Genomic DNA, 137,252 nt, shown 5'->3' on the forward strand with positions numbered 1-137,252 from the left:
AATGTTTTCTAGTTCCATCAGTTTTCCTGCAAAATTCAAGCTGTCATTATTTTTTTCTGCTGTGTAGTACTCCATTGTGTAAATGTACCACATTTTCCTTATCCACTCTTCAGTCGAGGGGCATTTAGGTTGTTTCCAGGTTCTGGCTATGACAAACAAAGCTGCTGTGAAATAGTTGAGTATATATCCTTGTGGCACAATTGAGCATCCTTTGGATATATACCCAAAACTGGTATTACTGGGTCTTGAGGAAGGAGCAACAGACTCTTAACTGCTGAACATCTCTCCAGGAACTTAAACTTACTATTTTATTTTTATTTCACCTTTTAAATTGTGTGTGGGTTTTGTGTGTGTGTGTGTGGGGGGGGGTGTTGGTGTTTTAAGATAGGTTTTCTCTGTAGCTTTGGAGCCTATCCTGGAACTAGCTCTTGTAGACAAGGCTGGCTTTGAACTCACAGAGATCTGCCTGCCTCTGCCTCCCGAGTGCTGGGATTAAAGGAGTGCACCACCATTGCCCGGCTCTCATCTTTTCAATTTGATTTTGATTTTGGGTTTTGTTTTTGTTTTTTAGACAGTCTCACTAGGGAGCCCTGGCTGTCCTGGAAATCGATGTGTATATCAGACTGGCCTTGAACTCACAGAGATCCGCCCGCCTGTGCCTCCCGAGTGCAGGGATTAAAGGCGTTCACCACTACACTTGACTCGTCTCACTAAATTGCCCAGGCCGATTTTAAACTTGCTCTGTAGCCAAGGCTAACCTTGAACTTGCCATCCTCCTGCCTTAGCCTCTCAAGTAGCTGGGATGGCAGGGCTGTGCCTCTAAACTTGGCTAGCCTCCCTCCTAACTCCTCCCCTAATCCTGACTAGCCTCCCTTCTAACTCCTCCCTTAACTCCTCCCCTAATCCTCACTAGCCTCCCTCCTAACTCCTCCCTTTCTCCTCCTCTCTGTGTGACTTCTTTTCAATTTTTTCTCTCTCTGTTTTTCCTCACAGAGAGGCTTTGAACTCATGATTCTAATGCCTCAGCCTTCCAGTTACTACAATTATAAGCATTTGCCTCCAAGTTCAATTTTCTTCTGAGGTAGTTCTCATGTAGCCCAGGCTGAACTTAAATTTAGCCACAGATGACCTTAAACTACTAATCGTTTTGCCTCTGCTTCCCAGTTGTCAGAATTACCGGCAGGCAGGCACCACTGTGCTAGGCAGCTTTCCTGTGCGCGTGCGGTCTGTGTCAGAAGGCTCGCTCTGTCACTCTTCACCTTGGTTTTTTTTTTTTCTTTTTTTTTTTTTGGTTTTTCGAGACAGGGTTTCTCTGCAGCTTTTTTAGAGCCTGTCCTGGAACTAGCTCTTGTAGACCAGGCTGGCCTCGAACTCACAGAGATCCGCCCGCCTCTGCCTCCCGAGTGCTGGGATTAAAGGCGTGCGCCACCACAGCCTGGCTTCACCTTGGTTTTTGAGACAGGGTTCCCTCACTAAACCTAGAGTTCATTGATTGGCTAGATTCGATGGTCAGCAAGCCCCCGCCCATGGATCTAGCTGTGTTCCCCAGTCCCCATGGATCTAGCTGTGTTCCCCAGTCCCCATGGATCTAGCTGTGTTCCCCAGGGTCCCCATGGATCTAGCTGTGTTCCCCAGCCCCCATGTCTAGCTGTGTTCCCCAGGGCCCCCATGGATCTAGCTGTATTCCCCAGGGCCCCCCATGTCTAGCTGTGTTCCCCAGCCCCCATGGATCTATCTGTGCTCCCTAGGGCCAGAATTGCTCCACAGCCCAGAGTGGGGATGGAACTCAGGTCCTCACACCTGGATTTTAAGTGTGTCTCCCAAGTCCTGCTGAATGCATTTTCAGTCCAGAGACTCTACAGCTGTGGTTCTCAACCTTCCTAGTGCTGTGACCCTTTAATACAGTGTGGTGACCTGCACCATACAATTACTTTGTTGCTACTTCATAGCTGTAATTTTGCTACTGTTATGAATCATAACATAAATGATGTCTGATATGCGAGCCCCAGAAGGACTGAGATGCACGGGTTGAGGACCACTGCTCTAGAGAACACCTGCTCTAGTGACAAGAGAATCACTTGAGTTTAGCAACATTATGAGATCTTGTTTCAAAAGATAAAGAAGGCTGGGGAGATGACTGAGCAGGTAAAGACTCTTGCCACAAAACCTGCGGACCCGTGTTTGATCCCTGGACCCACCTGGTGGACGGAGGGAACTGACACCTACAAGTTGTCCTCTGACCTCTGAATCCATTCTGAGGTATGTGGGCACACACACAAATTAATTAATATTAAATAATTAAAATATCAAAGGGAGAGAAGCCCCTTCTCCTAAAAAAACCCAACAAACAAAAACAAAAAAGATTAGAAAGAGTGGGCATCCTGAGAGGCTGACAGAGCCACCAACCCTCAGCAGCGTGTTTCTGTTGTAACCGGCCTGTCCCAGACCGCTTACATTTCTATCCCTTCTTGCTCAAGAAAATTTGTGGTTAATGAGTCTCAGAAAAGTGAACTGAAAGTCAAAAGTAGAAGCTGTAGAGGTGGCAGGAAAGGGGTGGGTGTTGGGTCTGCCCTCACCACTCCTTCCAAAAGTGCAAGTCAAACAGCATACATCTTAAATAGGTTCTGGTCCCCGGTGCTACCTGCTGCTGAAGGACTTACACACACACACACACACACACACACACACACACACACACACACACACGGTGCACACGGGATCACTTCTGTGTTCCAGCAGGTGGTGGGGCGAAAACAGGGTGGAGTCTCAAGGGGAAGAAAGGGGCTGCAGGACATCTTGGCCTAGCTAGTCTCAGTCCCCAGAGATGTCGCCACCATGGATGCTGTTGTGCCTGCTGTTACTGGGGAATTTGGAGCCTGCAGGGGCCACGCTGATCCGGTATGGAGACCCCCCCTCACTCCTGACAGATTCCTACCACTTGCCCTTTGGCCTTGGTGCACCAAGAATCCATATCCTTTTTTCAGGGTTCACAGACTTTTCTCCTTTTTTAAAACTTGTGTGTGTGTGTGTGTGTGTGTGTGTGTGTGTCTGTCTCTCTGTGTGTCTGTCTGTCTGTCTATGATGGCGTGTGCAGGGAGGTTAGGGGACAACAAATAGGTCCTGTGAATCCAGCTCAGGTTCAGGTTGTGAGGTCTGGCGGCCAGGTTCCTTATCCCCTGATCCATCTTTTTTTTTTTTGTTTTTGTTTTTCGAGACAGGGTTTCCCTGTAGTTTCTAGAGCCTGTCCTGGAACTAGCTCTTGTAGACCAGGCTGGCCTCGAACTCAGAGATCCGCCTGCCTCTGCCTCCCGAGTGCTGGGATTAAAGGCGTGCGCCACCGCCGCCCGGCCCCCTGATCCATCTTAAAGACTCTGTTTCTCAACTCTCAAACTGCGGTCTTCACTCTGAGAAATTTAGCATATTTCTTAATACCCCACATTTTTTGTTTGTTTGGTTTGTTTTTGTCCAGATTGGATCTCATGTAGCCCAGGCTGACCTCAAACTCCCCATGTAGAACCCCGGGTTCTGTTGCTCCACCTCCCCAGTGCTGGAAGTCCTGGAAAGGGAACCTGGGGTTTTGTGTTATGTGAGAACCCTACCCACTCAGCCACATCCTTAGCCACAGCCCCACATTTCTTGTTTGCTTGCTTGTTTTTCAAGACAAGGTTTCTCTGTAGCTTTGGAGCCTGTCCTGGAGCTTGATCTGTGGACTAGGTTGGCCTCGAACTCACAAAGATCTGCCTGTCTCTGCCTCCCGAGTGCTGGGACTGTGGGCATGCTCTACCACCACCCGGCTGCCCCGCACTTTTTTTTTTAAAGACAGGGTGTTATCACTAGAACTATTGTAAAACAGGCTGGCCTTGAACTCATAGAGCTCCTTTTGCCTCTATCTCTCAAGTGCTGAGATTAAAATCATGGCCACCACATTTTTAAATCCAAGATATTCATTTGGCTAGGTGGGGTGGAGTGGCCCAGCATTTGGGGAAGCTGAGGTAGGAAGTTGAGTTCAAGGGTATAGAGACACTGTGTCCAGACACCAAGAGCTATGGAGGTGGCTCAGCGGTGACACACTTGTCTAGTAGACACCAGGGCCTCTATTCAATGCCCAGCACCACAAGGTAAAACAACTCTAGTCCCAAGGACCAGGACTGGAGACCTCTCCTTATCCAGTCAGGATACATTTTGTGAGGAGGTTCCTTGGACCTGAGCCCTGGTGGTCTGGCTTTAAGACTCAGGCCCTCTGACTTTCCCTCCGTTCTTGAAGACCATGTCTGTGGTCTGGAAACTTTGATACCCAAGATTCTCACATCTGAGCATGCCTGTTCCAGGGAGGCCTCCCCATGAGCGACCCCCAACACCTTGTTTTGATTCTTCTCCCAATTTCTCCCCTTCTTTGCTTTTACTACCTCCCAGCTCTTGATGGGGGCACCGTTCCAGAAAGCACTTCTGCCATACTCAAGACACTCTTGGGCCTCTCCAGGCTGAATCACGGGCCTGGGTGGGGTGCCAGGGGTGGGGTGCCAGGGGTGAGCAATGGCCAGAGGGCCCCCATGCCTGGCTCTATTAACCTGCTTTGGTTTTTGTTTGCTTTTTTTTTTTTTAAAAAAAATCTGTTTATTGTGTTGTGGAGTATGTGTGTATTCACAGCACTTGTGTGGAAGTCAGGGGACATGTTTCAGGAACAGGTTCTCTCCTACCTTACAGGTCCTAGGATTCAGCTCAGGTCATCAGACTTGGCAGCAGGACTTTTGCCCTCTGAGCCATCTCACCAGTGCTGATTCTCCCTCTTCTCTCTCCCTCCCTCCCTCCCTCCCTCCCTCCCTCCCTCCTCTCCTCCCTCCCTCTATCTTCCTCCCATCCTCCCTCCCTTTCCTTCGTTCCTTCTTCCCTTCCTCTCTCTCTCCCTCCCTTCCCTCCCTCCCTCCCTCCCTCCCTCCCTCCCTCCCTCCCTCCCTCCCTCCCTCCCTCCCTCTTTTTGAGGTCTCATGTCGTCCAGACTAGCCATAACTGGTTATATGGGCAAGGCTGAGTTTCTGGGTCTCCTGCCTCAACCATTACAGGTGTGTGCACCACCTTGCCTGATTTAGGGGGTCATGGGAGTGGAAGTTAGAACTTCCTGTATGTTAGGTGAACTCTGTCAACCGAGTCACATCCCCAGCCCCTTTTAACCTGATTTTTAACCTAATCCATGCCAAGAGGTGTGGATATATATACTACTCTCTTGAGGCCAAGAGCAGTTGCCATACCCACGTCATTCTGAGACACACTCAATCCCAGGATGCTCCACCCAAGGCTAGCAAAAAGAACTAGGAGACCTACATTTGAGCCAGCCTTTCGGTCAGGCTTTGAGCAAAGCCCCTGCTCAAAGGCCAAGTTCAGCATATCTTCAACCAGCGTTCGCAATGGGACCTTAAAGAGGCTCCACCTGTTCATTTGTCCAGTGGCTTTCACTGCCACGTAAATGAGTTGGTTTTGTTGTTAATTTTTTATTTTTTTAAACTGAAAAAATTATACGTATGAGCGTTTAGCCCTGTCTTAGGGTTTCTATTGCTGTGCTAAACACCAGGACCAAAAGCAACTTGGAGAGGAAAGGGTTTATTTCACCTTACAACCCTTAGGTTGCCTTTGTCAATGAGGGAAGTCAGGGTGGAGTGATGCAGAGTCCCTGAAGGAATTCTGCTTACTAGCTTGCTCTCGTGGTTTGCTCACACGTCCCAAGACCACATGACCAGAGATGGCACTTCCCACGGGAGCAGGGCTCTTCCACGCTCATCATCAATCAAGAAAATGCAGAGCAGGCCAGTCTGGGGGGTCGGGTGCTTTCTTAGCCGAGTTTCTCCCTTCCAAAGTAAGTCTAGCTTCTGCCAAGGTGACATAAAACTATCCAGCACAAGTAACTCCTCAGGTTGACACAAAACGTGTCAGTGTTAAACCATAACCTTTCCTTTCCTGTCTACTTCCCAAGAGCTCATACTAATGCTAACATCACAGGATAAAACATTCTAACTTTAAAAAGTCTCAGTCTTCAAAAATTCAAACTCTTTAAAAGTTCAGTATTCAGCCAGGGGGTGGTGGTGCACGCCTTTAATCCCAGCACTCGGGAGGCAGAGGCAGGCAAATCTCTGGGAGTTTGAGGTCAGCCTGGTTTACAGAATGAGTAGACAGGACAGCCAGGTCTACACAGACAAAACCTTGTCTCTAAAAACAAAAACAAACAAACAAGAAAGTTCAGTCTTCAAAAATTACCCAGAGTCTCCCTCAAAGTTCCAGGCTCTCTAGAATAATCATAGTCTCTAAAATACCCAGCCTCCTACAATTCTAAAGTCTCTTTAAAAGTTCAAAGTCTCAACTGTGGGCATTTGTTAAATCAAAACAAGTAAACTATTTTCTTATTCCAAGAGGGAAGAGCCAGGGCACAGTCACAATGAGAGCAAAGCAAAACCAAAGTCCAGCATGTGAAGTCAGAGCCAGAGGTCCGGACCCACAGTCTCGGCTCCGGGGGCAGTCAGAGCCAGAGATCCAGGACCTACAGTCTCGGCTCCGGAGGCCTTGCGCAGCACACACAGCTCACCTAAGCTCGTGCTCTCCAGCTGCTCTGCTCTGGTCGGCCCTTGGTGGTCATTCCTTGGCACTAGCACCTCCAAAATGCTCGGTCTCCGCAACTGGGCTTACCTCTTTACCAATATAGCCTCTTCTGGGCACTCTCTCAAAGACCCTGCCCCTGCCACATGAAGCCAAGCCTCAGTTCTCTCCATGACCCCTTCAGTCCTGGGGCTTCACCAGTAGCCGCTTCCAGCTGCTCCCAGAGCCTCGCCGCAGCCACATGGCTAAGTTTGGTGAGCAGCACAAGGTACATCCTCACATCCCTCTGGACCACAGCTTCTGTGTATTGAACCTGAGGAAGCATTTCCCAGAAGATTTCACCCCAGGGATGCTGCTTCCTTCTCTTCTTTTTCCTCCTCTTCCTCATCTTTAATAGGGCCTAGAAGTCTCTATGTAGACCAGGCTGGCATTGAATTTACTGTGATCTGCCTACATGATACTCAGTCTCCGTTGGGATTAAAGGTATACACTACCATGCTGGACCCTGGTCTCTTTTCAATTACTGCTAGTTTCTCAGCTCCAGCTAACCAGTGTTCATTGTCTCAGCAAAGCGAAGTTTCAAGGTTCTTAATTTATCACATAAATTGCCTTGACAGAGTTTCTTATTTTGTTTTGTTTTGGCTTTTTGAGACAGGGTTTCTCTGTGTTTCCTGGCTATCCTGAAACTCACTCTGTAGACCAGGCTGGCCTCTGCTTCCCAAGTGCTGGGATTGAAGGTGTGCACCTAAGCCAGACGTGTATAGTCTGCCTTGCTTTCAACATGCTTAGCTTCCAAGTTCCTGCCTAACTGAGCTCTGAGCATTCAACAGCTTCCTCAGCCCAAAGTCCAAATGCCAACACCGTCCTTCCCAAAACACAAGTCCCAGGCATGCCCCATGAACCCGGCACAGATTTCTATCTTAGTTAGGGTTTCTGTTGTGTCATAAAATATCACGGCCAAAGCACCTTGGAAAGAAAAGGGTTGATTTCAGGTTTACCACTTCTTAGGTCAAGGCTCGGCACCAAGGAAAGCAAGGCAGGAACTGGAGGCAGGAACTGAACAAAAGCCGTGGAAAATCACAGCTTGCTCCTCTTGGCTTACTCAATCTGATTTCTTTCTTTCTTTCTTTCTTTCTTTCTTTCTTTCTTTCTTTCTTTCTTTTTTAAAAAAAATTATTTATTTTTATTTTATGTCATTGATATTGGTTCCCCTGGAGCCAGAATTACAGACAGTTCTGAGCTGCCATGTGGGTGTTGGGAGTTGAACCAGGATCCTCTGGAAGAGCAGCCAGTGCTCTTAACCACTGAGCCATCTCTCCAGCTCCATCAATCTGTTTGCTTATACAACCCAGGACCACTTGTCTAGAGGTGGCATTTCCTATGGTGAGCTGGTTCCTCTCACATCAAAAAATGCACCAAGTCTTGCCCACAGGTTGATCTGGTAAAGGTGTTTTCTCAATTGAGACTCTCTCTTTCAAAATGACTCCAGCTGTGTCAGGTTGATATAAAAAGCAGCTGGCATATGTCTGCATGTATGTATGTGTACTGTGTACATTCCTGATGCCTACAGAGACTAGACGAGGGCCTTGGATTCCATGAAACTAGAAGCATAGATGGTTACAAGCTACCGTGTGGGTACTGGGATCAAACCTGGGTCTTCTGGAAGAGCACTACTGCTCTTGCCAGTAGAGCCACCTCTCCAGCCATGATTTTTTTTAATAGTCTTATTTTGTAGGCCAGGATGGTTTGGAACTCATGGCAATCCTCTCATATCAGAGATTGTATGTGGATTAGAAGTTCTCAACACCACAGTTATTTATGACAGAGGCTAAGGACAGGCAAAGCCTTTACAGGATACTGCCACCACTCTGAGGCAGAGGCAGGAGGATTGCTACAAGTTGGAAGCCATCAAGGGCTACATAGCAAAACTGGGTTTCCCTCCCCACTACCCACCGCCCACATAGAAAGAAAAGTGTGCCTAGTACCACTGCTCGAATGGACTACGCTTCATGCTGAAATTCTGAGGAACGTTGATGGTGGGAGCTGCTTCCCCTTTGTGGTGGAGCTGGGTCTCGTCTGCATATGCTTCACAGAAGAACTGGGCTCCACCTGCAACTTCTCCAGTCAGACCTGTCCTTACTAAGCAGATCTTCTTGTCCATTATTGAAGGGGAAGTTACGGTTGTTGGGTTAAAAGTTACGTCTAGAGTCTTCTTCCTTCTTTTTTGCCTCCTTGACTTCCTTTTTTGATATCTTTTTCCCCTCCCTTTGTGGTACTGAAGACTGCACCTGCAGTCTTGTGCTTGTTAGCCAAATATTCTACCATGAAGCCACGCCCTAACTGGGGGATTCTAGGCAAGGCTCTACCACTGAGCCACACCCAGCCCCTCACTGGGGGATTCTAGGCAGATGCTTTACTGTAGGTGGAGTTTTCCTGACTCATAGCCACTCTCAAATAAACACACTGAGGTTTATATAATTACAAATGCTTGGCCAATAGCTCGGGTTCCTTACTAACTTGCTCTTATATTTTAATTTAACCTATATTCCTTATTTATGCTCTGCCACGTGGTGGTACCTTTATTAGCATGGTACATTCATCTCCTGCTCCCTCTGCATCTGGCAAGTGACTCCAGACTCCCTTCTTCCTCTCAGCATTCTCCTAGTCTGACTCTCCTGCCTAACCTTATTCTGTTCAGCTATTGGCCAGTCACCTTCTTTATTAAACCAATCACAGCAACATATGTTCACATGGTGTAAAGGAATACTCAACAGCACTCTACCTCCAACCCATTTCTCAAGACCTCTTTTTACTTTTAAAAATATTCATCTTTGGGCTGGGAGATGGCTCAGAGGTTAAGAGTACCGGCAGTTCTTCCCAAGGTCCTGAGTTCAATTTCCAGGACCCACATGGTGGCTCACAACCATCTGTAATGACGCCTGGTGCCCCCTTCTGGTGCGTAGGCATACATGCAGGCAGAACACTGTATATGTATAAGAAATATTTTTTTAAATTCATCTTTTAAAAAATCTAAATTTTTGGGCTGGAGAGATGGCTCAGAGCACTGGATGCTCTTCCACAGGACTCCAGTTCAGTTCCAAGCACCCACATGACAGCTCACAACTGTCTGTAACTCCAGTTCCAGGGGATCTAGCACACTCACACAGACATACATGCCGGCAAAACATCCAATACACATAAAAATAAATCTTGGCCAGGCAGTGGTGGCACAGACCTCTAATTCCAGCACTCTGGAAGCAGAAGCAGGGGGAATCTCTGTGAGTTCAAGTTCAGTCTGGTCTGCATAGTGAGTTCCAGCACAGTTAGGGCTACATAGTGAGACCTAATCTCAAAATAAACAAACAAATAAAAAGACCACCCACAAACCAACTTTATTTTCCTCTCTTGCATATGAATGTGTTGTAGAGACGTTTATTTACAGTGCACATACATTTACACTTATTGTGTGTGCATATGCACCATGTGCATGTGCACCTTGTGTGTGCACTGTGTGTGCGTGTGCACCGTGTGCGCATGCACGTGTGTACCATATGTGCGTGTGCACTGTGTGTGCATGCCATGTATACATATGCACGTTGTGCGTGTGCACCATGTGTGTGCACTCTGTGTGTGCACCATGTGTGTGTGCGCACCATGTGTGTGTGTACCGTGTGCATGTGCACCATGTGTGCACGTGCACCATGTTTGTGTGCACGGTGTGCGTGTGCACTGTGTGTGTGCACTCTGTGTGTGCACCGTGTGTGTGTGTGCACCGTTTGTGCAGTGTACCGTGTTTGTATGCAATATGTGCGTGTGCACTTGTGCTGTCTCTCAGGTAAGTACGTGTGGAGGTCTGAGGACAGCTTGCAGAAATCAGTTCTCTCCTTTCACCACGTAGGTCTGGGGAATTATACTCAAGTCCTCAGGCTTGGCAGCACACGCCGTTCCCCACTGGGCTGTCTTTGCAGCTCTTACCAGTGTGCTGCTTGCTGTCATGCTTGGGAAAGCCTCCCTCTGCTCGGCTGGGTCGTATTGACCTCTATTGTCCTTAGAATTTTCACATCAAGTCTTTGCCACTTTTGTGATTTATTTTGCCATGAAGGGTGAAATTAGGCTCTGGCCTTGATATCCTGCATCCCCAAGCGTGGGAAACAGAGTCCCACCATCATGCATGAAGTGGCCAAGAATTCACAGTATGATGACAAGTTTTTAGCCCCCTACCCCATCCCCTGCCAAGGTCCATATAAAGAACTGTCAATGAAAGTCTGGAGAGATGGCTCAGTGGTTAAATGTACTGACTGCTTCTCCAAAGGACCCAGATTTGATTCCAGCACCCCATGGCAGCTAGCAACTGTCTGAAACTTTAGTTTGAAGGGATCTGATACCATCTTTTGGCCTCTGCAGGCATTAGACATGTATATAGTGCACAGATACATGTGCACACAAAACACCCATACATGTAAAATAAAATTCTTTAAATCTCAAAAAAATTGTAAATGTAATGTCAAATCATGGTTTCCTTTTTTGTTTCTTCTGGAAGGACAGGGGATTAAAATTACAGCTTACTTCCTGCTAAGTTTGTATGTAATTTAAATATTTTATATATTTATTTTTGATAGTTTACATTTTGTTTTTTGGTTTTTGATTTTTGGAGACAGGAATTCTCTGTTTAGGTGATTCTGGAACTCACTCTGTAGATCAGATTGGCCTCAATTTAGAGATCCACTGCCACTGCCTCCACCTCCTGAGAGTGGGATTAGAGGTGTGCACCACCACTGCCTGGCCCATAACATTTCATATATACTTAAAATCATTATTTTTAATTACATGGGAGTCTCTCTCTCTCTCTCTCTCTCTCTCTCTCTCTCTCTGTATGTGTGTCTGTCTGTCTGTCTGTCTCTGTGTGTGCAGGTAAATTCAGTGCTGGTGGAGGCCAAAAGTGGGCGTTGGGTCTCTTGAAACTGGAGTTCTAGGTGACTGAGAACCTCCCAGTACGGTTACTGGGAACTGATCTCAGGTTCTCTGCTAGCTCCCCAATTGTTCTTAGTCACTGAAAACTATCTCTCCAGCTTTGCCTTCCCCTCTATTTCTCTCTCTCTCTCTCTCTCTCTCTCTCTCTCTCTCTCTCTCTCTCTCTCTCTCTCTCTCTTTCCTTTTTTTTAAAGACAGGGTTTCTCTGTATCTTTGGAGCCTGTCCTGGAACTAACTCTTGTAGACCAGGATGGCCTCGAACTCACAGAGATTTGCCTGCCTCTGTCTCCCAAGTGCTGGGGTTAGAGGTGTGCACCACCACCATCTGGCCCTTCCCTACTTCCTTCCCTCCCTTCTTCCTTCCTCCCTCCCTCCTTCTTCCTTCTTTTTTTTCCCCTTTTTTGGCAATCTCTGGAACTCTCTGGGATTGGTGGTCCCAGGAGAACATCTTAAAGAATCAGGAGAGCGGCAGGCCTTTGAGTGTGTACCCTGGCGATGGCTTTCTCTTGCAGCGCCATGAAGCTGCCCTCAGCAGCACGCCTTGGTCATTGTGTAATACTGCCTCTTTGGTCAATATTACAGAACCCGGGGACAGTACCCTTCCGGTGCTATGGACGGTATCTACAGGAAGGTCTCCTAGATGCATGGCTTTTTCAATGTCCAAATTCCCTCACTCTCTAGAGTCCCTCTTCGCCGAGTCCACCCTGGACACAGGATCTTAAGCCCACTGAATGGATGGGGACAACCAGCAGAGCTTCCTAGGATCCCCACCTCTGGTGACAAGCCCACCTTTGTGCCTCTGTCCAAGTTCATGAACGTGAGTCGCAGCTCCTATGTTCCCGCCCTTGCGGGGGAGTACCCAACTCTTCCTTTATCTTGTGTCCTCTTGTGCCACCAGACGCAGTATTTTGGAGACATTGGTTTGGGAACACCCCCTCAGAACTTCACAGTTGTCTTTGACACGGGTTCTTCCAATCTCTGGGTGCCCTCCTCGAGATGTCATTTCTTCAGTTTGCCCTGCTGTAAGCTCCCCTGATGAAGAAGGCCAAAAGGGGTGATGGGAGAAGAGGGACTTGGCCTTAGTATCTCCTTGGCTGCCCTCCCAGGTGCTGAGTCTCCCATCCCCTGAGTGACACCTGTCTTTTCTCCCGAATTAGGGTTTCACCATCGTTTCAATCCCAAGGCTTCCAGCTCCTTTCGGCCCAATGGAACCAAGTTTGCCATTCAGTATGGGACTGGGCGACTGAACGGAATCCTGAGCCAGGAGAATCTGACTGTAGGTGACCAGCCTAGAACCCAGGGTCTACCACCACCTGGTTCAGGGAGGGACTTGAAGAGGCAAGCCCTCATAGAAGACAGGGAGGGGATTCTTGAGAGGAGGTAGGGTCTCCTAGGGATGGGATGAGGGGCACAATCTCCTGGGCAAGGGGTGGAGCTTCTTAGAAAGAGGCGGGGTCTCCCATGAAAGGAGGTAGGGTTTCTAGAGAAGAGATGGGATCGCCTTAGCAAGAGGATGGGGCTTCTTGAGAATGGGCAGGGCCTCTTGAGAAAGGGGGTGGGACTTTTGGTTTTTCGAGACAGGGTTTCCCTGTAGTTTCTAGAGCCTGTCCTGAATCTAGCTCTTGTAGACCAGGCTGGCCTCGAACTCAGAGATCTGCCTGCCTCTGCCTCCCGAGTGCTGGGATTAAAGGCGTGCGCCACCACCGCCCGGCTGGGGTGGGACTTTTGAATAAGACAAGAGGCTTTCTTTGCAAATAGGCATGGCCTCCCCCAAGAAGTGGACCTTCCTGAGTGGTGGGGCAGAATGTCCTGAGCAGATGTGTGTGTTTTCTTGGGAAGGGGCATGGATTCTCATGCAGATCATCTCGATTACGTTCCCGTTGTCTCCAAGCAGGATCTCAGACATAGGAGGATAATGTTTTTCTAGAAGTAACTGATCCCACCTCAATTTACTCCTAGATCGGGGGAATCCAGGGTGCCTCTGTGACATTTGGAGAGGCTCTGTGGGAGCCCAGCCTGGTCTTTGCTTTTGCTCGCTTTGATGGGATCCTGGGCCTCGGTTTCCCAACTCTGTCTGTGGGAGGAGTTCAGCCTCCGCTGGACACGATGGTGGAACAGGGGCTGCTGGAGAAGCCCATCTTCTCCTTTTACCTCAACAGGTATTGGGTGGGAATTGTCTCCATACCTTAGAGTCCAGCTCTTGCTAAAACCCTTTCCCTTGGGAGGAGGTAGATTCCTTCTTCCCAAGGTCCCAATGTCTAGGCACTTTCCCCCGCAGTTCCCTCTGGGGACCAATGAGTTTATTCAGCTCCCTTACAGAGCATAGATGGGAGTTTACCCACAGCAGTGTGGCTGCTCCTCCCCCTCGAAGTCTCTCCCCAGCAGGGATGGTGAGTTCTCTGTAGCTCCGTAGATGGCGCCTCCTCTAGTCTTCCCCAGTCTAGACCTCTAGACTCTCTCCCAGGCCACTAGCAATAGAGGCAGAGTGGCATGGGAGGGGGCAGCTGGGTACTCAGGTGTGGGTCTCACGACCCTCCTCACCCTTCCAGGAGGGAATTAAACAGACAGCAAGCCCAGATGGGATGGTCTTCTTCAAGAGGCACAGCTTGATAGATAGTGCCCAAGACAGTGGTTGCTGGGCTTGGCACACAGTCCCTCACAGCACCAGCCCGCAAAAGTCCTCTCCAGGAAGTGTCACTGTCAGCACAGGAAGTCCTGTGGTCCTGCATTCAGGAAAGTGCTTACCCAATATAGAAACACGAGGAGAAACCCCACCACCGAAGTGGCAACTCAGGACATGCCAGTGACACTCACTGTGGGTCCACAAAGTCCCAGACTTTGAAGTCAAACAGGAAATTCCATGCCCATTTGACAAGTGCTCTACTTAAGGACCCTTACTTCACCGGAGAGCTCGCACTCCACTGGAGAGCCCAGCCGAGAGCCAGGATCACCCATTGCGCATCAGTTTTCAGAAGCAGGCATGGTGGCGCAGGAGGACCGGGAGTTCAGGGCCATCCTAGGACCTGCCCACACCCTCCAGCCTTGGTCAGGGTTACTGCTGTGGTGATAGGACACCAGGACCAAAAGCTCGCTGGAAGGCAAGGGTCAGGACAGGAACTCAAACAGAAAGGACCCAGAGGCAGGATGCTCCAAATGGCTTGCTCAGCCTGCCTTCTTACAGAACCAGGACCATGAGACCACCCACAATAGGCTGCGTCCTCCCCCATGAAATACTAATTAAGAAAATGCCTTCCAGGCCTGCATGTAGCCAGCTCTTATTGAGATATTTTGTCGGTTGAGGTTCCTTCATTCCAGTGACTCTAGCTACTGTCAAGTTGTCATAAAATGAGCTGCCACACCTACCTAGAAGCCAAATGACAGGACGTCCTATTCCTGGCTCCGTCTGGGACCAGCAAATGAAACCCCAGCCTCTTCCGCACTTTGCCTCTGCAGAGATGCTGAGGGGTCTGATGGAGGCGAGCTAGTCCTGGGGGGCTCAGACCCAGCCCACTACACACCCCCCCTCACTTTCATACCAGTCACCGTCCCTGCCTACTGGCAGGTCCACATGGAGAGGTAAGGAGCCTGGCCTCGTGGGGCTGGAGCTGAGGTTCTGAACAGCCAGACCCTGCCTCTGACGACAGCTTCTACCCTATCCTTTTCATAGGGTGAAAGGTTGGGTACGGGGCTGAGTCTCTGTGCCCAGGGCTGTTGATGCCATCCTAGACACAGCACGTCTCTAATCACAGGACCTAGTGAGGAGATCCGGGCCTTGAATAAGGCATTGGGGATTTCCCTTCCTGGCTGGGCAGGTGAGGATCACTCCTGGTTCCAATGGGTGTGCTGCGGAGGGTCTCGGGGGTTTGATGGCAGACTCTGGGTGGGAAGCTGCTGTCTAAAGGATGGAAACAGGTAACAAGGAAGTAAACGAGGAAGGCAAGAGGACCTGGAGGTCCAAGAGATGGGGTGGGGGGAGAATAGGAAGGAGAGCCAACATAGGCTTTCCAGGTGGGTGGGAGAGGAAAACGTAGAATTGGACCTAACAGGAGAAACCTACCTAACAAGGCCTTTCTGTAGGAGGTCCTAAATACCTGACCACCCAATGTGAGCTGCACTCTAGGGCTCTAGGGATCCAGAGCAGAAACCACCTGCCTGCCTTCACCGTTCCTCTCCTTCTGCAGTACCTCATCCAGTGTTCCAAGATCCCGGAGCTTCCCCCTATCTCCTTCCACCTTGGTGGAGTCCGGTTTAACCTCACTGGCCAGGACTATGTTATTAAGGTAAGGCGACTGCCATAGCAACATCAGAGTCACTAAAGTAAGTGTGAGAGGGTAGACCTGGGGCTCTGTTTCATGGGGCTGCATATCCAACACAGGAACTCCGCCTTTAGAGAGGGTCTCACTGTGTAGATTTGGGAGGCCCAGAACTGACCTCAAACTCAGAGATTCTCCTGCCTCCTTCTCAAGTGCTGGGATTAAAGGCCTGTGCCTTCATACTCAGCCTGAATTTTGCCTTTTTTTTCTTCTTTTCTCCATTTCAAAGATTTTTATTTACTTTCTGTGTGGGCACACTTGACTACAACATGTGTGTAGAAGTCAGAAGACAGTTTGAAGGAATCGATTTTTCTCTTACTCTGAGGGGTTCTGAGGATTGAACTCATGCCGACAGACTCAGCAGCAAGTACCTTTACCAGCTGAGCCATTTCATAGCCCCCCTCTCTCTTCTTTCTTTCTTTCTTTCTTTTTAAAAATGGGTTTAAGCATATAGCCCAGGCCAGGCTTGAACCCCCCATCCTCCTGCTTGAGTCTCCTGAGCGCTTGGATCACTGGAAGGTGGCACCATGCCCAGCTAAAAACACCCCTTGTTCTGTTCTGGGTGCAGAGGAGACAATCAACCCGGATCCCAGTGATACGCAATGTCCTCTGTGTTGTCACCTTGCAGATTCTTAAGAGCGATGTTGGCCTCTGCCTGCTGGGCTTCCAGGCCTTGGACGTTCCGAAGCCTGCAGGACCCCTCTGGATCCTCGGAGATGTCTTTTTGGGGCCCTATGTGGCCGTCTTCGACCGAGGAGATAAAACTAATGGCCCGCGCGTGGGTCTGGCGCGTGCTAAGTCTCGTGCAACTGGACCGGCAGGAAGAAGGGTTGCCTAGGTGCAGTTCCCCAGAGGACGCCCCGTTTAGGGTACAGGCACACAGGGCTTACAAAAGCTATGCTTCTTTCCAATTAAAAAAAAAATCACTTTCCATTGAAGGAACTCACTTTGGTCACTTTCGGGAAGGGAAAATGAATGTCTGACCTCTAGAGTTTAGGAAGAGATGGGAGAGAAGAGAAACATCCTATTCTGCAGTCTGCGCCGCCAGCCAGAGGTCTGGGAACAACAATCTCCATGAAGCCTCTGGCTCCCCACTGCCCGTAGTCAAAGGCCCATGCATCGCGGAGCATTATGGACTTTGTAGTCCTTTTTCTGTTGGCGTCCCGCCGAGGGCGGCCACAACCTCAAGTGTGAGAGGCGACAAGTCGCGATGACGGTGACAGGTGGCAGTGGGGGTGAAATCGGCAAAGGGTTCCTTCTAAGGAGAAAGGTCACCATCCTGCGGACCTTGTGTGTCCTAGTCTCTCCCTAGGGATTCCAGGGCCCCTGGGTCTTTCATAAAGACGGACCTTGAAAACCCCTGTTTGTGGGGGGCGGGGTCTGTCCCTGCTCCGGTGGAGATGTCACAGCTCCCATCTTCAGTCCCTCACTCCTAGAAGTGCCGAGCCCGTTCACTCCTCCCCCGACGACATACATCCCTTCAGTCACCTAGTCTTGGGGTGAGTATGAGGGAGGGGCAGAAGTTCAAGTTTTAAGGGTGGAAAGACAGTCTACAGCTCAGCTTGTGAGATAGAGGACTCGGGAGACGAGACTGGGAACCAAAGATTGTAGCGGAAGGACTCCCTTGATTCTGAGCTTAGGGGAGGTGGCAAGGTACTTGTGTGGGTTTCTTTGTTTAGTTTTGGTTTTTCGAGACAGACTATTCTGTGATTCCCTGGCTGACCTAGAACTTGCTCTGTAGGCCAGGCTGGCCTCCAACTCACAGAAATACACCTGCCTCTGCCTCCCTAGTGCTGGGATGAAGGGCGTGTGCCCGCTGTGTGGGCTCGGGGTGGGGAGGGTATTAGCAGTGTTTTACAGTCTTGGCTTCACTGAGACTCTTCCCTGGATTTTGCACTGGATAGGTTGGGAGGTAGGGGGCGGAGCAAAAAGTAATCTTAGAAGTCCAGAAAGGGGAGATTGGTCTCTAGTGACTTGGTCTTGGGAATAGGGGAGAGGACAGCGGGAGAGGATGCCAGGGATGCCAGAGGGTGTCCTGGGGGGGGGGGGGGGGAGGATGAGAGGTGGACCAAAATTGAGAAGAGTCTCAAGAAGTTGGCAGACATCCATCCTGGATCCCCTCAACTCAGTTTTGATTCTGTTCCCCCTGGATGTTCTGCAACACAAGCTCCATCCAGTCTATGGTCAAAGGGTGGTGATTCTCTACTGACCAACTCCTCTCCCCATGTCCTGGGGAATGTAGCAGGCTTTTTCATGATTCTCCCAAACCATGACATGGAGACTTAATATTAGTTATGATGTTTGACTGTATCTCATGGCCTGTCCCACTAGCTCTTATAACTTCACCTGCTTCTCGTCATCCACATTTTGCCTCAGAGCTTTTTACCCTTTTTTCATTCTGTATGCTTCCTCCGTGTCTGTCTGTCTGGTGGCTGACTGGCTGAACCCAGGAATCTCCCTCTCTTTCTCCCTCGTTCTCTCTTCTTCCCCAAACCTAGATTTTTTTCCTCCTATTTATTCTCTCTGGCTGCCAGCCCCGCCTATCCCTCCTCTTCCTAGCTATTGGCCATTCAGCTTTTTATTAGACCAATCAGGTGCCTTAGGTAGACAAAGTGAAACAGCAACACATCTTTTCATAATTAAACAAATGCAGCATAAATAAATGTAACACATCTTTAAATATTCCACAACAGGGGAGGTCTTGGGAGCTACCCAAGTTTCCCAGCCACATAGTTTCAAACTGTTGCCTGCTCTCTATCCCGGCCTCCAACCCCCTAGTCTTCTCTCTGTTTCCTCCTCCTTATCCCCCTTTCTGACCTCTGGGGGGCGGGACAAGACCAAAGGCTGGTTTATTTAGTAACTGGATGCCATGCTTGGCTCTGTAAAGAGCAGAAAGTCAGGGTGGAGGTGAGGTGTGACAGAGGATTGTGATTTAGGCTTTTGTGACAGTCATATTTCCATCCTCTAATGCATGCCCAAACCCTGGGCCAGTCTGCCACCCTGTCTCTAACTGTCCCCTCACAGCGAGTCACTGCTTCTATCTGTCACATGCCAGAATTAGGAGTGCGCAGTCGGTAGTAGGTGCCTCTTTCTATTTTCTGCATCAGAGTCTTGAAGGTTCCAGAGAATGGGAGCTCCAGAGTCTGGGGCGGGTGAGGACTCACTCCTGGGTCTGCAGGACAGGCCTCACGTCTGCGACTCTACAATGATGCAGATCAACTGCTGTCAGGATGGGGGTTAGATTGGGATGGAGAATCCAGAGATAGAGGAACCCAAGACCCAGAGAGAGAGGACGACAGAGCTTCAGAAAGCGAAACAGACAGAAATCCAGAGAGAGGTAGAGGGGCAGAGTCCGGGGTTGAGGGGCGGCGCAGAGACTCAGAGGGGAGGAGATAGAGACTTAAAGAGGGAGGGACAAAGAGCTAGAGAAAGGGACTGGCATCAGAGGAGGGAGACAAAGACCCAAAGAGAAAGGATGAGACTCACACACAGAGAGACACTTAGAAAAGAGGAACCAGATTCCCAGAGTGGTAGGGACGGGTGGGCGAACACTCAGAGACAACGGAGACACTTAAGCGGGAACGGGGCTTGGGATGGGAATACGAACCCGCGTAGCGCCTGCAGAGGGAGGCGACGAGCCAGCGACCGCCGCAACCCCTGACCCGCCCTCTTCGCTCTTGCTGGCGCCTCAGCCCCCGCCGCAGCCCCCGCCGCAGCCTCCGCCGCAGCCACTGCATTTGCGTACTGTCGGCCCCGTGCCTAGGACCGCCTAGGAGGCGGGGCCTACCAACTAGGAGGCGTGTTGTCTCTTGTCCGACTCCTCCCTTCTTCCTCCATAACCCCACCCTTCCCCATTGGCCCGCTTATTCCAGTGGTTGAGAAGCTGTAGCCCGCTCCAAGGGCTGCACTCCCCTCTGCATGTACTGGCGTCCACTCCTTTACTCATCTCTTTGCCCTCCTGCCCGCAACCTTTGTGGTTTAGGCCTCATTCTCTTTCCTCCACCAACTGGAAACTTTGCCCCTCCCCAAGGCCTCGTGGACCATCCCTTTGGGTCTCTGACACCGAGTCTTTCCATTCCTGGCCCAGACCCCCGTGTCCGGTGAGTGTCTTTCCCCTAAGAGATGTCTCATTTTCCGTCCTCCATCCCACCAGGCTGGTGGTTCCTGAAGCTCTAAATGCCCATTTTTAGTGCCCCACTTCTCCATCCACTTATCAGTCTCATCTTCCTTTGGACCATTGAAGATGTTCCCAACCTATTATAGGCCCAGCCCACTTGTCTGCGTCTCTTCCACCCATCGGACCCTCTTCCTAATGAAGTCCAAGTTTGCAGCCTCCAGCAGGAGCTGGCGATGCACGTCTGCCATCCCAGCTACCAGGATGAGGTTGAGGCAGAGTCAGGATAGCAAACCTAAAGCCTCCCTGGACTCTACAGCTTGCAGTTTCGGCCCCTCCCTAGCTTCCATTCAGAAGTTCCCAGGCCTCTCCTTCCACCCCTTCCCACTATCCCTGTCCCCGTCAGCCTTTCAATCAGGTTCCGTCTCCACCTCCAGTTCTGGTTCCGCCCCTTCCCCGCCCCCAAGTGAGACTCTTCCCCTCATTCTTCCGTCCCAATAAGGACTGTTATTGATTTCTTGGGCTTCCAATCACTGTTAACCTAACTAAACCCTTCCCTGTTCATCTGCTTTTCCAATACAGGTAGGAGAGTGACCAGTTTGGTTTCTTTGTCAGCTTCTCCTGTGGTTACTCCCTTTTTATAAACAGCCTATCAGATTTTTTTTTTTGAGGTAGTTTCATGTAACCCAGGCTGGCCTCTACCTCACCTGTAGCATGATCTTCAACTCCTCATCCTCCTTCCAGCCCCCTCACCTCCCCCCCACCCGGCTCCACCGCACCTGTCTCTTTCTCATACCTGGCTCCTAGGTCTCCATTTTCGCTGTACTGCTGAGTTAGGCATTTTTAGGGTTCCCTTGACGCCCCGCCCTCTTCTAGGTAAGACCCAATCCCTGAGCCTTCTCGGCAACCCCACCTACTCTAACTAGGCTTGGTCGGAGTCCGGCTAGCCGTGGCCCCGCCCATCCCCGCAGCCCAATCAGCTCTTGTCCTCCCTCCACCTATCCAATAGCGCTCTCCTCATATAGTCATCGTCTCCTCTCACCCAATCAGCTTGGACTTTCCACCAGGGCCCCGCCCCTGCTATCCCGCCCCCATCCCCGCCTCCCTGTCCAATGCTGAGCTCAGTGTGCGTTTGGTGGTTCCGCGGGCGCCAGGGGGTCGGCGAGCAGCAGCTGCCACCGGCACCAACGCCACGGTCACCGGAGTCTCCGCCGCCGCCGCCGCCTCAGCAGTGCGCGCAGTTCGGCCCCGCCGCGTGCCCGGCGGGTGCCCCGCTTTCCCGTGGGTCCGGGGGCCGGCGCGCCGAGCCATGCCCCGGGCTGCCGGCGGTGGCCATGGGGCGGCACGGCGGCGGCGGCGGCGACAGCGGTAAGATCGTGATCAACGTGGGCGGCGTGCGCCATGAGACGTACCGCTCCACGTTGCGCACCCTGCCGGGGACCCGGCGGCTGGTCCGGGCTGAACCGATGCCCGAGATCGTGCCCAGGCGCGCTTTGACCTACGATCCGGGTAAAGACGAGTTCTTCGTTCGAAACCGCCACCCGGAGCGTCCTTCGCCTACCGTGGCTCAACTACTAACTACCTACTACCGCACCGGCACGCTGCACTGCCGGCCTACGTGTGCGGAGTCCGCTCTTTGGAAGGAGGAGCTAGGCTTCTGGGGCAAAAATCGACGAGACAGACGTGGAAGGCCTGCTGCTGGAATGACCTACCGCCAGCACCGCGACGCCGAGGAGGCACTTGACTCCTTCTGAAGCTCCCGACTAGGCCTCCGGGGCGCCGCCAACGCCGCCAACCGCCGGAGGCGCCCACGATGCAGGCGCTGGACGAACGAGGCGGGCGCAGGAGGGCGGGCGGGCTGGACGGAGCAGGCGGCGAGCTCAAGCGTCTGTGCTTCCAGGGACGCAGGCGGAGGCGCCGGGTGACCTGCCGGTGGCGCGGGGCGGGGGGCGCGGGCGGCACGTGGTGGCGGCGCTGGCAGCCCCGCGTGTGGCGCTTTTCGAGGACCCCTACTCGTCGCGGGCCGCGCAGGGTGAGCGCGGATCTCCGAGCACCCTTATCTATCCAACCCCTCTGCTCCCAGAGTACTCCATGCCAAGTCTTCCCCACCCCTCCCGTCTCCCCAGTCCTCTGGAAGCCTCTTCCCTGCAGCCGGAGTTCCCTACGCCCCCTTCAAACACACCCCCTCCCGAACCTTCAGTTTCTCCCGGGCCCTTCCAAACTCCACTCACCACACTCTAAGTCATCGTAGATCCTGAGAAATGGCTCCCTAACTGAAAATCTCCCGGACTTCCCTGGCAGTCTCAACCCTTTCCTTTTCCACACACCTCCTGAGACCTTCAGAATGTCTCAAGCCCTCAAAATGTCCTTAGCCAAAACTCAACTCCCCCGTTCCTTGAACACCCCGAAGTCCCTATTCCCCGCCTTCGTGTCGTCCTCCCGTGTCGTTGTCGTCCCCCTCTCCAACTCTCCTCATTCTCTGCCTGGGCCCAATTTCTAGATCTCTTTTTCCTCTCTAACTTTGGACCTCCTGGCTGTTTGTGATCTTCTGCTCCTAGCTCTCAAAGTTCTAGAAGATCCCGCCCCTGCAGAACCCCCAGGACCCCACTGAACCTCCAAACTGCTGGTTCCAGTCAGGACAGTTTCCCAACGACCTAGCTACAAAGCTGAGTCCGAGAGGCGTTGTGGTGGTGGGTGGTCCTTTGTAAAACTCTCCTCCCAGAGTCTTCCTTCACCCTCTTCATCAACCCCCTGCAAACGACTCGCCCCATAGAGCTCAGACTTCCGCAATCAGGACCCACTTTTCTGTCTCCAGAAGGGGCCCATGCTTTCCCCTCTCCTCTTAGCACCTCAGTTTGTGCCCTCCACTTCGAACTGCCCCACAGTTGGCGTTATATCCCCTCCCTCTAACCGCACACTGTCCTCTGCCTGTAGGATTCCTTCCCATTTCCATTCCTCCCTCGCCAGTTACTTTCTCATTCTGCCAAGTGACTTTCGGAAGTTTGAGTCCCCTCCAATCTAGAGACCTGACTCCTGCAACTCACCCCCAAGTCATCACTTCTCAGATGGTTTCCGTTCCCCCCCCCCCCCCACCCCCTCTTGGGATAGCTCAACCCGCTGGGTTCTCCTCTGTTTGCCTCCCCTGATGTAAACCCAGAACCCTAGAAACCCCTAGGTTCCCTCAACAATCTCTCGTGGAAAAGTTTGTTAGCTGCAGTAGATACCCTCTTGATAGCTCTGACTACAGCTTTTCCTTCTTCCTAAACTTCCTCCAGGTCGGGAGACCCTAGAGGAGGATGTGTGGGAATAGCCAGGGGAGTAAATTCAGGACAAAAGAGGGCACTAGCAAAAGTGGGAAACAGAGCCACTCCTCCCCTTTCCCCCTTCCCCCTCCTGCCACCTCGCCGCGTCCTGGGTCGAGAAGGACGCAGAGCCGCAGTGCCGCATTCGGGCTTGGGGGAGGGTGGGGAACCGGAGGCTTCGCATAAAGTTTTAGTCCCTGAGAAGCGCTGAATTGGCGACATTTGGGGTTGAGTGGGGAGGAAGGGGAAAGAAAGAGGGGCAGGAGGGACATGGCCCCAGATGCTCCTTCGCGCATCTCCACCCCTACTCGATGCCTTGGGGCGCCCTTCCTTCCTGTGACCCATTGAAGGGTGCTGAGACTGAGAGAAAGTCTTTGGGTGATGGCCAGGCTAGGGGTCCAGAATGGCTACGAAGGTCACGCATTTATTAATTGCACCGACTTATGATTTGTTTGTTTGTTTGTTTAAATATCCGCTGTGTGCTGGGTACTTTCCAACCTCCAGGTGGACCTTCTTGCAAATTGGGAGCGCAAACCACCTTCAAGCTCAGGGTCCAGCCCTCCCGGCTCTGCTTTGCTAACTAGAACCTCGGTACCCTCCCATGCCTTCTGCTTCGGAGTCACTTCAGGGGAAACCAACCCTGCACCTGTGACTGCAGTGGGTGCCCACCCTTCCTTGGACTCCTAGGAGGGAAGGGGTTAGGCAAATTATAGGCCCGGTGGCCTTTAACTGTGAAGCCAAAGCCTTAGGTACTGCGGCTGCGCGCGGCTCGCGGCGCTTCGGCTTGGAAGGAGTTAAGAAGGCCACCAGGCCACTGCGGCTGCGCACTGCGGCGGGGGAGCTGTCCGTGGTACTGGCCGCCGGGCGCCCTGCTCCGGGCCCGGCCGACCCGCCCCCACTGCAGTACCGCAGCCTGCTGGTTGGGGGCGGGGAGGCCCCGGGCATGCGCTCTGCAGAGACCTCAGGCCTCTTCTCTACTGCAGAGAAACCACGTGGGTGGTCTACACTACTGACCACTGTCCCAGCCAACCCTAAGGCCCAGGGCCTGCTTACCCTTCAGTTATTAAACTCTGACTGAAAGCCCAGGCCCCTGAATTCACCTCTCCATAACTATAATCCCTCCCCATACACAGGGCTTCCTGGTCCTCTTCCCACGTCAGATTTCCCCCACTTGGCCCCCTTCTCTGGCCTTTGCTTGAGGTTAAAAGTCCAGACCCCCAACCACATGCCTTTCTCCCACAGGGCCTTTCTCTTTCTGATCTTCCCCCATTATAAAACAGCCATCCCTCGGACCTTGACTAACCAACCCCCCTTCCTCACTATGTAGCAAGACTCTGGGTCTCTCCCTCTTTGACAAAGCATAAGCTACTCCACCTCCCAGTTATTGGACTTTGGCCCCTGAATTTATCCCCGCAGAACCACAACCCTCCCCATCCCCAAGGCTTCTTGGTCCTCTTCCCTCTCCTTAGCTTTAACCCAGCAAGGCCTTCCCTCTTCAGTTCCCCCGCACCCAGTCTTTCATCCCACCCCCGAACTACCCCAGCTCTCTCTGTTTTTAGCAGATCACTTGCAGTGGGGTCCTTAGAGCACAGCCATTCTCTGACCCCCGTATCCTTGCCCCAGCTAACTGATCCACTGTACCCCAGTAACAGCTCAGATCTCACTGTGTTCCAGGCACTCAGCCAAGCACTGCTTTTGGAAGCAAGCCCTCTGTACACTCACCAAATCTTCATAACAATTCCATTAAAAAACAAAATTCAGATCCAAAAAGCTTAACCCTTGTTCCAGTTTGACAAATTCAAATCCAGGCTTTTGAGAGGGGCCTAGTGGCAAGCAGACCTCATATCCGGATGACTCAGGAGGCAGGAGGACTACAAATTCTAGGCCGGCCTGGTTAAATTAGCGAGACCCTATCTCAAAATAAAAGTTAGAAAGAGGGCTAGGGATGTATCTTGGGGACAGAGTGCTTACCTAGCTTGCGTAAGGCTGTGGGTTGTACCCCGAGTGCCACAGAAATAAGATCCAGTGTCCCCATGTGCCCTTACCCTTCCCCAGGTCCAGGCTGAGTCCCAAACCTCTGAGACATGGGTAGTGTGGCTGTCCCTCTCAGGACCATCCCTGAATAGAATATTTGAACCCTTCTGGGGAAACCTGATATGGGAAGCACTCAGAAAGTGCTCTTTCCCTGGGTCAGCTGTGGCAAGCTTCTGCCCTGAGCTTCTCAGAACCATTACGTGGGGATACTTGGATTCTAATGGGATTTGGGCCCTGAGGTGAGGAATGGGAGGCCGCTAGAAGGGTCTTGAGACTCCGGTGATGCAAATGTATTGGTCACCCCATCCTCTCCCTCCCTCCTGCAGTATGTGGCCTTTGCCTCCCTGTTTTTCATCCTCATCTCCATCACCACCTTCTGCCTGGAGACACACGAGGGCTTCATCCACATCAGCAACAAGACGGTGACACAGGCCTCCCCGATCCCTGGGGCTCCCCCAGAAAACATCACCAATGTGGAGGTGGAGACAGAACCCTTCTTGACCTATGTGGAAGGCGTGTGTGTGGTCTGGTTCACCTTTGAGTTTCTCATGCGTGTCACCTTCTGCCCGGATAAAGTGGAGTTCCTCAAAAGCAGTCTGAACATCATCGACTGTGTGGCCATCTTGCCCTTCTACCTGGAGGTGGGCCTGTCAGGCCTCAGCTCCAAAGCTGCCAAGGACGTGCTGGGCTTCCTGCGTGTCGTCCGCTTTGTTCGCATCCTGCGCATCTTCAAGCTGACCCGCCATTTCGTGGGCTTGCGTGTGCTGGGCCACACACTCCGGGCCAGCACCAACGAGTTCTTGTTACTCATCATCTTCCTGGCCCTGGGGGTCCTCATCTTCGCCACCATGATCTACTACGCTGAGCGCATTGGTGCCGACCCTGATGACATCCTGGGCTCCAACCACACCTACTTCAAGAACATCCCCATCGGCTTCTGGTGGGCTGTGGTCACCATGACCACCCTGGGCTATGGAGACATGTACCCCAAGACGTGGTCTGGGATGCTGGTTGGGGCGCTGTGTGCCCTGGCTGGTGTGCTGACCATTGCCATGCCTGTGCCCGTCATTGTCAACAACTTCGGCATGTACTATTCACTGGCTATGGCCAAGCAGAAATTGCCAAAGAAGAAAAACAAACACATCCCCAGGCCTCCACAGCCTGGCTCACCCAACTACTGCAAGCCTGACCCCCCACCTCCACCCCCGCCACACTCCCACCACAGCAGCGGTGGCATCAGTCCACCACCGCCCATCACCCCTCCCTCCATGGGGGTGACTGTGGCTGGGGCCTACCCACCTGGACCCCACACACACCCCGGGCTGCTCAGGGGTGGTGCTGGGGGACTGGGCATCATGGGATTGCCTCCTCTCCCAGCCCCTGGTGAGCCCTGCCCACTGGCTCAGGAAGAGGTGATTGAAACCAACAGAGCAGGTGAGAATGGGGCCAGCACTGGGGGTGCAGGGAGGGGGGAGGTGGGCAGGTGAGGCTGGGGCCAGCACTGGGGGTGCAGGGAGGGGGGAAGGTGGGCAGGTGAGGCTGGGGCCAGCACTGGGGGTGCAGGGAGGGGGGAAGGTGGGCAGGTGAGAATGGGGCCAGCACTGGGGGTGCAGGGAGACCTGGGAGGAGGTGGGCAGGTGAGGCTGGGGCCAGCACTGGGGGTGCGGGGAGACCTGGGACCTGGGGGAAGGTGGGCAGGTGAGGCTGGGGCCAGCACTGGTGATGCGGGGAGACCTGGGGGAAGGTGGGCAGGTGAGGCTGGGGCCAGCACTGGGGGTGCGGGGAGACCTGTGGGAAGGTGGGCAGGTGAGGCTGGGGCCAGCACTGGGGGTGCGGGGAGACCTGTGGGAAGGTGGGCAGGTGAGGCTGGGGCCAGCACTGGGGGTGCGGGGAGACCTGGGAGGTGGGTGGGATTGCAGGTGCAAGGTGTCTCTTAGGTCCAGGCAGAGTGGGGTGGAAGGCAACAGCAGACAGGAAGGACAAATGGCTAGAAGGCTAGAGAGGAAGCAGGAAGGACCATAGAGACAGGCTCCATGTGCAGGAGTGTTTCTGAAGGTGTGTTTGTAGCCAGGCTGCTCTGAGAGGCCCGTGGGCAGACAGCATAGTGAGGCTGTTTGTAGACTTGGAAACCCAGGTATCTGGGGCATGCTTCCTATCCCTTAAAGGCACTTGGTACCTCCCATCTTGGAAAATAGAGGTAGCGGGATCAGGAGTTCAAGGCTAACCTGTGCTACATGTCCCTGTCTCAAATATCACCAGGGAAAAAAGTACAAAGAGAGAAAGGAAAGGAAGGAGCGAAGTTAGGACGGGAAAGTGGGTGGATGGGAAGGAGAGAGATAGTAGGGACTCAACACTGGGGAGCCCGAGACAGGAGGGTCAGCACATGTTCGAAGCTATCCTAGGCTACACACATCCAGAGACCCTGACTCAGGAAAACAAACAGAAAAAGGTTTTGAGTGACTTCCTGGGCCTCTGGTCCACTCCCATTCTTTGACAGTTTCCTAGGAAAAAGATGAGAGAGGGGAGAGAGAAAGAACAAAGAAAGAAGAATTCTTGTAACCCCAGTACTTAGGAAGATCAGGAGTTCAAGGCCGGTTGGAGCTACATGAGACTCTGTCTCAAAAAGAAAGGTGCGCAGTGTAAATAAAGCACAGGCGTCTCACATGACTCCCAGGAAAGCTAGGGACAAGCCTGCATACCAGGGCAGTGCATGACTATGTGACAGACTGTGCCGAGGCCAGAGCTGGGTGGGCAGCGTGGCTGGTCTGCCAAACATCACCATCATTTATGAGAGGGAGACAGTGGAGTGGGCAGTCAGCAGGACAGAGTTCAGGATCCACCTACATGCAACATAAGAGGGTTCTGTGGGCAGAACAGCCAGGGTGTGGAGCCGCAAGGCAGGGTCCCCAGAGTACCCCAGAGAATTCTTGCTACGGCAAGAGTCAGCCAGGCCTAGTTGATCACACCTGTTACCCCAGTATTTGGGGAGCTGAGGCAGAAGGATGAGGTGGGTTCAAAGCTAGCCTGGGCTATAGAGCAAGACTGTCTCAAAAGAGTTTTTAAATGAGTCAGGCCAGGAAGAGGGAGGAGCCAAGAGAACTGGTGGCTGTGTCTGATTGTGCGTTGTGTGTCCTGGGGACTCTGTTTCCTACAGGTGTGTGTTGTGTGTCCTGGGGGACTCTGTTTCTTGCAGGCAGTGACTTGGGTGTCCTGGAGGAAGGAGTTGAGCCCCCCCAGGCCTTAAGTAGGTCAAGAAAATGAGCTAGTCTGCCTGGCCCCCCAACTTGTTCCCTTAGCCACTGACCCAGTTTTCTACCCATTAAAAATAGCTCAAGTCAGAGCCTAGGGGACCCCCACCTCACCCTCCCTCACCTGTCACCTACCAGCCCTTCCCCACCCTGCCCTTTGCAGCACCCCACACTCATCCCTAAGCAACTACTTTGCAATCGGTGGCATCCTCCCTGTCCCCTCTCAACACCCAGCACCTTAATGTTGGTTGTGCCCAGCACCCACTTTTGTTTTGTCTTTTTTTGTTTGTTTGTTTGTTTGTTTTGTTTTGTTTTTTCTTGGGGCAATCTCACTATGCAGCCCAGACTGGCCTCAAACTCAGAACCCTCCTGCCTCAGCCTCCTGAGTGATGGGATGATAGGTGGGTACCACCATGCCGGATCCACAGTAACCACAGCGGCCCCAGCCACTCTCCCAGTACCAATTATGGACATTCCCATACTCACACAAGACCCAATCGCCACGTTGTAGCCCTCGCCTCTGCCCCTCAGTCAGCCACTGCCCGTACCCCTCCACCCCATTGTCTTCCCCGCCCTCCCGCCCTCCCGCCCCCAGGGTCACTCGGATCTCCATCCCTCCAGCGTCCTCCACTCTCAGCTCTCCCTTCAGTCTCTGTTCTGTCTGTGACCCCCTCACCTTGCAGTAGACCCCCGTCCCAATGGGGATCCCGCAGCCGCTGCACTGGCCCATGAGGACTGCCCTGCCATCGACCAGCCCGCCATGTCTCCAGAAGACAAGAGCCCGATCACCCCCGGAAGCCGGGGCCGCTACAGCCGGGATCGAGCCTGCTTTCTTGTCACTGACTACGCCCCCTCCCCTGATGGCTCCATCCGAAAAGGTGAGGTGCCCCCCAGGAGCTCCCCAGAGACCCTTCCTCTTCAGCCCAGGGGAGGGAGGAGAGGGGATGGGGTAGGTGCCAAACTTCCCTCTGTGTCCCCCTCAGCCCCAGACTACCTTCTTCCCTATCCTTCTCCCTCGCCGTGAACCCCAAGTTTCCTCACCTTTCTTATCTCATCTCCATCTCCCCCACCCACCCTGACTCTCCGGCCTGTTCCCTCAACCCCAGCCACTGGTGCTCCCCCACTGCCCCCCCCCATACTGGCACAAGCCAGGTCCCCCAAGCTTCTTGGCCGACCTCAACGCCAACGCAGCGGCCTGGATATCCCCCTAGTGGACGAGCCCCCTTCCCCCTAGGGTAAGTAGTTCCCCACCAATGTTCCCCCCACTCTCCTTCCTTCTGTACCTCCAGCTAACCTCTGAGAACAGCTCTCCCTGACCATGACCCTCCGCCATGGTGAGCAGCTGCACCCAGTTCCTGACACTGACCCCACCGTCACCCCAGGATGCACCTAGTCCTCACTAACACTTGAACTAACCCAGCCCCAGCTCCCACCTGTGACCTGTTCACCCCCATCCCCACCCCACTGCTGCCTCTACCCTCACCTGTCTGTACCCTCTCTGGGTGTTTCTATCAAGTCACCAGTGCAGGTTGGTGCCTGGACACTCCCGAGTGCAGGGTGGACTGAGCCAGGAGAGTTCTCCCTAATCTTAAGAGGAGAGACAGGGACACAAGAACTAGGAAAGCGGGGCTGCACTAGAGGCCAGACGAGAAGATGGGTAGAGCAGATCATGAGGCTGAAGCTTGTGAGAAGTTGGATGAGAGTCTAGCTGGAACCAGGTCTGCGAGATGAAAGCGTGAAGAGTTAGGCCAGTGGGCAATCAGGAGGGATAGGAAAAGCCAAGCATGGGAGTACACATCTGTAAATACAGCATTTTGATGTTGGGGCAGGGGGATTGTGAGATTGAAGGGTTAGAAAACAAGATCCTGCCCCCATCCCCAATTTCTTGTTTTAGCTACTACACTTTGGGGTGATTTGTTACACAGCAGAGGTGGCTGTTACATTGCCCCACCATGAGGTGGGAAGAACTTTCCTGGCAGGCTCAGGTTCTCTCTGAGGTACTCTCAGCCTTGGTATGCCCTCTCAGTGTGAACAGTGCTGTCTATCTGTGTTGTGGGTAGGCACCGGCACAGCCTTGGTGTGCCCTCTCAGTGTGAACAGTGTGGTTGTGGGCAGGCACCGGCACAGCTGACTTTGGGAAAGCTGTCTGAGAAAGTGACCTGAGACCTGAAAGGAGAGGCCAAGTGCCCAGCCCTAAGTGCTGAAAAGGTTGGAGAGGGGAGAGACTAGGTTTGAACCCTCTAAAGAGCTCTTGCCTAGAAGCCCCAGTGAGGGGCTGGGGCATGGCTCAGCAATGGAGTACTTGCTAACACATCTTATGTTCTTCTACTTCCCATACACACAGAAGGACGGTTGGTGTGGCTGAATGGGGAAAGGGTGCAAGGGCATCTGAAAGCTTAGTGCTGGGGGAGACCAGCTCTGTCTTATACATGAGAGAAGTTGCTTGAAGGTGTTGATCTACTACCTGCTCATTCTAGAAACAACACAGCACCTTCTTTAGAAATAGAAACACATGAAGAATCCTTGCTCTCGGCCTAAGGCTGTATGGAACCCCCATGTTCCAAAGACCTCCAGGGAGTGCCAACTGGGAGCAGACAGGTGTGAGAAGCTAGGCTTCAGGCTCCTAGCTCAGAGGGGTCTGTGTGCCTCCCACTTCCATGTCGTTCCTACACCCACCCATCACCTTCCATGCCCATCTCTTCACTCCCTCCTTCCTTCCTCCCATCTCACCCCACCCCCGCTTGAACCTAGACCTCTGTTCCTTACCCCTTTGTTGGAGGGTTCCTGGTGGGATGGAGGGCAAAGCAGAGTGTGTGGGAAATCCCGGGGGGTGGGTGAGGCCCTTGCTTTTCTTGCATATGATACCAAAATCCATTCACTGAACTCAAATGATGGCTGGAGCTGATGGGGCTGGCTGAGTTCTCTGCCCCAATATTTCCCTACTTGCCTGCCTCTCTGCCCCAATATTTTCTTTCCTTACTGGCCTGTCCATATTTACCCTCTGACCTTCTGACTCCCATACCCAGCCCCATTCCTTCCACCCTTGGCCCCCCCTTCCCAGCCACCCCGGAAGCTCCTGCCATATTTGATGTCTCTGGCTACCCCCATTTCACCGCTCCCATCACCCCCGGAAAACACCAGAAAGGAGAAAAACATCCAGGCGTTTCTCCGTCCCCCCAACAGTGAGCCTGTGTTGGGGAGCCCCCATCTGCCTCCCATTCCCCATCCTTGACTCTCTGTTTCTGTCCCCAGCTCTTGTCACCGCCTGAGACCTCGCGAGACCCTCGGGTTCCCCCTGTCCCTTCCCCCCAGGTTAGCAATTGGGAATGGTGGGAGGGGGTGTCCCTGAGACACCGGGCTTCTGTCCCCCACCCCAGGCACTCTCCTGCAGTTAGAATACACCTCCCAGCCTGGGATGCTTAGAAAAGCCATCCCAGTACCTGGTGCTAGCAGAGCAAAAAAACAAAACAAAACAACAACAACAAAAACCACCCACCCACATGGTCCTGATATAGGTTCTCATGAGCTGTGTGACCTTACTGCTTCCTTAACCAGCAGACTCCATCAATTTTAGAATCCTCCACCTCATCCTATGTGATGGACTCTTGAAAGATGTCCATGTTGAGTGGAATGGCTTCTGCCTTAGTCCAAGGCTACCTACCTACTGAATTTGAAGTCAGCCTAGGCTAAATAGTGAGTTTGAGACCAGTCTGGGCTACATAGTGAGATTGAGGCCAGCCTGGGCTACATAATTTGAGTTCAGTCTAAGATATACAGTATGCTCGATTAAAGCCAGCCTGGGCTACACAGTGAGCTCTTATTACATGGTCCCAGGGTATCTCCTCCCCCTCCCTGCACCAGGCCCCCAGCTCCCCCCTGCGCAGCCCCCTCCACCAGCTGCTGCCTCCACCCCAGCCCTTGCCGCCCACCATCCCACCTTGCCAACTGCTGCCTTTGGGCCTAAGACCAGGGGACCGTGGGGAGGGGGAGAAGAAGGGTGGGCAGGTTGGGTGGGGCGGCTTAGTGGGCACCACCCACCTCCTAATCCTTTCTCTCCCCTTCCCTGTGTCTGCACCTTTCTTGTGGATGCTGACTGACTGCGATTTCTTCACCTCTCTCTCCATCTCCTCGGCCCACCCATCCCGCTTATGGGTGTTTCTCCCCTCTCCACCCCTCCTCTCTCTGCCTCTGTGTCCCTGTTTGGGGTCTCTGTGTACCCTCACCCTGGCTCCTATCCCCACGCACCCTCCCACCCTTGTCTCTGCTCCTTCCCCAGGTTACGAGAAGTCCCGCAGCCTGAGCAGCATTGTGGGCCTGAGCGGGGTATCCCTGCGCCTGGCGCCCCTCGCCACTCCCCCAGGCTCGCCCCGGGCCACGCGCCGAGCTCCCCCGACCCTGCCCTCCATCCTCTAGTGCTCCCTCTCCCGTGAGGGGACTGGGGGTGATGGGAAGGTCGAAAGGAGCTGGGAGTGGGGGCGGGGAAAGGGTTCTTTTAAAAAAAATAGTCATTAATAATATGCAAAAGAGGTAATGATGCCAGCAGACACCTTCGGGCCTCTCCCCACATACTAGAGCCTCCAGGATAGAGGGGGTGGGGCCGGAGTCTGTTCTCCCCCTACTCTCTTCCCCCCCCCCCCCAAAAAAAAGCAAACCTCAGGTTGTCATGAGCCATAGGACACCCCTCCCATCGACTCCTGTAAATAACTAAAAGCTGATTCCATCTTGGGGCACCCACTCCAGTTTGCATGCCTCCCAGACCCCCTCTTCAGCAATAAGCCCATCAGGAGCTGCTTGCAGTGAGTTGGAGGGGAGGCCGCCAGGAGCTTTGGGGTCGGGACTGGCATTTTAGGGGTTTTCCTGCTCATCCCCCAAAATGGTGACCCACCCATCACTAATTGATTCAGGAAAAACAAACAAAAACCCTCTAGGAACATGAAGGGAAAAGAAAGCAGGTTGATCAGCCGCAGCCTTCAGGAGCTCCGCTGGGGGTGGGGGGTTCTGCCAGCAGCTCCCGGGCTTGGATGACTCCAGCTGGTGCATTCCACCCACGCCCGCCTCCAGGGATCTGCTCCCTCTATTCACTGCATGGACTTAGCCCTCCGGGCCCACAACCCTCCACCCTACCCTGTCTCAACTCTATCTCAAAACATGAGACTAGCACCCTAGACTTCCGGAGATTGACCCTGGCACCGTGCACTCCCATCCCTGAGCACTCCAGCGCCCCACACTTCCTACTTCCATCACTCCCAGACCCATCCACCACGGGCCTGGCCTGCACTGCAGTGTTCTTCCACCCTCCCAGACCCTTTCCTTGTATCCCAGCTCACTTCCAGCCTCTGGGACCTGGCAGTCCTCATGACCCAGACATTGCTCAGATAAACCCATATCCACTCAAGCTTCCCCAGAACCCAGACAGCCTCAGCCCCCTGACATCACAAGCCTCTGTCCCAGGTACCTCTTCCTGGATGGGCTCTGCCTGTCAGATTCCAGGGAGCTCCCACCCCACCCAGCATCTCTGTCTAGGCAGTACCCTCCTCAAAACCCGTCCCACCGAGATGGTGCCAAAACACAGTTTCCCAGAGTGTGGGACTCCTGTTTCCTCTTCGTGTGCTGTAGTTTACAGAGCGCACAAACCACCAGGTGTTTAAAACGTGTATGCTCCCGGCACAGCATACCTGGCTGGTGATACTAGCAGCGCAGGAGCTGGGTGTGACGTGTGACTCCGAGCAAGTCAAGGACAGTCAAGCACACAGCTTGCCTAACGTGCTACGGTCTGGGGTTCAATCTCCGGCAACCACTCTTCCCCTAAAACAGCCCCAAAGTGATCACAGAAGCTGTGGCCCGCGTAGTAGGAAGAGGACATGCTCGGCTAGGACCTCAGCCTGCGCTTCCCCGCGTTCCTTGCCCAACACGTGCCACGTTCGCGGTGGAAAACTTTCTCAAATCCCATCTTGGCTCCAGTATGCTACCTCCCCCCAAGCCCAGAGACCACACTGGTCCCAGAATCCTAAACAAACTCCCCTTTGGAGCAGGGTGGTCGGCAGAATTAGCAATCTCTCCCTTGTTCCCACAGCCTCAGGGAACCCTCCCTCGGTCACCACAGTGTCAGTGGGAGTGTCCTTGGACCCAATTCTTGATGCAACGATTCCTATGCAAGGGGCGTTTTGAGTCCCCCCGCCCGCCCCCAGCCTTCCCTTGGGATTTTAACCCTGGTGAGACGGGTTGAGGGGTAGGGTGGGATCTGGTAGGGACAGGGCAAAGGGCTAGGGGACTCCAGACACTTGGGTATGGGGTGAGGACTCCTAATATTGCCAAAGGGTTCGACTTCTTTAAACAGCCCCTACTATCCTCCCGTCCCTCAAAAGAGACTAATGGGGCGGGGAAAGGGGGTAAGAGTCCTTTTTGGAGGGTACCAGACACTTCTCACTGTCTCCCCCTGCTCTCCGGTTTCCCACACGTATCCAGCTTTTTAGTTAAGCTTTTAAAGAAAAGAAAGCTACTATCACTATAAATGTCTACAAAACGTGATTTCCGCCCCCTTCATATCTCCCAATTTACCAAACTACGGGGTTCCGGGAGGGAGAGCCAGGTCCTGGTCTCCCTTTTCCCCACGGCCGCCAGGGTGCCTGCAACTGCACGCATGCGCTGCATGACGCGCCCACCCCCACACGCATGCGTTGCGCACCCCTCCTGCGCGGGTGGGGGGGGGGGACGACGCTCGGACTTGGGGCTGGGGGCGGGACGACGGGGAGGAATGATTGGCAGGGGCAAGGGGGTCTTCCTGAGCTCAGCAGCTCCCCTCCTTCCCCACACACTCACAGCAATAAGTTTCTCTACTTCTAGTGGGCGGACGGGCCTGGCCTGGCCTGGCGCGGGAGGGGCTGGCCAAGGGGCGCTCTCAGGGATGGGGGCGGGTCCTGAGTTTGGGGGAGGGGAGGTCTGCAACTCTGGTGCTAACGGCGGGTCTTCCTGGCCCACCCGCAGGCAGGGAGGGAGGGGTCGGCAGGCTCCTCCCCCAAGCCTCCCCCATGCCCACCCAGGGTGCATGAACCACCCTCGCAGAAGCTGCCGCATGTCAGCCCTCCCCCACAAAGAAACAGTGTCATGCCCCTCCCCAGTCCAATAAATGATTCCTTTTCATTTAGAAGTGGCTTTTTTGATTTGTGTCTGGGGTACTCACTGGGAACTTACAAAGTAGGTGGGAGCTGGGCTAGGTGATACCGACCCAAGAGGTAAAAGAAATACACCCTGGGCAACAAAAGGTGAAAGAGGGCTGGCAACAAGTTTCCCAGAATCCCCTATGGGACCTGATCTTTTGGTCTCCTTGGACAGTGGGGCAAGTATGGGCCTTGGCCTTGGTTTCCTTGATGACAAACGCGAACAGCCCTCTTACTCAGAATGTATGAGAGCCACAAGTTTGGGAACTTGAGTCCTAGAACCCAGGAAGAATCCTGGGTAGACAAGTGCTTGTGAAAACTGTCTTCATGTGTGGACGACCAACCCTGGAGCCAGGCAGTGTGGGGTTTGAGTTCTGGTTCACTCATCCTGTGTGCCCTGAGGCTAGGGGCTCAGCCAGTTACTAACACTCTGAAAGGGTCACTCCTTCAGCAATGGCTGAAGACGGAAGATGCTGAGGAGACAATGGTTTGCCTAGCATGTAATGGGACACCGTGACTTTGTACTGTGCAGTGACTGCCCGGTCCCTAGGAGGATCTCACAGATTGCAGCATGTAATGGGACACCGTGACTTTGTACTGTGCAGTGACTGCCCGGTCCCTAGGAGAATCTCACAGATTACAGCAGCAGAGCAAGCCCCTCACACTCTGTTCCCCAATTAGGAATACAGCCATGGTGAAGGATCCAGGCAGATGTAGTTTATTTCTTCAGTCCTGGAGCATGAGGGACCTGAATACTACCCTGTTGAGCACACAGATCTCCCCCCACCCCGTAAAAGAGGGCAGGATACTGGGAGGGAATGGAGGCCCCCTGCAGGGGACAGGCCTGCAGAAAATAGGAGCAGACAGGACATCCTTGCCATCCATGTTCATTTTGTCCCCTTCTGCCTTCCAGCTCCTTGGTTTAGGGCCTCCATTTGGAGTCCTGTCCCAGTAGGGTTCATTAATGCCAGAAAGTGCAGAGGGCAGCATTATTTCGAAGTACAAGCCAGGAGGGACACTGGGACAGGCCCTGTCCTTGGGACATCTAGGACAGACTGGGTCACTGGGGTGTGGCAGGAGGTGGAGCCTCAGGTTCCTGGGGTGGTGCATGCCCAGGCTCCGCCCCCTCAGCCTCCTCCTCATCAGAAACCACGCCCTCCTCCAGCCTGAACACCTGGCGAACAGTGCGCGTGGTGAAGGTGAGTGGGCCGCGCCTGTGGGAAAAGAAGGCATAAGTGCCGGGGGCGGGGGCAAAGATGCAGGCAGGGATGAGAACACAGGTGCAGATTAGGACAAGAGAAGCTGAGCTCAAACGCTGGCAAATGGTCAAACAGGTGCACATGGCACCTGAGCAAGACTGACAAGCACAGAGGATAGGCCAGGGAAGCCACAGCTTCCTCCCCACCGCAGGGTCCAATCCCCATGCTGGTCTTCCAAGCTAAGTCTTGCTCTCCTCTCCTGGGTGGTACCAGCATGTGGGTAACTTACCGGAGCCTGTTCCTCAACGTGGTCACCTCCCTGTTCATGGACTCCGCGGACTCTGTGACGTCCTCCAGCTCCCGTTGCAGCCGCCGCCGACCAGCCTGCGCCCGCGATGCTTCCTCCTCTGCTTCTTCCAGCTGCCTCTTGAGCTGCTTCAGCCGGAGGTTACTTTTCTCCAGCTGAGGGGGAGGGGGGACACGAACAGACCATGTCATTCCCTGGTGTCCTCCAGTGCCTACAGCAGCTATGGTGACCTACTGAGACCTTCACAGTTATGGCAACAAAATATACGGAAGATAGCTGGGTGTTCGGCAACCGAGACCAGACAGTTAACAATCCAAGGAGCAGAGAATACCGGACCCTCCCTGTAAGATCCTGCCCCTCACCCATTGCCTGTGTTCTTTGGGGTGTAAGGGCATATAGTAGGCATGACGGAGGGTGAGAGGGATGAGCCTCCTGGGCTGCAGTGTTTGTGAGCACATCACTATGCTGGGGTGAGGTTTCTTGGTGACGTAGCTGTCTTTGAGTCACCTGTGGTCCTGTAAGTGACCCCAATAAACTCACTCACTGGCTTACCAACCGGGCCTGGTGGAATTAGTCCCATAACCTGTCAGTGCCCCATCTGGTGTGAATACATGGCTCACTGGAAATCACATGACAGCACTGGCGGGACACTGGCACACTCAGAGCAGCCCCCTCCCATTTACTGCTCTTCTTTGCCTCCCCAGGACTGCTGGGTAAGGGGCCAGCCCTAAAATAAACTTCCTCATGTCCATGTCTCTGAAACCCAGTGACCACATCAAAGTCAGTGTCTGATCTCCCCAGACACCTCTCTTCAGGGTAAGAACATACATCATGTGACTTCATTTGTCTCATGTAATACAGGCTGGCCTTGAACTCAGTATGTAGCTAAAGATGGCCTTAGACTTCTGGTGGCCCTGCCTTCATCTCCCATGTGCCGTGCTGGGGATGGAAACCAGGGTCTTGTGCATGTTAGGTAAGCACTCTACCAACTGAGCTGCATTTGCAGCTCCAAGTTCATTTCTTATACTTCTCTCTCTTGCTCAATTCATCAGGACCTTTGAACTCCTGCTCTTTCTACTTGGCTCTTCCTCCCCTGTCAGGTCTTAATTCAAATGTCCTCCAGCTCTTTCCAACACCCAATGGACAAGGCTCTCCATTCCTGTCTTCATTCTTTTCTTTCACAGCCCTATCAGAGCCTGGCATTATCTTTGTCTGGTCATGTGTATAATAGCTTTCCTGGGCTAGTAATGTGAGCCGAGGACCTTCTGGAACCTTTCCAGTGCCTTATTTCCAATTCCCAGCAATGTGCCTGGCACAAAGGGCATGCTCAATAATCCTCTGTGGAATGAATAGCAAACAAGGCATAGCTGAGCTTTTAAGGACACAAGGATTCTATCTGAGCATAGACCTGGAGTTACATACAGGCTTTGTTGCCTACAGACTACGGGGTATTTTTCATTGTCGCTGCTGGTTTAAGAAGGGGTCTTTCACTGTAGCATAGGCTCTCCTGGAACTCATAGCAATTCTCCTGCCTTAGCTTCCACCATAGCTGGGATGACCCACTTAGCCACCTGCCAGGCCAGGCTAGCAGTGTTATTTCCTGATTTTAATCCCACTGTTTGAGGTTATGTCAACTGCTCACCTGGTCTCGGAGCTGGTCAGCCACCCTGCGCTCTTCATCCACCTGAAGAACCACCTCCTTCAGTCGCTTCTCAGCTCTGCGTACCAGCTTGCCAGAGAGAATACGCTCTCTAAAGAGAAGAGCCCAGGAAACCCTCTGTCACCACAGCATTTTTGGTGCTGTCCCATCCTTGGGTTTCTTCCCTTTTCCCTACCATCTAGCTGCCTCCCACTCAGCCAGACACTGGCACTAGGCTTCCTTCTGAAAGACAGCTATGTTCCTAAAAATGTCTCCTGTGATGTTGATGGTTTTGAGACAGGGTCTCATGTAGCCCAGGCTGGCCTCAAACTCACTATGTAGGCAAGAATGGCCTTAAGCTCTTGATCCTCCTGCCTCCACTTCCCAAGTGTTGGGATAGTAGGCGCGCACCATCATGCCTACTTTTTGTGGTGCTGGGGACAAAGCCCAGGTCTTCTTGCATGCTGGGGAAACACTCTGGCCCACTGAGCCTCAGTCCCATCCTGCCTCTGGATGTGATTTACATCCCTTCCAGACCAAGGTAAAGATGCTGAACTGGGAATCAGGAATCCCAGACAGGCAGCCTGTCTGATCTGTTTGTCTGTACACCACGTAAGGATTATGGGCATTACACCTGTATAGATGGCCAGGCACCTACAGATGTGGACTATTGGTACAGCAGTCCCACAGTGTCTCAGCAGCCAGAGGCTGCCTGCTGTACTGGGATCCCTCAGTGATGAGTCTGATTAGCACAGTGGCTCTTGACAGGTCTAATGGGAGATTTATTGATGAGAAACTCCACTTCTATTACCATTGCTTCCTTCTTCATTTACTTGTGTGTGTTTGTGCACGTGTGTGTGCCATGTCATGTGCTAGAGGTCAAAGGGCAGTGCTCAGTTATTCTCCCCTTCTGCCGTGTGGATCTTGAGTGTTGTATTCAGAATTCGGTAGCAAGCTCACTGAGCCATTTCACCAGTCCCTTCTAAACAATGTTAATCTTTTGGTTGATTGTTGGGGCCTCAAAGGTTTTTGCATCCACAGATCACTAGGGAAACTAGGAATGTTAAACACAGGGGCCTCTTCTCAATGGAGAAGATAAAACACCTGTTTTCCTGCTCAGAAGGCTGGGAGTGGGAGTAATGACCTGGTGACCGTTTTGCTGTCTGTGGTGGCAGACCACACCCACATTTTACTACAGACCTCATCCGAATGCCCCAGAATGATTATCCCAGGCTCTTCCCTCTCTGGACCATTACCCATCCTTAGGGGAGATGTCACGTGTGCTCTATGGCCTGCTAACCTCTATGCTATAGGTCGGAGACTGACTGTTGCGTGGAAACCTTTTTCCAAATTGTACCGTGTTTTAAATATGCTGGCAATGACCCACCCCGTATTAGGTTCCCCGAAGTCTGGTCCAGGTCAATACAGTTAGTCTGCACCAGGTTTTCATTCTCTCCTCTTGGGTCAGCTTCCCTATCTGACAACCTCAGTTGGTATTTTCTTTTGTTTGATAGTTTTGTTTGTTTGGGGTTTTTGTTTTGTTTTATGGGACAGGCTCTTTGTGTGTAAGCTTCGCTGACCTGAAACTCTCTATGATCAGGCTAGCCTCAAATTCACAGAGATTCCCTCACCTTTGCTTCTGAGTTCTGTGATCAAAGGGCACACCACACACCTAGCCTGATGGTTACTTTTCTTTTCTAAGTTTAGTTTTCCAGCCGGGCAGCGGTGGCACACTCCTTTAATCACAGCACTCGGGAGGCAGAGGCAGGCGGATCTCTGTGAGTTTGAGACCAGCCTGGTCTACAGTGCGAGTTCCAGGACAGGGTCCAAAGCTACAGAGAAACCCTGTCTTAAAAAAAAGGTTAATTTTCAAGACAGGATTTCTTCATGCTGCCCTGACGATCCTGGAGCTTACTCTTCAGACCAGGCTCAAACTTACAGAGATCTGCCTGATTCGGCCTCTGGAACGCTGGGATTAAAGGCATGCACCACTACCGCCCTGCTTGACCGTTACTTTTAATTAACTTAACCTAGAATCATCTAGAAAAAAGTCTTAATGAGGGACTGTCTGGGTCAGACTGGGCTGTGTCTGTGGGGGACTATCCTGGCTGTTAACTGATGGGAAAATGCAGCCTGCAAGTGGGTGGACTCCCAGGTCTGGACTGTGCACAGCTGTGCACCGTCCTCTGCTGGGGCTGTGGCTGGATGAGGATCCTGACTTCTACTGTGCACAGCTGTGCACCGTCCTCTGCTGGGGCTGTGGCTGGATGAGGATCCTGACTTCTACTGTGCACAGCTGTGCACCGTCCTCTGCTGGGGCTGGGGCTGGATGAGGATCCTGACTTCTACTGTGCACAGCTGTGCACCGTCCTCTGCTGGGGCTGTGGCTGGATGAGGATCCTGACTTCTACTGTGCACAGCTGTGCACCGTCCTCTGCTGGGGCTGTGGCTGGATGAGGATCCTGACTTCTACTGTGCACAGCTGTGCACCGTCCTCTGCTGAGGCTGTGGCTGGATGAGGATCCTGACTTCTACTGTGCACAGCTGTGCACTGTCCTCTGCAGGGGCTGTGGCTGGATGAGGATCCTGACTTCTACTGTGCACAGCTGTGCACTGTCCTCTGCAGGGGCTGTGGCTGGATGAGGATCCTGACTTCTACTGTGCACAGCTGTGCACTGTCCTCTGCTGGGGCTGTGGCTGGATGAGGATCCTGACTTCTACTGTGCACAGCTGTGCACTGTCCTCTGCTGGGGATGTGGCTGGATGAGGATCCTGACTTCTACTGTGCACAGCTGTGCACTGTCCTCTGCTGGGGATGTGGCTGGATGAGGATCCTGACTTCCCCAGAGTAGTGGACAGCGGTTGTGACCTGGAACTGCAAGCTCAATGAACCCATCTTCCCTTAAGGTACCTTTGTTGGGGTGTTTGTCACAGAGACAGAAGCAAATCTAGGACAGTGTCTGTGTGTGTGTGTGTGTGTGTGTGTGTAATTGTGTGCATTTGTGTGAGCTTGCACATGCTCTTGAATATGGTCGGGGACAGCCTCAGATGTCAGTCTTTATCTTCCACCTTGTTGAAGCAGGGTCCCTCTCTTTGCTTGCCAGTACACAAGGCTAGCTGGTCAGTGAACTTCCAGGGACTCTCACATCTCTGCCTCCCATCTTACTGTAGGAGCGATGGGTTATAGACACATGCTACAGTGTCTGGTTTCCATGTGGGTGCTGGGGTTTCAAGCTCAAGTCCTTCCACTTCACGACAAGCACTTTCTCCACTCAGCTATCTCTCTAACCTGGCTTCTTGGCTCTAAATATGAGAAAGTATGGAAATCGTGCTAGATACAACTGTGGCCGTTTGTGCCCAAGAAGGAAACACACAGACATTGCCCCAGGGCCCAGTATCTTTTATCTGAGACATCTCTTTTTGTGATGGTTTGATGAGGTAGTGTGGTTGATGTGACATTTGACTGTGTACTTGAGCTGTCCTAGGACTTGCTCTGCTCATGGCTGAAGTGGTGTAGTATCAGCCCCAGGCCTTTAGAGGCCATTGACAGTGTCCTTACTCCTGGGCCCACAGCTCTGCCATGGAGGCAATCCTGGGCTAGCCTGCTGGAGAACGAGGGGCTGCAAGTCAGCCTAGGCAGTCCACCCTCTGACAACCAAACACAGCACAAAAGAGCCTGCCAACCAGGCAAATTCAGAAGCAATAATAAACTTGTTTTAGGGTCATTAAGTTTTAGGGTGTTTTGTTACATAGCAGAGACAGTTGCAGTACTGTCGCCTAAACTGTGCTCCCCGTGGACAAAGCCTCTGCCTGTCTCACCTGCTCTCCTGCTCCAGCTGCTCCTCTGCCTGGGCCAGCTTAGACTCGAGAGCAGCAATCAGCATCTTCTGTCGGGCTCGGGCTCCAGCATCCTCTTCACCCAGACGACCCCGCAGTTCCTGGATCTGCCGCTCTAGCTGCTGCCTCCCACTCTCGGCCTTGGCTGAGAAGCTGCGTTCAGCAGACAGCTCTGTAGTGAGGGTCTCTACCTGCAGCCGGAGAGGAGATAGGACATTGGTGGCAACACACGGCTCCTCTTGGGGTGAGCTGAGCCAGTGGCTGTTAAGTGCACAGCGCGGAGATTGGTGGTACTTAAGGACTCGACATCACTTCAACAACCCACGGCAAATGGTACCTTTTGCTTTTTAATGAACAAGAATGTTTCAAATTTATTTAAAATTGCTCAAAATTATTTAAATCTATTTAAATTTAATCTTAACATTTTTTGAGATAGTGTCTCATGTAGCACAGGTTGACCTAGAACTCAAAATGTAATTAAGATGACCTAGAACGCTGAGCTTCCTGCCTCCACCTCCCAAATGCTGGGACGACAGGCGTGCACCACACAGCCAGGTCTGGGATGACAGGCGTGTACCACACAGCCAGGTCTGGGATGACAGGCGTGCACCACACAGCCAGGTCTGGGATGACAGGCGTGCACCACACAGCCAGGTTCAGCTCTGCTATTTTAGTGAGCCCCAGAGATGGTCACAAACTTGTTTAAATGTTCTAAATTTGTGGCTGTGAATTAGGCTATTTCAGGTCCTTCACACTCTCCTCTGCACCAGGGTCACCTGAGGAGCCTGTGAAAAAGAGGTAGGCTGGGCCCCTCCCACCAGAGACTCTGGGCCCCAAGCAGCACAAGCAGCAGAGACCTGTGGTGTCCTCTGAGGTTAAAGCGTCTGCAATGCACCTCCCGGGGCACACTCAGGAGCCCTCCTTCAGTCTTTGACATTTTCATTGTAAAATAAAAATGGTGACAGGAGTTGGCTAGGACTCCCTGGTAGAGGGCCTGCCTAATAATACAAGGAGCCCTGGTTTCCCAGTACAGCATAGTCCGGTTTGGTGGCACAAGCCTGTCATCACAGATGGAGGAGGGGGGGGGGGCGGTCAGGAAAGCAAGGTCATCCTCAGGCTACAAAAAGAATTCCTGGGCTACAGGAGACCCTGCCTAAAGACTAAGGAAGAAAAGAAAAAGTGCTGTATAAGGCTAGACAAACCCGGGGCTGGTCTGTTTGCCACACAGGGAAGGTTGCAGAGGGAGGATTGCTGTGACTTCAAGACCAGAAGCAACACCCTACACTTCCACCTTCTCTGCTGACTCCTTTATTAATGTGTGAAACCATCCACTCATACATCAGGGCTTGCTTTTTGTATCCCTGGCTAGCCTTGAACCTGTGACAATCTCCTGACTTAAGTCTGGAGAGTCCCAGGATTCTGGCTGTAAGTGGCCATACCTTGATACATGGTTTCCAGCCTGTCTGAGAGTCCTCAGAATTACAGATGAATCAATGAGCCCTGCCTTCCTGATTCACCCTTCTCCAGCACATCAAATGCCCCCATTGGCTGGCTGGACAAGGGCGCCCCAAAGGCTAGGGCAGGCGGGGCGGGGCGGGCTGCCCACCTGCAGCAGCAGCTTTCGGTAATGATCCTTGAGCAGCTCTGAGTTGTTCTGTTCTTCATCTAGCTCCTCCTCTAGCTGCCCCAGTCGTCCCTCCAGCTGCCGCTTCTCGTCTAGGATGGCTGTCCTAGAAGATGGGAAGGTGTTGCTTCAGAAGGAGGCCACAAGAGGAAGGTGGTCAGCCCAGGGGGACAAGATACTCACTTGCTAAGGTTGCTGTTGGCCACCTCCTCTGCCATCTCATCTCTGTCTTGCTGGGCCTGCCGCCGGGCTCGGTCGGAGGCAGCCAGTTCCTGTATGGATCAGCCAGGGGCAGAGTAAAGGAAGTTAGGACGTTGGCATTAACCCTCCTGACTGTGAGCCTATGAGCTCCAAATCCGGAGGAGGCCTCCCCTTAGTGCTAGCCACCAGTGTCCTGCTCCCCAACTCTTCTGAGCTATGTCCCCTGCAGCCCGGCTCCCCTTCCATGTCTTTCATCACTGGGCCTCCTCCTACCCCATGCCACCATGGGCCCTCCCTCCAACCCAACTGTGCCTTCTTTTCCTCTGCCTCACACTCATCCTCAGACCTCTCCCCCACTCCAGCTTCCTGCTCCCCTCCTAACTTCCTGATTCCTGCCTTCATCTTCCTAGGACTGGCTTTGGCGGCTCCTGCTCTGACTCTGAAGAGCCCACAGGACAAGATCCCCACTCCCAATAAAAGAAGGCACAGGAGCCAGGAGCTGATACAGTGGTGGCGCAAGCCTTTAATCCCAGCATTCGGGAGGCTCTGTGAGTCAAGGCCACCCTAGTCTATAGAGTGAGTTCTAGGACAGGCTCCAAAGCTACAGAGAAACCCTGTCTTGAAAAACAACAATAAAACTAAAAACTAACAAAGGCACAGGGAACCACAGCTCACTTCAAAAGTTGCCCCACCTAGAGCCTCTGATGGGGGGGGGGATACAAGGCCAGGCCCACGCCCCCAGGCCCTCTAGGGAAGCCCCGCCTACACTGGGGCCTCCCACTAAGCCCCACCCACACCAGTCTCACCTCTTGAAGCCTCAGCACCTCGGCTTCCAGGCTCTTGAGCCTCTTCTCACTTTCCTTGTTCAGGGTAAAGATCTCCTCCCGGGAGCTGCGAGTCTCCTCCACCTCCCGCCACAGCTCCTTCATCTGGGCCTGGGTGGAAGTACCGAGCAGGTTAGTTGAGCTACTAGAATAGAAAATAATTAGCCTGTGGCTCTGTGGGCACTTCCTGGGAGTGTGAGGAGAGGCCAACACCAAGTCTTGCTCCACCAAAGGGAGCCCGTGAGAAAGGTGGGTCACACTGGGAAAACAGCTATTATTACTATTACATGCCTGACAAAGGGGTTAGACAAGGATCCTTCCTCTGGGTGCATGAACTGCTGCCCCACAAGAATATAACACAGGCACCTGCCGTTCTAAATATCATATTATAGGCTGGGGTGTGGCTCAGTGATAGAGCCCTGCCTAGAATCCCCCAGTGAGGGGCTGGGTGTGGGTCAGTGATATTCTGCCTAGCATCATTCAAGGTCCTAGGTTCCATCCGCAATGGCACTAAATTTATTACCTAATCAAATAATGGGCTTAGATGTCAAAGTCTAGCACCTAAATGAATGAAATGCAGAGAAAAGGAGCGCATACACACCTGAGGCCAGCTCTGCTGGACCTGCTAGCTAAGCCAGCCACTGCTGCTGGTGCAGGTGACTGCAGCACACCTGGAGCCTGGCCTCACCTGGTGCAGGTGACAGCAGCACACCTGGACCCCAGCCTCACCTGGTGCAGGTGACAGCAGCTCACCTGGAGCCCGGCCTCACCTGCATCTTCCTCAGCTGCTTCACGGCCTCTTCCTTGCCCTGCCCAGCGGCGGATGTCTGAGCCTTCAGCTCCTCCAGTTCAGCCTCCAGCTTCTTTCGGGCGGCCACGGCCAGCGCCCTTTGCTTCCGTTCCTCATCCCGCTCCACCTCTGCATCTCTCAGCTGGGGGGCAGGTGTAGGAGAGGTCACAGGTCATGGCACCCAGATTCCCTACAGGCACCCAATCCTTGGAGGGGAAGTGGGACTTAGAAAAATCATAAGAACTCATGAAACAGAAAGTTACAAGGTCAAAAGCTTCTCTCCCTGAGACCACACAAGTAGTAAGCACTGGCCAGAGAGAGGAGACTCCAGCGAGCACTCAGTGTGTGCTAGAAGCTTCCACATGTGCCCCCGGCAGGCTTTGCCATGCAGGCTGAGTTAAGCAAGTCCCAATCACTCAAAGGTTTACCAAGCTGGACTCTCTCCTTTCTATTGCAGCTTGATGCTCTCTCTATCAAGGGTGAGTATAAGTGTGGTAGTTTGAATATAATTGGCCCCCAGAATCTCACAGGGAGTGACAGTATTAGGAGGTGTGGCTTGTTGAAGTGGGTGTGGCCTGGTGGAGGAAGTGTGTCACTGTGGGGGTGGGCTTTGAGGTTTCCCCGTGCTCAGGATACCACCCAGTGTCTCAGTCATCTTCCTGATGCCTGCAATGTAGGACTCTCAGCTACTTCTCCAGCACCATGTCTGCCTGCTGCCATGCTCCCTGTCATGATGATAATGGACTGAACCTTTGAAACTGTACGTTAGAGCTGGCTGTCCTGGAACTTTGTAAACCAGGCTGGCCTTGAACTCACTGAGATCTGGCTGTCTGTCTCCCAAGTGCTGGGATTAAAGGCGTGCGCCACCACTACCACCAGGCCATGGTGAACTAGGACAAGAAGTTTACTTAAACTTCCTGCATGCAACTTAGGCTGGCAGTGAGGGCAGGAGGGATGCTGTGGCAAATGTGTGTGTCACTGCCTCCTGGCAGAACACAAAGATGGCTGAGTGGAGACAGCAAGGGGACCCTGATGGAAACACTCCAGAGGGGAACTCCCTTTCTGCATGCGTTCATCAGGAGGGACAGGTGCCCTGCAGACACCTGCAGTACAGTACCTGCTTGGCCAGCTGTCTCCGCCTCTCCTCGCCCGCATCGTCACGGCCCTGCAGGTCACGCTCGTGCTGGGCCTTCAGGGCTTGCACGGTCACCTCCAGGCGCAGCTTGGCATCCTCTGTGGCCGTCAGCTCGTCCTCCAGTTCTGTCACCTGTGTCCGCAGGTCACTGGCTGCCTGTTCAGCCATGCGGCGGGCTCGCTCCAGCTCGTGCACCTGGTGGGATAGGAAGTGAGTCCGAGTCCTGGGCTGGGATTAAGATGGTGTCCCAGTGGACATACTCTAAAATCGCCTGGGAAGAAGGTTTCAGCGAGGGGCTGTCCAGGTCAGGTTGGGCTGTGGTAATCCTTCTGTGTTAATTGACATGAAAGGACCGCCCACTGGTCTGGGTCCTGCACGCATTCACTCTCTGCTCTTTACTGTGAAAGTGACCAGTGCTTCTCAAGTCCCTGCCTTGACACCTGCCAATGGTGGGCTAGAAGGTGGATTTAAACCCTTTCTCCCTTCAGTTGTTTCAGCCGGGTGTCACCATAGCAGCAGAGGCAGAGGCATAGCTAGGATCATGTGCACTGTGTAGGCAGAAACCCCAATCCAAAAACCCCAATTTACAAAGAAAACCACCTGAAGGGCAATAAAAGTAAAATATCCCAACAAGTGTATCCACAGGCAGCCCACTGGCATGTGGCCTCGTTATGGACAAAGCCTGTCACAAAATCATGCACTAGGGGCTACAGAAATGCCCTAACAGATGAGCACACTGCTGCTCTTCCAGAGGACCCAGGCCTGATTCCCAGTTCCAGGGGCTCCAGTGCCCTCTTCTGGCCTCTGAGGGTACTGCACGCACATGCTGCACATACACAAATGCAGGCAAAATATTCGTACACATAAAGTAAATACATTTAAAAAAACTAAAAAAAAAACCCCATAACTATGGACTGACAGCTGGGGAACCTGCATGGGACCAAACTAGGCCCTCTGAATGTACGTGACAGTCATCTGTCTTGATCTGTTGGGGGGGCCTTAGGCCAGGACCCATCCCAGGTGCATGAACTGGCTTTTTGGAGGCCATTCCCTATGGAGGGATACTTGGCTCAGCCTTCATGGTGGGGATAAGTGGGGGAAGGGGCTTGTCCTGCCTCAAGTTGGTATGTCAGACCTTGTTGACGCCCCAAGGGAGGCCTTACCTCCTCTGAAGGGTGGATGGGGGATGGGAGGGAGGATGGGGATGGGGCAGGAGAAGGGGAGGGAGGGGGAACTGGGGTTAGTATGTAAAATGAAAAGTAAAATTTTTTAAATAAAAAAGAACGAAGAAAGGAAAAAAACAAAGTCATAAATTTTCTTAAATATGAGTTCTGCTTTTTGTTTGATTTTTGGTAACTCAACTGTTCTAGTTCTAGTGTCTGAGCTCGAAAGTATCGGACGGTGAGGTCAGGAAGGTGGACACAGAGAGAGGACTTCCAGATGTGACTCTGTCACACAGCCAAACGCAGTGGATGAGAAATGTAAAAACCACCTCAGGTACACAGGAAACCAGAGCAGACTCTAGTTCAGACCCTGCAAGGTCAGTTGTCCCCTGCCCCGCAAATCACCTGCACACACACACACACACACACACACACACACCACATATGCACGCACAAAAACACACATACACACACACCACACACACGCACACACACATACACCACATGCACACACACAACATGCACACACGCATGCATACATGCACACACATCCATACATACACCCACACACACTGCTGCAGCCCAATCTTCCCTGATGGGGCTGATATACTTGCCATGACCTTGAGGTACTCAGGTCTTTCCCCTTCCCTGCAGCTGCCGTCTTCCCTCACTGCATAGACCCATGACTACGCTGAGTTTACATGTATGTGTGTATGCACACACATGTGCCAGTGAACAAATAAAGGCTGGACGATAATCTGCAGGAATCTGTTCTCTCCTTCTACAGGTGGGCCCCAGGGGTCAAACTGAGGTCAGCAGGTTTGGGGGCGAGCACCTCTGTCCTTTGAACCATCTTGCTAGCCAAACATCCCTACATTTCACCATTTACAATGTCTTGTGCCTTCTGGCGGAAACCTAGGTCACGTGGTATGGAACTTAGCCCTTGTGTGGTTGGCATTCACTGCTGACACCGCCTAGAGTCACCTGCGGAGGGCCTAGGCACTGCCTGGGCCAGACTTCAATACAAGAAAGCCTAGTCTCCCATGGGTAGCATCCTACCTAGGCAGCTGGTCCTGTGCTGTATAGGAAAGCTAGCTAGCCTGATGGGATGAGGGAGGAAGGCAACTAAAAACACAACACAACACACACACACAAAGTCACTGTGGTGATGGCACATGCTGTTAATCCCAGCACTTGGGAGGCAGAGGCAGGAGGATCTCTCTGAGTTTGAGGCCAGCCTGGTCTACAGAGTGAGTTCCTGGACAGCCAGGGCTACACAGAGAAACCCTGTCTCGAAAAACAAACAACAACCAACCAAAAAGCAAAACCGTGTGTGTGTGTGTGTGTGTGTGTATGGGGGGGTTCTGTTCACACCCTGTGTGTGTGCAGAATGCCCATTCAGCCTCTGGTGCGTGCAGCTTTTGGCTGTTGTAGTAACACGACTGGGGTGTCTGCTGTGTTAACACACGACTGGGGTGTCTGCTGTGTTAACACGACTGGGGTGTCTGCTGTGTTAACACATGACTGGGGCGCCGGGCGGTGGTGGCGCACGCCTTTAATCCCAGCACTCGGGAGGCAGGGGCAGGTGGATCTTTGTGAGTTCGAGGTCAGCCTGGTCTACAAGAGTAAGTTCCAGGACAGGCTCCAAAGCTACAGAGAAACCCTGTCTCAAAAAACCAAAACAAACAAACAAACAAACAAAAAAAACCTCCACATGACTGGGGTGTCTGCTGTGTTAACATGACTGGGGTGTCTGCTGTGTCAACACGACCGGGGTGTCTGCTGTGTCAACACGACCGGGGTGTCTGCTGTGCTGCACACATACATGTGCTCGCAATCCCCACCACCTCGCTGCCCACGGGTGCTCACGTTCTTGCCCACATCGTCCTTGCTGCTCAGCAGTGCTTCCAGCTCAGCCCGCAAGGCCCGGTTCTGCCTTTCCAGCTCCTCCCGTGCCTCCTGCTCCTCCTCCAGGGCCCGTGTCAGGGAGAGGGCCCGGGCCTCTCGCTCCCGGCCTTCAGCCTCTACCCGCTCACGGTCTTCCACAGCCCGCAGTACAGCAGCCTTTTCCTCTGCCAGGAGCTACAGGGAAAGATGCAGGGGAGATGGGTTGACTGGAAGAAGAAGGGTGGGGAAGAAGAGGGAAGAGGAGAAGGAGAAGGGAGACCCTAGAGACAGAGACAGAGTAGAAATGGAGAGAGACACAGACAGGCAGGGAGAGGGACAGAGCTAGCCAGTCTTTCTGGGGATGCCCTGCCACTAAGGCTGGAATTACAGGCGGCCACCACACCCAGCCAGCATTTACATGGATGTTGGGGTATCCAGACTCAGGCTGCCTCCCCAGGCCTCTGAAACTCTTTCCATCAGCTACAAAGGCACATGACCTTCTGTAGCGAAAGATTAGACAGATCACTGTATTTGGTGTGAATCAGGAGTGATGGCAGAGTTTTTGTACGTGGTCGGGGACTCCATCTGAGCAGCCTGAAGGATCACAGCCTTTGCATAACTCAGTCCCAAGACATACCTGGCAGACCAGAATGCTTAGGTTCTGGTTGAGGAAGCTGACTAGCTAAAGGTACATTTTGTGTAACCATAAAGAGGCCACTGAGAAGCCTAGGCTTTGGTTCTCCAGAGCGGATCCCCTGCTGTAGCAGAGGCAGAAGAGACACACAACACCTACAGCCTTCACTACAGAAACTCCCATCCATAACTGGTGAGCCTTGGGAACGATGGAAACTAGATTGGGACAGGTGCAGGGGGACTCTGACTTCTGCTGTCCGTCCACTCTCCTCTTCCACATGCTGCTGTGCTCTGCGGACTCACCACAGACCCAGTGTGGCCATGGACCAAAACCTCCGAACTCATGAGCCAAAAACCTTTTCATCTCACGAGCCAGTTGCCACCAACATTTGCTATGGTAACAGAATGCTGACAGGCACACGAACCTCTGATGCCTGCAGTTATTATTTTATTTTTCAGGCTGTGGAATCTTGGCATGATTCTCATTTTCTAGATGGGTAAACTGAGGCTGAGGTTGGTGCAGCAACACACAGGACAAGTGAAGGAGGGTGTGAGCACCCTCGGAGGCAAAAGAGAGGGTGTCCTGCATAGCATTATGAAACTGGACACTCAAGCAATAGGGTGACACTGTGTGACCCTCAGGACAGCCTGATTTACAGATGTTTTGGCAGAGGCAACACCTGCCTGGCTGTGACACCACTCCTATGCACACTTCAAAATCCATCTCACATGTCCCCTCTCCCCAGCAAGTTTCTACCTAATATTCAAATGGGTTTCAGGTTCCTCAGGGTAGCCAGCTGGGTAAACCAAGGCACTCACCTGGTCAAACTTACGCTGTTTCTTCTCCAGCGTGCTCAGAAGCTGCTTCTGCTGCCCCAGGTCCACTGTAGCATCGTCCAGTTCCTGCTGCAGCCGCCGCCGAGCTCGCTCCAGTCTCTCCACTGCTTCTGTCTTTTCTGCCAGGCGCTGGGCCAGGGCCTCCGCCTCCCTGGCTGCACGGCGCCGAGCCTCCTCCCCAGCCTCCAGCACCCCAGCCTCTTCCTCCTGGCGTCGCCGCCATTCCGCGAGCTGCAGGGAAGAGACTGTGCTGTGGGCTCCTGGAACCCTGTGTCCTGGGTGCCAACTGAGGCCCGAAGATGGGAAGGAGCTGACCACTGAGCCCTCCTGCCTCATGGCAGCTGAGACCCTGAGGACTATCAACCCTGCTCTTCCAGGGTGTTGCCTTCTTCAGCACGACCCAAGGCTCAGTCCAAATGGGACCAAGACCAAGGCCAGGTGACACCGGCTGAGGAAGAAGAGAGACATAATCTGAGGAGGCCCCAGGCTGGGGAAGAGTCTCCATGGAGGAGGGGGCATTGGAGATGGGCTCTGAAGCCCACAGAGCTGCCAGTGGAAGGCTTCCCACACACAGGGTCGGAGTTATAAGAAGGGACTCCTACTCTGGTGGGAGACTCATGGGTAGAATAGTCACAGCCCAAGGTAGCCAGAACTTGGTCAGAGTAAAATGGAGAATTACAAGGGAGAGAAGACCCTAAGTCTGGAAGAGCTAAGGTTTGCAGGCATCACAGGGAAGTACAGGCAGAGGCTCTGTCCAGGGTACTGGGGAGTCATAGTGGGCTGTGAGAACCGGTGAGCAGAGCCCATGTGCCAGCTGGGGAGAGAGCAGGGGCTCTGGAGGAGCCGATGTGATGACCCACAAGGCCAGAGGGCATGTGTGGGCAGGAAAGGCAAGGGTGGGCATGGCGGTGGAGACAGAAACAGTGGCAGGTGAGAGACCACCCAGGCCCAGCCTGGGACACTGGGTACAATGGTGTAAGGGCCACGGTCCCTGGTCTCACTGCCCACCTGGGCCTGGGCACTCTGCAGCTCACGACCAGCCCGCTCCCGGGCAACCACTTCCTCTTCCATCTGCTCCTTAAGTCCGGCCGCCTCGGCCTCCAGGGCACGCACGCGGGACCCCAAGGCCAGCTTTGCCCTGGTCTCCTCCTGCAGCAGTTCCTGTGGGTGGAAGGGATGGTGGGGGTCAGGTCCAGTCAGTGGCAGGGCAGAGGACGGAGCGGGGGACGAGCAGGGCAGAGGATGGCGCAGGGAACGAGCAGGGCAGAGGACGGCGCGGGGGACGAGCAGGGTCACCTGGGTGTCGTGCAGCTGGGACTCGGCACTGCTCAGCTCCTTGCCCAGCCTGATGGCCTTGGACTCAGCCTCGCTCAGTGCTGTGGACATGCTTTCAAGTTCAGCCTGTGAAGTGGAGGGAATTCAACATGGTGGGCCCTGTTGGTCCTCTGTCCCAAATCCCCTCTGCACACATGGGTGGGATGCCAGCAACGTGGCCAGAAGCTACTCTGCAGTCTAGCACAGTGCTGCCATGGGGCCCAGAACAACAGTATTCCCAGAGGAGAGGGATTTCTGGCCCCTGATTCCACGGGGAAATTCGAGTCTGGTCTGAAGAGGGAGCAACAGCCACGTCACCAACTGGGTGACATGGACAATGAATCGGAGACGTGGAAGAGGGGACAACGTTCAGCAATGAGAGGGGCGAGGGGGCCGGGTGATAGGAGAACACCTTCAGCAATGAGAGGGGGCGAGGGGGCCGGGTGTGGTGGCGCACACCTTTAATCCTAGCATTCAGGAGGCAGAGATAAATGGATCTCTGTGTGTCCAAGTTCAGCCTGAACTTACAGAGCATGTTCCAGGGTAGCTAGGCCTACATAGTGAGAGACCCTGTCTCAAAAACTAAAAATACCTGAGCCAAACTAGATAGGGTTTGGTCTGTCCTTGTTGCCGTATGTGGAGTGGAACTTCCCGCAGTACCCCCCCAGGGTCACGTGACACCCCACGCCACCCACCTGAGTTCTCTGCAGCTTCTCGGCAGCCTCAGTCCGAGACCTCTCTACATCACTGGCGCGGCCCTGGACCTCCTGCAGCTGGGACTCCAGGCGGCGCCTCTTCTGCTCACCCTCCTGTCTTGAGGTCTGCAAGCTGCTCAGCTCAGCCCTCAGCTCAGATACCTCGGCCTCCAGGGTTAGCCGGGTCTTCTCCCACACACCTTTGCCCTGTAAGGAGATGGGTGGAGTTGCTGGAGTTCCACAGAGCCTTCGCGCATACACAGCAGGATGGCTTGCCACCCTGATCCCTTGGTTTTGTTCAGTATTTCCTTTTCACCATGGACTCCATCAACTAAGTAACTACTCAGTTAACACTTATACAAGGTTATATATATCCCAGAGGATAGCTGGCCCACTATCTACTCACCCTCCGGGCTTGCTCTAGTTGCTCTGCCAGCTCCCCCAGGGCCTGGCCATGCCTCTGCCTCAACTCCTGCATGGCCACCTCATGAACACGAGCCTCCTCTTCCAAAGTCTTCTTCAGCTCTGTCACCTCTTGCTCCCTCTTTGACCTTTGATGGTGGAAGAGGGGAGGAGACAGGAATTTAGAGCAGAGAACTGTGGGATGTGGTTTTTCTCCTTTTCCTCTAAGGAGGGACCAGAGTCTTTGCTTCCTGTGAGGGCCTGGATGTAAAACCCGGCTCATGTGCCCATCACCCCAGTGACCAGATGGAGGCGCTGCTCTGAACAGATGAAGAGCCTTTGGGACACAGGTCCAGCTAGTACAGGGAGGCTCAGGGTTATAGCAGACTGGGTTCCCGCCCTAGTCCAGCTGCTGTTCCGTCAAGATTAGAGCCAGCTCTACTGCAAGCTCCCCCACCAGACAGGAGATGCTTCTGCCAGTGGAAGCCACCTCCTTGCCATGGGTCATGAGCTAAAGCAGATCCCCCCTCTCAAGTTGTCTCTTGTAAGGTATTTGCTGTGTGACAAATACACTTCCCAAGGTGTCTGGGTAGAGATGTACGAGGGGGAACGTGTCAAAGGTAAACTCCTAGCACTACTCAAGCCATATTCAAAGGGCCTGTTCTCAGCATGCCCTCCCAGAGGCTCTCCTATAAGCTGACTTCAATCTTCTTTATTTTTACGTGTGTGTGTGTATGTGTGTGTGTGTACATATGACTGTAGTATCCAAGGAGGCCAGAAGAGGGCATCATATCTCCCAGATCTGGAGCTACAGGAAGTTGTGAGGTGCCATATGGGTGCTAGAAAGTGAACTCAGATCCTCTGTAAGCGCGGTCAGTGCTCTGACTGCTGAGCCATCTCTCCACTCCTAAGACTTGGCATTGAGTGTTCTCAATGGTCTGCAGTTCCTTTATGTGCCTCTGGTTTGAACGTCTCTAAGACTGGGATGGTCTGAGGGCGATGCAAGGATCTGACTCTTCCATTCATATCTGCAGAGCTGGTACTTGTGTGGGTGGTGGCTCTGTCCAGATGTGCCCCACCCACCACATCCTCCCAGCCCAGGCCACCACCCTCTCCTTACCGCAGCTCCTGCTGGGCATTGGTGGAATCCAGTGTGTCCTCCAGCTCCCCACGCAGGGCCTCCAGCTCCTCTCCCAGGTCCCGGCGCTGCTTCTCTGCCTTGGCCCTGGCTGCCCGCTCAGCCTCCAGGTCCTCCTGAGCCTCGGCCAGACCGGCCTGTGCCTCTCGCAGGGACTTGAGTAGCTGGGCACGGGCTCCGCCCTCCTCCTCTGCCCTGGGGGTGTGACAAGGATCAGGGAGGGGTTGGCACCCAAGCAGGCAGAGCTGAGGGTGAACAGCTCAGATGTGGGTTCAAGTCTTGGCTCTGTCATTGGTTGTGTGAGTCCTGTTCCCAAATCCTTTGTATTCCTGAGTGTGCAGCAGGTGTTCACCACTGGGCTCCTGCCATGTGCCCAACCCTTTACATGGCTCTTCTTTGGAGATTTGTTGTTGCTGTTTTCTAGGACAGGATCTTTCTAACTTTCTCAGGATAGCCTTAAACTCATGGCAATGCTCCTGTCTCCGCCTCCCTGGAGCTAGGATGACAAGCATGTGCCACCTTTCTGTGCCACTTTAACTTTTGTGTATGTGTACAAGTGGGGACAGTGTCGTCTTTTTCTTTAAGATCTTAGAAGGCTGTGAGCCACCATGTGGTTGCTGGGAATTGAACACAGGACCTCTGGAAAAGCAGCCAGTGCTCCTAACCTCTGAGCCATCTCTCCAGCCCCAGTGTCCTCTTCAAATCATTTCTCCATCTTACTTTTTTTAGGATTTTTTTTTTATGTACGTGAGTGTTTGGCTGCAAGTGGGCACGTGCCCCACACAAGCAGTGTCCCTGGGGCCAGGAGAGGGCTGTATCCCACAGAACTGAAGTTACAGACGGCTCTGGGCCTCCATGTGGGTGCTGGGAACTGAATCTGGGTACTCTCCAAGAGCAGCCAGTGCTCCTAACCACTGAGCGGCCCCAGGCTTTCTAATTCACATGCTAACACTCTGGAATGGACCTGGATGCACAAGCCCAGCTTTCTTGGAAGACTTGCCACGCAATGTGGGCACTGTCTTTCAACAGGCACTGTAGCTAGCACACGGTAGTGGCTCGATGAGAGTGTGGAGCCACAGCACATGCTGGGTCCCATCTGGCCCCAGTGGAGACAGGAGGAGGAGCTGCCCCTGGGGAAAATCACCTGACCAGGGCCGCCTGCAGCTCATCCTCCTTGCGGCCCAGCTGTGCAAGCAGCTCCTCCGCCCTCTGCTTCTGTTCCACCATCTGCTCCTGCAGCTCAGAGCTCTCCCCGTCCAGGCGCCGCTTCAGCTTCTCCAGTTCCTGGCGGCCTTTCTCCTCCTTCTTCAGCCGGTCTGTGGGCACCAGGACAGGTGAGGGCTTCGGCCTGAGGTCAGACCCTGTCTGCCTCCTCCCTCTAACCCCCTACACAGCCCACCCTGGCTCAGCTGCTCACCTTCCATGTCTGCAATTGTGGCTTCATATTTGAGCCTCAGCTTGTTGAGGCTCTTGACTTTCTCCTCCTCTTCGGCTGCCTGTGAGGAGAACTCAGCCAGACGCTCCTCCAGCAGTCTCCGCTCCTGGGAACAGAAGAAAGTCAGACCCTTGGCCTCCCTGCTACCCTTTCCTCCTCTCCACTCTGGGGCCTGGGCCCAGGCCACCTCCCAGGTGCTCATCCGAAGGCTGCTCTTATGAACAACCTGGCAGGCCATCCGCACGGGGCAGCACATCCTCACATCACCCCCCAGTTCGCTGGGCCAGCATCCTGGCAGGAGACCATCTACCATATCTTGCTTTGGTGTGTCCCTAGCCCCCACCTTGCTCAGCTTGGCGTTCTGATCCTCCAGAAGCAGCAGGTCCTCCTCAAACTTCTTCATCTTGGCCTCTGTGGTCACCTTCTCCAGCTGCAGCTTCTGCCGGGCACCCTCCTCAGCTTCCAGGTGGCTCTCCAGCTCCTGAAGTTTTTTTTGGGGGGGGGGCAGAAGGGACCTCAGGGGCTAAGGCTTCACACAGGTCCACACCCTGAGTGACACTGGGCAGCATCAGCCTTTCCTGTCTTCCCTTGCCATTCATTGCTTGACAAGCATTTATTGAGTGTCTAGTGTATACCAGGCACCATCACAGACCCTGAAGATGGATAACAATCTGCATCCCTGCAGAAGAACTCAAATGTTCTCTCAGTGCACACAGATTTGGGAGAAGAGTCACAGGACAGGGGGTGGGAGTGGGGCAGGGCCTTCAGAGCCAGGCGACAGACAGAATCCTGAGTGGGGGACTTGAATAGCTGGACACAGCGGTGCCTGAACTCTAGCTCCTCTGCCGCCTGGCCCCTCAGGGCTGAGGTGTGGGGTGGATGTGGACGGGGTGCCTGGGTCCCCCACACCTGTATGTGCTGCTGCAGCCGCTTCTTCTCGCCCTGCAGCTGCCGGCTGCACTCCTCTTCCTCGCCCACCCGGGCTTCCAGCTCTGACACCACCAGCTCCAGCTCCTGCTTCCGGGCGGACAACCGAGCCCGAGTCTCCTCGGCCTCAGAGCATAGCTCCGCTTCAGCACGCAGCTGCTCAGTCAGGCGTAAGCGCTCCTCCTCTAGCTGTGGGTGGTGGATACCAGTTAGGGGCCCCCCTCAGACTGTCCCCACATCTCCTGTAACCTTCCTTAACCTCACAACACATACCCAGCTGGGCACAGCCAGACACTGTTCCTCAAGTGCTGATCCACCCCTTCCCACCTACAAGCCCTGCCATAGCTCCACCCCAAGACCCCCTCACCATTCCACCCATCACCCTCTTCACCTTATTGTTTGCCCCCAATCGCCATCCCAAGGCACCCAGCCCTGCCCCTGGAGATCCTGCCCATCACACAGGGCTGCCCAACAGCCCTCCAAGCCCCCATCTGACCCCTTCCACAGCCCCACCTCCTCACCCTCTTCATTCATTCTGCCTTTCATATACATTCCTCACCAACTTGAGGGTGAGCCGTGCACCGCCCCTCACTCCACCCAAAGCTCCGCCCCTCACATCATGGCCACGCCCACGCAGACCCACCACCATGGCTAGGCCTCATTCCTCATGTCACATGGCTTGCTCTTCACCTGTGCCACTCGGCCCTGCAGCTCCCCCACTTCACGGGCGCTCTGCTGCTGTAGCTCCTGAACTTTTTGCAGCTCCTGGGCACGCGCCTGCAGCACCTCGTCCTGTCGTGTCACCTGCAGCAGGGGCTTCACCTGCGGGAGAAGCACAGTAGTTTCAAAAACGGAATCCACCCGATGCGTGCGACCCGCCATCCTTGCTGTGAACCTGAGGGTGGTCTGGGGTGCCCTGGGGCACTCTGGGTCCAGCCGCACCTGAAGCTGCCTGGACTTTTCTTTTGGTTTGTTTGGTGGTTTTGAGCCAGGCTCTCATGTAAGCCAGGATGGCTCACCTCTTTCTCCCCCACATTTACTGATTTTCTGTGTGGGCATGCCGACACCTGAAGGTATGGTGGTCAAAGCCCTCACAGAAGTCAATTCTCTCCTTCCACAGCGCGGGTGTCGGGGACTGAAATCATGGCATCAGGTTTGGCGGAGGGCACCCTTAATCAGCCAAGCCATGTTGTCACCTCTCCCCCCGCTTTTTTCTGAGACAAGATTTTATGTAGCCCAAGTAAGCATCAAACTCTATATGTAGCCCCAAATGACTTAACACCTGATTCTCTGGCTTCCTGAGTTCTGACAGCTTTGTACATGCTGAGCAAGCATCCTGCCAACTGAGGTCCAGCCTCAGGCAAGGCCTCAACCTGTCCTCCCCACCCCACCCTCACCCACCCCAGTGTCCTGTATCTGTCTAAAGAATCCTGGGTCATAGGTGGACAGATTGGCTCCAGTTTACAGCCCTGGGGAACAGAGCCTCCATTCCCCCAGAGCGCAGGCGCAGGTGCAGGCGCAGGTGCAGGCGCAGGTGCAGGCGCAGGTGCAGGTGCAGGCGCAGGTGCAGGTGCAGGCGCAGGCGCAGCCTCACTCACCTTGGTGAACAGTCTCCACCACTGCCAGTTCCTCAGCTTGAGATAGGCAGCACAATTTCTCTGCATCACCCGCAGGGCGCTCTGCTGCTGCTGCCTTCTCTGGAAGGCCCTGTGGAGACACAGAGGAGAGTGGAAGCCGGCCCCCCAAAGCAGCCACTCTAGATTAGTTACTTCTGAGATGGGGTCTCATGTAGCTCAGGCTAACTTTGAACTCCAATCCGCCTACCTCAGCCTCCTCAGGCCTGGCACATGCTGGGTGAACCCTGTGCAAACTGAGCTGGTGCCCCAGTCACAGCAGAGTTTACAACTGGCCTCACACAGCCTGCTCTTGGCTCTGTCCAGGCCTCAGCCTCCCTTCCTTCCATTCAGTCCAACCCAACACACTGACCCCGTCCTTGATCCTGCCACCCCCTGCTCCCCAGGACCCTTGGGGATGCCTCAGCCTGGGGCTGGGGCATCTGTTTGTTCTGAGGAGAGAAGCTGCTCTCCACCTGCCTGCATCCTGAGACACGCCAGGTGCTTGTCGCAGGACCTTACACAGACCCATTCTCATCTGTCTCAGCCAGGCAGCTTCCAGCAAGACATGTTGCCCCTCCAACTGGGGTCTGAGCAATTAGTTGAGGCCAAACATATCTTGCTGGACCCCAGCTTTCTTTTTTTTTTTCTTTTTTTTTTTTTTTTTTTTTTTTTTTTGTTTTTCGAGACAGGGTTTCTCTGAAGCTTTTTTAGAGCCTGTCCTGGAACTAGCTCTTGTAGACCAGGCTGGCCTCGAACTCAGAGATCCGCCTGCCTCTGCCTCCCGAGTGCTGGGATTAAAGGCGTGCGCCACCACCGCCCGGCTTGGACCCCAGCTTTCTGAACTCCTACAGCATGCATGACCCCAGCTCCCTCTGTTGGCCAGCCTTGGCTCACAACACCTGGCATAGCCTGGCTTCCCTCACCTGCGGGCCAGGTAGCCCCGTGCCGCTGCCTGGAAAGATACTATGATGTCAGTAACCTTCAGATCCCGCTCCTCCTCCAGCTGAGCCAGGACTCCAGCACGGAAGAAGATCTTGCTTTGGCCAACACGGTATAGGTTGGGGTCTAGCTCCAGGGCCTGGATCTGGGAGGTGAGAACGGGGATGGAAGGAGATGGAGAAAGGGAACATGTATCAGGAAGAACAATGGGGAGGTTCCCCCTCTTCTTCCCCCAGCACCTGAATTCCCTGTACAGGTGCTACACCTGCTACAGACCCCACTCCCACACTATGGGCCCCACCCACTGAGCAGGCCCAGGCTCCGACCACAAAGCCTCACCCTCCACAGGCCCCACCCCTCCACAGGCCCCACCCCCACAGGCCTCGCCCCCAATTTACCATCTTCTCGCAGGCCTGCTTGCCGTCCATGAAGCCCTTGGGAATGGCGTTTGGGGTGAGGATCTCATAGCTGCCACCGGAGGGGTCAGAGACGGGGAGAGGGCCATGTGTCATGAGAGACCATATGAACAAGGCTTGGTAGAAATCAGGCATGCTAACCACACCACTGGAACATTTTTGGAATACCGCTTTTTTTGAGACAGGCTCTCACTCACTATGTAGCTCCAGTTGGTCTAGGACTCTCTATGTAGACCAGGCTGGCCCTGATCTCAAGAGATCATCCCGTATCTATCCCAGGATTAAAGACATGCACCACCATGCCCAGCTTCAAGTTCAGTCTTAAAGTATAGAGGATGCACATTGAAGTGGCCCCAGGTTTGGTTGGCACCCCATCCCCTTTCTAACTCTGCACATTTCCCCTTTCCCCTCTCATATACCACAGAAGGGAAACTGAGACTCAAACCCCAGGCTGCGATGGTACTCAAAGGGACTTGACTCCCCTTCTACCCAGGCCCCTGGAGCCCTTCGCAGGCCTGGCTCACCGCTGCCGGAACTCCTGGAAGAGGATGCGGTTGGGGAAGCCCTGGCGGCAGATGCGGATACCCTCGAGGACCCCGTTACAGCGGAGCTGGTCCAGCACCAGGCGTGGCTCCAGTTTCCCAGCCTGCAGGGGTGACGGCACCAGGGTGGCCACAGTCAGGGCCATGGGAAGTGTTTGCCAAGCCCAGCCTCTCACTGGGGGATTCTAGGATGGAGCTTTACCACCGAGCAACACCCTCTGCCCTCTTTCTATATTTTATCTGAAACAAGGTGTTAATAAGTTGCCCAGGCTGGCTTTGAACTGCTGCTTAGGTGAAACCGGCCCTGAACTTAACAATTCTCGTTGTCCCTTGAGCAAGATTGACAGACAGGCCTGGCCTGTGCCACCTCCTATCCCAGCAGCCTTTTCCATTCCTGCTCTTGCTACGCTCCCACCGGCCTCTGGGTGTTGGCACAGCTATCTCCGCTTGGAAAACTGCCTAGGCTGTGCAGCTCAGGCCCCTCCCCTCTAGGGAGCCTTCTGTGACTCGGTAGCCAGGCAAAATCCAACCTGACCCTTCTAACTCTCCAGATTCACCTAAACATTCACAGTGGTGGGTGGCTGAATGTGTGTTTATCACATGCACTGTCTAATGCTCTCCCTGTACTTGTTAGCTCCTTGCAGACACAGCAGCAACTGGAAGAGACTCATCTCTCTGCCACACTCAAACAGTTTAGGGCATGAGAGCAGAGAACCAGACACGCAGCCACCTGTGCCCACTCAGAGAGTGCATCAAGCTGACTGGCCCTTCCTACTCACCCTCTTCTCATGATTGGGGACAATGCAGCGGACAAAACTGGGGTTGGTGTTGCTGAGTGTAGCCATGAGGCGGCTCAGAGATTCCTTGTAGAGCTGCCCCACAGTCCGGAACATTCCACGGCGGGGGCGGCCTCCCGGAGGGCCATCCCCAAGGCTGCTCACCTGCTCCAGCCCCACAATGCCCTCCACTGTGGAGGGACAAAGAGGACCAAGGTCAGTTAGCTACAGATTCCGCCATCCTCCTCCCTCAGCCTCCACACCCAGCTGCTGAGACTCAGCTTTAAGAGTGGGGCTAGCTGAGATCGAACGTCTTGCTGTGTATGGGACCTGGCATGTCGTACATATTGCTTCTTGGCCTGGTCAGAGGTGTGCAGTTGACAGGCAGACAGAGGATCAGAACCTGGCAGTGAGTCTTCACGTGACCTGCCACTGCTGACCTCCCCAAGTTCAAGTCTCTTTGGTATGCCTATGCAGTCAGTCATTTCCAAAACAACAGATATTACTGTGTTCCTACAGCATAAGGAAGAGCTAAGGTTCTGGGTTCAAATCCCTACTCTAGCACTTACTGGCTGTGTGACCTTGAGCAAGATATATAACCTCTGTGTTTTTTTTTTTCCTCTTCACCTTCCTTTTTTCCCATTTTTTTTCTTTTTATTTTTCAAGACAGGGTTTCTCTGTGTAGTTCCAGTTGTCCTGGAACTCACTCTGTAGACCAGGCTGGCCTCAAACTCACAGATATCAGCCTGCCTCTGCCTTCTGGGTGCTGGGGTTAAAGCTGTGCCACCATTGTCCAGCTGCGCTTGTTTTCTTATTTGCACATTAGGTGCTCAGGAAATGCCCTTCTTAAAATGTTATCATACTGTGTGTGCGCATGTGTATGTATGTGTGTATGCATCTCTGTGTATGTGCATATGTGTGCAGGCACATGAATGTGTGTGTATGTGCATATGTGTGTGTGCACATGCATGTGTGTACGTGTGAGTGAGTGTGTGTGTGTATGTGTGCGTATGTGTCTCTCTCTGTGTGTACAGGGCATGTGTGGAGGACAACCTGTGGGAGTTGGTTCTCTCCTTCCACCATGTGGGTCCTTGGGAGACTGAGCTCAGTCTTGGCAGTGCACACACCTTCACTTGCTGAGCCATTTTGCTGGCCCCTTCTGTGTATTTTTATTACATGGTCTAGCTGGAAGGCTCCAGAACCACCAAGGGCTCAGAAAGGAGGGAGAGACCTTATGCAGAGAGGAGTGGGGACCAACATATCTACCCAGGACCCCTCCCATGGTCCCCATCAACTGTGTTCTACAAGCCTCACCCGTGAGTGCACAGAGAAACCCACCCCCTGGCAGAGAATTGCCAGAGCTGAGTCTCCCCGCAGGTCCAGGGGGTGACGATGGGAAGGAGCCAAGTAAAGTGAACTGTTGGAGGCCCCCTTGTTCTAGGGACGGGCAGAGAGGGCAGGGAAGATGGCAGTGGTGGGAGAGATTGTGAGATGGCAGGGGAGAAGGCGAGAGGAAGAGAAAGAAAGAGCGTTAGTTAGCACAGAGCAAGCTGGCAGCGACCTTTCAAGCCTGTTCACCTAACATCAGTGCCCTGAGGTCATTTCGGAGAATTTGGTAGCAAAAAATACTAATAATACAGACACCTTAGGAGATAAAGTCATGCTTGTTTTCTTAGTTAGTCCTTTTTGTCCTGGATGCCAGGTAGCTCAATGATCAACCTGATACACCCACTCCACCCACAGGGTAATATCTCATTTGCCCATTGCCCTGGCTGCTAGGATGCAGGGAAACCAATTCCAGGATCAAGGCGGCTGTAAGTGAGATGCCCAAGTCCCCCTCTCCTACACTTTAAGGCGGCTTTGTTAGAGGCCCCACAGGGGAGAAGACCAGGACTGTTCTCAGAGCCAGGCACACGGGGTGCGCAGCTGGGGGTGGGGTCATGATTTTTAAAAAGGATCTATTTTTCTTATTTTTAATAGTGTGTGTGCACACTCGTGAGCGAGTGCAGGTGCTCACGGAGCCCAGGGGAGTTGGATCGTACAGGCTGCTGTGAGTAGTCTGACATGGGTTCCCTGCTAAAGTGTGTCTCCTCTTAGCCGGGGAGCCATTTTCCAGCCCAATGCAGATCTGATTTTAAGGAATGGCCCAACTTGTTTATCTTCTTTCATTTTCCTTTTTAAGTTTTTTTTTATGTGCTGTTGTTTCTTTTTTGAGGGTCTCTCTGTAGCCCTGGCTGTTCTAGGATTCATGATGTAGACCAAGCTGGGCTCAAACTCACAAGGATCCATTTGCCTCTGCCCCCTGACTGCAGGGATTAAAGACGTGCGCCACCATGCCTGACTAAAAATATCTATATAAAGTCAGCTTTCCACATATTCAGGTTCTGCAACTCGTGATTGAACAACTAATTAAAAATATTCTTTAAAAAAGTATATACTAAACACAGAACAGGCTTTATCCTGCCACTTTCTCTATGTGATAGGGTAATGCCTATTCACATATAATTTGCATATTGTAATAGTATAACCACTATTTACATATCATTTGCATACCACACTAGTATAACGGCTATTTACATGTCATTTGCATTGTGTTAAATAAATAGGATGAGGGATGACTCAACCTACAGGGAGAGAGGGAAAAAGTATACGGGAAGATGTGTGTGTGTGGAAGGTGTGTGTGTGTCAAGTGTAAAATCTATGGTCTCCGAGTGGCCCACTGTCCTGTGGGTCTCAAGGATGGCCGCGCTTATTTTTCTGGTCTGATGGCACAGGAGACTGTTATTGACACTAATATGTCCATGGGCATATATGTCTTATTTCTTATCCTTGTGTATGTTGCTAACTTAAGATAACACATCCATGCATCCATCCATCCACCCAGCCCACTCCTAACCCATCCAGTCTACCTTCTCATCCGTCTATATACCCACTGACCTGCCCGTCCACCTCACCACCAACCCACCCACTCGCCCACCCCCAGTCAATCCAGGCTATCTACTCACCGACCCATCCCCCATCCCCTCGTCCACACATCTACCCACCCAGCATCCCTCGCTCCCTCTAGCTGCTCCCCCCTACTGGGGGTGAGAAGGAGCCCAGGCTCTGGGAAGTGGACCTTACCATCCTTCCAGATCTCAGCGGTGAGACGGTCGGTGCTCTGGTGAAGCAAGGCAGCCACGCTGTCATTCAACGGGTCCATGTTCTTCATCAACCACTCATTGGCTTTGTAGTCAACCTGAAGGGAGCCAGGCAGATGGTGGTGCGACAGGTGTTTGACATGGACTGGAACACTGGTGTCACCTTGTATCCGTTTACCTGCATGGCCTTCTCTACACCCTCACCCTCCTGTAGCCCGTCTCTTTACCCTTCATAACCACAGTATTCTTCTAGTTCATTCTGCTCTGGCCACACAGGCCTCCTCAATTCTCAAGCACAGTCTGTTCCCACCAAGGGCCACCTCTGTGGAATTTCACAGGTGGTTGAGCTGGTCTTGAGCTCTGTGTCATGGGAGCCTATATCCCCAGGGCCAAGCCGAGATCCCTGGATCCTTGCGTGGTCCACAGCCAGCCTAGCCCTCACCTTGCCTGCATAGTGCAGGACGCTGAAGTCCGCCTGATCCCGCAGGTGCCTGGGGCGCTGGAACTTGGGGTGGCTGCCCTGCTCCTGGGCTACCTTCTCCACGAAAGACTTGTCCGTGGCCTTGGGGAACCAGCACTCCTCGTCCAGCAGGGCCAAGAGACCTGGAGGGTTGGCCTGACCAGCGGGTGAAGGAAGGGACAGAGGTCAGATGTGGCAGCTGTGGCACGGGCTGCAGCTGCTGTCAGTCATATGAAGTGGCTTGGGGTTGGGGACGGGGGCAGGGTGGCTCAGCAGCTGAGCGCTTGTCTAGCATGCACAAGGCGTTAGGCTCCATCACCAGACGGAGCCACACACTGACCCAATGTCTGGAACTCAAGCGGGACCTGCATGGTCCAGAGAGCCCACTGGTCACAGGGATGGGGCAACTGGGGTCATTTCCTGTTTCTCCTGTTTCGGTCCGTGAGGGCACTACGGCAGGTGGGGAAGGAGCATTCTCCAGGATGGGTGGGGCAGAGTAGGGCGGGGTTGGGAAGTAGGTGGAGCCAAGCTTTCTGGGTCGTGCCAGCGGACAAGACCGAGCTTCGAGAGTCCGTGACAGTCAGGGACAAGCTTTGAGAGTCTAGGCGGTGGGCAGAACTGCTTGGCTCTAGCCATGGGCTGGGTGGAGCACGGAGGCTCTGGGCTACGGCCCATTGGGCCTGGCCCCTCACCGGCCGCTCGATGAGATCAATGCAAGGCTGCAGGTCCAAGCCAAAATCCAAGAAGGTCCAGGGGATGCCCTCTCGCTGGTACTCCTCCTGCTCCAGCACGAACATGGTGTGGTTGAACAGCTGCTGCAGCTTCTCGTTTGTGTAGTTGATGCACAGCTGCTCAAAGGAGTTCAGCTACGAGAGGATTGTGGGGTAGAGCAGTGAGCAGGGTCAGAGGCACTGGGACTGGAGAGGGGGACAGCAAGACAAAGATGCACACCTGGAAGATCTCAAAGCCGGCGATGTCCAGGATGCCCAGGAAGGAGGCGCCTTGCCGTGGACTTCTGTCCAGGGCACGGTTGAGCCGCAGAACTAGCCAGCGGAAGAGGCGCTCGTAGGTAGCTTTGGCCAGAGCCTCCAGGGCGAAGTCAGCCTGCAGAGTAATACACGGTGAGGCCCAGCACGTGACACTGCGTGTAAATCAAGCAGGGCATCCCGAACCTGCGGCCTTCGCCGTTCATCTCCCAATTTCTTGAGTATAAACACCAAACAGGACCTCACATGTAACACTCTGCCATTACTGGAGTCCCAGAGTGCACCAGGCTCCCGCCCTCCTCCACTGCTTAAATCGGTTTCTATAGCACGGTGTGAGCGCCAGAACAGACACTCAGAGGGTGTGTGACCTCATCCTCTCCATGTCTCAGCTTCTCTGTTCTTAGAGGCCATGGATGAGGCCGAAAGCCAGCGATTCCCAGCTCCTTCCTGTTCCCAGCAGTTTCCACCTGTGGTCACCTCTCTGTCACTACTGTGTCTGAGCCACCATCTTTACCTAGGTTGTGACAGCAGCCCTGAGTTTCCTGGCCTATATATGTAGCCTAAGGAACTAATTATCGCAGTAGCCATCTTTATATAAAGGACAGATGAAATCAAGCCACTCCCCAGCCTCCCACAGCACCTCCTTCCTGTCACCCTCTGGCGTCAGAGACCCTCTCTCCCTTGCTCTGTTTTGACATCACTAACCCCTTCAGAGGGGAGCCACGGAACGGGACCATCCTTTTCATTCACCTGCTGAGTCTCCAGCTCCCTAGCATAGCGCTTCTCAACATGTGTCGCGACCCCACGCGGTCACATATCAGATATTTACATTACAATTCACAATCAAATTACAGTCACAAAGTGGCAACGGAACATTTTTGTGGTTGAGGTCACCACAACATGAGGAACTATATTAAAGGGTCGCAGCATCAGGAAGATTGAGAACCACCTCCCTAGTACATCCCAAATCCCTTGAGGTAAGTCTTTATTTTGTTTATGTGTGTGTGCATGTGTGTGTGCAAATTTGAGCACACATGAGTGTGCAGAGGCCAGAGGTCAAGCTCAGGTGTCTCTCTCCTCAGGAGGAGTCACTCCTCATCCTGGCTCTCGCTGCACCTGGAGCTGATTCACTTAGCTCGAGTGGCTGACCAGTGAGAGCCAGGAATCCTCCTGTCTCCACCTCCCCAGCTCTTTACACGGTTCCAGGCTCTGGGCCCTCGTGCTTACAAGGCAGGCACTGCTGACGGAATCAGCGGTGGTAGGACAGAACCAACTTCTGTAGGCTGTCCTTTGGGTTCAGCGGGTACTCTGTGACATGTGCACAACCCCCCCCCCCAATAAATAAATGTAATCATAACAACTTAAAAGTCCCAGGATCATAAATCCCAAGCCAGTTCTTTTTGCCCCTGCACATCTGGGTTCCACCTACCTGCTCCTTGGTCTGTGCTTTCTGAACATAATCTCGGCCAACTTTGATGCGGGGCGTGAGAAGGGCTCTGGAGAAGTCGGTCACCCCGAGTCCCAAGAGGCGGCAGAGCTTCTGGGCAGCTGAGGAGGAGAGGAGAGACAGGAGTTAGCACTGGGAAAGGGGAGAGCATGAGGGAGGAGCACCACTGTAGCACGGCTAAGAACAAATAATAAAAATCTTGTGTAGCCAAGGGTGGCCTTGAACTCAGAGAGATCCATCTGACTCTGTCTCCCAAATCCTGGTGTGTGCCACCATGGCCTGACTGCTAGTGGCTTTAGCTTTGCCTCCGGCCTTCAGGCGAGATTTATTTATCAAAACACAAATAGTATACCAGCACACACATCCCTGGCTGAGCAGAGATGGAGGTGGCTCCCCACTCTTCGTAGCAGTGTCCCAAGTGCCTGAGAAAAACTAGCAGGAAAAGAACCTCAGCACTAAGACGTTAAATAGATGGATGTTTGTGGCGGAGCACGGCGAGGCTGTGTGGGAGGAGTGTTTCCCTTTCTACTCTGAATTAAACCCTGAATCAAGCCATGTTTCTAGGCACCCGTCAGCTTCACAGAGGGAAGGCTTACTCCGTAGAAGGAAAAAGAGGAGCCCAGAAAGAAATACATAAAAAAGGCACCGGAGGCAGACATGGTGACACATACTACATCCCAGCATCTGAGTCTGAGGCAGGAGGATCAGGAATTCGAGGTCATCCTCAACTATAAAGCTGATTGGGGGCCAAATGAGATCCTGTCTGAACCCGATCCTCCTAACTGCAGAGTTCGAGTAACACCACGTAAAGCATTATGGGAAAAGCAGCCAGTTTCAGAAAGGCTTGTAGCCAGGCAGTGGTGCAAAAGCCATTAATCCCAGCACGCAGGAGGCAGAGGTGGGAGGATCTCTGAGTTCAAGTCCAGTGTGGTCTACAGAGTGAGTTCCCGGACAGCCAGGGCTACACAGAGAAACCCTGCCTCGACCCCTCTCCGCTCTACCCCACCAAAAGACTTGTAATGCCGGCCCTCAATTAAGAAAGGCAAACAGGTGTGGCAAATGGGGCACTGCCAGGTTGGTAAGTGGTGCCCCAGTGGCCACATTGGGCACTGCAGGGCTGGGTGGGTGGGGAGCAGTGCCCCAGTTCCCCAGATTTTTCAGAGCTGTGCAGAGTTTGGGAGTGAGCTGGAGGCTTTTATAACCAGGACAGAGAGCTCCGGATATCCAGAGGGAGCCGACCAACTCTATTTCTGTCTTGATCTCCAGCTACAGGAGCACAGGGTAGGGAAACCCCAGGGGAGACGGCCTAGGATGCAGACATCTCAGGGGTCTGACTGTGGGCAGTTGTCTCTTCTTCTGTGACAACCAAATCCCAGCATTTGGGAGGCTGGCTTCGAGTCTGAGGTCAGCCTTGGCTACAGTGACATCCTGTCCCATTAAACATAAAAGAAAGCTCAGTGTGGTGGCACCCGCCTTTACTATCAGCACTCAGGACAGAGGGAGGTGCACCTTAGTGAGTTCAAAGCCAGCCTGGTCTACATTAAAAAAAAAAAAAAAAAAAAAAAAAAAAAGCTGCACGGGAGACAGGAGTGAGAAAGGAACCACCTGCCACACCCTCGCCTTTGCCACAAGAGGCGGTGTTGCTGCTCATAGCTCACAGTTGATGCCACTCGCTGGGTGAAGGGAAACGGGCAGTCAGGCAGTCATTTGAGCAGCGCGCCTCAGCTTCCCTTCTACTCAAGGGCTCAAAAACAACATCTGTTTCAGCTGGATGTGGTGGGACAGGCCTGCAACCCCAGCCTCTGAGATGTAAAGGCATGAGGATCAAGAGATCAAGAGTTAGAAGGACCCAAAGCTGGAGGAAGGTATTACTCTGACCATTTCCTGCAGTGACTGGGTTGTCCCCAGCAGGGTAAAGGGCAGAGGTTGGCGGGACGATCTGAAAGGAGCATGCAGAGGACACCGGCCCAGTGAGTACCTGTGTTGTCAGGCATGGTGGCTTGGTCTGTGTTGCGCTCTCTCTTCAGGACAATGTTGCCAAACTGGAGGACAGCCGAGACAGTGCGCAGCATGGCTGTGGAGCAGAACGGAAGAGCATGTGGGGCTGGGGACTCCAGACTTCTAATCACGCTGCAGGAACCCCCAAGGTTGTGCTCAGTACCCCAGAACTGAAAGCTCATCTGTGACCTCAGTTGGACTTTAAAAAAACACTGCAGGGTGTGGGAGGTGGGGGGAGGTGGTCTGAAGAGATGGCTCAGAGGTTAAGAGCACTGGCTGCTCTTCCAGAGGTCCTGAGTTCAATTCCCAGCAGCCACATGGTGGCTCACAACCATCTGTAATAAGATCTGGGGCCCTCTTCTGGCCTGCAGGCAGTACATTGTATACATAAAAAATAAAGATATCTTTAAACAAGCACCAGAGTGAACATACTCAGCTTTCTGTGTTCAAGCCTTGCTTTGTCCTGTCTGCCCATGAACAGAGATATGATGTATACAACATTCAAAATAAGCCAGATGTTGAGCCGGGGAGATGGCTCAGTCAGTAAAGCAGCCTGTGCAAGTACAAGTACTGAGTCTGATTCCCCAGCACCCACATAAAAAGTGGGTGCAGTGGTGCACGTCTGAAACCCTGGTACTAAGGAGGGAGAGACAGGAGGATTCTTGAGGCTCAGCGGCCAGCCAGCTTAGCCAAACTGCCAGGCCCCAGACTGAGTGAGAGAAGTCATCAGCTCTGGCAGCAAGCCCCTTTGCCCTTAGAGTGACCTTGCCAGCCCCACGCCCAACGCTGTGTGAGTATTGCAACTCAGGTCCTCAAGCTCAGGAGCGTGTGCTCCTCCCACTGAGCCATCTTCCCATCTCCCAGCCTCACTGCTGACACACAGAGCTTGTGGCCAAGGGTATTAAAGTCAGCGCCACAATGAAGTGAGTCACACGGTGTTTTCCAAGTTGGTCACCAAAGCCTCTTTGCTGCAGCCCTGTGCTGCCGGGCAGTTTACACGGCAAGAACTGCTCCGCGGTTCAGGAACATGCTCTTTCCAAAGGATCCAAGCTCTGTTCCAAGTACCCATACAACTCCAGCTTCTGGTTTCTGTAGGTACTCACACGCATGCACACACGCACACGCGCGCGCGCACACGCACACGCACACACAAATCCTTTAAAAAATTCCTAACATATTATGTCAGGAAACCAAGAGATCCCCAGAAAGGCCACTGGTCTGAACTGACACGGCTGAGCACCTCTCTCTGATGCTGACTGACGGCTCTCGGAGTCAGATCAAACTACTCTGCTCTGAGTAGCCACAATCGGGGCCTCTGAAAGAAGAGAGCATAAAGAGCTAAGATTCCTCTACAAAATTCCCTGTAGGGGCTGAATACCCTGAAATTCTGGCAACTGGAGGGGACGCCCCCAGAAAGCTGTGCTCAGTCACCTCAGTTTGATCTGCACATACATGCTTCCTGGCTGGAGGTCTCTGTCCCTGTCTCTTGGAGGGAGAGGTTGAGACAGGGTCTCATTACATAGTTCTGGCTGTCCTGGAACTCCCTGTGGAAACCAGGCTGACTGCAAACTCCAGACATGCCTGCCTGTCTCCTGAGTGCTGGGATCAAGGGTGTGTGCCAGTACACAGACTCTTTCCACAATTATTTATTTATTGTCGTGTGTGGGTGCGTGCGTGTGTGTGCCCCATAGCTCATGTGTGGAGGTCAGAGGACAACTTAGAGGAGTTGGTTTTCTCCTTCCACCAAGTAGACTTCAGGAACTGAACTCAGGCTGGAGGCTTGGCAGCAAGCTTCTTTACTTATTAAGTTGTCTTGCTGGCCCATTCCCTGGACAGAACAAAGGATTCTTCTATCCTTTAAATAAATGTATTCCCATCCCAATTTCTATTTCCAAGTCTTTGTTGTTGTTTTGTTTCTATTTGACTCCTTGAGATTGGCCTCATGTATCCCAGGCTAGATTGTACCTTTTGATGTAACTGAGGGTAACCTCCTGCCTCCACTTCCCTAGTGTTGGGATGGCAAGACAGGACCATGCCTGGTTTATTGATTCTGGTGACAGTGACAGGCTCTACCAACTGGGCCCCAGCCCGGGCCTCAGCCCTAGCCCCAGACCCAGCCCCAGCTCCTACCTCCCAGGTTTTGTGCAAGATGTCAAGCCACAGATCTCAGGGACCTCTGGCCCCAGTAGGATTTGGGGTTACAATAGATCTAGGGAGAAAGTGAATTTGATTTTTGCAAATGCTTTGTGCCAGTGTGAGTTTTTTCCATAAGGAATGTGAGGTGCTTGGAGAACCGGGGTCGTGCTGCCCCCTGGAGGACACCCGGTGCACTGTGGAGGAACAGCTCAGCCTGTCAGTCAGGATATCACCATGCATGGGATGGGGGTGGAGAGAGCCGGCCACTGTGTGACCTGGGAGAACTGTTACTGATCACCCTACTCTTGTTTCCGTTGATTTTAATTCGATGTGTATGGGTGTTTTGCTTGCATCTATGTGTGCATCATGTGCCCACAGAGGCCAGAAGAAGGGGCCAGATCCCCTGGAACTGGAGTTAGAAGCACAAGAGCTGTCATATGGGTGCTGGGAATCAAACCCGGGCCCTCTGGGACTGCAGCCCATGCTCCTAACCACTGAGCCATCTCTCCGTCCCAGCTGCTGGTTTTGCTCAGTTCTATCAAAACTTGGTCACCCTTCTGAGACATTCTGTTCTTTGAGGGCATTGGCATTGGGGTCACTGATGGGCTGCTGCAGCTGTGTATGCATCAGCTGTCTCCCAAATCAGCATCACTCAGTTCATAAGCTGGCAGAGCCAAGATTCCAGCTGGAGCTGTGTGAGCTTTCCTGTCCGTCATACAATAAGGTATTGTGATGCAGGTAAGTACCTGCACACAGCACACCCAAAGAAACTGGAGTCACACACACGCACGCACACACACATACACACACAGAAATGTATGCACACACATGCACACACACACGCACGCACACACACACACATGCACACAGAGAAATGCATGCACACACATGCACACACATGCATGTACATGCACACACACGCACGCACACGTGCACACTTACACACGCACACACACATATGTATGTGCACACACACACACTCTATAGTGGTACATGATTGTCATCCCAGCATTTGAGAAGTGGAAGCAGGAGGATCAGGAGTTCAAAGCCAGCCTGAGCTACAAACTGTCTCAACAACAGACAACAATCCAGGGTTGATGATCTGGCTTAGCTGGTGAGGGGGCTTGCCACCAATCCTGACTCCCTGAGTTCAGTTCCCAGGCCCTACATTGTGAAAGGTGAGAGTTGCCTTCACTAAATTGTTCCCTGACCAAGCACACATGCATGCTTACAAAAACACCAAGTAAATAAGTGTGAAAAAAGAATAAAACAAAACAGCAAATATTTAAACAGAAGCCCAGTATTGAAAGGCAGAACTGGCTGGACAGAGTCTGGAGAGATGGTTCAGTGACTAAGAGCACTGGCTGCCGCCTTTACAGAGGACCAGGGTTCAAATCTCACCACCCACATGGTGACTCACAAACTGTTCAGCTTGCAGCCTGGCATTCACAGTACCTAAGGCTGGGAGGGAAAGACACAAAGAGAAGAGATACACAGAGGTCTTGATGAGTCCCAAACGCTGTCTGCCCAGGCTGCCCTCGGGTGGCACACAGAGTTCATCTTCATGGCTGGTAGTGCGCTATTGGGTCCACAGCCACTCTGCCATCTCTTTCTGTCTCATCCTTGACCCAAGTCTATGCAAAGACGGTGGACTCCACTCCATACAAATGGAGTGCAAGGAGACTGTCTGCCACTCCTGGAGGGATGGAGGGCACTTGGTCCAGAACTGGAGCGGGGAGCTGGTGCCACCTTGTGGTCAGTAGTGGCATGGCTCCTCCCAGCTAAACCCATCCGAGATTAGGGTCTGGCTAATTCTTGCCTAGAATCTCCCAGTGTGGGTCTGGGGATGCGGCACAGTAGAGCACTTGGACAGCACTCAAATCCCAGGACTAAAATAAAGCACTGAGTCTGGGAGTGCAGCGAACTCCAGAGCCAGGCCCTATGGTCTCAGACGATGGTCACACTGAGATCCTATCTCTGAAAGGGATATGGTGATCCAAGGTCAGGCTGTAAGCACATCCAAACTCTGAAAATTTCCTTTGCAAAATGGAAAACTCCCATCTGCCATTAGACCTTCTACACAGCAAGCCAGCAGGAGGGTCACATGGGCCACCTGGTATCATGAGGCTGGGCTGACCAGGCCAGGTCACCTGGTGGGGGAGAGTTGCAATCTGGGGGATTAAAGCCATGGTTAGGAAATGTGGCCGCGGCTGTGGCTGTGGGCATGGGCGGGCACACAGTCAAGTGCTCACCACTTTGGAGTGGGCACTGGAGCCAATACAAGTTCCTGGGGGCGGGGGGAATCAAGGCTGTGAGGCGGGTCCAGCTGATCCCTACACACCTAGGGGTCTCTCTGAGAGCCCAGTCCATCCAAAAGGGAAAACACCACAACCTCTCAAAAGACACTGTGGTCCAGCTGGGGAAAGGGGCCAGCGCCTGCCATCGTGGGACTGTGCAGGCTGAGACATGAGCGAGCACGGCAATGAGCCTGAGGCCTTAGCTACACAGTGAGTCCCCCGACAGCCTGAGGGACCGTATGGTGAGTCCCCGGACAGCCTGAGGGACCGTACGGTGAGTCCCCCGACAGCCTGAGGCCTTAGCTACACAGTAAGTCCCTGGACAGCCTGGGCCACAATATGAGACTCTGAAACAAACAAACCAAATACCAACAACAATAATACCAACAACAATTTTAAAGGGTTGTAAATGTAGTTCAGCTGGCAGAGCCTGACTGCCATGTCTGAAGTCCTAGATTCCATCCCCAGCACCACGCAAACCAGGCATGTTGGTGCACACCCGTCACCCCAGCACTCGGGTGAGTTCAAGACCAGCCTGGTCTACAGAGGGAGTTCCAGAGCAGCCCGAGCTACACAAAGAAACCCTGCCTTGAAAAACAAAACAAACCAAAACAAAACAAAAAACCCACTACAACAAAACATTCTGACCAAAAGCAACATGGGAAGAAAGGTTCACTTGGTTTACACTTCCACATCTTGTTCCAACTCTGAGGGAAGTGAGGGCAGGAACTCAGGCAGGAAATGAAGAGGAAACATGAACAAGACAGTAAGCTCTCCTGCCTGTGCCAAGCTGCTTTCTTACATAGTCCATGCCCGCCTGCCTAGAATGGTGCCCCCCACAGTCACTTGGGCCCTCAACATCAATCAAAACAATCCCTACAGACACGCCCATAGACCAATATGATCACACAAGTCTTCAGCTGAGGCCCCTCTTCCCAGGTGGGTCAACATGACCCACATCACTGCTAAAACACTTCTCCTTTCCTGCTTGTCCCCAGAGTTCTTCTTCTTTTTTTTTTTTTTTTTGTTTTTCGAGACAGGGTTTCTCTGTAGCTTTGGAGCCTGTCCTGGAACTAGCTCTTGTAGACCAGGCTGGTCTCGAACTCACAGAGATCCGCCTGCCTCTGCCTCCCGAGTGCTAGGATTAAAGGCGTGCGCCACTACCGCCCGGCTCCCAGAGTTCTTCTTATGATTGCAATCGGAATCACCAGATGAACTTCACAGAGGACTTTCCTCACACTTCGAAAGCTTTCATCTCTCAAGCATGCCACCTTTCCCTGCACCATCCAGCTGCAGAGAATGTTCTTCCTATTGCCCTCGCCAGTACCTGTCCCTTACCTCAGGCCTCTGTCCAAGAACCTTCTTCCAGGTACCCTTGTCTAACCTCCTGTAGGGAGCTGTACCCCAACTGCCACCCCTCGTTTCCTGCTCTGTGCCCCTCTAGACTCTGGCCAGCTTCTAGTGGATCCTGCCCTTTATGGCTGGTTGCTCTCACTTGGTCTCCCCAAGGTGAGGAGGGGTGATTCAGTCACTCCTGCCTCATTCTTTCATACACAGCAGATGCCCGGGAGGTGGATCAGTTCAAAAGCAGTGAAGACGAAGAGATTAATTCTCAGTCCATAAAAGTGTTTACCACATATGCCCGATGGCCTGAGTTCAAATCCCCAGAAGTGGAACCTACACCCGAACTCACACTCACACACGCTCTCACACACACAAAACTCACACTCACCCGCTCACACACTCACATACATTCACACAACCAACTCACAAACATACACACATGCTCACACACACACGACACAGACACCTTCATATACACACTCACAATAAACAAGGGCTGGTGATGTGGCTCAGCTGGCAAACCGGCTGCCAGGTCTGGTGACCCGAGTTGAGTTCCATGCCTAGGACCTACATAGAAGAGGAAGCTGTCCCTCAAGCTGTCCTCTGAGTGGCACGAGCTGTGCCAGGTGTGTCTTCAGACACCCCTTACACACAAAGAAAATTTTAATAAAAATTACAGCCCTAGCTGGTCTGGAGCTGTGTAGAGCAGGCTGGCCTTGAATTCAAGCTCCACCTGCCACTACTAGGATTAAAGATGCACATCACAACACCTAGTTGTAATGCATTTTTTTAAAAAAATAATAAATAAAATTTAACTCTAAAAATCAATCAAACAAAAATCTCTAAGATCAAGGTAGATGGCTCAGCTCCTAAGGAACAACATTCACGGTTGACCTCTGGCCTTCATACGTGTGCACAGACATACATGTGCACACATACTTTCAGGTGCACATACCACATCTGCAAGTATGTCCACCTGCAGACATGGAATATGTTTGCTTGCACACACACACAACAAAATAAATGAACAAAAAACAAAAAGTAAATAATAACTAAATGCATACTTGGGCACACTAGCTAAAGCAGCAATAGCTGGGTCCCAATACTTGGGCACATTGGCTAAAGCAGCAATAGCTGGGTCCCAATACTTGGGCACATTGGCTAAAGCAGCAGTAGCTGGGTCCCAATACTTGGGCACATTGGCTAAAGCAGCAGTAGCTGGGTCCCAATACTTGGGCACATTGGCTAAAGCAGCAGTAGCTGGGTCCCAATACTTGGGCACATTGGCTAAAGCAGCAGTAGCTGGGTCCCAATACTTGGGCACATTGGCTAAAGCAGCAGTAGCTGGGTACCGGTAGCTCAGGTTCTCTCACCTGTGATCTCATCCGGAAGGAAGCCCAGCACACGCAGGGACTCCAGCGTCTCTTGGAATAGCTCCCGCTCCTGGCCAGGGGACGACGAGGGCCCATTGGTCAGGAAGCGGTACTGGGAACAGGGCTCCAGAAGGAGGTCAGCTGTAGGGAGAGGGCAGAGATCAGGGTCAGGGAGTGCTGGGTCACGCGTACCATGACAGGCCTGGGCGTCTGCTGTAGGAGTGATGGATGGGCAGGCAGGCCAGAGAGGTGCACAGGACAGACTGTTCCTCTTGACTCTTCCACAGTCTCCAGGCTGGTGACCAGGATGGCAGAGACAGCACCTGGGGACTCATGTAGTGCCAGGAGCCACAGAGTGGGAACCAAGTGTCAGAGGAACAATGCAGGAATGAGGACGGAGAAAAAAGCTGTGGGCAGAAGGTAAAGGGCTAAGGAGCGACAATGCCAGACACGGTGACACTCAAGAGACTGAGGCAGGGGTTGCTGTGAGTTCTAGGCTGGCCTGGGCTATACAGCACATGTCATCTCAAAGAGCAAAGGAGGAGACAAGAGAGGGTACAATTTTAGCTTCAAGGAGTGGGAGCCGGGGACCACAGGAAGGGGACAGGCACCGTTGTGCAGCTTGCACAACACACAAAAGGCAGCTTACAGGCACAACAGCACACAGTAGCGTCAACTGGAAGCATGGAGCTGCCAAAAGCCAGAGCACGGCAGAGTCACCGCAGGCCAGGAGGAAGGGGTGCAGGACGGAGCAGACAGATGTGCAGGCAGCAGTGAGAGCCAGGAGGCAGCTGGAGGCAGAGGTGAAAGCAGGGGCTGGGAGGCCAGGACAGGATTCACTGCAGCAGCCCAAGGCGGCACAGCCTGACTGGTGCACCGCTCCCATGCAGGAGTGAAGGAAAGGGACACGGGGACTCTGTTCTGGGGATGGGGCTCCCGCCCACTCTCCCAAGGCAAAAGAACTGGAGAAGAGAACACTGACCTTTTAGCTGCTCCCCAGCGCCCCCTAGCAGCTGGTAGAAGATATGGAAGCTGCATTCATCCTTGGCCTGTCTGATGGCCCGGGATTTCTCCAGCAGATCTGAGAGGGAAGGCCAGTCAAGGAGCCAATAGGCTGCCTGCTCCCTGCCACCTCAGTGTTTGGAATGCAGAGGCAGGAGGATTGTCATGAGGTCTAGATCATCCTGAACTATATAATGAGCTCCAGATCAACGTGAACTATAGTGTGAGACACTGTCTCAAAAACAAATACATTAATTAATTTAATTAAATTAAAATAATATGGAGCTGACAGGATGGATCAGTGGTTAAGAACACGGGCTAGCCCGGTAGCACACGCCTTTACTCCCAGCACTTGGGAGGCAAAGATCTCTGTGAGCTCAGGGCCAGCCTGGTCTACAAAGAGAGTTCCAGGACAGCCTGGGTAGTTACACAGAGAAGTCCTGTCTCAAAAACCAACAAACAAAAACGCCACGGGTTGTTTAGTTTTTTGTTGTTTCAGTTCTTCGAGACAGGGTTTCTCTGTGTAGCCCTGGCTGTCCTGGAACTCCCTCTGTAGACCAGGCTGTCACTCACATTGACTCACTTGCCTCTGCCTCCCAATGCTGGTATTAAAGTGCGCCACCATGCTAGAACACAGGCAACGGAGGTTCAATTCCCAGCACCCACATGGTGTTCACAACCATCCGTAACTCCGTTCTAGGAGATCAAATGCCCTTTTCTGGCCTCTGACAGCACCAGGGACATGGTGCACAGATGCCCACACATACAAAATGACAGAATAAAAATAAATCTAAATCAATGGGAGACTGCAATATAGTTCAGTGGGTAAAGGTGCTTGCCACCAAGTCTGAAGATCTGGGTTCAATTCCCAGGACCCACATGGAGAGCCATCTCTTTGGCCCTCAGTTTTGTCTGATATTTTGAGACGGTGCTGAGTGCTGGCTGACAAGCACGCCCTACCGTGTGCGGCTTCAGTGCAGGAGACACACTTCAGGAGCGTGGGGCCTGAGCTCAGCAGGCAGAGGAGCTACCTCACCCTAGTAGAACTCTGAGTCCTGAGGGTCTGCCTAGCTTTCCGGGGACTGTCCGCAATAGTGTCCCACCGTTTAGACAGTTGGGCACATCCTATACAACCCCACGGAGCAGACACTCTGGATGCTCACCTGGCTTTCCTAGACCCAGTCCCTCTTGTCTCTCCCTGGATTCCTGTGCCCCCCCTTCCCATAATGCACAGTCAAGGGGCTGACTACAGGCTGAGTGGGACATCAGAAATGCTGAGTGTGGAGGTCTAGAACCAGCACCCCCTCACAAAGCTCACAGTGAGCAGCTAAGTATCACCGTGTGGTCCCTTGAAGGGGTGTCTGCTTTCCTATGCCTCCCGGGACCCTTCAGAGGATACAGGTCTCGATATTTGCGCCCACGATGTAGCCAGCGACGTCAAAGTTGATGCGGATGAATTTGCCCTGGAGTAAAAATGGTGCAGGGCCAAACTGAGGGATCTCCCTAAATCCACATCTCCTTCTTCCTAAAGCTCATACCCGCGCTAGTCCCTGGCAGGGGCTCTGCAGGGAATTCAGGGCCAGACAACCTTAATGAACCTCCTTCCTCAGACCCTGGGGGTCCAGATCCCTGCCTCCTCCCTCCGCCCTTCTTCCCTACCCCCAGATCAGGTCCCAGTTTCCCAGACTGCCGGATACACAGCACCCATGCTCACAAATCGGGAAGAGTTGTCATTCTTCACGGTCTTCGCGTTGCCAAAGGCCTCCAGGATGGGGTTGGCTTGAAGAAGCTGCCGCTCTAGCTCCCCCTGCAGGGTATGGGAGACGGTGCATCAGAGAAAAGTGGGAGGCGGCCTCCTCATGGGGCCAGGGCTTCAGGCTGGCCTTCTCTGGGTGGGGCCTTTGGGTTGGGGTGGAAGGGAGTAGGGGGTTCTGGGAGACTGGTGAGTGGAAGTGAAACAGCCAACCAAAGGGGAAAATGTTGCAGGCCCAGCCGTGTTCCCATTAATAAGAAACAAAGTAGGTTAGAAACTACAGCACAAAGAACACGGTTATTTCTAAATATAGACATGTTGGCAAACCAGGAGCGGTCTGCTAAGGCGCACACCAAGCCGCAACGACCCTCTCCTGACATGTTTGCTGCTGTAGCTCCCAGGTTCCCATATGCTACTCGCTGAAACAAGTTAAGAGATAATGTATACTACATATACTACAAACTCCCTGGTGCATGGTAGGCATTCAAAAATGCTGATCTCATGCTAGGATCCTTACTCTGAACTTACTTCCAGCGCCTCCAGTGTCAGAGTTACGCCAGTTAGTGACTTGGTCAAGTGAACAACAGGAAGAAAAAAAAAAAATCAAATGGGACCAGGCATGGTGCTCACATCTGTAACCCCAGCATTTGGGAATGTGAAGGCAGGAAAACTGACATGAGATCAAAGCCAGCATGTGCTACAGAGAAAATTCAGGGCCAGCCAAAGGTTACAAGGCAACAGCCCATCTCAGAAAAGATAAATAAAACAAAGAAAAAAGGTGATGTGCAAAGTGAGGGTCATGTGGTGTGGCTAGGGTCATGTGGCATGGCCAGGGTCGTGTGGTGTGGTTAGGGTGGTGTGGCATGGTTAGGGTCATGTGGCGTGGCCAGGGTCATGTGGCATGGATAGGATCATGTAGCGTGGCTAGGAGAGCTTGTTTCTCCAGCCCTGTGGGAGAAGGAGCTCAGGAATCTGCAGTATTGTGTGATGTTGGCCTCTCTCTGCACATATGGCAAGTAGCATAGGCCCAGGCTGCACAATTACAGTAGGTCTGGGGTGTGCACACAGTATGGCTTCTCTGCAGTGGGGACCTAGTTGCATGCACACAATAGGGCTTCCATGACCAATAATGGGGTCATGGCTATGTGCAGACAGCAGGACTGCAGTAAAAGTAGCATGGGGTTTGGGCATGTGCACATAGTGGGTCACCATGAATGGTTTTGGGGACCCTTGCTTTGTGTGCATGAATACTGGAGGGTGAGCAACTACATGCGCATAGTAGGACTATGCTAAGTGACAGCACGGGGTCAGGCATGCAGGTAGAGGAGAAGTGGTGTGAATGATAGGAGGCTTGGCCACATGTACACTGGAGACTATTAAATGCCAGCCTGCGGTCTCAGCGTGCACACAGCAGGGCCGGAACAAACATGGGAGAGGTGTCTTTGTACATCATTAGGACTGAACTAAATAGCAGTATGAAGCCTGCCTGGGTAGCACGTCACACACCAGGGCTGCCATGAACGGCAGGGTGAGTTTGGCTGCACGCACACACTAGAGCTTGCTATGGGCTTGCATAAACACTGTGGGGCTGCATGGACAGTGGTAGGGGACCCTGGCTTCATGCACATAGTATGTCTAAGTTAGATGGCCACGTGGTCCCTGCATTTGCATAGCAGGACTGTCAAAGTGGCCTTGTGGGTCCCTGGGGGGGGGGGGCTGGTGTGCCGTTCTTGGGCCCTGTCTCCCAGGTGTCTGTGGGTTGGCAATCCCAAGGGACACTGGGGTGACACTGGGGTGGCAAGGGGATTCTCTGCTACTCACATAAGACATGGTGCTGATGGAGGCCTGAGGAAGTCACAGGACAGGAGACATGGACCAGGACACACGGCACATGGAACATGGACAGACACATGGGTGACCCGGAGGCCTTAGGGCAGAGCTGGGCTGAAGGGCTGGGGCAATGGGAGTATGGAGCAGGGAGACCTCGTGGATTATGTGCCCAGGCTTAAATCCCATGGTACCACCCTCCCTGCCCCACTACCACTCACCCACAGAGTACTGTTGGTAACCACTCCCTGAGAGTTCAGAGACTGGGGACACCGCTACAGTCCTCTAAATCTAGACACGGGTCACCTAAAACCAGGTCTCAAAAAGCACCTACTATGTACCCAGAATCATTCTAGAAGCAACAAGGCTAAGAACCAGGCTCATCTCTCCAACCTGCTCGTCCTGGCTCCACACTGAGCACACAGGAGGTACTCAGGCAGCCCAGGCAGAAATAGGACCCGGTACCAACTACGGGTGTGGAGTGCAGCCCAAGACAAGGGAGCTGCTGGTGACAGGTCTGGGGTGTCCCAAGGCTGCATGGCTTACAGGGACACCAGGCTCCTTCCTGCCCTTGGGAGACGACGCCACGTGGGCCAGGTACTGGATGACCTTCTTGGTGTTCTCCGTCTTCCCAGCTCCAGACTCCCCTCTGTGGGGCAGCAAGGGGACGTGGGTGGGCAGGGAGACCAGATAGCCCCTGCCCACTGGCAACTCTGCCAGTTTACCCAGTGCCACACCCACTGGTGCCCTCCCCACTCATGCAGAGTCACGTTCTGTGGGGCCTCTGCCTCTGAAGCCCTTAAGATAACTCACGTGCAGAGAATGGACTGATCCTCACGATCTGTAGGGGACAGAAGGGAAAGACAAGTCACCCAGAGGGTCTCTAGTCCCCTGGCCCCTTTGCATCTCAAAACTTTCCAGACCCATAAGAAAATGGTGGGATTGTAATGATCAGTCCTCCAGAGTTGACATATTCTATCTTGACTAAACATTTTATCTGCTGAGCGACCCTACAAAAGCAGCTGTTCCTCTCTGAGCCTGCATTTCCTCACCAGAAAGGTGGGGACAAGGACCCCAACTATACAGACTATAATTCACCTCAACTTGGTAAGTCCCTACTGTGTGCCACCTCAGGCTAGGTGGGGACAAGGACCCCAACTATACAGACTACAATTCACCTCAACTCAGTAAGTCCCTACTGTGTGCCACCTCAGGCTAGGCAGCAGAGGCTCAAGAATTGGAAAGTGAGGTCCTGGACCCCAGAAGTAGCTGAGACACAAGACGTCTATTCTGACTGCCTCCCTGGGTCTGGCACCACCGTCTCTCATACACTCTGTCCACCTACTAAGTGCCAGGTCCTGTTATTAACAAGGAAAGAAACACTGAATAGCAGAGCTAAAACAGAAAACCTAGGGCCGCAGGCTGTGACTACGGATGGGGCAACCCCCATGCTCTCAAGGGAGGAGTCATTTAGGGCACAACCATGGTGTAAGTCTATGGAAACTGTTAAGCCAGACAATAAGCTGACATGTGATTACACAGCCCGTGTTCTCACGGGGTGAAGACCGTGGCTGAGCACAGCCAGTCAGGTGAATTTGCTGTGAGGTGCTCTGTGACCCCAGCCCAGTCTCTGAGCTGCTCTGTGCCTCTATTTCCCTATCTAAGAAATGGGTTCAGCACAGGCTGCAGTCAGAGTCCAGTGGGGACTGAGGGAGGGCACGGTGGTTAAGAGCACTGGCTGCTCTGCGGAGGACCCAGGTTCCACTCCCAGCGCCCACATGGCGGCTCGCAGCTGTAGTATCTCACAGCTTCAGCTCCAAAGGGTACAGTGCCCTCTTTGGCCTCAGCAGGTGTCAGGCATATAATTAGTGTACAGACAGACATGCAGCAAAAAAAAAAAAAATCCACACCCAAAGAGATGAAAAACATAAATCTTAAAAACAAAAAGCAAGATTTAGATGGCTCAGTAAGCTTGATGGCCTGAGTTTGACTCCCAGGCCCTCAATGATGGTGACATGGTGACATAACCACCCACAGGCACTCGCCCTGCATGCCCAAAGTCCATTTTCAGCATCAAGCGAACCAGAAATAATAGAGTGGTCCACACCTATAATCTCAACAGGAGGATCTGGAACCAAAGTCATCCATAACTACACAGGAGTTAGGGGTGAGCCTGGGCTACTTGAGATCGTTTCATAAACAAAAACGTCCAACACAACACCCAGTATAGAGTGAAAATTAAATTCAGAGTGGGACACTGGGTTCAAGTCATACCTCAGCACTACCCTTCAGTATGGCCATGGGCAGTAACTGTACTGCCCTATGCCTCAGTTTCCCCATCTGAAAATGATGGATAATAAAAAAAATCTACATCAGGGGACTATTATGAGGTTAAGTAACATAGCCGAGAGACAGCTATCCTAGAAGACACTTCTATCTATACCTTGCACAGAAATGGACTCAATGGCACCGTGGGCAGACCTACAGACTAGGCCACACAACAACAGCAGAAGCTGACTTCCCAAGCCCCAGCGGACTGACCACATTCACAGTTAAGAGCACCAAAGGCAAGGCAGTTTGCCTCAGACCAATCAGAAACCAAAAACAGGAAGACAGGAAGGTGCAGGAGAGATACTTGGCTGATAAAGCGTTAGCGATCCCAAGGGCCTGAGTTCAATCTTCAGCACTCACACGAAAAGCTGGGCATGGTGGGGGCACAGCTGTAGCCCCAGTGCTGGGGAGGCAGAGACAACTTGCAGGTCTGAGGCTGACCTCGGGTTCGGTTCCCAGCTCCTGTATGGCAGCTCACAACCTCCTGAGACTCCAGCTCCAGGGGATCCCATGCCCTCTTTTGGTTCCCATTGGCGCTGCACTCACATGCACACACCCCACACATTCTCTCTCTCTCACACACATGCATATGTACACACGCGCGCACACGCACACATGCATGCATGACGCACACACATATACCCCCCACATTCTCACACATGCATGCACGCACACCTACACACGTAATTTTGAAAAAAAGCCAAAAATAAAAAGCCCAGGAAGGAATGAGATCAAAGAACATGAGCCATTATTACCCACGACCTGACACAAGTATTCACTATGAAACGGGTGTGCATGTCACACACTTACTACCTCTCTGGGAAACGTCTACAGACCAGCATCAATTTCCTTTCAAAGCAATACTGTCATGAACAAGATTTTTTTAAAAGGGCCTGCATAGTAAGAACTGGAGCCCAGTTCACCTCCCAGTGTGTCCCCAAACCATCATTTGAGCCTGTCCCTGGTTCCCAGCAGCACCAGTGCCCAGCCTGGTCCCTGCACAGGGCTGCCCATACACTCACCCTGGAGCATGCTGCGGTACGCGCCCTCTGTCACAGCATATACATGTGGTGGCACCTCGTGGCGCTTCTTGCCCCGGTACATTTCCACGATAGCCTCCGTGTAGATGGGCAGTTGCTTGTATGGGTTGATGACCACACAGAAAAGGCCAGAGTAGGTCTACGGCAGGCAACAGGGGAGAGAGTGTCAGGTGGCTGCCTCAGCAGGACAGCTGGGTTAGGTTGACATATAAGAGGAGACCTGTACAAGGCAAAGGTATAGCTACACCCTGACGATACACAGGTAAGTTTTATTTTGCTTGTGTTTTGCTTATTTTGTTTTACTAGGGGTCTTACTGCACAGCCTTGGTTGAATTGAAACTTACATGAATCCTCCTGCCTCTGCCTCCCCAGGGCTGAGATTAAGAGTTATGAGTGTGTTACTATCTCTCTCTCTCTCTCTCTCTCTCTCTCTCTCTCTCTCTCTCTCTGTCTTTCTCTGCGTAATTATGGGTATGAGTGTTTTGTCTGCATGTATGTCTGTATACCACATGCATGCAGGGCCCACGGAGGCCAGAAGAGAGCCCTGGGTCTCCCGACTGGAGTAGAGATGACTGTGAGCTGCCGTGTGGATGCTGGAGATTGAAGATGGGTCCTCTGCATGACCAAGGGTTCTTGGCTTCTAAGCCATCTCTGGAGCCCTGTCTGCAGTTGTTAATTGTTTGAGGCAAGTCTCACTCTCTAGCTGAGTCTGGAAAATTGTAGCAATCCTCCTGCCTCCCAAGTGACAGGATTACAGGAATGAGCCACTCAGCCTGCCATGCGTGTTACAGACGCTTCTAAGCTAACAGCAGACACGAATCTTCCCAGACTGTCCTGAGGTATCCACGGGCGAAGAGCCACCACAGAGGGGATGAGGCCAAGGAAGGAAGCCTCAGGTCACGCGCCTTGACTTCTTCGATGGACACACGGAGGGAACACATGCGACCTTCTGTTAAAGCCTCAAAGCTACACATGAAGCTGTGGAAGCAATCGTGTACGTCTGGAATCCCAGAACTCAGGAAGCTGGAGCAAGGGGATTGCTGTGGGTTCTGGGCCAGCCTGAGCTACTGACTGAGATTCTATTGTACTCAGAAGAGTACACGATCAGCAGAAAACACTCAACACCCACGGAGGTGGTTAGATAGCTGAGATAGCCCCTTAGCTAAGTCAGCCGACAGCTAACTAGCCTAATGCACTGGAGACAGCCAGCTGAACAAGCCAGATAGCTCACCACTTAGGACCACAGCTGCTTATTAATTAGGCTAGTCAGCCAATCGCTGGCTCTCCAGTGGGTACCTGCCCTGCCCTCCCGCCTGACTCTGGCAGGGTGTGGCCACCAGGCTTCCTGGTGCCACCTCTTCATGGAGGGGGCAGGCAGCTGGCCACAAGTGGAAGAACCGGTTAGCCTAGTATCTGTCTCTCTAGTCTCCTGGCTGCTCCCAGAGGTCTCAGGGTGGAGCAGCTGGACCACATTCCCTGGGAGGGTATCTCATGGCCGCTGGCGCCAGAGCCCACTCCCCATGCCAGTCCCTTGGGCCAGACACCACTTGGGTAACACCCAGGATGGAAACCCGAGCTGGCCAACAGGGCCAGGGGAGAAATGGAAGAGGCCTCAGTTCCTAGAGGGTCCATTGAAGGGTCTGGAAGGACTGCCTAGCCTGGAGGGCTCTGGAGACAGGCCTGCTCCTCCCCACCCTCCACGTCTCCACACACAATTTGAAGATATTCCCCTGTCTGGCTTCCTCTGGAAGAGCCTGCCTTATTACAAAGGCCCAGGGATTAAGAGAGAATGAATGCCAGCCAGCCAAGGTGGCTCCACCTCCTTCTCCAAACAGCAGTCTGGGATGCTCGAGTTACAGAGCCACCTGGGAGCCAAAGCTGACTGCTCTGTCTACGATGGAAGCCAGAGGCTGAGCTTCCCAGCTGTACATAACTTCCAGGAAGAACTGACCCCCTTAAAGGCTTAGTGAGAGTCAGGCCTGGGAGCACAGGCCTGCCATGATAGCTACTCTGGAGACTGAGGCAGGAGGATCAGAAGTTACCATAGGCAAGCTAGTGAGAATTTGTCTCAAAGTAAAAAGAGATCTAACAATGTGATCGGTGGTGGAGCCCCTGCCTAGAATCCCCCAGTGAGGGGCTGAGGGTAAAGCTCACCATGAGCAAGGCTTTGATTTTGATCCCAATAGGAAAAAAGGCCACAAAGTCCAGCCCTGGACAATGGGCTCAAACAGTGACACATTGTCCCATGTTACCCGGACGGAGTTCCTCGCATGGTCATCCATTCCACCAGTTTCCGCTGCCACTGGAGTCCCACTGAAGGGACCAGTCCCCTGGGGCCTCTCTTTCCACTGTTCTTACGACCAGTTGGTCACAAGCACATATTGTGTGTGGGCTGTCAGACAGGAAGGGAGCCGAAATCTCGGTGCTATCAATTGCCTACTGGTTGACCTGAGCAAGCAACCCCTCTGGGTATCATTGTCTCCATGAATGGAGAAAAGAATTGTGCTTCCCGCCCAGCATGGCTGAGAGCCTGTCAAAGTCCATGTGGCTTTCTGGAAACTCAGCGCCCATCTGCAGCACTGTACCTGTTTGGTGGGGGAGCCAACATCAGCGCTTTAGGCCAAGCTGAGGGAGAAAGGACACAGCCTGGTGTGTGCAGGGTTAGGGGGGTGGGGTGGGCAGCAAGAGTCCCTAGGAAAGGAATTCAGAGCTGAGCCTAGCAGAGAAAGCTATGTGTATCCACGGATTCCTCAGTGACCATGGGCCCTGGGCCCGAGTCACTTAACATTCTGGAATGTCGGTGACATCAACAGTCCCCAGCAAAGAAGCCAGCCAAGAACTCAACAACAGCACTCAGAGCAGGCCCAGTACAGCTTAAGTCCTTGATAAATATTTACAGTCACTATTCTCAGGTTTTTTTTCATTATAGTTGTAACATTCTTTGTTAAACTCTATGATCCTGTTTGCTCTCTTTTAAATGGAGTTAATCACACCTTAGCTGTCCATGAGACACACCCTACAAGCTTATTTAAAAGGAACAAAAAGCTGTGCATGTCACTCCCCACCAGCCCAGAGTGTCATGGCCGTGGGGTGTGAGGCAGCAAGCAGGCCTTCTAGAGACCTCCCGCATTTCTAACAGGAAGCCAGGATGTGGCACAACTTCCGTGTGCAGTACCCCCACTTGAAGTGCTATGCAGACATCAGAAATGGATCACAGAGCTTGGCAAACCACCTCAATCAATCTGGATATTATCAATCCCATGACATTATTTTGTTTTATTCTGCTGTTTCAGAACAGGATATCACTCTACACCCCAGCTGGCCTCAAAGTCAAGATCCTGCCAGAAGGTGGTGAGAAGGCTCAGGCAGTAAAGGTGCTTGCCACAGTGACCTGAGTCTGAACCCAAGACTCATGGGTAGGAGAGAACCAATCCAGCGAGCTGTGCTCTGACCTCCATACATGCCCCACCCCAAATAAATAAATGTAACCATTTTTTAAAGATCCTCCTCTCTTCTCTATGCCTGGTTCCATGGCGGTTTTTATTTTTATCTCTTTCTCTTGGTCTTTAGTAAATTGGGGCTAATAAAGGCCACGCCTTGCTGAGCAGAATTAAATGAACTAATGAAGCCATGTAGGCTTATTAGTCATGAATTTTCACTGTTTATTATTAAAAAGTGATTATTAAAAAGGATGTCCACACAGGACATCCAGCCAGGGGGAAGCAGGCTCCAGTCATCCGATAAAGTACAAGTTGGGCCAGTCTTAGGGTTGCTAGCCTGCCATTTCAGCTACTCTAAAGGACGGGCAGCAGTAGCCCAGGTTAGAGGCCAGCCTTGGTTACAACGGAGATCTCAACAAAAAGTGGCCCCGGGAAGTGGCTCAGCAATAGAAGACTTGCCTAGAATTTCCCAGTGAGGCGCTGGGGGAGTTGCTCAGTGTTGGCGCACCTGTCTAACCTCCTATTCCATAAAAAATAAAGCATTACAATTATCCACTAGTTGGAGGACGGTCACAGGACTCTAAGCCACTCCCCGCTAATCCAGGTCAGGTTGGTGACACCTGGCACCCCACGTGGGGGAATGTCACTCACATAAATGAGCCCAGAGTAGTAGCGCTCTCGCAGGTTGTGCAGGACGGATGCCTCGTTGAGGCAAGTAAGCTCAGCCATGTCCTCTGCCTTGCTGAACTTGGGTGGGTTCATGCGCTGGATTTGGTCCCTGGGCAGCCGCAGGCGCCGCCCACTCTCCGCCAGCTCCACTTCCGCCTCCTCCTCGCCTTCATCGCGGAGGGCTGCGGCCTCGAACCCATGTAGTTCTGAGGGCACCCATACCATGCGTCGCGCGGTCCACTCCACCTGTGGCCCTCCAGGGCCCCCCACGTTTGGTGTCCGGGGTGCAAACAGGAATGGCTGAGCCGCCTCAGGCACAGGGCCTGGCCTGGCGGCCACCTTCCTCCCAGACACAGACAGGGTCATTGCGGCCATGGTCTGTGGAAAGAGAGTGGACACATCAGTTGGGACTGTCTTTGGCCACACTGGGGCTTAAAGCCCTCCTGCACGCTAGAAAACACGGTACCACTGAGTCACCCCTCAGTCCTTTTTCTTTCTTTCCTCTTTTTGGGGGTTTTGGTTTTTTTTTTTTTTTTTTTTTTTTTTTTTTTTTTTTTTTTTTTTTTTTTTTTTTTTTTTTTTTGAGACAGGGTTTCTCTTTGTAGCCCTGGCTGTCCTGGAACTCGCTCTGTAGACCAGGCTGGCCTCTAACTCATAGAGATCCACCTGCCTCTGCCTGCTGGGTGCTGGGATTAAAGGCGTGCGCCATCACTGCCTGGCTCCCTCTGCTTCAGTCTTACAGTAGACGAAATGATAAGACTGTGCCCCCTGGCCCAGCTTTGCTACTTAAAAAATTCATTTCAGCTGAATGTGAGGGCCCATGCCTTTAATCCCAGCACTGGGGAGGCAGAGACAAGCGGATCTCTGAGTCTGAGACTAGCCTAGTTTACAAAGCAAGTTCCAGGACAGCCAGGGATATACAGAGAAAACCTGCCCCCAAAAAAGCAAAAATAATAAACAAACAAATAAATCCATTTATTGGGGCTGGAGAGATGGCTCAGAGGTTAAGAGCACTGCCTGCTCTTCCAAAGGTCCTGAGTTCAATTCCCAGCAACCACATGGTGGCTCACAACCATCTGTAATGGGGTCTGGTGCCCTCTTCTGGCCTGCAGGCATACACACAGACAGAATATTGTATACATAATAAATAAATAAATATTTTTTTAAAAAAGAAAATAAATCCATTTATTATGGGTCTGGATCTGAGTTCAGTATCTTGTATTGGGTGTTCACAACTACCTGGACTCCCCCCTCCCCCCACATAAAGTAATATAAATAAATCTTCTTGTAAAGGATTTATTATTTTTGTGTGTTTGGGTGTGTGTGTGTTTGGCGTGTTTGGGTGTGTCTGTGTTTGGGTGTGTGTGTTCTGTGTTTGGGTGGGTGTGTCTGGTGTGTTTGTGTGTGTGTGTGTGTTTGGCTGTTTTTATATGTATGAAGTTCTCACAGAGGCCAGAAGAAGAGGCACTGATTCCCTGGAACTGGAGTGATGGTGTAGATGCTGAGGAACCAGCAGCAGTTCTCTGCAGAGCAATCAGTGCTACAATGTCTATACCACAGCATGCAGTACCCATGGAGGCCACGAGAGGGCAGTGGATCCTCTGGACCTGTAGCTACAGACTGTTCTGAACCACCATATTGGTGCTGGGAATTGAACAGAGATCCTCTGCAGGCAGCAGCCGGTGCCCCTAAGTGCTGAGCCATCTCTCCACTGACCCTCCCCTCAAAATATGCTTACTATAAAATTTTAAATACACTCTTGGCTTGCATTCTGTTTATATTGGACGGTACTATCCTAATCTCAGGAGACAGATAAAAAGATAAATTGTTATAATCATGTAAATGGTTTAATGGTGACGAACGGCTATCAGAGCTAAAGAGCAGGGAGAAGGGGTGCTGGTGTCGAGGCTGCGCTTACATTTTACCTGGACTGAGTATCAAAGCCTTTCCTACTAAAATAAAGACCTGCATGATCTAAGGGGTGAGAGCAAAGGCCCTGGGGCAGGGATGTGTACCTGTCTGCAGCGCTCCAGTGGCTGGAGCTGAATGAGGAGAGGGTAGGGGGTGAGGTGGAAGGACACTGCCCACTCTAGGGGCCCAGGCAGGGCCCAGATCTGATGTCTGTCACCTCTGCACCCACCTGCCCCATAATCATAGGATGGTCGCACATCCCCATCTTCCCTCTGGCTTCCCCCGCACTCTTTCTTACATTCATTCAGCATTCTCAGAGACACTGGAGACTCATGAAGTGCGGGGCCCCGCCTTTGAGCAGGCTTTAGAGTGCGGTGGGCCCAGCTAAGTCTCGGATTCTTTAAGGAGGGTTCCTGGGGGCAGTCAGAGTACCTGGGCGCCTTCCCACCTGCCGGGGTCACTGACTAGGGAATGTAGCAGTTCCAGGGTGTTCCAAAATCCCACAGAAAATGTCCCACATTGTCTCTCTTGCAGGAAGTAGTCCCTACTGTCCCGCCACCTCCATTCGAAAGCAAAGAGCACCACACCCCTATCTTCCACTTTACCCTGTGACCAGGCCACCTCCCGCACACCCCTTAGGAGCATCCACCCAAGCTCTCAGCTTGTTCAAGGGGTTCCCCCCTAATCCTGTCCCCTCAAGCTTGCCCCAGGAGAGTTTCTCATGTGTAAACTTCCTCCCACCCCCATCAGCACCAACAGCCAATAGTTCCCAGTCACTGTGGCCCCCGAGCTCAACAAATGGTGAGCCCCAAAGGGCCAAGGATCACCCCAGGCTCCCTGTGGCAAAGATACACCCAGAGCCAAGCCCCATCCCAGGGACTTTACCCCACCCCACCCACCTGCTTCCTCCCCAGCCTGGTGGCCTTTGACCAGAAAGGGTTTGGTGGCTCTGAGCCTCCCCGCCTGTCACTCCCCTTAGGGGCTAGAAGAGCAGGCTCAGCGCCTCAGAGTCAGGGCGCAGGACCCCAGAGTGGGATCTCCAGCCCCGTCTCCGCCGACAGGGCCCACTGCAGACAGGCTTAGAAGTGGGGATGTGGGGTTCCAGCAGGGTAGGCCTAGGCCCTAGCCCCAAACGGCTGAGCCCCAGCCACACACCTCTCCCTTAGGCAGCAGGAATGTGGTGCCAGGACTCATTAGTGTCACTTAGGCAGGTGAGAGCACCTGGGAGGGGCAGACAGACCCGTGTGGAAAAGGAAAGCAGCCAGGGCCCCGCCCGCCCTGGCAGGGGCTGGGACAGAACCAAGCTTATGACCTCAGCTTATGGGTAAGATCCCATCCTGCTCCCGCCTTCTCCCTCAGACAGGGGGTCCAGGTCCCAGTTGCCTCTCTCACACACAGGGGTCCTGCTCCAGCCTCCTCCCTCAGACACGGGTCCAGGTCCCAGCCTCCTCCCTCAGACACAGGGGTCCAGGTCCCAGCCTCCTCCCTCAGTCACAGGGGTCCTGAGCCCAGCCAGCTCTCCTCCCTGAGGTCCAGGTGTCCAGGCCCCAGCCTGCTCCCTCAGATCAGGTGTCCAGACCCCAGCCCTTCTCCCTCAGACCCAGGGGTCCATGGCCCAGCTTCCTCCCTCAGACCTATGGTTCCTGAACCTCAGTTCTCCTCCTTCAGACACTGGGGTTCATGCTCAGCTTCCTCCTGACTTGGGGTACCCGGCCCATGTACCTCCGGAAGCTCGCATCCTAACCCCCTCTCCTCCTGATCAAGTGTCCTGTGACCTGCCTCCTCTATCCCGTGAACCCCCGAGGCTACCTGGGCGCCTGGCGGTGGAGAGATGGGGAGGCCTTGGAGTCCAGATCCTCTCCAGCACCCAGGTGAGGCCGGCTCTGCGGTCCAGCGAGGGGCAGGGCTTCTCGCGTCAGGAGGCGGGACCTGCCTCTGACATCACCCGACACCTGCCGGGCTGGGCAAGAGGGTGGGGCCTGGAGCGGCAGCCAGCCAGAGGTAAAACCTGTTGCCAGGTGGGCGGCGGCAGTTAAAGGAGAAAGTCCGGCGCAGAGCCAGCCTGCACATGCCTCCTAGGGTTCGAATCCCTCCCCGGCCTTCTGCTTTCCTCGCTAGGAACTGAGGCTCATGAAATCAATAAAAATCATGTGTAAAAGGGACCTAGACAGCTGTTTTATCATTTATTATCTCTGACCCTCAGTTTCCTCAACATTGGAAATGAGGCACCCCAATGTCAAAATGCTATGTCTGCTTTGGGGACTTGGGTCTCCTTAGGGTGAACTGAAGAGGAAGCATAGGGTAGGCGTGTCTGCCAGAAGCTTATAGTTTTCTCCTTAGAAGATGTAAAGAGTTCTGACTTACACAATTTACTTTTCTTTTTTGTTTTTCTAATACATGGTCTTAGGCAGCCTAGGCTGGCCTGGAACTCATCGTGTAGCTGAGGCTGGTCTCGAACCACTGATTACTACCGTGGTGTTATTTAAAAAAGGGAGCCACGTGGCCAGGCACACCAGGTCCCTCCATTCCCCACCACGGCCAGGTCACCCTGTGAAATGGGGACTACAGAAACCACTTCAACTCCATTCTCAGTTACGAATTAAAGTGCCCAAGTCCATTGTGAGGGTGTTCTGATACGACTTGGCTGTGCGTAGTGGCGCAGTCCTCTCATCCCAGCATAGAGAGGCTCAGGCATGAAGGTTGGGACTAGAGGTCAGCTTGGTCTACACCGTGAGCTCCCGGCTAGCTAAACTACAGAATGAGAACCCGTCTCAGAAAAATTAACTAAACCAAGTCAAAACAAGACAGACTGGGACACTCAGACAAATACATCCGTCCTGGCCCCTGGTCCTTCCCTCTCTCTCTGGTCCACAGCTATTCCCTCCTATTCACGGTCGTCCGGGGAGCTAGGGAGAAGAGACCATGACTCAGGTGTCCTATCACACAAAGTTCCGAGCACTGCCTCAGTTTCCCTTTCTGCAGAACAGACCGGGTGACTCCTTCAGAGAGGACCCCAGGATCTCTGGCACGCGGTGGGAAGCAGGGCTGGGTGACTGCAACCCCCTCTACCCCTCCTCGACCCCGGGCTGGCTTGGACCCACAGTGAATGCCCTGGCCCACCCCTCCCCATGACCCCCAGCACAGTCCGTCGGCTCCGGCCTCCCCTGGCCTGGCCGCCCCTGGCACCACCGCCCCGGACGCACTGCGGGGGCCCCCCGGACACTCACCGGCGCCCAGGGCGGTCCAGAGGCCTCGGCCAGGGCAGAAAAGGGGGAGGGGCCTTCGTGGGACAGCCCCGCCCACAGGTGGGCACCACGGACCAATCAGCACTCGCTGCGGCCCGCTCCGACCCCATCCCGCGGCTCAGCTCTGTCCAATCAAAAGGAGTGGCTGGTACGCCTTGCCAATCAGAAGTTGGCGAAGCGTGCCAGGCGTGGGAAAAGAACCTGGCCGAGAGTGCGCGGCCGTTGGAGGGGCCCGGGCCTGATGGCCAGCGGGAGGCACCAATAAAGAGGCTCGGGGAGCGGCCGGGAGCCGCTGGTTGAAGGGGACCCGGTGAATGGGCCGCTTTGTACACAGCCATGAATGGACGCCTTTGTGCGTGTACGGACCGGGCAGCAGGAGGCCGGAATGCCTGGGTCCCCGGGGAGCTGGCGCGCGGACACACACTAAGGAGATGTCGCTTTTGTGGAACGCAGACCGTGAGCAGGCTCTATGCAGGTGGATGGCTACTGCCTGGGTCAAAATTGTTATTTATTGAGCGCCTGCTGTATGCTCAAAGCTACGTAGAGCGTTTCCACTATATAATGTCCCTGAAGTCTTTAAATCGGGGCTAAGAGAGCCTCATCTTGGGCTGGGACTGGGGCAGAGTGGTAAAAAGGTTTGCCTAGCATTCACGAAGCCCTAGGTTCCATCCCAGCACTGTGTAAACTGGGCGTGGTGGTACCAGCTAGTCATCCCAGCCCTCACCCTCTGGCTACATAAAGGTCACCCTTGGCTTCATAAAGAATTCTAGGCCTGCCTAGGTTACAGGAGACCCTGTTCTAGAAAATAAAAACAAAACCGCGACCTCGTCTTGAGGATCACATCTATCACCCCAGCATTTGGGGGGAGGGCGGGCTGCGGTGAGTTTGAGGTCATGGGTTGAAACAAAGCGACTGAGTGACGGAGTGTGATCCTGTCTCTGCAGAAAAAAGCCTAAGGATGCTTCAAATCACAATGCTGCAAAAATAAATAAAAAGTAAACAAACAAATACCAAAGGCCCCAAGGCCCTGGCCACATAGCCACACCCCACCGCACTTGGACCTGCGTCGCACGTGCGTCGCTCGTCCTGTGCAAATGCTAGTCCTCCCAGTCGTTGTTTCCCTTGTGTTTTTATGCAATGCGTATAGGTTATGTACATGCAGTACTGTTAGAGGCCGGAAGAGGGCGTCAGAGCCCCTGGAACTGAAGGTACAGATGCCTGCAGGCTGCCATAAGGGTGCTGGGTATTGAACCAGGGTCCTCCGGAAGAGCAGTGGCTGCAGGCCTACCCCTTCGTTTCTGAGTCAGGGTTTCACTCTGCAGCCCTGGCCATCCTGGCACCAGCCAACGTTCCTGCCGACTAGTGACGTCATCAGCCTGCTCAATCTTCCTAGCAGCCAGTAATGTCATCATGTCTTTACGGGCCTGTTACGTGAGGTAGCATGAGCTCCGCTTGCTCAGTCTGAGGGGACATGAGACTGGCTATGTGGAGGAGAATGACTCTTCACCTCATGGATGCTGCAATCACCAGTGTGCGCCACCACACGTGAAGTCATACAGGGAACAGCAGGCTTCCTTCCACTGGGGATTTTCCACACCACTTTAGTGTCTGCTCTTATTTAGAGAGAACACTCACCGCTCTAAGCCCTCAAATTAAATCCCACAACATGGACCCCACCGGCGCCATGCAGTTGGTCCTGCTATCGTGCCCTTTTACAGGTGTGGGCACAGAGACCCGGCTACCTCAGTGAGATCACTTCCTGTCTCCACTGTACCACCAGAGGCAAGGCAAGACCAAAGAATCGATTCCAAAGAAAGCACGCCCTTTCCTCAAAGCCCTCCACACATCCTCCATCACACCAGACAGAATACATGCTTGGGGTAAAGTTCCAACCTGTCTCCTTGGAGATCTTCACATACACACACCTGACACCGTCTGCGGGATTCTCCCCACCATATTGTGAGCCCCTGGCTGTCTGGGGCTAATCTTCTCCTTATGAAGCTACCTGTCTCAGGGTTTCTGTTGGCACAAGAGACACCATGATGGTAGCAACTCTTATAAAGGAAAGCATTTAATTGGGGCTGGCTCACAGTTTCAGAGGTTTAGTCCATTATCTTCATGATGAGAAGCATGCAGGCAGGCATGATGCTGGAGAGCTAAGAGTTCTACATCAAGATACACAGGCAGCAATCCGAGACATTGATACTCTAGGCCTTGCCTGAACTTCAGAGACCTCAAAGCCCACCCCGAGTGATGCACTTCCTCCAACAGAGCCACACCCCTCACAGTTCTGCTCTCCACGGGCCTTTGGGGGCCATTTTTATTCAAACCATCACAGTCCCCATGGGCAGGTAAGCTGCAACAGAGAGGAAAATCAGTGGTAAAGGGGAATGGAACACCCAAATATGTGTGGACAGAGAGAAGGAAGGAGAGCATGGAAGCTTCCTGAATCCCAGCCCTCAGTATGACCTGAGTCCACAGAACTGAGCAAAAAGGCTGAAAGGTGTGGGTAAGACAAGCAAGGCGCTAAGACATTATACAATAATAAAAGATTTTGTGTGGGGTGAAGTTCAGTCGGTAAAGTGCTTGCCTGCATGCACAAAGCCCTGCCTTCAGTCCCCAGCATCACATAAACTGGGTGGAGTGTCGCATACCTGTAATTCCAGCACTTTGGAGGTGGAGGCAGAAGGATCCAGAGTTCAAGGTTCCATATGACCCCAGTCAGAATGACCATCATCAAGAAAACAAACATCAGGCCAGCAAGATGACTTGCCAGGGAAAAGGGCTTGCCACCAAGCCCCATAAGCTGACTTCAGCCTCCTGAACCCACATCAGGAGGCAAAAGCCGGAGAGGCTATGTGTGAGACCAACTTGATCTACATAGTGAGTTCTGAGCCAGATAGGGCTACACACTGAGACTGTGTCACCATCTGTGGGTGGTGTGTATGTACATGTGAGTGTGTGTGTCCTTATGTGGTGGTGTGTATGTTCGTGTGTGTGTGTGTGTGTGTGTGTGTGTGTGTGTCCTGAGGGTCGCAGAGGCACTGGCTACCAAGCCTGATGACCCGAGTTCCATTCCTGGGACCCATGAAGTGTAAGGAGAGAAAGGCACCCCCATACTGTTCTGTGACCTCTAACATGTGCCTTGTCAACACGCACCCTCACTCATGCACACATGCATGGGCGGGAATGTAATAATAAGGGACATGGTGGAATGCTAAGTTGGGATAGGTGCTGCTGGCAAGCCTGATGACCCGAGTTCAAGCCTTGGGACAGGATCGGCTCCTGAGTTGTTCTCTGCCCTGAACACATGCGTGTGGGTGTCCTGCACTAACACGCCTCTCCACTAATAATAAATACACTTTTGAAAGACTAAAAACAACTCCTATTCCAAGAGATGACACCCTGCTCTGGCCTCTGTGGGCATAGGTACTCACATGTACAAATACACCACCCGAGAAGGACACACACACGTACATACATACCATCCACATAAGGACACACACACACACATGTACATATACACCACCACAGAAGGACACACACACTCACATGTACATACACACCACCACAGAAGGACACACACACACATGTACATACACACCACCACAGAAGGACACACACACACACTCACATGTACATACACACCACCACAGAAGGACACACACACACACTCACATGTACATACACACCACCACAGAAGGAAACACACACACTCACATGTACATTCACACCACCACAGAAGGACACACACACTCACATGTACATACACACTACCACAGAAGAACACACACACACACTCACATGCACATACATACCACCTACAGGACACACACACTCACATGTACGTACACAACACTCACAGAAGGACACACACACTCACATGTACATACATACCACCCACAGAAGGACACACACACACGAACATACACACCACCACAGAAGAACACACACACACTCACATGTACTTACACACCATCCACAGAAGGGGACACACACACACGTACATACACACCACCTACAGAAGGACACAGACACACACACATGAACATACACACCACCACAGAAAGACACACACACTCACATGTACATACACACCACCCATAGGACACACTCACATGTACATACACACCACCCACAGAAGGACACACACACACACACACACACAAGAGCAATGCATGTTCCTTACTCCCAAGTCTTTTCTTCAGCCCTCGAATAAATCTTTTTTAAAAAACTAGAAATTGGAATTGAGAGCTATTTCAGCAGTTAAGAGTGATTGATGTTGCAGAGGACCTAGATTGTTTCCAGCACCTATAGCAGATAGCGCACAACCACCTATAACTCCATCCATGTTAGCCAGTGCCCTCTTCTGGCCTTCAAGGGCACAGCACTCCCATGGTGCTCATAAATACAGGCAAGTGTATGCACATACACATAACATTTTTGTTTTGTTTTTGGAGACAGGGTCTCCCTATGTAACTCTGGCTGTCTTAGAATTCTGTATCTAGCCTTAAACTCACAGAGATCCACCTGCCTCTGTTTGGATTAAAAGTGGGCATCACTATGCCCCGCTCACATTTAAAAAAATTAAAAACAGGCCAGGCAGTGGTAGCACACACTTTTAACCCCAGCACTCAGGAATCAGGGGCAAGGCGGATCAAGGCCAGCCTGGTCTACAAAGTGAGTTCCAGTACAGCCAGGGCTGTTACACAGAGAAACTTTGTCTCAAAAAAAAAAAAAAAAAAAACAACAACAACAACAAAATTAAAAACAAATCTAAAAACAAAAAAGTAGAGACTGGAGTAATAGCTGTTCTTATAGTGAATCCAGTTTCTATTGTAGCACCCACACAGATGCACACACCCACATGGATGCACACACCGCATGGATGCACACACCCGCATGGATGCACAAACCCACATGGATGCACACACCCATCTGGATGCACACACCTGCATGGATTCACACACCCACATGGATGCACACACCCGCATGGATGCACACACCCACATGGATGCACACACCCACGTGGATGCACACACCCACGTGGATGCACACACCCACGTGGATGCACACACCCACATGGATGCATACACCCATCTGTAACTCCAATTCCAGGGCATTCAATACCTTCTTCTGGTCTCTGCAGGCACCAGGCATGTAGGTAGTGTACTTTTATACATACATGTAAAACATATAAAATAATAAAGTAATTTTATATGCAGGCAAAATATCTATGAACATAAAATAGCAAAGTATTTTAAAAAATTATAAAAACTATATAAAGTTTAAAAAATTATAAAAACTAAACCAAAACTAGAACTACCACATGATCAGTCCTAGCCCAAAGAACTCCACAGGGACACCTGCTTGGCCATGCTCACTGCTTCTCTGTCCACAAAAGCCAGGAAGCAGCAGCCGCTTAGATGTCCATCGAGAGATGAATAGATAAAGAGAATGTGTACAGGCACAATGAACCTTTATTCAGTTGTAAAGAGGAACAGAATCATGTCCTCTGCAGGAAGATAGTTGGGCCTGGAAATCAGCATGCTAGAAAGGCTCAGACAGTTTCAAACAGACAAATATTCAATGCCAGACTCTAGATTAGAATATATTATAAATAATAATCATATGTGATATGTTTCACTATATATGACACAAAAAAGGTAGAAGGGGTTCGGATATGGTGGCTCACGCCTGTCATACCTACACTGGAGAGATGAAGGCAGGAGGACCGTCGTGTCGAGGCCAGCCTCAGCTACAAGGAAGTTTTGGGTCAGCCTGGGCTATGTGAGGTAGTGTCTCTAAAAAGAAAAGAAGAAGCTTGGCATCATGGAACAGAGGCAGTCAGATCTCTGAGTTCAAAGTCAGCCTGGTCTACAGAGTGAGTTCCAGGACAGTCAGAGTTTAATAGCGAAACCCTGCCTCAAAAAGTAAAAGAAAAAAAAAGGAACTGAGAAGATGGCTCAGTCAGCAAAGTGAGTGCCGTGTAAACACGAAGAACTGAATTTTGGTCCCCAGCACCCAGCCTTAAACCAAGTGTAGTGTTGTAAGCCTGCAATTCCAGTGCTGTGCTGCAGACCTAAGGGACTCCCTGGGGCTCCCTAGTCAGCCAGGCAAGCCCAATTGCTAAACTCCAGGATCAGTTAGAGACCCTGTCTCAAGAAATGAAGAGAAGGGCGGGTAAGATGGTTCAGCGAGTAAAACTGCCCAGTTTGCTGACCCACACAGTGGGAGGAGAGTCAGTCTCTGTGGGGGGAAGAGAGGAACCAGGAAGAGGGCAAAAAACCCAAGAGAGAGTCTTAAGGTTGGATAGGACATAAGCACATTCCAAACAGTCCTAAAATTATCATAATTAACCAATCCCCTTCCAATTTTAATTTTGAATCTAAAACATAAAAATAGATACATGAACTGCTAGAGCCCCGGCCCCCAAACCTGGAGCTGAGCCAAGAGATGGGAAATCAGGGATGGGAAGGCTGCTCATGGGGAAGAAACTTTTGAGTGAGCACAAAATCTGGGGGACCCTGGATTCCACAGAGCAAAGACAGAACTGGACTGCAGTGTCCCGGGGCTGCCTTGTAATTCCACCTGGGTATTTTCTCATGGCAAAGGCTCAGACGGTGCCAGCATTATTTTTGGTCACTGTTGTGTTGGCTGTAGTTCTGGTCCGTGTGACTCTGGGTTGGAAGTAGCCCAGGACCAGAGAGAGTTGGCAGCCTCCTGCGATTCGTGGACAAGTGGCAGGCCCTGTTCTGCAAAGAGAAATACGTGCAGAGTGCCTACTGTGTGCTGGCTCTTGTTCTGGTTTGGGACTGGCCAGATCTGGCTAGGTCTCCTGCACAGTGCTGGACAGTAGAGACTTCTCTGCCTTACCAAGGCGTGGGCTATAGCTGCCCAGTTCCACCCTTGAAACCTTACAACAGGTGGAGGTAAGAGGTGAATGTATGGATGAGGCCATGTCCTAATAAAGCTTTATTAACACATACAGGATGATTGGCCCTCAGGCTGTGGGTTGGAAAGTCCAGTCTTGGACTCTCAGATGATGACAGGCATAAAGATTTGTTAATCTGACTACCCAGGAGGCATCAAGAGGCAGGTCGCATCTTGTTTATTTCCCACTCTGGGTCCATATTGTCTGGTTACACTGAGAGAACAAGCAGGGATTTCACTGGGGCTATCTAGTGCCATCTGCTACCCCTGCCTTCTCTGGTCTCAGCCCTACCCTTTCTGTACCAGCTAGCACTTGCCAACTTGAGCTACATGGGAAGACGGAACTTCAGTTCTGTGGTTGCAGCTGTCACATGGGTCTGTAGGGCATCTTCTTGATTGATGATTGCTATAGAAGGGCCCCAGTCCAGCGAGGGTGATGCTACACTCGGAAGGTGGTCCTGAGTTGTATAAAAAATCAGGGTGAGCAAGCCATGGGGAGCAATCCAGTAAGCAGCACCCCTCATGGCCTCTACATCAGCTCCTGTCCCGATTTCCCTGCGTGAGGGACCCTCTCCTCCCCCAGGTTGCTTTGGGTCATTGTTGCGTAACAGAAAGTGAACTACATCACGTGCCCCGCTCTAGCCCCTCTGGCCTCTCCAGTTCCTCACACACCAGGCCTCCGTCCCTGCCTTCTCCACCCAGGATGTGCCATCGCCTTTCTTTTCCAGCGGAGTTTTCCCTGAGGACCTGCACATTCAAGAGGACCTGATACCCATCTCCCTGGTCTTATTTTTGTGGTTCAGCTGGTTTGGTTTAATGAGAGAGTCTCATGTAGCATAGGCTGGCCTTGAACTTCTGATCCTCCTGCCTCCACCTCTTAGGTGCTGGACTAACAGGCTGGCTGGGTACATAGTGCTAAAGTATTTGATGTCAAGTTCTCAGAGTCGAAAGGTGTGCACTTCACCAGTTAAGCCTCTCCCAGCACCATTTCTCTTTTTATTAAAACATCTTTAGTCTAAAATTCAGGAGGCAGAACGATCAAAAGTTCAAAGCCAGCCTGGGCTACAAAGTAGGATCAAAAAATCAAAAATCAGACAAATAAAAAGGAAAACAAAGCCCAAAGCAGCCTACATCAACGGAGCAGCAACCTGTGCAGGCTCTCTGTTAACCCAGCTGTGCAGGCACTCCATCATCCCAGCTGTGCAGGCGGGCACTCCATCATCCCAGATGTGCAGGCAGGCACTCCATCATCCCAGCTGTTCAGGCAGGCACTCTGTCAACCCAGCTGTGCAGGCGGACACTCCATCATCCCAGCTGTGCAGGCAGGCACTCCATCATCCCAGCTGTGCAGGCAGGCACTCCATCAATCCAGCTGTGCAGGCAGACACTCCATCATCTCAGCTGTGCAGACATTCATACTTTGGTGTGGATTTTTTTGTTGAATGTCTACTGTCTTAGGTAGAGCAAGCTGATTATAACCATCCTTCACTAGGAAATCCTGAGTGCAGGCACTGTCTTAAATATTTTATATCCTGGAGCTAGCTCACTGGGAGCTCACAGCCACTCTGAGGCTAGTGCCTGAAGACTCCTCTATCACAGGAGGCAAGGATATTGGTGAAGCGTGTACAAGCCTCCTGAGGTGCAGTGGCAGGGCTAGCTTAGAAACCAGAAAGTCCCAAGGTTTCTCTAGCTCTTCCCTTAGAGGAGGGGACCCAGAGCAGGTTGACAGTGGTAGCCTGTGGGTGTACAATCCTAGCCCCCCAAACCCTCCCCAGAGCAATCAGATGAGCGGCTCTGGTCAGGGCCTGGAGAGTATGCATCTCACTACACTTCTGGGTACCACAGTCTCACTGACCCCTCCAAAACTAGCCTGAAACTTCTGCATCTCAACACACTCTGGGTACCACAGCTTCACTGACTCCTCCAAAACCAGCCTGAAACTTAGTGGTTTTTAAAGGGTTTTGGGTTTTTTTTTCTATATGTGGCGCTTTGCCTGCACGACTATCTGCTCACTATACACTGTGGAGGCCAGAGAGGCTTACAGACCCTCTGGGATTGGAGTTATAGATAGATGTGAGCCATGTGGGTTCATGATGGGAGCCACACTTGGATCCTCTGGAAGAGCAGCGGGAGCTCTGAAGCACTAAGAACTCTCCCTAGCCCCTTATTTAGTTTTGGATTGCTTTTCCTTGTTTATGTGTGTGCACGTTTGTGAGGCACATGCCTCTAGCCAGTCTGTTCTCTCCTTCCACCCTGTGGATCCTGGGTACCAAACTCAGGTTGTCAGGTTTGGAGGCAAGCCTCTCTACCTGCTGAGTCCTCTTTCTGGCCCCAGTGAAGATATTAGAAGGCAGTCAAGAGCCACAGTCACAGGGATGGATGAGCGGCAGTCCATAGTCTGGTGCCTCGAGAGCAGGGGACTATCACTCGAGCACACTAGCCACTGCGGGAATAGGTACGGCCATGAGAGCGAGCTGCTTCTGGAGAGACCAGGGTGTTTATCTCACGAGTAGATTAATTATCCGCTGAGCGGACTAGGTATGGATAATGTAGATAGTGTAGGCTAACAATCACAGGAGTGGATAAGCCATCTTGGGGTAGTTATCCTGCACAAAGACTACTTACTTCGAGAACTTGGGTACTTACCCTAGAGTGGATCAGGAATCATCTCCTGAGAGCAGGCTGGACCATGAGGGAGTTGCCGTACTATAAACACAGCTTGTTCTAGCATGCCTTGGCTCCTGTGTGGAGCGCTGTGCACCATCGTGCATATAATGACATCACTGAAACCCAGTACCTTGATACTGGACTTCCTGCTTTCCAGAACTACGTGAAGAAAACCTTTCTGTTTGACTCACCCAGCCTCTGCGTGACCATGCGTTATAGCAAAAGAAAAGGAACCAAGACCCCGGAGTCTTAGAACTCAAGCCTTTCCTATAACTCTCAATGCTTCTTAAACACCTTGGCCCCTACGTCCATCCATCAGCAAACACCTCACAGGTGACCTTCACCATGCAGCCACTCAGGCCCTGCTTGTCGTGTCCGCTCAACATCTACCCTCCAGTCCACTCTCACCTCCTGCAACTGCCTTTGTCTGTTCCCTACATGACAGTCAGAGTTGTCTTGTTGGAACCTAAGTCACCTCACACACTAATGCTCACAGTCCTCCTGCTATTCCTGTCACCCCCAGAGTCTTCAGTCAGACCATAGGGCCCTGCTAGGAATGGCCCGCTGTGCCTCTTCAAGTTCACCTCTTCCATCTTCCCCCTCGGCGACTCTACTGTGAGTACAGAGGCTCCTTGCAGTTCCTCCTCGCACACACATCCCCAACGCAGGGCCTTTATGTCGCTGTTCCCTCCCCAGCATCCCTGTGGCTCACTCCCTATTCACTCATTCCTCGCCTTAAGACCACATGATGCTTGGTTTATAATCACCAACGAGGATCACGTAAACAGAGCTCTCAGCTGAGAAGGTCTGCAGGGGGACTGTCTTCCTTGTTAACTAGTATAGGAAGACCTGCCCATTATGGGTGGTGCTAGTCCCTAGGCAGGGAGCCCTTCCTGAACCGCAGGAGCGATGAAACTGGGTGAACGTAAACAAGCATGGGTACATTCGTTTCTCTCTGCTTTTGACTGTGGCCAGTGTGACTAGATGCTTGAGTTTCTGACTCAGCTTCCCTGCAATAGCAGACTGTAACTTGGAATGGTTAAGCAAAAAAACCTCTGCTGTTTGTTTTTTCAAGACTGGATCTCTCTTTGTAGCCCTGGCTGTCCTGGAACTCAATCTGTAGACCAGGCTGGTTTCAAACTCAGACATCCACCTGCCTCTGCCTGTGGAGTACTGGGATTAAAGGCGTGCGCCATTCCAGTCTCTGTTGCTTTTTGCCAAGATGTTTTATTAGTTAAAAGCAGAGAGAAACAGATGCGAATGTTTTCTTGTTCATCCGTGCACATTCTTATATGCACAGTGCCCATAGAGGCCAGAAGAGGCTTTGGATCCACTGGGTCTAGGCTTATAGCGGTTGTGAGCTGGCCATGAAGCCCCCAAGATCTGGCTGTCTCAGCTCCCCGCACTGGTGTTGCCCAGTACGGGGACTACAGGCACAAACTGCCATGCCCACCTTTGCCCATGGGTACTGGCAATCAAGTCTTCACATATTTCAAAGACTAAGCCCCCCTTAGGGTTTTGCTCATGGAAATAGGATATATGTATATACATATAAAATTCTGGCCCCTCTCTAGGAAATAGCATATTTGACACAGGAATTTTAATTTGTTCTTCCTGTTTAGCGACACGCCTTGAAGGAGTTTTCACACTCACCTTCATCTCTTTCACACTCCGTGACCTCTGTCCCTTGGCATAAGTGTCTCTCACCTGAGGGGAGCTGGGAGTGGCTTTCCCACATGCCATTTCCTTTACAAAACACCCCATGTCCTGCGTCCTTGTACATGAAATGAGACCAGAGAGGGCCAAAGAGCACAGGCAGTTAAGATCTTAAAAGGTGTTGTTTAACTGCTGCCCACAATATTGTCTCATTCTGGCCAAGAAAAGAAAAAATAAAACAGTCATTGAGCCAATCAGCCTGGAGAGGCTCCGCCCCTCAAGAGGTTCACCTGCCGTTCTAGTCGCTCTATATCCCAGGGACACACCATGGACTGTTGGCCCTAGCGGCTGGCTGTCCCCTCCTCCACCCTTCTCTGTGGCTGGGATGTTGCTAAGGTTTCAAAATCCACCACAAACAATGGGAGGCAACGAGAGCATGAACTATGCACATGTTCCAGTGTGGCCGTGCCACAGCCAAGGGAGGACTCGGGGACACTGCCCATGGGTGAGGAAGCAGCTCCTTGGGGAACTGAGAAAACAGATGTCACATGTGAGGCATACACCTGTCATCCAAGCACTAGAGGTGGAGGCAGGAAGATCGATTTGAAGCTGACCATATTCTACAGAATAGGTTTGAGGTCAGCGTGGACAGTCAGTGACCTTGTCTCAAGAAACACGAAACAATAAGCTTTGCTTTCCATTGTCCAGAAGCAGTCAGCCATAAGTTGGACATCTGTCAAATGATGTCATCCTAGCTACTTGGGAGGGTGAAGCAGGAGCATCATAAGTTTGACTCCTGCCTGGGCTACAGAGAAAACTCAAGGTCGGGGCAACTTAGTGAGACCCTACCTCAAAACAGACAGTATAAAGCAAGCTCGGGGCCTAGTTCAGCAGTAGAACTCCTGCCTAGAATCCCCCAGTGAGGGGTTGGGGTGTGACTCAGTGGTGGAGCCCTGCCTAGAATCCCCCAGTGAGGGACTGGGATGTGGCTCAGTGGTAGAGCCCCTGCCTAGAATACCCCAGTGAGGGACTGGGATGTGGCTCAGTGGTGGAGCCCTGCCTAGAATCCCCCAGTGAGGGGCTGGGTGTGGCTCGGTGGTAGACTCCTGGCTTTCATATCAGAGGTTTTGGATTCCATCTCCAACACTCTACAGTGAGTGAGTGAAGAACAGAGAGAGTTGGAATCACACGTAGTTACCCAGAGACTTCTTGAAAACGTACTGTCAAATGCAAAATATATGAAACTGAGCAGAGTCTGTAGCTCATGCCTAAGGATGGAATAACGTGATAGCAGCTGTGGACACAGGAAACTGCAAGTCATCCTCTAGCTCCAGCCCACCTGTGGTTCCTTCCTGGTCACTCCAAGTGCTGTACCACCTCCAGGCTCAGGAGAGTCACAGCCTCAGAAACTAAGCCTGGGTACCCTTCTGGAACAGCTCTCTCCCTATCTATCTAGGTTTTTTTTCTTCCCCAAAGGGTCTCATGTTAACCCTGCCTTTGAACTCCCCACGCAACTCCTCATCCTCCTGCCTCCACCTCCCAAGCACTGAGAAGGCTGGCATGCATGCCCATACCAAATTTTATCCCATATTGGGGAAGGAACCCAGGTTTTAAGCATGTTAGGCAGGCACCCTATCAACTGAGCCAGCCCTAGCCTTTTGTTAAGTTTCAGTGCGAAATTTTCAGCCCCTTCCCTTCCCTTGTGCTCCTCTCCCATCCCTCTGGACCTCCTCTCCCATCCCTCTGGACCTCCCCTCCCATCCCTCTGGACCTCCTCTCCCATCCCTCTGGAGCGCCTCTCCCATCCCCCTGGAGCACCTCTCCCATCCCCCTGGAGCACCTCTCCCATCCCCCTGGAGCACCTCTCCCATCCCCCTGGAGCACCTCTCCCATCCCTCTGGAGCACCTCTCCCATCCCCCTGGAGCACCTCTTCCATCCCCCTGGAGCACCTCTCCCATCCCCCTGGAGCACCTCTCCCATCCCCCTGGAGCACCTCTCCCATCCCCCTGGAGCACCTCTCCCATCCCTCTGGAGCGCCTCTCCCATCCCCCTGGAGCGCCTCTCCCATCCCCCTGGAGCACCTCTCCCATCCCCCTGGAGCACCTCTCCCATCCCCCTGGAGCACCTCTCCCATCCCCCTGGAGCACCTCTCCCATCCCCCTGGAGCACCTCTCCCATCCCCCTGGAGCACCTCTCCCATCCCCCTGGAGCACCTCTCCCATCCCCCTGGAGCACCTCTCCCATCCCTCTGGAGCACCTCTCCCATCCCTCTGGAGCACCTCTCCCATTCCTCTGGACTGCTCCCCCACCCCAGTAGTCCCCCTTCGGCTTTCATGCTTTTTAAAAGTTTAGGTTCTGTGTACGATGAACACCATTTGGTATTTGTCTTTCTTTCATATATGAGTCTTTGCCTTTTTGCATGCCTGTGTACCACTTACATGTCTGGTGCCTACAAAAGCCAGAAGAGGGAGTCAGATCTCCTAAAACCAGAATTACAGATGGTGTGAGCCACCATGTGGGAACCAAACCCCAGTCCTCTACAAGAGCAGTGAGTGTGTTTTAACACTGTGCTGTCTCCCCAGCCCATGTGTGTGTGTGTGTATGTGTGTGTATGTGTGTGTATGTGTGTGTATGTGTGTGTGTAAGTGTGTGTGTGTTTGTGTGTGTGTGTTTGTGTGTATGTGTGTGTGTATGTGTGTGTGTGTTCAGAGGACAACTGAGTGGAGTCGGGTCTCTTCTTCCATCTTTATGTGGGTCCTGGGGATAAAATTCAGGTCACTGGGCTGTGCTGCAAGCATCTTAACTATTGAGCCATCTTGCTGACCCTTAAATTTAAATGAATTAAAATGAAATGAAATGAAAGATTGCAGCCAGGTACACTGGCACACCCCTTTAGTCCCAGGCAGGAGGATCTCTATGGGTTCAAATTTAGCCTGAGCTACCTAGGGAGTTCCAGGCCCGCGGAGCGGGGAGGGGAGGTATTGACCGGATAGTTCCGAGTCGCGCCAACCACATTATTATGTAACCACAGCCACACCAGGCTGCTGGCCACCATGTTGGCAGAATGGTCACTCTACATTTCTATCCTCATGGAAGGTTCCACAAGTCTTGAGGCAGGATTGGGAAGGTGGGAGGGGGAGTGGGCCTGTCCTTACAGTGACCACATTCCCCTGAGAAGACAGAGATGAAACCATGGCCTTCCCACTAATGGAGCGGGGCAAGGACCAGGAGGGAATGAGATTAGCCAGTCAGGGTGGAGATGGCTGCCTGCCCAGTAATGAGTGTTTACTGAGCCGGGCACCTGCCTGTCCCAACCCGACAGCCCCCTCTTCTTCTCCAGACCGCAAAGGCATTAACCCTTTGAGCTCTGGTCCGGGCCCCAGCCATCTCAGGGACAATCTCTCTGAAGTGCACGCTCCTGTTGAGATACGAACCTGCCCATTCCGCTCCAGTGCCATTGTCACCCTGGCAGCTAGTGTTCTGGCTGCAAGTACACCATGTTTTCTGCCTGCTCTCTCTGCCCAGCCCAACAAACAGCTTACCTGCTGCTGCTGCTACTCCTTCCCCACTCCTCACAGCTTCAGATCAAGACTCTTCCTGCTGCTTCCAGCCTCCAGATCTTCCCTCCTGCCCTGCCTCCACTCTCAAGTCTTTCTAGACCCAGGATGGAGCCTGCCTTGTGGATCCAGCCTCCTATAGATTCTCAGTATCCGGCACCACCTTGGCCCTTCCTCTGATGTTGGGAACATGCCAGACTCTTCCTCCTCCCTCCAACCTTCAGCACCCTTACCCTCCCCCATGACTCTCCTGAGCCTCTGCACCAGGTTCTGGTCACACTCCCGCCTCTGTACCAGGTTCTGCTCACACTCTGGCCTCTCTCTGCTGTTAGTTTCCAACACCTGCCAGTCTTCCTCAGTAAAGTGCGTTCTCCCAGAAGATCTCTCTGGGTAACCCTGGCTGGCCTGGAACCCTCTATGTAGACCAGGCAGACCCTGAACTCACAGCAATCCGCCTGCCTCTGCCTCCTGAGTGCTGGGGTTAAAGGTGTGCACCACCACCCCTGACCAGGGGAATCTCTCAGTTGTTGGAGTCACCATTGTGAACATGGCCTGACACAAAGTTTGTACTTAGTCACGTGTGGCAGGAAAGTTAATGACAACATAGCAAAAAGCAACTACAAATCCTACCTGGGATTTGAACTCATATCCTTCTTATGACTATACTAACATCTTAAAAAGTGTGTAAGCTGAGCATGCTGCTCAGGCCTCTCATCCTAGCACTTGGGTGGCTGAGGCAGTAGTGTTGCTAGGTGTACCAGACGTATAATAAGTTGATGAACTCTGAGAACCAGAAACCAAAGATGGGCACTTGAGGGCCAGGGTGGAGCTCCGTCGGTAGCTTGCTTGCCTGGCGTGCAGGAGGCTCCAGGGTTCATCCCCAGCGCCACATGAACCCCAGAACTCAGGAAGTAGAAGCAGAAAAACCAGGAGTTAAGGTCATCCTGGATGACATGAGACCTTGTGTAAAAATAAACGGATGTTTGAGGAGCTGGATTGATGGTTCAGAGTTAGAAACACTCTTGCAGAGGACCTGGGCTCAGTTCCCAGCACCCTCAGAGTGACTCACAATCGTCTGTAGCCACAGTCCCAGGAGATCTGACACCCTCTCCTGGCCTCAGCAGACACCAGGCACGAACAAGGTGCATAGGCGTACATGCAGGAAAACGCCCACACACATAAAATAAAAGTAAATAGATGCCTTATAAAGCCATGGAATTCGGAAGCTCTGGACCCTGCTACCTTTTCCCACAGTCTGGTACCTTCAAGCCCATTAAAAACCATCACCTCCCACATGTGCAGTTTCTCACTCAGGACTGTCATTATTCCTGGAACATTGGTCATTAACCCTTTGTTGCCAAACGATATCCCGCAGACCAGAGATTCCCACAGCCCAAAGTACTTGTTAAATGTGTGTTGAGGAAGAACAGTTAACAATTATTTGCACCAAATGAGCCATGCACAAGAAACTGTAGTTGCAGAGGAGAAGCTGGGCTGGTGGTTCTGTTAGCAAGTCACAGGGATGGGACCTGCTGGGTGGGCAGCCTCCTGACACGTCAGCCAGTGACGCAGCTTCCGAAAGTTTAAAGATGTTTTACACTCATTTGTTTGTTGGGTAGGGCACAGATGTTACACGTCACGTGAGGAGGCCACAGGACAGCTTGAGGGAGTTTGGTGAGTCTAGGGGATCAAACCCAGGTCGTCCTTGATGGCAAACCCCGTTACCCCAGGGCCGTCTCAGTGGTCAGTGATGTCATGTCTGTGGTTAGCAGGAATGCTGGGAAGGATCTTGTGCAGTCTCAAGTCAGTGGACACTGCTGTACACATAGCCTAGGCTGGCCCTGACCTTGAAGTTATCCTCCTGCCTCAGCCTAGCAAATGCTGGGATTAAAGGCCTGCACCACCACACCTAGCCAAAGCCAACTTAATTCTTCTTTTGGGACAGGTATTTCACTCTGCAGCCCAGGCATTGCTGAAACTCATGTGTAGCCCAGGCTTGCCTGAAACTGGCTATGTAGCCCAGGCTTACCTGAAACTCTCTGTGTAGCCCAGGTTGGCCTAGAGTCGCAGGAGACCTCCATCTCAGTTTCTTAGTTCCTGGATAAAATCAGTGTTTAAGTGTGGATATCTCCTTAAGAACCCTCACCTGAGTGTACCATCTGGTACATTGTTCAGTGATGCCCTGGTTCCAGGCACACAAAGTTAAATTCCTTGTTTTGAAATAAAGGCTGTTGTTTCCTTTGAGCTGTTCTGGCATCATGGTTTTTAGTTAGAAGGTCACAGTTGGCCTAGCACAGTGACTCACACTGTTAATTCTTGGGAGGCAGAGGCAAGTGGAATCCTGTGTTCAAGCTCACCCTGGTCCACAGAGCTACAAGAAGAAACCCTGTCTCAAGAAACCAAGAAGAAAAAGAAAGAGGGGGGGAGGAGGGAGGGAGGGAGGGAGGAAGGAAAAAAGGAAGAGGAAAGAAAAAGAAAAGAAAAAGACTAGCATGTGCCCACTCAATCAAATGGCTGACACCCATGTGGAGCATGGAGAATAAGAGGGACCCAGGACATGGAGGGTGGGCTGCACACCTAGCCCCGGGGAGATGACCTGGGAAGGGCTTTCTGCACAGGGGACGCAAGAGTCAGCACCTGAGAGATGCTGTCCCCGCGCTTTCCTGGGAATAAGGGCATGGGTCTCTATGCTGAGTTCAGGCTGGACCCTGCCCTAAGACACTCCGTTTTGTGGGACACAGGCTTTTTACACGTCCTGAAAGGCTCCATTCACAAGCAGCTTTTGGCTGTTGTACACTTGATGGCTGTCAGACTGTAGACACTTGATGGGTGTCAGACACTGACACACAGACATGAATAAAATCATATCAGATAAGCCAGGCCCAAGAACTTATCAGACAGAGGAAAGAGTCTGACTTCCTCATCTGTATCCCCCAAAGAAACAGGCTCCCTGCATTGTGAAGGGGACGTCCCCACTAGTCTGTTTCTGACCACTTTATATTCCAGGGCCACAGGAGAACCGCTGATTGTCCCAGGGGCTTCAGCTTGGCTTAGACCTCAGCACTGATGTGGTTGCTTTAACTACTTTCAGGCCACCTGGTGCTCACCTATGTGGTCCTGATGTCCATCTACCCACCTGCTCACCTGTGTGGTCCTGATGTCCATCCACCCACCTGCTCACCTGTGTGGTCCTGATGTCCACCCACCTGTTAACCTGTGTGGTTCTGATGTTCACCCACCTGCTCACCTGTGTGGTTCTGATGTCCACCCACCTGCTCACCTGTGTGGTTCTGAAGTCCATCCACCTGCTCACCTGTGTGGTACTGATGTCCATCCCCCCACCTGCTTACCTGTGTGGTTCTGAAGTCCATCCACCTGCTCACCTGTGTGGTCCTGATGTCCATCCTCCCACCTGCTTACCTGTGTGGTTCTGATGTCCATCCACCTAATTACCTGTGTGGTCCTGATGTTCATCCACCCACCTGCTTACCTGTGTGGTTCTGATGTCCATCCCCCCACCTGCTCACCTGTGTGGTTCTGATGTCCATCCACCCACCTGCTCACCTGTGTGGTCCTGATGTCTACCCACCTGCTCACCTGTGTGGTCCTGATGTCCACCCACCTGCTCACCTGTATGGTCCTGATGTCCATCCCCCCACCTGCTCACCTGTGTAGTCCTGATGTCCATCCCCCCACCTGCTCACCTGTGTGGTTCTGATGTCCGTCCACCCACCTGCTCACCTGTGTGGTTCTGATGTCCATCCACCTGCTCACCTGTGTGGTCCTGATGTTCACCCACCTGCTCACCTGTGTAGTCCTGATGTCCATCCCCCCACCTGCTCACCTGTGTAGTCCTGATGTCCATCCACCTGCTCACCTGTGTGGTTCTGATGCCCATCCACCTGCTCACCTGTGTGGTCCTGATGTCCACCCACCTGCTCACCTGTGTGGTTCTGATGTCCACCCACCTGCTCACCTGTGTGGTTCTGATGTCCATCCACCTGTTTACCTGTGTGGTCCTGATGTCCATCCATCCACCTGCTCACCTGTGTGGTTCTGATGCCCATCCACCTGCTCACCTGTGTGGTTCTGATGTCCATCCCCTCACCTGCTCACCTGTGTGGTTCTGATGTCCATACCCCCAACTGCTCACCTGTGTGGTCCTGATGTCCATCCACCCGCCTGGACTATATTGCCGTCTGAGCCAGCACCCTGATTCCACAACAGTAGCCAGGAGTCTCTCACCACACCTACTGCCTCCCTCTCCCCAGGGCTGAGATGATTTGCTTGCAGACCGCCTAGTCTTGGAGCTATTTAAATCATTTTTACCTATTCATTTCCTGGTTTAAATGTGTCAGATAGTCCTGAGGCAAGGTCTCCTTCAGAGCCAGAGGATGTTTCTGGCTCGACAAAGCCACTAATCATCTGCTCTGAGATGCCCCAGCAGATATGGGATAAGAAGCCATCAGCCTTGGTTCCCATCCATGGGGCCTCTGCAGAGCCCCAGAAGCTCCACCACCACTTACACAATCCCACAAGGCTAGAGCTTATACCCAAAGGCAGCAGGGCTTCCAGGTTCCAGGTCCTCCCTACGTCCCAGCCTCATCCCTTGTCTTCCCTTGAAGCAGGACAGAAAGGCTGGGGGAAGCAAAAGAGGAGCAGGATTCTCTCCTATGGAAGTCGGGAATTTGAGCACAGTAAGAATTTGCTGTGAAGACTGCCCGCACAGAGACAGTATTTGTCCATGTGAGTGCATGTGTGTGCATGTGTGTGCATGTGCGTGTGTAGGCCAGAGGTCAGTGTTTCCTCAACTGCTGTAACATGTGGGCTGGCTTGTTGGGGTTTCTGTCCTGCCCAGTCCTTCAGCTGTTTAGTCCCAGAGAAAATCACACAGAGATCTCCATAAGATTATAAACTGATTGGCCCATTAGCTCAGGCTTTGTATTAGCTCTTATAACTTATATTAACCCATTATTCTTATCTGTGTTAGCCATGTGGCTCGGTACCTTTTTCAGCAGGGCAGATCACATCGCTTCTTTGGTGATCTGGCTGGACTGCAGAAAGAGCTTCCTTTTTTCCCAGAATACTCCTGTTCTCGTCGCCCTGCCTCTACTTCCTGTCTGGTTGACCCGCCTATACTTCCTGCTGGCCAATCAGCATTTATTTAAAACATGATTGACAGAATACAGACAATTCTCCCGCACCAAACTGCTCTCATTTTCTTGAGACAGGGTCTCACAAATCCCGCTGGACTGGCTGGCTAAGTGAGGCTCAGGCTCCTGTTTCCTCCTCCGCCCATGTGTGGGGGTTATGAGCCCATGCCAGAATGCCCAGCCTTTTATGTAGGTACTGGGGACCGAACTCAGGTCTTCATGTTTTTCTGACAAGCACGTTACTGACTGTGTCATTTTCACAGCCCAGAAATAGTCTTTTTAAAAAGGATTTTTTAATTACATGGATATGTGTGTGCCTTTGTATGTGAGCTCAGGCCAGAAGAGGGCATCAGATCCCAGGAACTGGAGTTACAGAGGGTTGTAAGTGGCCATGTGGGTGCTGGGAATTGAACCTACATATTCTAGAAGGGTTCCAATTTTCTTAACCGTTGAATTATCTTTTTAGCTCCTACTACCCTTTCCACAAGGGCCTCCTTCTCACCCTAATGCTTGTGTTTAAATTTATTCAAAAGTCTTAGAATCGTTTAAAAGTTGGTTTCATTTTGCTTGTTTATTTGGTTGGTTTTTCAAGACAGGGTTTCTCTGTGAAACAGTCCTGGCTGTCCTGGAACTTGCTTTGTAGACCAGGCTGGCCTCAAACCCACAGAGATCTGCCTGTCTCTGCCTCCAGAGTGCTGGGATTAAAGGTGTGTGCCACTACCTCCTGGCTTTGGTTCAGTTTTTAGATAGGGTCTCGCCATGTAGCCCTGGCTGACCTAGAACTCGATAGATAGACCAGGCTAGCCTCAAACTCACTCTCGTCCTGCCCTGTACTCCTAAGTGTCATAATTACAGGTGCAACTGCCACACCCAGCCAGTGATTTTCAGCTGTCATGAACTCAGTGCACACCAGACAATGTCTTCAGACAGTGGAGTTACAGGCTTGAGTCTGGTTTCTTTCATTTAACAAAACTGGGCAGGGTTCATTTGTTCTACCCATGTGGACATCTGAAGGGACTAGGGGATATGTTTCACCGGGTAGAACACTTGCCTGGTAAGCACCAAGTCCTGGGTTCTATTCCCGGTACTACATAAACTGTGTATGGTGTGGTGGTTCATTCCCAGTACTGCATAAACCGTGTGTGGTGTGGTGGTCTATCCTTGGTACTGCATAAACCGTGTGTGGTGTGGTGGTTCATGACTGTAATTTGGCACTGACACTCAGGGGGTGGAGGCAGAAGGATCAGGAGTTCAAGAAACATGGAATTAGACACCAACCTGGGCTACAAACAAACAAAAAGAAGGAGAAGGGGAAGGGAGGGAGGGAGGGAGGGAGGGGGAAAAAGAAGCCAGCAAATAGACATGAACCTTGTTGTTTTTCCTGATGTTGGGCGTCCTGGGCTCTGCAGCGGCAAGGATCCTCGGACTAAAGCTAGACGTTCATGGCTCTGGCTGATGGGAGGTAGAGACTAAGGCTCTGACCTCAGAGGCTTCTGTAACCCCAGACCTCAGCACGGCTAACTCCATGACAGAAGTGCCACTCAGGCTGGAAAGATCATCAGGCAGGCAGCACCACCTGCCAGCATGAAATCAAAGACCTAACCAACCCATCAACGCCATAGCTCCGGGAAAGTCTCTAAATGTACTAACTTTGCCCTTCAGCTTCTGCTGTTGTGTTCTGGCTAACTGTTCTTGTTTTGCTGTTGTTGTTTGTTTGTTTGTTTATTTTTGAGACTGTAACTGGCTGTCCTGGTACTCTTTTTGTAGACCAGGCTGGGCTCAGCTAACTGTTCTCATTAACTGAAGTATGTCAACCCTGAACATGGTTTTTGTGCTTAAAAGCTCATCCTGAGAAAGGTTCCGGACTACAGTGGGATCCTGAATACCCAGTGTAGTTCTGGGCAGCTATTAAGATTTTCTATTGGCTTAAACCCATGTTGGGGCAGTCCTCTCTGGTGGACACCCCACAACAGCTTCCAGCTATGAGCCTAGATGCTCATAGCCTAGAGAAGCGAAGTGTGCGACCTACACCTCTTGACAGCCCCTGACCTCAGCTCCCAGAAGCAATGGCATTACAGAGTCATGGGTGCTGGACCCATGGTTCCTAATGAGAGTGTCACAGTTCTCAAGCTCTGGGTAGTAAGACCCAGACCCCAGAACTCTTCCGGTAGCAGGGTACCACAGCCCTCATCTTCAGCTCCATACAGACTATACGTATGTGTGTGTGTGTGTGTGTGTGTGTGTGTTTATGAATGTGCAGATGCACATACTCAGGTGTGTGTGCAGACACTTGTCTTTCTCTACGTCTCTCTACCTATTCCCTTGTGACAGAGCCTCTTGCTAAGCCAGAAGTCCATTGTTCTGGCCAGGCTGGCTGTCCAGTGAGCTGCCAGGACCCCCCGTCCCTGTCCCAATGCTGCGATAACCTGGAACCCCCTGCACAGCTATTCCTGGCTTTTGTGTGTGTGTGGGGGGGGGTAGGTTCTGGGATTTGAACTCAGGTTCTCATGTTGTCCCAAGTGTTTTACCCACTACGTCATCTCCCCAGCTCTCTACAGACTTCTGTTTTCTTCCACCTTGCTTCATCATCTCCACCACCTCTGATGTCTGCGTCCTGCCTCGGCCCTGGGGGCTGTCTGAGGTCCTTCAGATGCCCTCTTGCTCTGCTGACACTGCTAGTGGGCTGTACAGTGATGTGCTACTGTGCACTCACCAGCTCAGCCCACTCCAGCCAAGGCAAGATCATTCAGGAACGCTTTCCTGGGTCTAATGTTGCAGTACCAGGGGGCACCACAGGGAGATGGAGGTGTTCTCAGAAAGTGGGCTGACCTGGTATGGTGGGCGCACATCTGGGATCCCAGCATTCTAGAGCCAGAGGCAAGAGAACCACTCATGAGTTCCAGGCCAGCCAGGCCTACGTATCCAGATCCCCTCTCAGGGTGGGGTGGTGCTGGGGAACTGGGAAGACAGCTCAGTAAAGTGTTTGCTCCAGATTTGTATTTTAAAAGCTGAATGTGGCATAGTTGGAATTCTTCTTGGGCTGCCAAACAGTTCCCAAATAAAGATACAGAGACTCATTATTAATTATGAATGCTCAGCCTTAGCTTAGGCTTGTCCCGATAGCTCTTATAACTTAATTTAACCTTTCTATTCATCTGCATTTTGCCTTGATGCTTTTTACCTTTCTTTCTTTCTTTCTTTCTTTCTTTCTTTCTTTCTTTCTTTCTTCCTTCCTTCCTTCCTTCCTTCCTTCTCTCTCTCTCTCTCTCTCTCTCTCTCTCTCTCTCTCTCTCTCTCTCTTTCTTTCTTTCTTTCTTTCTTTCTTTCTTTCTTTCCTGGCCCCTGGTGTCTCCCTGGCATCCTCCTGTCATCTCTCTCCTTCTCTCCCTCCTCCCCAGCCTGGATTCTTCCTCCTACTTACTCTCCCTGCCTGTAAGTCCTGCCTATATGTCCTCCCTCACTATTGGCTGTTCAGCTTTTTATTAGACCTATCTAGACAGGCAAGGTAAAACAGCAACACCTCTTTACAAAGTCAAACAAATGCAGCACATCTTTGCACAGTTAAACAAATGTTCCACAACTATGTGGGGCTGGAGAGATGGATCAGTGATTAAGAAACCTAGCCCATCTTGCAGAGGACCCAGGTTGGGTTCCCAGCACCCGTGTGGCAGCTCACTATCATCCGTAATGCTAGTTCTTGGTACCAAGGAAGGGTCTAATGAACATTGATTGAAAAATCAACTCACCCAGTCCCTAACATCTCAGCTTATTTAAAGGAAAAACCAAAAAGGTGTCTTTAAAAATCAAAAGGGGTGCTTACAGGAAGGGCCCCTCACTTGCTTTTACCGCCTTGACAGTGTTTAATGATGCTGAACCTTTCTAAATCCTTGTCCAGTCCTCTAGGGAGAATTGGGTCACAGGTATACAGTGAATATCACTGCTGTGCTACAGGGGGCCAGATCTGGTGGATCATATACTTGTGTCAATAAAGGTTTATTGGCACCTAGTCACACTCATTCAGCCAAGGCTGTTTAAAGAGCTGATGACTCCGTAAGTGTCAGCGTCACAAGCATGCAGACCCCAGTGTGAGCCCCAACACCCACATGCAAAACACTTGGGCATGGTGGTCCATGCTGGAAATCACAGCACTGAGGATGCAGAGGTGGGTGGAGTCCTGGACTCACTGTCCAGACATCCTCATCTACTAAGTCAGTCCAGCTGCGTGAAAGACCTTGTCTTAAAACAAGGGGGGCAGAGGGAAAGCAAGACAGCTGAGTAGGTAAATGTGTTTGTCAGGCAAGCTTTAACTTGGAGCCCTGAGCTTGATCGATGGAAGCCATACAGAATTGGAAGGAGAAAAAGGATCCCAGGAGGTGACATCTGATCTCCCATGCACTCCTTGGTGTGATTCCCCCTACACACACAAAACACACACATCATGGACACTCACAAAATAATAGTGAAAAAATTTTAAATTTAAAAGTAGATAGCACCCAAAGAACAACACCTATGAATTTAGAAGTAGGACGGCAGCCTATTCTAGAATGTTCTTAGCAGTACTATGGTAGTAATCCCTTGTAAAATCCTCACCCCCGTGAATGGGTGAATGACTGAGATATTTTCACAGTGCCACCCAGCAGGTGTGGTCAAGGAGGAAGGGCTCCTTTTTTGCTCTGCTCAATAACTGGGGGCTATGTTCCAAGAGGGTAAGTTTCAGCCTGGGCTCAGCAGACAGGATCACAGCCTTAGCTCACTGTAATAGGGATGGGCAAGAGGGGGCCTGTCTACACTGCTGGACGACTCTCGGTTAAGATCTGCTTGTTACTGCGCAACATAATCTGCTTTATTCTGACGGCTACAGCCATGCCAAGTCATCTCTTTCCTTTCTGCTCTTCCTCCCCCTCCCAGCCCTCTCTGCAAGTCCTCTGCACTGAGCTGTGCTCCCATCCCACACAAGATTACACACCAACATGGCCTCAAGTTTCACTGGAGGGCTTGATTACAAAACTAAAGCTTTGCTTCTGAAGTGGACCAGATGAATTCTCCTGGCTCTTGCGGTGCCGGCCTGTCATCCCAGTACTTCGGAGGCTGAGGCAGGAGGAGCTCCAGTTTGAGACTAGCCTGGGAAACTTAGCAAGACCTTCTCTGAAGTTGAAGAACTGGGCTACTGAGGATATAGAGTACTTAACTGCTATGTGCAAGACCCAACGCTCCATCCCCAGAGCCAGGTGATACTGTCATATTTTTTGAGCCTTGAAGGATTGTGGGAGTTCCCATTGCTCTGTATCCTTGCCAACTCTTGGAATTACCAGGGTTTTGCTTTGTTTTTTTGCCATTCTGTTCAGTTTATGATAAATAGTAGTTGTGGGGTATTTGAAGTCACTCCTGGCTATTATTGGGTTTTGCTATTATACTATTATTGTTATTTTGAGTGCTGTTTGCTTCTACATATCAAATCCTGGAATTAGCAGTGTATGCCACCATCTCAGGCTGTTATCACTTTGAGACAGGGTCTCACGCAGTCCAGGCAGACCTCGAGCTCATTATGTGGTCGAGGATGACCTCTGAATTCTCCTGCCTCTACCACACCCCGTTTGTCCGTGTTGAGGACTAAAGCCAGGACTTCATGCATGGTAGGCAGTAAATCACTCTACCAACTGAGGCCCAACCCCAGTACTTGTTTGCTTCACCTTTTTTGATATAGGAGCTGGCTCTATAGCCCAGGTGGGCCTTGAACTCAAGGCAATCCTCCTGCCTCAGTCTTGACCAGCCAAGTCAGCTTCCTGAAGGTACACACTTGGGGTGTTTGTCACTTCTCCTAGCCAAATGATGCAACTTAAAGCCATACCTAGAAGTTCCAGCTGACGTGCTGGTAAGAGCCTTATCTGCCTGTTATCTTGGTGGGGACAGTCAAAGGGCACCTAAGAGCCCACAAAGCCAGGTGGAAAGACAGGGTGAGGAGAGGAAGGGGGACTCAGGTTGTCCTGAGTGCTTGGGATTCCACAGGAATCTTCCAGCATTTAGGGGTGGAGGCTGTGGACAAGTTCAATAGCCTACAGGGCACAGGATGAAGTCGGGAGCCCCCCAAACACAGCAGCCCTGAGACTGTCAACCTGAAGAGTGTATGGGGGGGCTTCTCAGACCGCTGGCTCAGGCCCCCAGCAGCTGGGCTCAAGATAGATGCTGCCTCTGATTGGCTGTTGGATCCCAAGTATGTTATTTCTCTGCCTCAGTGTCTTGTGAGTTGGGGACAATGTCATGACTTACCTCAAAAGGCAGAGAGAGGGGGAAGAAAACCCAGTGGGAGCTGGGTGTTGGTGCCACATGACCTTAATTCCAGTGCTTGGAAGACAGAGGCAGGTGGATCTCTGTGAGTTCGAGGCCAGCCTGGTCTACAAAGTGAGTTCTGTTGGGTCCACGGGGGTTGAGCAAAGATGGGGACAGACTACTGATGTCTGGTAAACCAGAAGCAAACTTTTGTTCAAGAAAAAAATTTAAAAAAATGAATCTCCAGGGGGCACAAAAAACTTATCAGCTAACTGAGACTACAGCCAGAGTTTGGGCTTGTACGGCTGTGGCAAAGGCCAGTTTCTCAGCTCTCCCTTTTTATATTAAGCAACAAGCATTAGGCAATAACAAAGGAATTTTTACAGTCTTGAGATAAAACTCGGACACAAATTGCCCTTCTTTGCAATTTTTAGTAACAGGGCTTTTCAGTTAAACTAGTGTTTTTATTTAGCCTGCTGTTTTCCCCTGGCTTTCCTTGACAGTGTTTACCAAGGCTCTGTACCTCCCCTGCCACTGCCAGTTTTGCATGGTAGGGAAGGGTATGGGACAATGTAAAACCAAAAAGTCAAAAGTCACGTCCATCCCATCATTTAAAAGTTACCTCAGCTCACATCAGTTGCTGGCCATGACTGGCCAGGGGGTATCTAAAAGCCGATCCTCAGTTTGCAGAGCGGCCCTAAGTTTGCAGAGGGCAGCTTCAGCCTCACAAACAGAGCTATGGGTTGTAAAGCAGAGTAACCCGCTGTTAATAGTTAATCCTTAAGCTGCTGACAGTCTGTTCTCATTCTCCTGGGCTTACAACTTTATATTTCTTTATTTCTACATTCTTATTTCCGGAATCTACATTTTTATATTCTTATTCTTGGACTCTTCAAGTTTCAGGACAGCTAGGCTGTTACACAGAGAAACCCTGTCTTTAAAAACAAAACAAAACAAACAAACAAAAAAAACAAAACAAACAAACAAACTTTGTTGCTACTTCAAAACTGTAATCTTGCTAGTTATGAAGTATAATGTGAGAACATACATGACCTGAAGGGTTGCTAGTTAGTTATGAAGTGTGATGTGAGAACATACATGATCCCAGGGTTTCTAGTTATGAAGTGTGATGTGATAACATATATGATCTGCAGGGTTGCTAGTTATGAAGTGTAATGTTAGAACATACATGATCCACAGGGTTGCTAGTTAGTTATGAAGTGTGATGTGAGAACATACATGACCCACAGGGTTTCTAGTTATGAAGTGTGATGTGAGAACATACGTGATCCCAGGATTTCTAGCTATGAAGTGTGATGTGAGAACATACACGATCCGCAGGGTTACTAGTTATGAAGTGTGATGTGAGAACATACATGATCTGCAGTGTTACTAGTTATGAAGTGTGATTTGAGAACATACATGACCCGCAGGGGTCTGCTGTGTGGCCCTGTGGAAGGGTCACTAGACCCTTTTATCTCCCACAAGCCTTCTCCTCCACCACGCCCAGGAGAAGCCACATGCTCCTTTTTCTTTTTTCTTTTTTTGTTCAGATGCCAGCATACCACCTTGATCAGGAGTGCTTGCTTTCTGAGCACTGGTCACACTAGATAACAGCTTTCTATACTATGATATTTAATCTACTCAGAAACCTTTGAGCATACAGCCAGCCCAGCCCAGGAGAGGTGCCTGTCACTGTGATGTGACCCCAGGGCTATCTCCAGAGTGTCTGGGCAGAGTCTGGGGTGACTGTCATGTGACAGAGCCTGGGCATGGCCTCCAGCTCTTACTGAACTAGGGGTGAATTTCTCAGGTCAAGACCTAGTTTATTTTCAAAACTTCTGTGCTGTGAAGTAGAACACACACCCAGAAATGAACACCATGCCCACAGCTGCAGAGGACCACCACGGAGATGTGGACAGGAAACATTGCTCCAGACACACAGAAGAGAGCCTGCAGCTTTCAGTAATAACGGCCAAGCAGGCTACCCGACACCTGTCATCCCAGTATGTGGACGGCCGAGGCAGGAGGATTGCCACAAGTTCCATGCCAGCCTGGGTTATGCAGTGAGTCCCAAGTCGGTTTGAACTGTAGTATAAGACTCTGTCTCAAACAAACACCAATAAATAAATAAATAAATGAAGAGAGGGACTCACGAGGCCTCCTTCTGGCTGAGGCCTTCTAGACAGTTAATGGTTGCTGGCAGAGAGAGAGACATTTTCCTCAGTGGTGTAGCCATTGGCAAGGTGCCCATGAGCCTTCAACCCCTCACCCATGCTCCTAAAAGTCACCCCAATTAAACTCTTTAGGTCGCTAAGAAGTAAAAAGGACATGAAAGTAGAGGGTGGCCTAGTTGGGTAGGGGAGGAGGACCAGTTGGAGTTGGGGGGGCAGGAGAGGGAATTGAGGGCCAGAGGGGAGTGGGGGGGACAGAGAGGGAGATGAGGGTGGGGGGCAGGAGAGGGAAATGAGGATCAGAGGGGAGGACAGGAGAGGGAGATGAGGACCAGTGGGGGGTCAGGAGAGGGAGATGAGTTCCAGTCTGGCCATGGCTACATAGTGAGGCCCTATCTCAAAGTGTGTGTGAGAGAGAGGAGGGCTAATCCTGAGTTCTACCTTGGGATGAAAGGAAACAGACTCCTACAAGTCGCCCTCTGACCTCCACATACATCCCATGGCACCCACATGAGAGGGCGGGAGGAAGGCTGGGGAAATGATGCTGTAGGTTGCTCCCAAATGTGATAAATTCAGTTCAGATCCCTAAAACCCACATATAAACCAGATGCAGCAGGGGGCGCTCACATCTGTAAACTCAGTGCGGCTCGGCAGTGAGAAGGCTGTGGAGAGCTGCAGCTTAGGAGCCAGTCAGCTCGACCCAAGCGGAGCCTAAACAAGAGACTCTAGTTACAAATCAGGAGGCCATGGCCAACATCCAAGGTCCCTTCTGATCTTCACTCACACGCTGTGGCACATGGCGTGGCTCAGCTGTAGCTGCCTCGGCCGGGCCTAGAATCCCCCAGTAAGGGACTAGGGTTTGGCTCAGCAGTAGAGGTTGGGGGTTCTGGGTTCCCTCCTCAGCTCCTCGGCAACTAAACAAAAAACAAATCCCATTTCTTGTATCTCAGTAGCTCTTGTGTTTGGAAGGTGTAATGTTTCTGTTCCCAGAGTATGTGCCGGCCTTCACAAAACCTGCAATTTCCCGCCCCCAGAATACAGTCCAGACCGCCTTGTGGGTTGCCAGAAGGAAAGCCGCGTTCTGCACTCTATCCAAACAGCGCTCTTTCCTTTCAGCCTTTTTGAGGCTGAATGGATCAAGTCACTCTCGCTGGTACCCAGCTAGAGACAGAGGCAGGTGCAGGGTCAGGGCAACTTGACACTGAAGGCACTTGGTGTTGTGAGGCAGGCGGGAAGGAATGTGGCCAGTCAGAGGAGCCTGGCCTGCACCCAGCAAGGAAAGCAGCTTACAGCAGATGGCTCAGTGCCAGGGAACTGTGTCCCACCTCATGTAGGTGCCAAGCACTGGCCTTTAGGGAGCACAGAAAGCCCCGAATAAATGTGTGCTATCCCCATGGGCACGGCCATGTCAAGGACCCCAGAGTCTCATACCGATGAAGGAATGGCAAAGCCTTGATTGGGGGGGTGGGGTGAACACATGTGTTGACAGTGTGTGCAGAAACTGTCCAGCATCGCTCTCTCTCCCTGGGTATTTACAGCCTGCAGACTGCTCCTGCTGAGATGAGCCAAACCTGACCCCTTGAGCCAGCTGTATGAAATAACCCCGCCTCCTTGCTCAACTCTACACGGTAAACACAGTGAGCTTCTGAGATGCTCAAGGTCATTTTTGACAGTAGAGAGTCGTAGGTTAGCCTGGGCTACAAGACCCTGTCTGATAAAACATCAACAGCAAAGAACAGAGAGAGAAGACAGGTGAGGCGGAGAATCTTTTTGAAGGTTGAGGCGATAGGATCATCCCCAGTTTCATTATAACCTGGGCTACAGAGAAAAAAAACAAACCCATGTCAACAGAAAAGGGAAGAAGGGAAGGAACTGTTGGGGGAGGGGCGACTCAGCAAAGGACTGGTGCCCCAAAGTGTGTGAAGACAACACAATGAAACCCATTGTTTCTGGTAACTAAAAATTAAAACAAAAGCCGGGCAGTGGTGGTACACACCACCTTTAATCCCAGCACTCGGGAGGCAGAGGCAGGTGGATCTCTGTGAGTTCGAGGTCAGTCTGGTCTACAGAGCAAGTTCCAGGACAGCCAGGGCTACACAAAGGAAACTCTGTTTCAATAAATTAAAAAAAAAAAACAGGTGCATGTCCCTCCTCAAGTACCCATGAGACATGGTTCTCCCTCAGGGACACAGGGACAGTTAGTCACACAGAAATCTCCTGTCCCACCCAGAGGAAACAGCCTGCAATTCCATTCTTGGCAGGTTCCCTGGATGAAATTGCCTGGTACGCTCAGCCCAGGTGTGGGAGGAATGGAGGTCCTTGTGCAGTAGGGGAACCAGGAATGTTAAACGCACTGCTGTCCCTTCCAAAGGAGGGATGGATAACCTGTTTTCCACCCAGAGGCTGGGAGCAGCTCTGGTTAATATCCTGGTGACCTTTGCACTATCTATGAGAATCTGCCACCCAATTCCTTTAACCTGTGGTGCCTAGCCTCCGGCCTTTTTCTTATAAAAAAAAGAGATGAGAATATAATGAGCTGTCCTGTCCCTTTAACCCTTTAAGAGATAAGCCACATGCACTCCCCACCCCTACCTCTGTCCATCAAGGCAATCTGATCTTCAGCTTGTAGCCTGAGTCTCTTCTTTTCTGTCTCTTCTCGAAGAGGCAGCTTCTCTCTCTTACTTCTCCCCTTCCCCCTTCTGTTTCTCTCTCTCTCTCTCTCTCTCTCTCTCTCTCTCTCTCTCTCTCTCTCTCTCTCTCCCTCCCTCCCTCCCTCCCTCCCTCCCTCCCTCCCTCTCTTTCTGATCTTCTCCCTTCTCCCCTTTCCTTCCATAACCCGCTAAATAAATATCCAACCTCACTCTGCATGGCGTGCTTATCCATGTCTGTTTCTCATCCGCCTTGTGGCTCCCTGCCAGGGACCAGCTGCCTTCAGAGACCTGCTGCATGGTCTCATGGAATGCCCATCCATCTGTCTTTCCTCATGGGACTTGCTGCCCCTCGTGGCTCACTACAGCCACTTGGGTAACTGTGCCATCCCTGCCTGGGACTGGCTGCTCTTGGGACCTGCTGCCTGCTGCCTGCCCTAACTCAGGGACCTGCTGCGTGGTCTCATGGCCTGCTGCCCACTGCCCACTGCAGACACTCAGGTATCCGCAGCATTTTAGTTAATCCATTGCAGAGACCACACCAGATCCTACCCCAGACAGTTATTGTGAGCTTGTTAATCTATAGAACAGCTTTATGGATGATGTCATGAGTATTTTACAAAAGAGAGTTTCCCTTTAGTCACGTCCTAAGTTTCAGTGCACGTATGTTAGAGTTATTTATCACCAGCAAAATCTCCACCAAATTTGCTGTGCTTAAAATAAATGACTCCGGGTGAGACCCCTGAAGTTTGAACCAACGCCAGCTACTGAGTCTTGTTGAAAGTTGCCTTCCTGCCATCCATGGACTGTTACTCTGCTGGCTGTGGGGATTGCAGAGACCCCTGCCACCAAGAAATCTCCAACTTAGGGGTACTCTCACCATACGGCATCTAGGAGCTGTTGCAGGTAGTGAGTGCAGTGCAGGTGTGTAGGTTTATGTGGAACTGTGAAACGAAGACTCAGAGACACCGAGAATGAACTCAGCCTCTGCGGCTGCAGGGGCAGAGACTCAGAGACACCGAGAATGGACTCAGCCTTTGCAGCTGCAGGGGTCCCCACTCTCAGTGCACTGAAGCACTTTTTCTTAGCCCTTTGGCATTTTTATTTTTTTCTCTATTTGCACTTTAGCTAATACATTTTTATATGTTTAAAACAACCTGAATGAGGGGCTGGAGCGATGGCTCAGAGGTTAAGAGCACTGGCTGCTCTTCCAGAGGTCCTGAGTTCAATTCCCAGCAACCACATGATGGTTCACAACCATCTATAATGGGGTCTGGTGCCCTCTTCTGGCCTGCAGGCATACATGCAGGCAGAACACTATACATAATAAAGAAAACTTAAAATTAAAAAACCCAACAACCTGAGTGAAGCTTCCAAAAATATACTGCCAAGTGCAAATACCTGATTTATGAGGTTTTTCCTAACCAAGTTTTGCATAGGTTTCGTATCCATGAGAGACTCTCAGACAAGATTCACACAGGGCAACAGAAGGCGTCTGTAACAAAGGATGGAACAGGGCTGGATGCTGACCCCGGAGCCAGGCCAGGTCTGGCCCAGCAGGAGTTTATGGCTGGCAGAGATTACCTGTCACTCCTCTGGCACAAGGCCGGCAGAACGTTTTGCCACAGATCCCCCTTTCCTTTATACAAAATCTAATTGTTGTGAAGGTTATGCAGCCTTGCTGTATATACAGCTTTTTAAAATTTATCTGTCTTAAGATAAATAGGCCCAAACACATTTTCAAGCAGGCAAGGCTATTATTGATAGGACAAGAGCAACATCTGCTACAAAAAAATTCTATTACAGTGAGTTATAGGGTTGAATGGTGCTATAGTATCCATAAGACTTTTTATAATATTCATTTCTGCTGTTTTAGGTAACTTTTTTGCAAAAGTTTAAATTTTTTTGTAAATCATAAACTATTCGAGAAGAATTAGGGTAACCCATCGAATGCATCTTAACCTTATTTCGATCATGCTTGCTTTTATTATATCTTAAGGGCATAACACAACAAGAAAAAACATCTTAATCCCTTTTTAAATTTATCTGCTCCTTTAAAAAATTTTAACTGATTTTCTAATAATATAACAGTCTGTCTAACTCAGCTAATTTATTTACTCTCTCTTTATTAATTTTATTTTGTTCAGTTCAAAGTTCTGTTGCCGCTTGGATTTCTTTAGGAAGTGCTCCTTCAGCTGTTGCTGCTGTGGTCCCCAACAACCGCAACAACCAGTCCAACCATTTGACATGTTTTTTTAAAGATTCTCTCAGTGAATCTCTAAAAAAGATTCTCTTTTTTACCAGGATCATCACAGAAGAGTCTTACCATGGCCTCAACAACCTCACTGGTATCCAGATTGCCAGTCTTGCTCTAAGAATATATAAACCCTCAAAAGTCAAATTTAAAAACATACCAGAGTTAACATGTAGTTTCCGGTCCGTTGGGACCCCAAAAGGTCACCAGGGAGACCAACTCACCGAAATGCAAAAGCAAGGTTTATTATGTGCCCTATACAAGCCGGCAGGGACCTCGTCAAGGTGACTGGCACAGCAGCGGCAAGAGTACGTGCACCACCCTTCTAGAGGGCACTGTTAGGGCAAAATCCAGAAAAGTTACATTAGCAGGGTGTAGTGTCACAGGTTCAATCCTGATTGGCTTGTGTCTAGGGGCTTTTCAGAAATTTTATTTCAAACCTCACCTGTTGCTTGTCAAGTTTTCTTATCTGCTGAGCTTCGTGTGGGGACATTCTGAGGTTATCTGTACTTTCCACGTGGTTACCCTGTTACTTTTTCCCCTAGCTGTTTTTGAGGACTGGAATGTTTTACACCAAATAGTTTACACAAGATGGAGGTGGAAGACAAAATGGAGGAACTTGGTTCTTCACTTATATCAGAAAGAGCCTTTTTTTCCTTCCCTTCTATCTATTGTGTTGGAGCCCATGGGACTATAGTGAATGCACAGCTGACAGACCAATGCACAGATCCACGGGAAGTGTGGACACACACATCCAAATGGAGAAACCTGGTTTGCAGAGCTATGAGAACACTTGTCTTTTGGAAAAGTCACTGTCATATCTGTGGAAACCTTGTGAAGCCATGATTTTTTTTTTCTTTAAAATGGGATTCATTCCCAAAACACCTCATCAGTGTAACTTCTGGTGGGCATGAGAATGACCTTCCCGTTCCCCACACCAGGAGGCCTTAGAGCAATGATATTTACTCTTTGTTCTAACAGTCAATCCCCCCAAATGACTGGCTAACAGACCATGAAGGAATTTCAAAAGGATAGGAAGACACTGCCTTTACCTGACAGACAGATCTGGCTGAGGGTGAAGTCCAGTTCAGGGGTTGATTACTTTATCTAAGGGTTTGGAATGTCAGGTATTTCCTCGTGGGTGGTGTCAGCTGTTCTGGAGGGCCTCTTTGTCAAGCTGTACCTGCCCTTTTTGTGATTCTAAAATGCATGTGATATCATTGTTTTACCCATGAAATTTTTTACTATGTCTGTAAAACTGGAAAACTGGTAGAGATCACCCTTCTCCCTTCCTCACCCAAGGGAATAAAGAACATTGAGAGGAAAGGAAACGTAGGTGAGTTGATTTTTTCCATTTTACCCCCAGATCCAATTATCCAGGTTTCCACCGCTAGGATGCTCTTAGCTGGACCCTGTGGGTTTCTTTCCCTTTATTTTTCTTTTGTAGAGCCTTTTAATCCTTAGGCCTTACATCAATATTTTCCTCCTTTTACTGAGAAAATCCTTTTTTTGTTTTTGTTTTTGGTTAAACAATTTTTCCCTTTTTTATTGGGAAATTTCCTTTTATTTCCTTCCCTCTTCTCTACTGAGAAAGGCCTTTCTCCTTGATTTATTTTCCATCTCAGGAGCCAAATTTCTCTCCTATACTGCCTTCCATAGTCTTAAAAAATACTTTTCATTATACAAAAATATGCCATAGTCATTGTGTCTAAAACTTCTGTTTTCACAAATTCAAGGAATTCTTGTGAGTCCCAGGAAGCCGAATTAAAGAATCCACCTTAAACAGGTCAGATACATCCCCCTCAATTCCCTAGTCATAAATTTTTTTTCCTTAATTTAACTTTGTTCTTTGTTCTGCCAATACCTTAAACAGGATAAGAGACACCAGACATTTCCATGCCACAGACACCAGTCAAAAGCAAAGAGACCAGCTATGCCAGTGTTATGGTTTTGGTCCCTGTCCCTTTAAGAGACAAGCCACGCCCATTCCCTCCCCCTTCTGCTGAGGCAGGCTGATCTTCAGCTTCCGGCCTGAGCTTGCTCTCTTTTCCATCTTCCTCTCGGAGAGGCAGCTTTGCCTCTGCCTCTCTCCCCACTTTTCTGCTTCCCCCCTCTCTTTATCTCTCTCTCTCTCTCTCTCTCTCTCTCTCTCTCTCTCTCTCTCTCTCTCTCCCCCCCTCCCCTCTTCCTTCCCCCTTCATAACCCCCTTGAATAAATATTCAACCTCACCATGTCTCTGTCTTCTGCCCGCCCGCCATGTGTCTCCCTGCCTGGGACCAGCCACTGCTCGGGGACCGGCAGCCATCTCTGCCTGGGACTGGCTGCTCCCAGAGCCTGCTGCCTGCCGCCACATGGCCTGCCACCACCACTCGGGCCACTGCTCTGGGACTCTAGCATTTTTTTAAAGAACAAAATTGGTGCCGAAACCTGGGAGCCGCTTTTCCCGGATTTTGGGGCTGGAGTGCCGGGCTACGGCACCAGCCTGGAGCTTCCAGACCGTGCTGGGACATGGTTGAGGACCTGAGGACCAGGGGCCCTACGGACGACGATCACGTGCGCTCCATCTGCCTGTACGCGGCTCTGCGACCAACACTGGCTTTAATTGTGAGTTTTTCCCCTTCCAGCTGGCCAAACGACCCTCGCCAACATACTAGTTGCTGCTGAGCTCTCGGCAACTTGTTGGTTGTTCCTAGGGTCTGGGGGACTTCTCTGGTCCCCTTCGCCAGCATTCAATCTGGCTTGTGTTCTTGGCTTAGCCCGTGCCTGAGACGGTGAAAGCCTCTCACTACGCTGTACCGGCAGGTACCGGCGTGTACCTGAGGTCGGAGGGATTTGGAAATAACCAAAATAGTCCTTTTATAATAAATCAGTTTTAATAAAAGGGGAAATAAGGGAACTGACAGAACCAAGGGTCCAGCGGAGCAGAAGGTAACGCGGGGGATAGCAAACGGGACTCCTTCCGGCGCCCTGATCCTTTTTAAGGGTATCCTACTCCCCTGGGGCAGCCACGCCCCTGAACGCAGGGATTGGGCCAGCTGCCCCAACATCTCCCCTTGTTGGTTGTGGAAGGCTTTATATGGACTCAGGGGTATAAATTATGTGTGTGTGTGTGTGTGTGTGTGTGTGTGTGTGTGTGTGTGTGTATATATATATATAAAGGGGGGAGGGATTAACTGGTGACTGAAGGAATAATTGATTTTTTGTGAATTATTGTTTTTTGAAAAACTATATGAGTGTTGATTCTTGTATATTGATATATTGAACATTGTATGAGAGTATGATACTACCTCTGTTTGAAACAATTGTTATATTGACATTGTTTACTATATTGCAATGTACATCTCTACCTCTGATATTATTTATGTAATGACATTGTTTACTATATTGCAATGTACATTTCTACCTCAGATATTTATGTAATGACCCTGTTTACATTTGGAAATCATTGTCTTCATTTATTGCACAGTCGTCTATTCTATTAGTCATATAGTTAGATAAGTGTTGAGAATTATATGTTGGTCATATTTATATTTAGGATAATCAGGTTTTTTAGACACATAGAGGTTGTATTTAGTATAGATAGCATAATCTTCGACCTCTTTGAAGAGCTGTAGAACATGGCCTTTAATCTAACCTAGAGTTTTGTAATTATGAGACACAATCACTCCTGGCAACAATGCTCTACCCCCGAGAGAACGTTGAGCACCAAAGACACTCCACTGGGAGTTTGTCTTCTACTTGGCATAACTGGCCTTGGGGCAAAGAAAAGCCCATACCTCCATTACTGACTAAGATACAAAATATCCATAAGTGGATAAAACAGAATTGTCTTATCTTGCCAAGACAGGATAGGATAGTTCTACTAAAGGTTCCTTGCCGTTGTATAATGGTATGTCAGGTTATATCAGGCCTCAGCCAAAGTTGGTTGCCTCAACATTTCTATCAAGATTTCGTGTGGTTGCCCAGGTAGTCAATTGTCTCTGTCTTCTGTTGCACATTTTGGATGTTTCTCGTTTGTGCTTCCTGGTTGCTTTGGTAATATTACTTTACTTCTCAGATCTTTGATGGGGTTGAAGATTAGATAATGGTAGCTTCCTTCTACATTATTTAGACTTCCCAAAGTAGAGTGATTAGTAAAATTTTTTTCTTTGTTATATGCTCCTTGCCTGATATTGTTTACTTCTTGTAATTTTATATGATCTATTCCCGTTGTATATAGTTGTATTTGGTTTCTGAATCTGCCTTATTTAGACAAAAGGGGGAGATGTTGGGGCAGCTGGCCCAATCCCTGCGTTCAGGGGCGTGGCTTCCCCAGGGGAGTAGGATACCCTTAAAAAGGATTGAGGCGCCGGAAGGAGCCCCGTTTGCTATCCCCCGTGTTACCTTCTGCTCCGCTGGACCCTTGGTTCTGTAAGCTCCCTTATTTCCCCTTTTATTAAAACTGATTTATTATAAAAGGACTATTTTGGTTATTTCCAAACCCCTCCGACCGCCGGTACACGCTGGTACACTACGCCCGCGTCCGAGGGCCCAGGGTCCTCGGTTCTTCTCTCTCTCTTTTTTTCCTTCTGTTTCTGTCTTTTCATGTGGCCACTACGGTGTGGCCTCGCTGTTCCGGGGACAGCTGCAGCCGCTACAGTGCGGCTTGGCCTTTGCTGCATTCCTCCTGAGGAACGGTCCTTGTTGTTGACTTGAAGATTCAGCCAGGCTACCTAGCATTCGAACACGTGGGCTCGGACGCCTGCCCACACGTCTTGAATGTTCACGCCATCTGCACGCATTTCGCCTAACGGGGTACGGTCCTTGTGAGGCTTGAAGTGCCACGTTTTTTTTTGCGGGTGTTTTCACGGGCTTGACCATGGGAGCCAAGCCGTCCAGACCTATCACTCCGGCCTCATGCTTTAATGCCTTACACTTATCTGTTTCTGTTCAAAAAAAGTGAACTCAATATACCTTAGAGAAAAACTGTAAATGGACGTTTAATGGCACCTTTGATGCTTTTTTCAATTACAGCCATAGCATGGTCCATTTTTTTAATCCCAGCCCTTTGCTCCCCGCTGTGGCTTGTGGCATGGTGCGGCTTTTTTTCAATCCCAGCCTTTGCTCCCCGCCACGGACAGTGGCATGGTGGCTTGTGGCATGGCAGCTCAGCGACAGGGTGGATCACACTTTTAGGTCTCTCTTATTATTAAGCTTAAAATACCTGCAACTCAAAATTTGTGTCTTTTCCATCTCTTATTGAGCTTAAAACCCCTACAGCTCAAAAATTAAGGCTTTTATCATACAGCATGTGACTGCTGCCATTTTGACTGAGGTCATGTGACCTTACCACCATCTTAACTAAAGTCAGGTGACTTCACTTCCATCTTTTACTGAGTGACTTTTCCACCATCTTGATTGGAGTCAGGTGACTTTGTTGCCACCTTGGCTGCTTCAATCAGTGAGTCTCTCCCCGTTCTGCTATGGTTGCTTTCCTTTACTGGAATCATGTTTGGACTGATCCTGGGGGTCAGTCCGACCACAGGTTAGCACTGCACACTCTATGTGCAGTGCATTCAACTGGGGGCCCCGGGGTCCTCAATTTCTTTTCTCTTGTCGTAATCGCTGCTCAGAGCGGCCCCCCCAGCTTCCCTGGTTTCTAGGTCATCCGACCAGATCCAGCTAGGCCATAGCACCCCACCTGTGGACAGAGGATGCTCTTCCATGTGGTCTTGGGTGTTCACGCTGTTTCGCGGGTTTTCATGATTTTGGCTCTGGATAGCAACCAGCTCCCCGGCTCTTTTCAATTCCAGCCATGGCATGGTGCAGTTTCTTCAGTTGAAGCCTTTCACTCCCCTCTGCGGCTTGTGTTATGGCATGGCGGTTCACCAACAGAGCAGATCACGCCTTTAGGTCCCTCTCATTAAGCTTAAAATCCTTACAGCTCAAAAATTGTGACTTTTTTCATATAACACGTGGGTGCCGCCATGTTGATTAGGGTCAGGTGACTTTGTCACCATCTTGGCTGAGGGCCAGGTCAGGTGACTAAGGTCCACCAATTTTACTGAGGTATTAACTGCCTGGTTCTCCAGTGTTAACTTTATTGCATGGGTGACCTTATCGCCATCTTGCCTGAGAGCCAGGTCAGGTGACCAAGCTCTTCCGTTCTTTCTTAAGTATACCCTGCCTTTCCCCCAGGTTTTCACTAAAATCCTCCTGTTAACTCTGCTACGTGTTTTGCGCAATGTTATGTCTTTGATAGGGCCCATTAAAGGCATCCACGTTGCCCAATTCCTGTTCATTCTATCTATATATAATAATTGTTCTTTATATCTCATTTCAGACAACAAAATCCTAAGTCTCATATTTTAAGCTGGTATGTACTTTTAAGTCTCTTACAAAAATGCCTTAAGCTGTTCTCTACCATTATCAATTCTGGCATTAACCTTCCATTGCCAGCAGTTTCTTCTTTCTGCCTTTTTACAAGTCTGGATCTTACCTGTTAAGAGCCAGTATACCACAGCTATATTTAATCCAACCCTCAACTGCTCAGAGATCTGGGGAATGTGATATTTAAACATTTAATTATTAAAAACTTTTCATAACAAAAAGAGACAGGTTGGCTCCTAGCAGCAGATCTCTGCTCCCTCCAAAGAAGACAGACGCGCACAGAACAACGTCCTGCAGTTCCTGCAGTTTGCTTCAACTGCCAAGCGCTGACCATTGGGAAGACTGCCTTTCATCTAAACTAAAGACCTCTAGATGTGGACTGGTTCACTGGAATTGACAGCCTAGCTGCTCAGGTCAAGGTAGGCCTGTCTTCCTACAGATTTCTTAGCCCACAAGGTCTTCTGGAGCCTGGCAGGCCTGCGCTAACCAACAAAGGTCAAGTGCAAACTTCAGCAACTGTGGAGGACCTAAAAAGAGTAGCTCTGGGTGCCAACCAAGTAAGTTCTCTGTCATTTTTTAATCAGTAACTCAAGTAAAACCTTATCCTTCTCAAAGATCTCTGACAGGCCGGGCGGTGGTGGCGCACGCCTTTAATCCCAGCACTCGGGAGGCAGAGGCAGGCAGATCTCTGTGAGTTCGAGACCAGCCTGGTCTACAAGAGCTAGTTCCAGGACAGGCTCCAAAGCCACAGAGAAACCCTGTCTCGAAAAACCAAAAAAAAAAAAAATACTTCAAAGATCTCTGACAGTTTGATAGCTGAGAGGTTTTCCCAGATTACCTCACCAAACAAATTTCAAATCAATTTTATCTCCTATGCTATAGTCATTATATGTCTAAAACTTCTGTTTTCACAAATTCAAGGAGTTCTTGTGAGTTCCAGGGAGCCAAATTAAGGAATCCATCTTAAACAGGTCAGATACCCGCTCAATTCCCTGGTCCAAAAATTTTTTTCCTTAATTTAACTTTGTTCTTTGTTCTGCCAATACCTTAAAGACACCAGACATTTCCATGCCACAGACACCGGTCAGAAGCAAAGAAACCAGCTATGCCAGGATGTGACCAGCACCCAGCCTTCTCTTGGGTCCCCCTCCCCCCCCAAAGACAACGCCCACAATCAGCCGGAAGCAGTCTTGAGAATTCGCCGCCCCAATTCCTTCAAACTGTGGTGTCTAATCTCCTGCTTTTTATTATAAGGAAGACCTGGGAATGTTATGGTTTTGGTCCCTGTCCCTTTAAGAGACAAGCCACGCCCACTCCCTCCCCCCTTCTGCTGAGGCAGGCTGATCTTCAGCTTCTGGCCTGAGCTTGCTCTCTTTTCCATCTTCCTCTCGGAGAGGCAGCTTTGCTTCTGCCTCTCTCCCCACTCTGCTTCTCCCCCCTCTCTCCCCCCCACCTTTCCCCTTCCCCCTTCATAACCCCCTGAATAAATATTCAACTTCACTCTGTAAGTCATGTCTATCCATGTCTCTGTCTTCTGCCTGCCCGCCATGTGTCTCCCTGCCTAGGACCAGCCACTGCTCTGGGACCGGCGGCCATCTCTGCCTGGGACTGGCTGCTCCCAGGGCCTGCTGTCTGCTGCCACATGGCCCGCTACCACCATTTGGGACCTACAGCATTTCTGCTGCCTTCTGCCACCTGGGACCCATTTTTTAAAGAACGACAATTTCTATCTTTAAAAATTGTGCAGTTCTCACCTTTTTCTTTTGACAGGCATTTTAGCAACTTATATTTTGTTGCTCCTAAGATGAGGAGCTTAAATTCCCCATGACCCTGCCAATCCTGGAGTCCTCTTACCCTGAGAGCACTCCTTCCAGTTCTCAAAGTGGCCAGCTTTTCTGTTCTTCTTCAGAGGATCCTTTGCTCTTCTTCAAGCTCCACACTGAATGCTAAAATGTTGCAGGAAGCACAGCATGGGTGTGGGTTCATGCGGGTTCATGAAATGAAGACTCGGAGACGCTTTGAGAGAGAACTTAGGCTTTGCGACTCCAGGGTCCCCAACCGCAGTGGACTAAAGCAGTTTCCCTTAGCCCCTCGGCATTTTTACCTTTTCCTGTGTTTACACTTTATCTAGTGGATTTCCATGTCTCAAAACAAACTGAATGAAGCTCCCAAAACTATAATGCCAAGTGCAAATACCTGATGTAATGGTCGGTTCTGTCCCTTTAAGAGACAAGCCCTGCCCACTCCTTCCCCCAACTGCTGAGGCAAGCAGACTTCCTTCTGCTTCCAGCCTGCAAACCCTTTCCTTTCCATCTCTCTCCCAAAGAGGTAGCTGCTGCTATGGCTCCTCTCTTCTCCCCCCCCCCCTCTCTCTCTCTCTCTCTCTCTCTCTCTCTCTCTCTCTCTCTCTCCTCCACTCTGCCTCTCTCTGTTTTTCTATCTTCTCCCCTTTTCCCTCCATAACCCACTAAATATCCAACCTCACTCTACATTGCATACCTATCCATGTTTCTCACCTGCCAGGGCTGCAGCTCCTCATGGGACTGGCTGCCCCACTGAGGTCTCTCACCCTCCATGCTGCTCCCTGCCATGGCCTGCGAGCCACTCAGGGGCTCCCTGACTGGGACTTGCTGCTCCTCATGGCCCTCGGCAGCCACTCGGGGACCTGCAGCATTTTACTTTTACCATTACACTGCATTCTTGAGATACCACAGTTTTCAGGATTTCCCCTAACCAAGTTTGTATAGTCTTTGTATCCTTGGGAAACTCTCAGACAAGATTCACAAAGGCGACAAAAGGTATCTGTAACACAAAGGGTGGATTAGAGCTGGGTGCTGACTCCAGAGCTAAGCCAGGTATTGGTATGTGAGGTTCTTTGGTCTATGTGTTGCTTTTATTGGTTAATGAACTTCTTTGAGCCTATGGCAGGGAAGAACAGAACTAGGTGGGAAAGCTAGGCTGTATGCTGGGAGAAAGAAGGGCAGAGTCAGGGAGAAGTTATGGAGCCACTGGCAGAGTCAGACATGCTGAGTCTTTGCTGGTAAGCCACTGCCACATGGCAATACACAGATTATATGTAAGAGTTAACCAATAAGAAGCTAGAGCAAATGGGCCAAGCAGTGATTTAATTAATACAGTATCTGTGTGGTTACTTCAGATCTAAGCTAGCTGGGTGG

At 51.8% G+C, this 137,252-nt stretch overlaps 3 protein-coding genes and 1 long non-coding RNA gene across 5 annotated transcripts; 2 read left to right on the forward strand and 2 right to left on the reverse strand.

The window, feature by feature from the left end:
* The first annotated feature begins 2,662 nt into the window (after window positions 1-2,662).
* On the forward strand, window positions 2,663-16,804 carry Napsa (napsin A aspartic peptidase). Of its 2 annotated transcripts, none has more exons than XM_038314023.1 (8): window positions 2,663-2,898; window positions 12,235-12,370; window positions 12,452-12,575; window positions 12,711-12,829; window positions 13,513-13,712; window positions 15,007-15,365; window positions 15,735-15,833; window positions 16,495-16,804. In XM_038314023.1, the coding sequence occupies exons 1-6, from the start codon at window positions 2,825-2,827 to the stop codon at window positions 15,131-15,133; spliced, it is 780 nt and encodes a 259-aa protein (XP_038169951.1). In that variant the 5' UTR covers window positions 2,663-2,824; the 3' UTR covers window positions 15,134-15,365; window positions 15,735-15,833; window positions 16,495-16,804. The 2 variants fall into 2 exon arrangements, with proteins under 2 accessions (XP_038169951.1, XP_038169950.1); XM_038314022.1 differs by lacking the exon at window positions 2,663-2,898 and adding an exon at window positions 6,481-6,850.
* A 1,721-nt stretch (window positions 16,805-18,525) lies between these two features.
* On the reverse strand, window positions 18,526-20,834 carry LOC119802896. The gene is made up of 2 exons (XR_005283513.1): window positions 20,777-20,834; window positions 18,526-19,066 (listed from the first exon to the last, which is right to left on the reverse strand). It is a non-coding gene; the product is annotated as an uncharacterized LOC119802896 (long non-coding RNA).
* A 3,029-nt stretch (window positions 20,835-23,863) lies between these two features.
* Window positions 23,864-35,092, forward strand: Kcnc3 (potassium voltage-gated channel subfamily C member 3). Its single transcript, XM_042056062.1, has 4 exons — window positions 23,864-23,939; window positions 25,643-26,750; window positions 29,248-29,799; window positions 31,042-35,092. The coding sequence occupies exons 2-3, from the start codon at window positions 25,865-25,867 to the stop codon at window positions 29,586-29,588; spliced, it is 1,227 nt and encodes a 408-aa protein (XP_041911996.1). The 5' UTR covers window positions 23,864-23,939; window positions 25,643-25,864; the 3' UTR covers window positions 29,589-29,799; window positions 31,042-35,092.
* A 1,324-nt stretch (window positions 35,093-36,416) lies between these two features.
* Window positions 36,417-94,393, reverse strand: Myh14 (myosin heavy chain 14). The gene is made up of 42 exons (XM_038313522.1): window positions 94,379-94,393; window positions 92,961-93,111; window positions 89,223-89,618; window positions 85,114-85,270; window positions 82,574-82,601; window positions 82,307-82,409; window positions 79,895-79,987; window positions 79,580-79,643; window positions 78,161-78,259; window positions 77,179-77,319; window positions 70,009-70,104; window positions 68,013-68,131; window positions 66,549-66,701; window positions 66,290-66,463; window positions 65,580-65,753; window positions 65,121-65,235; window positions 62,001-62,188; window positions 61,204-61,325; window positions 60,662-60,731; window positions 60,248-60,408; window positions 59,307-59,415; window positions 58,399-58,530; window positions 57,691-57,897; window positions 57,125-57,262; window positions 56,764-56,887; window positions 56,491-56,662; window positions 55,329-55,541; window positions 54,213-54,357; window positions 53,807-54,013; window positions 53,094-53,198; window positions 52,806-52,958; window positions 51,780-52,028; window positions 50,310-50,522; window positions 47,260-47,472; window positions 46,123-46,284; window positions 45,335-45,463; window positions 44,511-44,599; window positions 44,310-44,433; window positions 42,686-42,894; window positions 38,870-38,978; window positions 37,210-37,382; window positions 36,417-36,935 (listed from the first exon to the last, which is right to left on the reverse strand). The coding sequence occupies exons 3-42, from the start codon at window positions 89,613-89,615 to the stop codon at window positions 36,782-36,784; spliced, it is 5,979 nt and encodes a 1,992-aa protein (XP_038169450.1). The 5' UTR covers window positions 89,616-89,618; window positions 92,961-93,111; window positions 94,379-94,393; the 3' UTR covers window positions 36,417-36,781.
* Between the last annotated feature and the right edge of the window lie 42,859 nt (window positions 94,394-137,252).

This window comes from Arvicola amphibius, chromosome 12, assembly GCF_903992535.2.
Source record: "Arvicola amphibius chromosome 12, mArvAmp1.2, whole genome shotgun sequence".
NCBI lineage: Eukaryota > Metazoa > Chordata > Mammalia > Rodentia > Cricetidae > Arvicola > Arvicola amphibius.

What these genes read in the sequence shown, in the direction of transcription:
- Napsa (XM_038314022.1), top strand. Translation starts at nt 6,729, where the DNA reads ATGAAGCCAAGCCTCAGTTCTCTCCATGACCCCTTCAGTCCTGGGGCT. An exon ending in CTCTGTCCAAGTTCATGAAC is followed by an intron (nt 12,371 to 12,451) that starts GTGAGTCGCAGC and finishes TTGTGCCACCAG; the next exon opens with ACGCAGTATTTTGGAGACAT. An exon ending in TTCTCCTTTTACCTCAACAG is followed by an intron (nt 13,713 to 15,006) that starts GTATTGGGTGGG and finishes TTGCCTCTGCAG; the next exon opens with AGATGCTGAGGGGTCTGATG.
- Kcnc3 (XM_042056062.1), top strand. Translation starts at nt 25,865, where the DNA reads ATGCGTGTCACCTTCTGCCCGGATAAAGTGGAGTTCCTCAAAAGCAGT. An exon ending in GATTGAAACCAACAGAGCAG is followed by an intron (nt 26,751 to 29,247) that starts GTGAGAATGGGG and finishes CTCACCTTGCAG; the next exon opens with TAGACCCCCGTCCCAATGGG.
- Myh14 (XM_038313522.1), bottom strand. Translation starts at nt 89,615, where the DNA reads ATGGCCGCAATGACCCTGTCTGTGTCTGGGAGGAAGGTGGCCGCCAGG. An exon ending in AACAGCGTAAGTTTGACCAG is followed by an intron (nt 50,523 to 51,779) that starts GTGAGTGCCTTG and finishes CTTTCCCTGTAG; the next exon opens with CTCCTGGCAGAGGAAAAGGC. An exon ending in CTGACCAGCTCCGAGACCAG is followed by an intron (nt 37,383 to 38,869) that starts GTGAGCAGTTGA and finishes CCTCCCCCTCAG; the next exon opens with CTGGAGAAAAGTAACCTCCG.